Source organism: Ovis canadensis, chromosome X (genome assembly GCF_042477335.2).
Source record: "Ovis canadensis isolate MfBH-ARS-UI-01 breed Bighorn chromosome X, ARS-UI_OviCan_v2, whole genome shotgun sequence".
Classification (NCBI taxonomy): domain Eukaryota; kingdom Metazoa; phylum Chordata; class Mammalia; order Artiodactyla; family Bovidae; genus Ovis; species Ovis canadensis.
The window spans coordinates 130569193-130713371 of NC_091727.1; the positions used below are offsets into that span (position 1 = coordinate 130569193).

Sequence of the window (144179 nt, forward strand, 5' to 3'; positions counted from 1 at the left end):
TCCATTAGCAGATGAATGGATAAGAAAGCAGTGGTACATATACACAATGGAGTATTACTCAGCCATTAAAAAGAATACATTTGAATTAGTTCTAATGAGGTGGATGAAACTGGAGCCGATTATACAGAGTGAAGTAAGCCAGAAAGAAAAACACCAATACAGTATACTAACACATATATATGGAATTTAGAAAGATGGTACCAATAATCCTGTATGAGAGACAGCAAAAGAGACACAGATGTACAGAACAGTCTTTTGGACTCTGTGGGAGAAGGCAAGGGTGGGATAATCTGAGAGACTAGCACTGAAACATGTATATTATTATGTGTGAAACAGATTGCCGGTCCAGCTTCGATGCATGAGACAGGGTGCTCAGGGCTGGTGCACTGGGATGACCCAGAGGGATGGGATGGAGAGGGATGTGGGAGGGGGGTTCAGGATGGGGAACACATGTACACCCATGGCTGATTCATGTCAATGTATGGCAAAAACCACTACAATATTGTAAAGTAATTAGCCTCCAGTTAAAATAAATTTAAAAAAGTAAAGAACTGGACATGAAACAACGGACTGGTTCCAAATCGGGAAAGGAGTACGTCAAGGCTGTATATTGTCACCCTGCTTATTTAACTTACATGCAGAGTACATCATGAGAAACACTGGGCTGGATGAAGCAAAACCTGGAATCAAGATTGCTGGGAGAAATATCAATAACCTCAGATACGCAGATGACACCACCCTGATGGCAGAAAGTGAGGAGGAACTAAAGAGCCTCTTGATGAAAGTGAAAGAGGAGAGTGAAAAAGTTGGGTTAAAACTCAACATTCAAAAAAATAAGATTATGGCATCTGGTCCCATCACTTCATGGTAAATAGATGGGAAACAGTGGAAACAGTGAGAGACTATTTTTTTTTTGGGGGGGGGCTCCAAAATCACTGCAGATGGTGATTGCAGCCATGAAATTAAAAGACACTTACTCCTTGGAAGGAAAGTTATGACCAACCTAGATAGCATATTCAAAAGCAGGGACATTACTTTGGCAACAAAGGTCTAGTCAAGTCTATGGTTTTTCCAGTAGTCATGTATGGATGTGAGACTTGGCTTGTGAAGAAAGCTGAGTGCCAAAGAATTGATACTTTTGAACTGTGGTGTTGGAGAAGACTCTTGAGAGTCCCTTGGACTGCAAGGAGATCCAACCAGTCCATGATAAAGGAAATCAGTCCTGAATATTCATTGGAAGGACTGATGCTGAAGCTGAAACTCTAATAATCTGGCCACCTGATGCGAAGAACTGACTCATTGGAAAAGACCCTGATGCTGGGAAAGATTAAAGGTGGGAGGAAAAGGAAACGACAGAGGATGAGATGGCTGGATGGCATCACCGACTCGATGGACATGAGTTTGGGTGGACTCCGGGAGTTGGTGATGGACAGGGAGGCCTGGTATGCTGCGGTTCATGGGGTTGCCAAGAGTCGGACACGACTGAGCGACTGAAGTGAACTGAACTGAACTGAACTGACAGTCAAGAAGGAGGTGCTACAGACATTGTAGAAGGGGTGGGATGTTAAATTGGGTGTAGCCTAAGAGAAAGGGAGGTGTTAGTAAGAGAGAGAGTGGCTTGATGGAATCAGAGCCCTGGAGCTGGAATCTGACAGATGAGAAAATTGGGGCCCAGAGAAGGGAAGTAACTTGCTGGAAGGATGCTGTGGGGCACTGCCCAGCTCTGCTCCATCCACCCCCCTTCAATGCTGGAGCCCTCAGCCTGTTGGTGATTGACAGCACACGGCTGGGCCCCTCCCAGCAAACAACCTTCAGCTGAAAGTAGCCATAATTCCCAAGGCTGTGCACCAATCCCAGGTGGCAGCCTGCATCTAGTGACTGGTCAATGGGGGGACATAAAGCCCTGGCTCCTTTACCACCATTTAGGACAATTCTGAGGGGCCACACTGGCTCCAGAGCTGCCCATGTTATGGCTTCATCAGAGTTCAACTTCCTCCTCTGACTGGTCCTGCTTTCTTCACTCCTCACGAGTGTTGATTCTGACGGTGCTCCCCAAGAAACCTCCTGCCCACAAAGCTTGTGTCACACTGTTTTCCTGAGAACGCAGCCCATGATGCTTCCCTAAGATCACAGGCCAATTCAGTGGAGTCAGGACAGGAACCCATGTCTTCTGACTCTGGACCTTTCTATCACACCTGGCTGACTTCCCACACTGATTGATTCCTCTTAGGCTCTTTCTCTGTAACATCCATCCAGGGATTTGGGACAAGTGACCTTAGAGAGTGGGTCAAAGGTTGCTAGGAGAAACGTCCCTCCTGCCCCAGGAGCACCCCGCAGGGCAAACAGTTTGTGCAGGTGGAACAATTAGTGCTGTTACAGGTTCTTCTGCAGGGTGAAAATGGGAGGTGCCTTGCTGGCTCCCTGGGGGGCTCCTCCATTTGCATGGGTTTGTGGCTAAGGAACTCAACCTGGAGCAGGCTGAAATAATAAAGATCATGTAGGTGGCTCAGGGCTTGGAATCCAAGGCTTTGGGCCATGTAGGGCTAGCCTTCAGAACTAAGTTCTGCCCCAAGACAGAGAGGTGTGCTAGGGGTTTTCAGAGGCACACCAAACCCTGCTGAAGCAATTCCCTGCTTCTCATTTTGCAACAAGACCCAGGGGCTCCCAACTGACATCCATGCTGTGCCCACCTACAGGATCTGCTGCAGCTTGTTTGGTGGTGAAGTATGTGGAACCTCGCATTATGGCCTGTTTACTGCCCTGTGGAGCCACAGTGATGGAATTTGTATGGATTCCTTTGCTGCTTTTGTTTACTGCTGTGCAGAGGCAGTGAGACCCAAAGGAGGCCAAACCTAGACTTTCAGCAGCTCCCCAGGCCTCTCAGGATCAGCCCTCTGTCTTGGGGAGCTGGAGAGGGGCTAAGAGGAGGACTCTGACCCCAGCTGACAATCAGGAAGCCAAGTACTTAGGGAGTCACAAAGCTTTTGTTTAAACAACAAATCCCCCAAGTAGTAAACACACCAATACTTAGTACAGCATTCACAAAGCCCCACAGCAAGAAAAGACGAGTGGACCACACACCTTCAGTTCAGTTCAGTCGCTCAGTCGTGTCTGACACTCTGTGATCCCATGAACCACAGCACGCCAGGCCTCCCTGTCCGTCATCAAATCCTGGAGTTCACTAAAACTCACATCCATCGAGTCGGTGATGCCATCCAGCCATCTCATCCTCTGTTGTCCCCTTCTCCTCCTGCCCCCAATCCCTCCCAGCATCAGAGTCTTTTCCAATGAGTCACCTTTTCCCATGAGGTGGCCAAAGTATTGGAGTTTCAGCTCTAGCATCATTCTTTCCAAGGAACACCCAGGACTGATCTCCTTTAGAATGGACTGGTTGGATTTCCTTGCAGTCCAAGGGACTCTCAAGAGTCTCCAACACCACAGTTCAAAAGCATCAATTCTTCAGTGCTCAGCTTTCTTCACAGTCCAGCTTTCACATCTATACATGACCACTGGAAAAACCATAGCCTTGTCTAGAGGGATCTTTGTTGGCAAAGTAATTTCTCTGCTTTTTAATATGCTTTTTAGGTTGGTGATAACTTTCCTTCCAATGAGTAAGTGTCTTTTAATTTCATGGCTGCAAACACCATCTGCAGTGATTTTGGAGCCCCCCCCCAAAATAAAGTCAGCCACTGTTTCCACTGTTTCCCCATCTATTTTCCATGAAGTGATGGGACCAGATGCATGATCTTCATTTTCTGAATGTTGAGCTTTAAGGCAACTTTTTCACTCTCCTCTTTCACTTTCGTCAAGAAGCTTTTTAGTTTCTCCTCACTTTCTGCCATAAGGGTGGTGTCATCTGCATATCTGAGGTTATTGATATTTCTCCTGGCAATCTTGATTCCAGATTGTGATTCTTCCAGCCCAGTGTTTCTCATGATATACTCCGCATATAAGTTAAATAGCGGGGTGACAATATACAGCCTTGATGTACTCCTTTTCCTACTTGGAACCAGTCTGTTGTTCCATGTCCAGTTCTAACTGTTGCTTCCTGACCTGCATACAGATTTCTCAAGAGGCAGGTCAGGTGGTCTGGTATTCCCATCTCTTTCAGAATTTTCCACCATTTATTGTGACCCACACAGTCAAAGGCTTTGGCATAGTCAATAAAACAGAAAGAGATGTTTTTCTGGAACTCTCTTGCTTTTTCCATGATCCAGCAGATGTTGGCAATTTGATCTCTGGTTCCTCTGCCTTTTCTAAAACCAGCTTGAACATCTGGAAGTTCATGGTTCATGTATTGCTGAAGCCTGGCTGGGAGAATTTTGAGCATTACTTTACTAGTGTGTGGGATGAGTGCAATTGTGTGGTAGTTTGAGCATTCTTTGGCATTATCTTTCTTTGGGATTGGAATGAAAACTGACCTTTTCCAGTCCCGTGGCCACTGCTGAGTTTTCCAAATTTGCTGGCATATTGAGTGTAGCACTTTCACAGCATCATCTTTCAGGATTTGAAATAGCTCCACTGGAATTCCATCACCTCCACTAGCTTTGTTCGTAGTGATGCTTTCTAAGGCTCACTTAACTTCACATTCCAGGATATCTGGCTCTAGGTGAGTGATCACACCATCATGATTATCTTGGTCATGAAGATCTTTTTTGTACATTTCTTCTGTGTATTCTTGCCACTTCTTAATATCTTCTGCTTCTGTTAGGTCCATACTATTTCTGTCCATTATCAAGCCCATCTTTGCATGAAATGTTCCCTTGCTATTTCTAATTTTCTTGAAGAGATCTCTAGTCTTTCATAGTCTGTTGTTTCCCTCTATCTTGTGAAGGGAATGGCAAACCACTTCAGTGTTCTTGCCTTGAGAACCCCATGAACAGTATGAAAAGGCAAAATGGTAGGATACTGAAAGAGGAACTCCTCAAGTCGGTAGGTGCCCAATATGCTACTGGCGATCAGTGGAAAAATAATTCCAGAAAGAATGAAGGGGTGGAGCCAAAGCAAAAACAATACCCAGCTGTGGATGTGACTGGTGATAGAAGCAAGGTCTGATGCTGTAAAGAGCAATATTGCATAGGAACCTGGAATGTCAGGTCCATGAATCAAGGCAAATTGGAAGTGGTCAAACAAGAGATGGCAAGAGTGAATGTCGACATTCTAGGAATCAGCGAACTAAAATGGACTGGAATGGGTGAATTTAACTCAGATGACCATTATATCTACTACTGTGGGCAGGAATCCCTCAGAAGAAATGGAGTAGCCATCATGGTCAACAAAAGAGTCTGAAATGCAGTACTTGGATTCAATCTCAAAAACGACAGAATGATCTCTGTTCGTCTCCAAGGCAAACCATTCAATATCACAGTGATCCAAGTCTATGCCCCAACCAGTAATGCTGAAGAAGCTGAAGTTGAACAGTTCTATGAAGACCTACAAGAGCTTCTAGAACTAACACCCAAAAAAGATGTCCTTTTCATTCTAGGGGACTGGAATGCAAAAGTAGGAAGTCAAGAAACACCTGGGGTAACAGGCAAATTTGGCCTTGGAATATGGAATGAAGCAGGGCAAAGGCTAATAGAGTTTTGCCAAGAGAACACACTGGTCATAGCAAACACCCTCTTCCAAAAACACAAGAGAAGACTCTACACATGGACATCACCAGATGGTCAACACCGAAATCAGATTGATTATATTCTTTGCAGCCAAAGATGGAGAAGCTCTGCACAGTCAGCAAAAACAAGACCGGGAGCTGACTGTGGCTCAGATCATGAACTCCTTATTGCCAAATTCAGACTTAAATTGAAGATAGTGGGGAAAACCACTAGACCATTCAGATATGACCTAAATAAAATCCCTTATGATTATATAGTGGAAGTGAGAAATAGAATTAAGGGACTAGATCTGACAGAGTGCCTGATGAACTATGGAATGAGGCTCATGACATTGCACGGGAGACAGGGATCAAGACCATTCCCATGGAAAGAAATGCAAAAAAGCACAATGGCTGTCTGGGGAGGCCTTACAAATAGCTAAGAAAAGAAGAGAAGTGAAAAGCAAAGCAGAAAAGGAAAGATATAAGCATCTGAATGCAAAGTTCCAAAGAATAGCAAGGTGAGATAAGAAAGCCGTCCTTAGTGATCAATGCAAACACACCTTAGAAGAAGGCAGTAAATGGGCAGTTTTAGAAGTTCCAAGACTTGATTCAAATAAGAGTGAGGGCCAAACAAGGCTTTCAAATGTGTTGTGCTGGGCTGAGAGGGAGAAATGGCTGGGGATCAGTCTGTAGGGAAGATTACAAATGCTCAATCCAGACAGAAGGGCACTGGTTAAAACCTCACCAGGATGGACAGTTATTGTCCCTGCTCTTTTATCCTTCCAGTAGGATGCCACGTTCTATTTCCCATTCCCATCACTTCACTTTGGGCTCCTCAGGCTTCTCCATTAACCTTGCACTCATTATGATAATTGCACCCACCTCTTTTTTGATGGTTACACTCAGCCTTAGAGTAAGAGCCCTGAGCTCTTGATCATGAACTCCTACATGAGCCCTACAATGCCCACTGCCTTAATGAGCCTTCTGTAATGGTCCCTCCTCCGGACAGGCCTAACCTACAGAGGAGAACCACCACTGCGTTTCTTAGCAGTGCCGGTGTACCCTTCTCACAGCAAGTTCCTCAGGGCCGTGGTAAATGGTGTATCCTGTGTCTTTCTATTGGAGTTTTCCAGTTTTTTCCAGTATGTTTTAGTCTTTCAGTCATGTCTGACCCTTTGTGACCCCATGGACTGTAGCCTGCCAGGCTCCTCTGTGCATGGAATTCTCCAGGCAAGAATACTGGAGTGGGCTGCCATTTCCTTCTCCAGGGGATCTTCCCAACCCAGGGATCAAACCCAGGTCTCCTGCATTGTAGGTAGATTCTTTATTGTCTGACCCATGAGGGACAACCCCTCTTTCAGTATATCCACTCCAATATGTCCACTTCTAAATCTTTTCGTCCCATATTCCATTATTGCCATAGAAATGCTGGCATTTTGACCTCATTTAGTGTGGGTCATCATGTTTTCTATACTTTGAGAAGCTGTCTTAGTGAGTCTGCACTAACTCTTGTGATCCTTGCCAGGGTATTCAATCCTATTTTCCAGGGTTGTGTTCTCACGTTAATAAACTCTCCTTTTTCCAACCTTATAGTCTAGCTCCCTTGATCAAGCCCTCACAGAATCAGTTTCATGCGCACTCTTCCAGCTCCTGCCAATCTATACAAGCTAGGCTGTGCAGCTACTTGGAGCATTGTTACTTTCCTCCTTCATCAAGCCTAGCGTGTTCATGCTGTGCCTTAAATGTTGTTATAGGCTTAGTGGCTAGAGGGGAAGTAAATGCATGTTTTGCCTTCTAGGGGGGGAAGTTCTGCATTATCTCCAAGTAAGAGGTGTGGGGACTATTAAATGTAGGAAAATCAGGCCAAATTCTACAGGCTTAGAGAGTTCAGGGAAATCTGGGGATTCAAGATTTTGGTGGTATCCCTCTAGATATCCCCAAACTGTATGTCAGGGTCCTATTCTTTCCCCAGGGAGCATCCTGATTTTGATGCGGTAAACCTGTCTCCATTAGGAGTTAATCTTTGGAGAAGGCAATGGTGACCAATTCCAGTACTCTTGCCTGGACAATCCCATGGGTGGAGGAGCCTGGTAGGCTACAGTCCATGGGGTCACTAAGAGTCGGACACGACTGAGCGACTTCACTTTCACTCTTCACTTTCATGCATTGGAGAAGGACATGGCAACCCACTCCAGTGTTCTTGCCTGGAGAATCCCAGGGACGGAGGAGCCTGATGGGCTGCCGTCTCTGGGGTCGCACAGAGTTGGACACGACTGAAGCAACTTAGCAGCAGCAGCAGCACCAACCACTGAATGCTATTGGTCTCACAGCTACTATTTCACCCTATTTCTCAAATACGTGATATAGCACAGCAGATCATATGTTCCCTTCTACCAGTATACCATCACAATTCACCACCTGGTGAAAGTCTACAATGATAGGAGTGTCACCTCATGGCAGAGATGTATCCGTTCTCTACCTACCCCTCTGCAATGTGGACCTCCTTGCCAACTGGGCAGTGAGTGTTCTAGATCCCAAATCCCATTGAAGTGCTGGCTTTCCTGAGTTACACTCAATCTCAAGTGTCATAATTTGTGTTCCCTAGGAAGCCAACTCTAAGACAGAATGTAGCACGCTAGATGCTTATTAAGAGATGTCTTTTGGATTAACACCTGTGAAAGGAGCAGGCCTTGACAGGGAGTGAGGGTGGGGGCTGGAGTTGAGCTGCACTGCAGGCCCAATAACAGCCTCAGTCAACCCCACAGAGAGATCTGAAGTTAGAATGACCCTTCAGAATTATCCCAAGCTGAGCTGAGATGGTTAAACCTTTATAGTCCTTCTTTGGGCTGCCCCCAGAAAGCTCTGTTACCTTGAGTGAGTCAACTTCGTATCTGAGGCAATCCCTGAAGGAGCTAACAGCTGGAGGCAGCTTTCCAACAGTGCTCTCAGCCGCTCATCCAAAAAGTTAACAACAAAAATAAGCAAAGAGACAAATGAGAATGTAGGACTTTCAACAATACAAGTGACTTGATTTCTTCAATAGCTCAATAGAAGGAAGAAAAAGAGAGAGAGACTATTTTAGATTAAAGACACATAACCAAGTACAATGTGTGCGTCTTGTTTGGATCTAGATTTAAACAAACCAAATGTAAAAAGACATTTTTTGAGATAATTGAAGAAATCAGACTATGGGCTGGGTATTAGAGAACATCAAAGAACTGTTATGAATTTTGTTTTGGTGAAAGTGGCATTGTGGCTATATCTTTTGGAAAATGTCCATATTTTCAGAGAAGAATGAATTACATGGGATAAAATGACATGCTGTTTGAAATTTGTTCTAAAATATACAAACAGAAAAAGAAGAAAAGAATATATAAAGCAGGTATAGAAAGGTTTTAATTTTAAAAATTTTTATTGAAATATACTTGATTTACAATGTTGTGTTAGGTATACAGCAAAGTGATTCAGTTTTTGAATGTGAGTAATAAGTATCTGGGAATTCATATCATTCTTTTTGTTTTTGTGTATTTAAAAAAATTTTAAGATACCAAAAAAAATGCAAATGACCCAGGAGGGGAAATAATGCTCAAAGGACATAAATATACAGTAAACATTTGAGGAAATATTCAGTTTTACTGAAAGGGAAACACAAATTAAAACATTGAGATAGCAATTTTTATTCAAAATATTGGAAAAAGGTTAAAAGATCAAAACTTGGTCATAAGGTTAAAAGGTCAAAACTTGGTCAAAGTTAAAGGATCAAAGTAAGATCATAGTGCTTGTTGTTATGAATGTAACAAAACAGCTAACTTTCTAGGAGGGCAAATTGTCCCCATCTTACAGTATGTATTACTACATACAGTATTTATTACTACATAGAAAACCCTAAAGACTCCACCAGAAAATTACTAGAGCTAATCAATGAATATAGTTAAGTTGCAGGATATAAAATCAACACACAGAAATCTCTTGCATTCCTATACACTAATAATGAGAAAGTAGAAAAAGAAATTAAGGAAACAATTCCATTCACCATTGCAATGAAAAGAATTAAATACTTAGGAATATATCTACCTAAAGAAACTAAAAACCTATATATAGAAAACTATAAAACACTGATGAAAGAAATCAAAGAGGACACTAATAGATGGAGAAATATACCATGTTCGTGGATCAGAAGAATCAATATACTGAAAATGAGTATACTACCCAAAGCAATCTACAGATTCAATGCACTCCCTATCAAACTACCAGCGGTATTTTTCACAGAGCTAGAACAAATAATTTCACAATTTGTATGGAAATATAAAAAACCTTGAATAGCCAAAGCAATCTTGAGAAAGAAGAATGGAACTGGAGGAATCAACCTGCTTGACTTCAGGCTCTACTACAAAGCCACAGGCATCAAGATAGTATGGTACTGGTACAAAGACAGAAATATAGATCAATGGAACAAAATAGAAAGCCCAGAGATAAATCCACACACCTATGGACACCTTATCTTTGACAAAGGAGGCAAGAATATACAATGGATAAAGACAATCTCTTTAACAAGTGGTGCTGGGAAAACTGGTCAACCACTTGTAAAAGAATGAAACTAGAACACTTTCTAACACCATACACAAAAATAAACTCAAAATGGATTAAAGATCTAAACATAAGACCAGAAACTATAAAATTCCTAGAGAACATAGGCAAAACACTCTCCAACATAAATCACAGCAGGATCCTCTATGACCCACCTCCCAGAATACTGGAAATAAAAGCAAAAATAAACAAATGGTATCTAATTAAAATTAAAAGCTTCTGCACAACAAAGGAAACTATAAGCAAGGTGAAAAGAAAGCCTTCGGAATGGGAGAAAATAATAGCAAATGAAGCAACTGACAAACAACTAATCTCAAAAATATATAAGCAACTTATGCAGCTCAATTCCAGAAAAATAAATGACCGAATCAAAAAATGGGCCAAAGATCTAGATAGACATTTCTCCAAAGAAGACATACGGATGGCTAACAAACACATGAAAAGATGCTCAACATCACCCATCATCAGAGAAATGCAAATTAAGACCACAATGAGGTACCATTTCACACCAGTCAGAATGGCTGCGATCCAAAAGTCTACAAGCAATAAATGCTGGAGAGGGTGTGGAGAAAAGGGAACCCTCTTACACTGTTTGTGGGAATGCAAACTAGTACAGCCACTATGGAGAACAGTGTGGAGATTCCTTAAAAAACTGGAAATAGAACGGCCTTATGACCCAGCAATCCCACTGCTGGCCATACACACTGAGGAAACCAGAATTGAAAGAGACACGTGTACCCCAATGTACATCGCAGCACTGTTTATAATAGCCAGGACATGGAAGCAACCTAGATGTCCATCAGCAGACGAATGGATAAGAAAGCTGTGGTACATATACACAATGGAGTATTACTCAGACATTAAAAAGAATACATTTGAATCAGTTCTAATGAGGTGGATGAAACTGGAGCCGATTATACAGAGTGAAGTAAGCCAGAAAGAAAAACACCAATACAGTATACTAACACATATATATGGATTTCAGAAAGATGGTAATGATAACCCTGTATGCAAGACAGCAAGAGAGACACAGATGTATAGAACATACTTTTGGATTCTGTGGGAGAGGGCGAGGGTGGGATGATTTGGGAGAATGACACTGAAACATGTATACTATCATGTAAGAAATGAATCACCAGTCTAGGTTCAATACAGGGTACAGGATGCTTGGGGCTGGTGCACTGGGATGACCCAGAGAGATGATATGGGGAGGGTGGTGGGAGGGGGGTTCAGGATTGGGAACTCATGTACACCCGTGGTGGATTCATGTCAATGTATGGCAAAACCAATGCAGTATTGTAAAGTAAAATTAAAAAAAAGAAAAAAGAAAAAAAAGAGTAAACCATATACATGCTTTTAGACACAATATTCTTTTTTCAATATAAATTTATTTATTTTAATTGGAGGCTAATTACTTTACAATATTGTATTGGTTTTGCCATACATTAACATGAATCCACCATGGGTGTACATGTGTTCCCCATCCTGAACCCCCCTCTCACCTCCCTCCCAGTACCATCCCTCTGGGTCATCCCAGTGCACCAGCCCCAAGCATCCTGTATCATGCATCGAGCCTGGTCTGGCAATTCATTTCACATATGATATTATACATGTTTCAATGCCATTCTCCCAAATCATCTCCCCTCCCCCTCTCCCACAGAGTCCAAAAAATTGTTCTATACATCTGTGTCTCTTTTGCTATCTCACACACAGGGTTATTGGTACCATCTTCCTAAATTCCATATATATGTGTTAGTATACTGTATTGGTTTTTTCTTTCTGGCTTACTTCACTCTGTATAATAGGCTCCAATTTCATCTACTTCATTAGAACTGATTCAAATGTGTTCTTTTTAATGGCTGAGTAATACTCCATTGTGTATATGTACCACAGCTTTCTTATCCATTCATCTGCTGATGGACATCTAGGTTGCTTCCACGTCCTGGCTATTATAAACAGTGCTGTGATGACCATTGGGGTACACGTAGACATAACAATATTCTGTAGAAATAATTGTACCAGAAATTCATGAGGATGTACAGATCACGGCAAGAAAAAAATTCAAACAACATGAAATATCACAGAGGAATGGTCAAATAATGGTTCATCTGTATTAGGGATCATTATATTTTAAAAAATAAATAAAATATTTTTTCTATAATGAAATAGTATATGTTTGTTTAATAGTACAAAAAATGTAAAAATGCAAGTAAGAAAAAACGGAAAAACTCATAATTCCGGACCTGGAGATAACATCTTGAAATACATCATTTCAGGTGTTTCTCATTGTGGGGTGTGTGTGTGTGTGTGTGTGTGTGTGTGTCTGAGAGAGAGAGACTACATGCATATTTATACATATATGTATGCACTTGCTTTTCCAATAAAAATAGGTATCACGTTACACAATATTCGGTGACCTCCTGTTTCCTTAACTTCCTCATAAATATTTTCCACATGAATAAATTTTCATCTGCAAACACGGTCCTTAAGAACTCCATAGTATTCCGTTTTGTGGATACTGCATAACCTAACCCCCATCTCCTACTTGCGGTATGTAAGTGCATTCCAATTTCTTCTTTCATAAACAGCCTCCCTGCAAGCTTGCAAAGATTTGAAGATGATTTGCCAATTGCCTTCTGAAAAGTTCTGGCTGCTTCTGGAGGCATTTGAGGCAAAATAGTCTGGATGCTTTCCCATCAGGCGAGCCTGCCTGTTATCTCCCCAGATAGCAAAACTGTAGTTTTCAGAACTTCTAAGACTTGTCTTATCCTGCCCGTTAGTCATGCCTCCGAACTGGGACTCTGTTCCAGAAATCCCTACACCCTCTCCCTCCCCTCGTCTCATTCCTGCCCCTCCCCATGCGCCCGCCCCCCCCCCCCCCCCCCCCGCGCGCTTTCCCGCTCGGCGTCCTGGCCTATGGCAAACGCCAAGAATTAATTAGGGGCGGGGATCAAGGAGCGGCTGTCAGGAGGTCGCCATATTTCTGTACGGCCCCGCTGCCGGCTCGGCAGTCGGCGGGTTGGGAGAGGTGCTGACAGGGCGGGGCCACTGCGCGGCTCTGCCGGCCTCACCCCTCCCGCCCCGGACAGGTGGCTGTAGCGCGCCCCGCCCCCGCCAGCTGCGGGTGGGAGCGAGAGCCAGTGCCGGACGGCCGGGCGAGGAGTCCGGCAGCGGCAAAAGAGTATCGTGGCGGCCAAAAAAATGCTCCTGTACCGAGGGGCCCCCGCGGGCCCTGGCGCGCCGGGTAGCGCGCTGGCCAGGCCGGGCAGCGGCCCGCAGGCCTTTGGGATCCGCTTGAGCACGGTAGGTCGGGGGCCCGAGGGGGCGGACGCGCGCGCGCGGGCCCCGGGGCTGCGGGGGGCGCGCGGGGAGGGCCCGGCGGGCCGAGGCCTCACGCGGGACGGGACCTTCTCTCGCCCCCAGATGAGCCCTCGCTACCTACAGAGCAACTCCAGCAGCCACACGCGACCCTTCAGTGCCATCGCGGAGCTGCTAGGTGAGTGGCGAGGGCGGGCCTGGCCGCGAACGCCCGAGGCAGAGGTGCCAACGTGGTGCCGGGGACGCGAGAGGAATGTGCAGAGCCGCGCGGGGAGGGCCGGGGCAGGGGTGGGGGCGTCGGGACTGGTCTCGGCTTCGCAGGCGGCGGAGAGGGTCGGCTCCGTCGCCAGGGATGAAGTTCCGCAGATAAAGCTGAGGAAACAAGATGTGACCCAAGAGTTAGTCCCGTGTGGTTTTTCTCTCTGGCCCGTGACGTTCCAGGCGCTTTAGGGTAGCTTAGTTAATAATCAAAAGGAGATGCACACAAATTTCGGGCCCTGAGGCAGCTGGGCTCCACGGGGGCCAGCGACAGACGGAGGGCGCCAGGCTAGCAAAGGGGCATGAAGAAAAGTCTGGAAAACGGAGTTCTTTAACTTTTGGGACCAGAGAGTCTGGGAATGATGGGACATCTCTTAAGAGATGACACGAGTGCATTTGGCTCCCTGCGACCGTGGAGCGCTGGGTCCGTGATCCAAGAGCGCCCTCGCACCGCTGGAATGAATAACTGAGCACTTAACCTCTCGCTCCACCGATGTTTGCTTTTAAAGCGTTTTCAGTTGATCCCTTGAAGCCAAGTACACCAGCTTTTGCAGTAGTGTGCTAAATACTGTGTGGAAAGCAAAGAAGAAAAACATTCCTGGACAAAATGGCAGAAGCATACCGAGCACATTGCAAATGTTTCAAAATTTAAAATATGGCAAGGTGTTTCTGGGGCAAGGTAGCACAGAACAGAATCTTGAAAACGGTTTCAAAGTTCCCCCAAATGAGTTCCAGGCTCCACTTAAGCAATCGCTGTGACCCTGCAGTGTGAATTGTCTTGAGCGAGAAGTCAGTGGGCAGCAGGAGAGTTACTTGCAGGGGTGATGGGGATCTAGGGTGATTATTTTCACGGTAACACAGAATGCTTACAGTATGTATATGACTGTTCGTTAGAAGGTGAAGGAGAAAAACTGACATTGACCCGTTTTGAATCCTAGACTGTATTTTTAAGACTTTGCGCCATGCCTTGAGGGAAATTCACAGTGGAGTGAGATCTAGGTGCATGTGACTTACAAAAGAGAAAAAGAGGGGAAAGCCACCAATTTACTTAGTGAGAAATGAGAGACAGAAGCTTGTTCCCTCACAGTAGCATTGTGCAGAACCATGTGTACCTATGTTATACTGTGTACTGAACTTTATGGGTGATCTCTAAAGTGTTTCATTTGTAATTTTAATATATATGATTCTTGCCTTAAGCATTAACTTAAAAGAACCTAATTCTGGTCTAAGCTGACCCATACAAGTGCAAGTATACAGGTGTATTATATACATACACACACATGCCTGCACACGTAGATACCAACACAAATTAAAACCTAATCACAACTATCTGTCCTATTAATAATAGAGAAAAGGGAGAGCAAAGTGTTAACTAGTAATCTGAAGCTTTCACTTTAGATTTTCCTTCAGTAGTTTTCTTCTCCACTTATGCATTAATTTTCTGGTGAACCATTCATTTGATAAATATTTATTGAGCATTCACTGTGCTGGATACAAAAATGAATATGACAGGTTCATCTTCTAGTAGGGGAGAGAAAACATGTACAGAAGGTTTATTCTTTGTATAACTGCAAAATAGGAAGTGATATATCGGCAAAGATGGACACATTGGGTACTGTGGGAGTCCAAAGGAAGGACGGGTGACATCCAGCTTACCAGGAAAAGGAGAGTTAGGAAAGGCTTTGGAGAGGAGGTGACATTTGAGCTGAGATTTGAAGGATTGGGACATGTGGGCATGGGTGTGGGGAGGGGAGGGCATTCCAAGGAACAACTGCATGAACAAAGTCATGAAGAATACTGAGTAGCTGAGTTTGATTGGAACATGGATGTCATGAAGAGTTAAAACTATAGGTCCTTAGAGAGTTTACATGGAGCTTTCACAAATATATTTTTAACTATACCTTTTGGGGTAAACAGCAGTAGCATCACCGTTGTCATCATTACTCTCATCTTGTAGATAAGGATACATAGGCTCAGAAAATTTAGTTGACTTTTCCACGATTGTGTGTTTATTAAGTGGCAGACCCAGGACTTAAATGCAGGTCTTTTAACCCTAAGTACTAAGTAGGGAATGAGGTTAGAATGGCGAGCTGTGACCAAAATGAGACTGGGAGGCTCGGGTACTTGGGCTTTTAACCTGAAGTTTTCTGATCAAGGGAATATTGTGGTCAGAGCTGAGCTTAGGGAAAGTTAATCTTGCAACATTGTATAAGATGAATTGGAGCAAAGAGGGACAAAGTTTTGAAGGACTAGGCAGGAGGTTATCACAACAGTGCAGATGAGAGGGAACAGACTCTGTAAACTAAGTGACAATGGAAATAGAGATACGAAGATGTGACAGAGACTAGGGGTAAGAAAGAGAGGGACAAAAAATGACTTATATTTCAAACTTGGCATGTGAATGCTGACACCGTGTGTGTTTGTGTGTATGAGAGAGAGGAGAGAGGAAGAATAAGCTTGTGTCAGAAGATGATGACCTTAATTTTAAATGAAAACAGTTTTAGATTCTTACTGGATGTCTGGGAGGGCCACAGCTTGGCCCTGACAACCTTGCAGGAATCGTCATAGGCCATTTGCTTGGAACAGGAGGGGATGGGGGGAAGAGCTATATCAAAACCAGCTATCTCCCACTCGCCATCCTGTCTCCCCAGGGATGCTGTTTGGGACACTTTCTCATTGCCTCCCAGGTTAGAATGAGCTGTGAAGGTTCAGTTATGATTGTTTTTAGACCATGGGTCACATGGTTAGGGGATAACATAAAGTCCCTGAGACTTGGTTTCTCATGCTGTTACCTACATGGTGGCTGAGGGGAGTTAAGAGTCCTCCCACTGAGGGTACCATGGGCTAGGTTAAGAGAGATAAGATTACTTGGGATCTGAGAGCACAGGAGACTGTGTGAGCCAAGTGAGGGGATAGGACATCCCAGGATTTGGTGGTATAGCTCTCACCTAAGTGGTGGGCCAAGGGAGTTAACTAGGAGTTCTTTCTGCCCTGCGTGGTCATAGGCTAGGTGGGCTGGGCCACGGGAGAAGATAGATTCCGTAGGATTTGATAGCATGTGCTATGTGTTGATAACATTTGAAAGGTTAAACAGAAATTGAAACCAGCTGCCAGATTGGTGCCTTTTTTTATTATAAGTTCATTTATTGAGGCCAACCTGTTATTACAACTTCATTTGTTGAGGCCAAGTGGAAGGGCACTTAAAACCAAAAATAAGTGCAAAGCTGTGCTTACTGCTGCTGGTCTGTCTGCTGATCTCTTTTCCCCTGCTGCCCCAGCTGACCCTGGCCTCTGCTGTGCCCTCTCCCCCCTGTATTCTACCTGCTTCCAGCCAAGGAGATAAAATTTCAGGCTGCTCCTGGTAGTTACCTTAAAACTCTTTGGTAGGTTTCTGTTTAAAAAAAGCACCTAGTAAAGTTTGGGTGAAATTGACAATAAAATGGGGGAAAAAAGTGATTTTTGTGAGAGGCCTGTAAGCTGGTTCATTGACTATGCGGTTTATATAAATGCAGAATTGGAATTGATATGCATTATATGTTTGAATTGTAAATGTTCATTAAGTGTTAGGGGAAAAAAATCCCTCTATATCCAAAGTTTTCAAAGTAGAAATGATGTCCTGTTGGTTGACAAGTTAAGGGCATTGGTCTCAATGGCCTTGGCTGCCAGTAGCCATGATTGATAGGTCCTAAAACAATTCAGGGCCTACTTGCCAAGTAGTTTTTTGAAACAATGTAGGTGCCTTCACAGTGTTGGATCCTGTCAGTTAAAGAAAAAAAGCTGCTGCCTCTTATTACAAAGTAAAACACTGTCTTTCTGACAAAGGCACTATTGCATGTCAGACTTAACAGTTCCTGCCAAAAGTTGGTCCACTTGATTTATCACATGACACAAGGCTTGGCCCCATGTAGTCCTTAAAGATTGACTCTATCAGACCTTTTAATCCCCTTCTGGGGCTATCTGTGATGCCTTAATGCTGTTAAGACTTTCTGGGTTACAGTCAGTGACAATTTTATCAGTAATTCTGGCAGCACCATTGTGGCTCTTGAAATTAATCTGTCTTGTTTCATTTGATGGACATTCCACACATTTAAGTGGTTGTAACTGATACTGTTAATTGTGTTACAAAAACATATTTTGAATATGTGCAACACTTCTCTTGCTGGTAAGTGATGTTCCCCACAAAGAACTGCCATGATTTGAACATTGGTCGTGGGATGAGTATACAACCAGAGCCCCACCCAGATCTCCCAGCCCAGCCACATGGTATCAGTAAATCAATGTAGGATCCCAGGGAAAGGGAAGTGGGTGGGAGGGAAGGCCTTTGTTTTGTTTAAAGAGCCAGTAAAGACAGGAGTGCTTGAGACACCAGTCCAACAGATTGCACAGACTGCCCTCCCACTCCAGCCAGTGAGCCCTAATGAGATTTTTGTACCACGTGTGTCGATGACTGGCAATTATGTAAACTGGCACCTGTGGCAAAAAGATGTGACTATTTAGCCAGTGTCGTCCCCTGGGCTTGCAGACATGGCACACGTATTAGAATATGGCTATATTTGATGTCTTTGGATTCTTGGATAAATAACTCATTGTGAAGACCTAACCCAGAAAGAATTGTAAAACTTTCTATATATTTTTCCCTACTTTAATTCTGTGTTCTCCATTTAATGAGAATTAGACAGTCTCACCTTCAAGACTATTACAGAATACCTAAGCAGACTCACTCTTCTAAGCATGCTTGTTACAGCCTTTGGATCTAGGCAGGCAGTTAGTGTTTTGGTTTTAACCTCTAACTCTTTTAGTGCCTCTCATGCTGTAAATGGGGATGGTGATAATATCTGTGTTCTTTAATGGAAGAGTGATGTAAAAGAAAAGTAGAAAATAAAATCTTCGCAATAAACTCAAATGTGTGTGCTGTGTATCTATTTGTAACAAAGTTGCAGATTCAACTCTTCTCCATAACCACCCTTTACTGTATATGTCTGTGAGCAGTAAAGTGGCTAAAAGATAAGAAGTAATAAGACAAAAATGGAGCAAAATGCTTTGTATATGGAGGACTGACTTTTCCCATAATCTGTGAAGTTTGAAGAGAAAAAGGCAGATTGCACATCAGTCATTATATGAAATCTAGAAATCAGCTTCATAAACCCATCTGCTGTCGTACCTTTCTTTCCCCATACCATTAATGCTCCCTGCTCACCTTCTGGGACATTCACATGAAGGGAATAAAGGAGTTTCTATGTCTTAGGGGCACTGAACTAGAGATTTTAATAGAATATTAGAAAAAGAGATCTAATATCACAGATTTCTACCTTTTGCAGATAATGCTGTAGATCCAGATGTATCCGCCAGGACGGTCTTTATAGATGTTGAAGAGGTCAAGAATAAAACTTGTTTGACCTTTACTGATGATGGATGTGGGATGACACCTCATAAACTACACCGAATGCTCAGGTAAAGATATCTTCATTCTTTTTCTCTTGTCTTGAGTTTATGAACTCTATTTAAGGCTTAATAATTTTCTTTCAATATTTTCCTTCCTCTTACTTCATTCAACAAATGTTTATTGAGCAGCTGTTATGTGCCAGGACACAGGTTATGAAATAGACACTCTTCTTGACTTTGTGGAACTAGAGTCTAGACTAGAGTCTAGCTGGCAATTCAGACAGTCAAGTAGTAATAACAAAAAATCATAGGTATGATGATACAAAAGTATAGGATGCAATGAGATAACTCATCAGGGAAGCCCTATCTGATCTAGAAGGTCAGGCAAAGCCTCTTAGATGAGATGATGTTTAGGCTGAGATCTAAGGGGGGATTAGTAGAATTTAATGAGGTAAAGGTACAAGAGGGCAAGGGTGAGAGTCCAGGCAAAAAGAACAGCAAGGCTAAAGACCTGGAGGTCTTCATTGATCTGAGACCTTCTCCAATTTGTATTAACTTAAATTCACTCTTAGAGCAGAAGTATTGGCATTATAACAGTTTATATATTAGAACCATGAACATTCCCAGGTATAATCAAGCCCCACGAAAGATACAGAAGATGTCATACACATAATCTGTGAAAGTTTTGCAGGAGAATTACAGTTAGGAAATTCTCTTTTCTAACTGCTGAAGCTGGTAATATAGATTTCTGTTGCCACTGTCAGTTCATTTAATTACTTTAAAAGGTTTATAATTAAGAATGTAAGTTTGTACTTTATTATCTTCACATATCACTCAGTGAAAGATAAGTGCTTCCTTAACTCTTTCCTTCTTAGTTCCTTTTTGAGCAAATGAGGTTTATTACTCTCCATGTGGCTTCCTGCAAAGCATGAGTACCAGTGGAGGAGGGAAAGGGCTCTGAACTATAAAAATGGAAGAGATTTATTTGGTTATAGTTCTCCTTGAAGGTATTCTAATTCTCTAACCCTGTTTCTAGGGAAATCTTTTTGAGTCATCAAAGAAGTGAAATTTGGGCATAACCAATTATAAAGTTGGTTATGTTTTACCAGTCAGCAATCTGTGTACCATATGTCTCAGATCCTCATAATTAGAAGAATATCTGGGGAAAGCTTCTAAAAGTGAAATAAGAATATGGCCAGTATGTTGGTGAAGGTATGGAGTTGGCCCTATTTTTGAGCTTACAGCCTCACTTTTATCACCTAAAGTTAATATTTTATATTATGAAAAATAGGATTTTAGGTGGGGTGGAACCAAACTATTTATATGTCTAAATCTGTATGTACTAGTTTTTTTTCCTAAAATCACGCATCTTCTTATTGATTCTTTCCCACCACATATTATCCCAGTGACATGGGTGTCAAATAGTGGGCACAACAAATCTTACCACCTTCTATTTTGTTTGTGGAACTAGATATGTGAGAGTTGGTGCTTACAATTATAAGGCAGGAGGAAGGAAGAGGATGGCTTCAAAATAATTGCAACAGTAATTGCAACAACTTTTGTTCTGGGCTTCCCTGGTAGCTCAGATGGTAAAGAATCTGCCTGCAGTGCAGGACGCCTGGGTTCAATCCCTGATTAGGGAGATCCCCTGGATAAGGTAATGAGAAACCATTCCAGTATTCTTGCCTGGAGAATGACATGGACAGAGGAGCCTGGTGGGCTACAGTCCATGGGGTCACTAGAGTCAGACACAACTTAGCGACTAACACTGTCTCTTTTGTTCTATATTCTTTAACCAAATTTTTACTGAACACCTACCTATGTGAAAATCACTGGAGATAAAGAAACCAGACAGACATGATCCTTGTTGTCAAGGGGCTGACAGTTTAGTGAAAAGGATACAAAATAATTGACTAGTAGTACAGTTACATAGGTTATTCTACTAGTGGTAAGTCCTGTGAAGGAAAAGTAGTTTCTATGAGAATATATAGCAGAGGGATCTAATCTAGTCTATGGAATCAAAAAAGATGAACATGTAGAAATGACATTTGAGTTCAGATATAAAGGATGAATATCATTAATTCAAAATTTTGCTTCCTTCACAAGGAACAAAACAGGCAGAAACTACAGTAACCTTAGGATTTTTGTTGACATTATCATGCCAAATGTGTTTCCCACTAATTTGAGGTGGGCAGTTGTTCCTCATATTTAAAAATTAATTTTAGAGAATTTTAAAAATTTTTATTGAAGTGTAGTTGGTTTATAATGTGTTAATTTCTGCTCTACGGCAACATGGCTCAGTTATACATATATATATGTATATATATTCTTTTTCATATTCTTTCCCATGATGGTTTAATCACAGGATATTGAATATAGTTCCCTGTGCTATACAGTAGGTCTTATTGTCCATCCATTCTATACATATCAGTTTGCATCTTCTGATCCCCAAATCCCAATACCTCCCTCCTCCTCTCCTTGGCAACCACAAGTCTGTTTAATTTTAGAGAATTTAAAAAATGAGTCCTGACTTAAGTATAATATATGTATTGGACTTTATTTCTGATCATATCTTGAAACAAACTTGAATCAGTTAAAAGGTCCCATTTATTTAAAAGAGATTATTTAGTCCAGAATTCCAGCCAGGGATTCCATGTACCACAGTTTTTTCTAAAATAGTTGAATTTTAGAGGTAGCATTGAAAACTTTTATGAAATATATTAATTTTTCTATTTGGGGTCATGTTACTTTTGTATTTGGAAAAAATAACAAAGGTAATCATACAAAATTATTAAGCCTACAGAAATTCTATTTGACTTATAGCATTTGTTAGAATCTTATTTAAATTTTCCAACTTTTTATGCTACTCTTATATTTTCAGACTAATAAAATAGTTATGTGAGTAAGTAACAGTTTCTCCCATAAATACAAAATCCCATGAAAATTAAGGTAAAAAGAAAAAGCCTATCATTAAATTCCTTTAAGGTTAACAATTAATTCTGTTTAGCTTATGGGGATAGTGTGTGAACCAACTAGTCTATATTCAGCTGCCTTTGTTGAAAAACCTCTTTTAAGAAGTATATTTCCTAGTAGGTCTGTTCTTCTAAAACAACAGCCAGAGACTAGCAGTATGCTGAGTATCCTTTTATTATTTTATGCTACACATTATATCACCAGTACATTTAGAGAACAGCAGTACTTTCCCTTTTATGTCCATGAATTTGCTAAGGGTTTTTTTTTTAATTGATCAGAGTCCCAGTTTAAATTTACCTCTCTAGATTCTAAAGTTGACTTTTTTTAGGAACTTGAAAAGAAGCTGCTATTTTCCTGGATTCCACTCACAGAGCCCCCTTGGTGTGCAAATACTGTTGTCTATTTCATTAAGGAGATAGAATAGGACGGACTTAGTGAAGAGAAACCACCTAAGACAAAATATCTATGGAAAATTAAAGAATCTGCTTGTAATACAGGAGACCTGGGTTCAATCCCTGGGTCAGGAAGATCCCCTGGAGAAGAGAATGGCTACCCACTCCAGTATCGTTGCTCAGAGAATTTCATGGACACAGGAGCCTGGTGGGCTACAGTCCATGAAGTCTCAAAGACTTGGACACGACTGAGCAACTAACACACATACCAAACTATATAGGAGTCATTCCTACAATTCTGTTATTTATTGTGAATACATTTATGTTAGGCAACGATTTGATTGGTATCTGGCATGTATTCTGAGATTTTTCAGTTAAATAGAATACCTAATATGGGAATACAAGTGGAATAAAAGAGCACAGAGGAAGAGTTAAGGGTAACATAACAACAAAAACAAACTGAGCCTCCAGCTCCTCTCACCTCGTTCTCATCCATTGGCGTTTCTGGTTCTTGCCTTGTGCCACTACCTATCTTTCCAACCTTAGGTAGTCTTAGTCGGTAAAGAATATGCCTGCAATGCAGGAGGCCCAGGTTTGATCCCTGGGTTGGGAAGGTCCCCTGGAGGAGAAAATGGCAACCCACTCCAGTATTTTTGCCTGGGAAGTCCCATGGACAGAGGAGGCTGGCAGGCTATGGTCCATGGGGTCACAAGAGTTGGACATGACTTAGCAACTTCACCACCACCACCATATAAGCTATAATACAATGAAAGTTTATAGTTATGAAGAGGAAAAGATGATAGATGGCAGAACAAGCAGAAATGGTAAGGAAATTAAAGAAGCAATATAATCTCCCTATTTTCACCACTTTCCCTTGACCACCTAATTGAAGCTTAGGTAGCATTCAGTTCAATTCAGTCGCTCAGTCGTGTCTGACTCTTTGTGACCCCATGGACTACAGTGCACCAGGCTTCCTTGTCCATCACCAACTCCCGCAGCTTGCTCAAACTCATGTCCATCAGGTCAATGATGCCATCCAACCATCTCATCCTCTGTCATCCCCTTTTCTTCCTGCCTTCAGTATTTCCCAGCATCATGGTCTTTTCCAGTGAGTCAGTTCGTCACATCAGGTGGCCAGAGTATTGGAGTTTCAGCTTCAGCATCAGTCCTTCCAATGAATATTCAGGGCTGATTTCTTTTAGGATTGACTGGAATGATCTCCTTGCTGTCCAAGGGACTCTTGAGAGTCTTCTCCAACACTACAGTACAAAAGCATCAATTCTTCAGCACTCAGCTTTCTTTATGGTCCAACTCTTACATCCATACATGACTACTGGAAAAACCATAGCTTTGACTAGACAGATCTTTGTCGGCAAAGTGATGTCTCTGCTTTTTAGTATGTCGTCTAGGTTGGTCATAGCTTTTCTTCCAAGGAGCAAGCGTCTTTTAATTTCATGGCTCAGTCACCATCTGATTTTGGAGCATCTTGGTAGCATTAGAGAAGGTTAAAGTCCAAATAACCCTGTAGATCCATTTCACATGGTAGGTAAGATTACTGTTTATAAAGAGCTCTGAGTTTTAGATATGACATTAGATCTGAAGTAGAAGTAGATGATAGCATATGACCATTCTGAATGACTTCTAGGGTTTAAAATTGAAGTTTAAACACTACTTTGTAAGTTATAATATATTATACACATAGTGTGACATTTAATCCTCCTCAAAACCCTGTCGTTTTTAGGTAATTCTGTCACAGGAGGAAAAGGAATGCTTGAATCTTAACCAACTTCTTTAAGTTTGCTTTCTGGATTGCTAAGGCCTATAGACTGCAGAAGCTCAATGCTCTTTTGGTATTTTCAAAGGAAGTTCTACCCTAGAAATTACCTTTTTATGTGATTGGATTTATTTGCTGGATACACAAAGGTCTTTTAAAGTGTCTCATCTCAAGGGACACAATGGTATCCTGTAACACTTGAAAATTAAAAAGTGATCCTCCTTCCTTAGCGAGTAAACACAAACCCCCACCTCCAGGAAGTAGAAATCAGGTGTATGTATGTGTGTGACTCAGTTGTGTCCAACTGTGACCCCATGGACTGTAGCCATCCAGGCTCCTCTGTCCATGGAGTTCTTCAGACAAGAATAGTGGAGTGGGTGGCCATTCCTTTCTCCAGGGGATCCTCCCAACCCAGGGATTGTACTTCAACCCAATTAAAAGAGTTAGAGCCAAGGCCAAGCTGCTCAGCCATGGCAGGTAGAGCACCTATTTTATTAATGCTGGAAAAACATCTGATCTGTAACATATGAAATCCTTCCTTACACTGTAAACCATGAGGGCAAGAATTATGTCTCTTATTATTAACAGTTGTGTCTCCACTGCTTAGCATGATGCACAGCACATAGTAGGTACTCAGTAAATATTTATGGAATGGATGGTAGTGTATAATATTGAAAACTTAATCCATCTAGAGAGAACTCATCCTTAAAAAATTAGTTTTATTTGTCATGAAAGAAGATACATGAAGGTAATACTTATTTTCTAGCTTTCCTTGTCTTAATTTTTGTTTGGTTTGGTCATTTTGTTGTGTATTTGAATGGAAATAGAAGAAAGGGGAAGAATCTAGCTCCTAGATTAAGCTGATCCTAAGGGGCTACAGAGATTGTTGAGGTGGCTTTGTGAAAGGCCCTTGGTAAAACGAGAGACTTTATACTGCAGCTGTTTGCTGATATTCAGAGGCAGAACTACCTATTTTCATCCCTTGGCCACATTCCAATGAAATGCCCCAGCAGATGGAGCAGAGGGTAAGAATTGGAAGTGTTATCCTTTGAGTGAATAGTTGAAATTTGCAAGATACATAACCTCTGACTTTCCAATTTCTAGAGAGTGATATAACCAGGTTAGGCATGCCTACTCTCTGCCTCGTACCTGACTAGTGTCAGTATCTGGTACTCTTGTTACCCTCTGTCAGGTGTACTCTGAGACAACTACCCTGCTCATCTTCCCCTAACTTTTCTATTAGCAAACAGAGCTCTTTTATCTAAACAAGAAAGGCAGCTGCGCCATAGCCTCTGTTAGTGAAAAGAGGCTACCTTTACCTTTATAATATGTGACTCTAATGCAGTGGAAGTGTTTATGTACACACAAACCACACAGGAAAATCAGTGCCATTACCCCATGGTTATTTCCTATGTTTTCACTTAATAGTTTTGCCCAGAAATACCAAAAGGAAGAACTTTTTATAAGTGTTCTTCATTTGTAAGCCAAACATTCGGCCTACCTTTCTTAGGATGCTCTTTTGCCTTTCTGATTTCTTCTGATTTCTTTTTTCTTGTATAATTGCAGCTTTGGCTTTACAGATAAAGTCATAAAGAAGAGCCAGTGTCCCATCGGAGTTTTTGGTAATGGTTTCAAGTCAGGCTCCATGCGGCTAGGAAAGGATGCTCTTGTCTTCACCAAGAACGGGGGCACTCTCACTGTTGGACTCCTATCACAGACGTATCTGGAATGTGTCCAGGCCCAAGCAGTTATTGTACCAATTGTTCCATTCAACCAGCAGAACAATATCCTTTCTGGAAATGGGAAATGCTAGTTAAAAATTAGTCTAACCTGACAATTTTGATAGAAACCTCTTTCTTTAGGTCAAATCCAGCTATCAAAAGTTTTCATATTTAAAGAGGTATTCAGATGTCTTAAAGTTAACTAGAATTTCACCCTATTAAACATTGGTAAAATAAATGGATCATTGGAAGAAACTGAGAAATGTTTTTGTTATTTTGCAGTTTTCATTGTTACATGATTTGATCTACATACTATCTCCACCCCCCCCCCCCCACTCCTACGGTCCAGTTCCCTGGGGCCTTCTCTCTTTTTTCCCCATGAAAGTAGTTATATTTGTGTCACCCTCCTAGAAACATACTGTTCATTAGCTTATCTGACAGCTGAATAGCTCATTTTTCTATAACTGGGCAAGCTATTATTTTTGTTAGATATCAGGTTCTCTTTAGGCAGACAGTATAGCAATAAAGTTTGAACTCATTGCTTCCAAAGAGTCTAAAAATTCAGACTTTGATCTGTTTCTTAAGTATAGGATTGTCTTAATTTACATGAAATTTTTGAAGCAATATCCTGCAAGGGTAACTGATTTTGGTATTTGTCTCTATAATCTTTCTGCATTCTGACCCCCCCCACCTGCTTCCCTTTCTTCTGAAGCAGTAATGTCCATGCTTTATATTTTTATGTCTATATTTTGTCTAAACATGCAACTCAAAAGGCAGATATTCCTGTGATAGCATCCTCTGAAGATGATAATTTTTCTTTGACTATACTTGGTTTTACAAAAAATGATTATTACTGAGGATTCCTTGCCTAGCCTAGAAGCCATCTTGAACTATTCAATTTTCAACAGTGAAAATGACCTGCTGTCCCAGTTTGATGCCATCCCAGGCAAAAAAGGCACTCGTGTTCTCATTTGGAACATCCGCAGGTATAGTATCCAAGAGTGATAGATTCTAATAAACAGAAGCAATACAATGAAGCATATTTTAATAAATCTCTTCTATAGAGAAGCAGAGTAGATAAATTTTGATACATGTTTGTATCTCATTGCATACTTTTCCTTTACTTTCTTAGAACCACAGCTCTGTTTGAGACAGTGGTAAAATGTGCAGCTTAATAATGCAAAGACCTGTATACATATTCTGAAGCTGTTACCATCAAGATAGTTCAATATTATTCTAAAATCTTCCAAGTCCATTATAAATATCTATTGTATATTCACAGACACTGTTTAAAGATAGGTCAGTGATAGGTATTTCACCTATTTGACAGTGAAAATGAAGTATAAGGAAGAAAATTTAGGGTAACAAAGCACAACACAATCTTAAAATAATAAGGATATGTGTATTTGTGCCTTCAGAGTAGTTGGATCAGAAATAGAAAAATCTTTGAAGCAGATAAATTTGAACTATAATGAAGTTGACTTCAGGTCATATATTTAGAGCTAATAAAGCTACCTAGAAATAGTTTAGGATATGTCATTTGTCTCACCTCATCATGTTAAATGAAATAGTGTCCATTGAAACCAAAAAATCTTTAATATAAAATAGAAGTGCTACTCTTATGTTTAATAGAACCCAGTATCAGATATATTCATTCTTCTTTTTCTCCATAGGTCAGGTATTTTGCCTCATTTCTTAGTTGGGTAAAACTTAGTTAAAAAACTGTGGTGGTCCATATAATTTATTTATTTTAATTTAAATTTATTTATTTTAATTGGAGGCTAATTACTTTACAGTATTGTATTGGTTTTGCCATACATCAACATGAATCCGCCACAGGTATACATGTGTATATTAAAAAAAAGAAAGTACTTTGAATTAAAAAGAAAAAAAAAGTAAGGTAATTTACATCCTCCTGTGTCCTACTAGGAAAACCTCAAGTAATATAATTTATATTATAAAGGATCATTTTCATGAAGTATTCCCAGTGATTTAAACACATTCTCAGCAGACTTTTCTCTTTGTATATTGTTTCTCAGTTATATGGTACTAGGTGTTACATAAATAAGATTCCATGGTCAAATAACTTTGGGAAAAGCTGGCTTAAACAGAGCTTACCACATAACTTTATTATAGCACTTCTGAGAGGCTTTAATATGTTAACGTTATTTCAACATACAGTGAAAATATTTAAGAGAGCAATATAGTGTGCAGTTCCAAATTTAAAAAACTGTCTCTCCAGACCTCTTTTCCTTGGACAGTGAATGGTGAGGGCCGTGGGGGACAGGAATCTCCTCAGAGTACATTTGTTAGAGTGGGATGGGTAGCAGGAATCAGGATTATCCTGGAAAATATAGAATATACTGTTATAATGACCTGAGCTTTATACAGGATACATATGATAGTGGCTCTGGTTCAGCCCTGAAAAAGGAGCTACATTTTCAACACAGCAACTCTGAGCCTCTGGAGCCTGAAGTATGAAGAAGGTGTCCCTAGAGCTAGAGTTGGCTCTGGAAATCAGAAACTGTCTCTCTAATTTTATTTGATTATACAGACTTTATATCTTTATTTCATATTTAAGAGTATCTTGGGGGACTGCCATTACACAGAACAAATTTGGGGGACCGTTATTCTGATATGTTTTTTCTCTGTAATCCATCATTTGTTTGGAGTTTTTTCCAGTAACAAAGATGAGTTTTGCCTTTTTTCTTCTGGCGGTTGTTAGTGATGTAGCCCAGGGTCTAGGAATAGACCATATTTAAGTGACCTGAAGGGATAATGAGAAGAAATATCCTTAGGAAAGGAATATGAGTACTATTATATTTAAATGACAATTATATAAATGATCTCCTAGAAGACTAATAAGGATATGTTGTTTCTATCACAACCTTTTTTTTTCTTCTAAGAAATAGAATTAGATCTGGGGAAATCTTATTAGTCCTTACACTATTACTGAAGTTAGAAAGAGTAGATTTTGATTCATCTGTTTATTCATTTGGGGGAAATTTTGTTGAATGACCTACCTAACAATTCTATATTAAGATCCTGCCTCAAGGATAGCTGATGTATCCATTTGATTTATCAGATCACAGACATCCCCACCTTTGTTTTTTTCTTTCCTTTGCTACTTAGTATCACACCTCTATGAAACATATCAGAATTGTTTAGACTGGAAATACCCTCAAATATTGTGTGATCTTCAAAGCAAGTAACACATAGTTCCTTTGAACTGGTAGTCAGGGAAAGAAATAGGTATCTGAGTTTTGGCTCATGTTGTTTCTTTTCTCTTGGGTTCCTAGTGCATTTTTGTCCTTTGGAGCCAGTTTTTGTTAGATTGGTACTTCTCTCTTTTACCCAGAAATAAAGATGGAAAGTCTGAGTTGGACTTTGATACAGATCAGTATGATATCCTGGTAACAGATTTTGGCACAGATGAAAAAGAGACTGGTGGCGTTTCCTCTGAGCTGCCAGAAACAGAGTACTCATTACGGGTGAGTAAGAGTGGTTTTTCTTCAACAGTGAGAGGTAAGATGTCCTGTAACATGAAAATATTACAGAACAAAATCTCACTTTAGTTATATAAAGATGACAACCTTTTAACCCTATACTCGGATTCCTTTTCACCGTCAAACAGTGTAGCTAATATAGTCAGCAGTACTTAGTATGGTAGTTGATGTAGAATAACAAAGTATACAAACTGAGCCAAATCTTTGCCCAGATGAGATCTCAGATGCTAGCAGCGTTTTATGGGGATGTCAGTAGAATTGGCAATATTGTGTAATAACTTTCCCTTCACTGTTCCATAGGCATTTTGTGGCATTCTATACATGAAGCCACGGATGAAAATTTTTCTGCGTCAGAAGAAGGTGACTACCCAGATGATTGCCAAGAGCCTGGCCAACGTAGGATATGATATATATAAACCTACCTTCACAGTATCCTTTCAACTACGTGAAACTGACCTCTTTGTTTCAGGATTAGATTTCCAAGTTGGCACAGAAAAACAGAACTCTTTCCTTTTCCTATTAAAAAATGTGTGTTATAGGACAAACCCTATTTTACTGTATCCTAAGGAGGTATTTATAAAACCAACCTATGCACCAGTTTTATCAGAGATCACCTGGAAATTATTAAAATAATACAGCATCCTGAGTCTTTAGAGATTCTGGTTCAGTAGATTCTGAAATCTCTTTTTTTTTTAAATAAGAAATATTTTTTAATTTAAAAATCCTCCACAGATTATAATGAGTAACCAAGTTTGAGAATCTCTACTATAAGGAATGATCCACATTGTTGGGTTTGTACAGGAATTTTATTACATATTTTTGATATGCAAAATGTTGACTTAAATTTGTTGCAAAATGTTGACTTAAATTTGTTAATCTTTTGAATAGGCTATGAGTTTTGCTGTAAGAAGTCCAGACTTATGTTGATAGAAGTTAGGAGATGGGAAACCTAGGGTGAGAGTAATCTTCAACAGATTTGACATGGATTTCCTTGTACTTCTCATAATTGCAGCCATTCAGAGAAGTTAATTTGGAGAAGGCAATGGCACCCCACTCCAGTACTCTTGCCTGGAAAATCCCATGGGTGGAGGAGCCTGGTTGGCTGCAGTTCATGGGGTCGCTAAGAGTCGGACACAACTGAGTGACTTCACTTTCACGTTTTCACTTTCATGCATTGGAGAAGGAAATGGCAACCCACTCCAGTGTTCTTGCCTGGAGAATCCCAGAGACGGGGGAGCCTGGTGGGCTGCCATCTCTGGGGTCACACAGAGTCAGACACGACTGAAGCGACTTAGCAACAGCAGCAGCAGCAGCAGCAGAGAAATTAATTACTCACTTTCACTTCTGCCCCCTGATTGCCCTGGGAATGGATTTCAGACACTTGAGGAATCTTAAGGCAAACTATGGAAATTAGGTCCGTCTTTGTTTATGAATTTGGGGGCCAAACAAGTGTTTGAAAGGATGAGAATTCATAAGTACTTTTGAAGAATTGCTCTTGTCATTTACTTTCTAGTAATAAGCTCAGCTCTTGGCCCAAGAAACCTGTTCACACACTGTTTACTTTATCAGAGGCATTATCTAGCTTACTTTGTCTTTCTTCCCTTGACCAAAAATTAGAAAATGCTGTTCCCTTTTAAAATAGCCATATGGTTGTTACTTATAAGCAGATTGATTTTCTCCTTTTGGAGAACACAATCCTTGTCTACTATGAAAGTTTAAAAAAAAAAACAAAACCCACACCCAGCTTAACAAAGCCAGAGCTAACATCATTAACATATGTAGGTAAATTAGTTATAATATCACTGTATGGAGCTGGGATCTTAGTGCCTTAAGTTTAACAGAGCCAGTCTAAAGAAGTGCTTTTCAACTACTGTTTCAGGATATACTATATTTCTGCCTTCAGCTTCTTTCTCTTATGGGTTTCTATCAGGATACTTCTAAGCATTCATTCTGTGTATACCTCAGCTCTTCTCAGCCTCCCTTCCCATTAAACTAGTTACCTTCCCCTGTTAGAATTTGGACTAAATGAATTCACTACAGCTATGAGTAAAATGTAATTTCTAATAAAATTTCTCCAAAGGTCACTGAGGGAAAAGATACTGATGCTAACTTATTTATTTCTCAGTTATCAAAGCCTTCTTCTCCCCTCTTGTCCTTTCCCCTCATAATAATTTGGGAACCTTCTACTCCAGTGTACTCCCACATCATAATTTAGAGTTTAAAAGTGTATAACGGAAACAATTTGACAGTCTTTATCTTTAAAGTGTTAATTTTGTGGTGTAGAATTTTGGTTTTTGGTTTTGGGCACTTTTGCCCTGTTTCATTTTTGCATTGGAATGGGGTCTTACTTGTGGTTTGAATTGGGCTTCTGGAGACCAGAACATGGGATGTTGTGAGCCAAATATTACTGTGTTATGTATCACTTATGTTATGTCTTCATATCATACCTGGTCCATTTATCACATGGATTTGATGCAAGTAGCTTGTTACTTAGAGATGATAATGGAGATCAGTTTTTGCAAAAGTAACAAAAATTTTAACTCATTTAGACATGAAGATTTTTTTTAGTATTTGTTTTAATGAAAATCTCTGGTTCTTTCTCTCCCCTTTATCTTTCTCACTCCCTTACCTTGATTTTTAAATCAAATATGACTTGCTAAAAATTCATAATTATTCATGTTTATATATAATTAGTTCTCTTTGTTGTATTTATTCAAGCTTGTTAGCTTCTTCCCATGAAATAGATTACAACAGGATTAGTGTGCATTGGTGGTATAGTGGTGAGCATAGCTGCCTTCCAGCAGAATTATTGTCCTTTACTTTTGAAAGTGATTTTGTTCCTTGTGCTTTTGCTTTCATTGTGTTTTGTATGATTAGCTGGACACACCTAATTGCTTATAATTGTGTTGTGCCATGTATTTATCTAGTAGTAAATTAGGCAGTTAGCAAAGGTTAGGTAATGTTTTATGAATGTTTAGATCACTGATGATACTTTGATATATTTTCTTATAGTCTTTTTATGCATATATTTATAGTACATATTTTTCAGTGATACTTATTATATTCTGAACATTTCCTAATATTCCCAAATATTTTTCAAGGGCATAATTTTAAGAACTGTGTAACAGACCATGTGGCTACACTAACATTTATTTAGTCATTCCCTTATTGTCAAACATATAAATTATTTGTTTTTTAAGCCATTATAAATCATTGATAAATCTCTATAACTCATGAGCCTTTATGGTCTTCTCTCACTATTTCTGTAGTATAAATTCCTGAAATAGAATTACTTGGTCAAAGGTTAAGAATATTTTTAAAGCTGTTGATACAGATTTTTAAAATGCTTTGTGAAGTTTGTACCAGTTCATATACAGTGGTGGTTGATGTTTATTTGCTATAATATAATGCAACATTTTGTGTGCTAAAGCCTCTGGTGTTTGTCTCCTTAATGATTTTCTTCTCAGAATAAGCAGGTGAAAATAACTTTTGGGTTCTCTTGCAAGAATAATAACCAGTTTGGAGTAATGATGTATCATAACAACCGCCTCATAAAGTCTTTTGAGAAGGTGGGGTGCCAGGTGAAGGTGAGTAGTTAATGTTTCTTTGTCATAGAAGGCTGAAAAGAGTAGGAAGAAGATTTAAATTTTGCAAAAGTGATAAACTAATGAATAGCTTTTTACTGCCATCTTGAGATGGTTGCTAAATCTGATCCTGGAATTCTGTGTTATCAGTGAGCTGTCTTATGTTCAGAAGCTCTTTCTACTTACCATTCTTCATAAATGTTAACCCGGGAGCTATACTGAATGCATTTTTTAGGTCACTGTTAATAAGAGGTAGAATGAGAGCACCAGCAAATCTGCCACGTGTATAAGTTTACTAACGTTTGAGGTAGCGCTTTCCATTTTCTTGTGGAGACAGTAAGGCAAAGTGGAAGATGCGTAAAATTTAGAGTTTGATGACCAGGATTTGAGTCCCAGCTTTTCCAACTAAAAGCCATGTAACCTTGGCTACATTGTTTAATTTCTCTGCAGCTCAATTTTCTTGCCTGTAAAATGGAAACAACAATAGTAGTTTTACTTGCTCTACCTACCTTAGAGTTTACAGGGTTGAGAGATTTAAATGGAATAAATCATGCAAAAGTGCTTTATAACTGAAGTATAGAAATATTACCATCATCTTCAAGTTTTAATGACAGCTTAAAGTGGTAATATCCACAAGTATCCCATTCATCCCTATTTTATAGATAAGATTGCTAAAGCACAAATGATGATAAGCTGCTTTATGTTACACAGTAGGACAAAGTTTTACATATGACCCAGGAGAGCTAGTTTGCAGCCTGTATTTCTTTTTATTGTTGTATCATCTTTATACAACTTGTTTGTGTGCCAGTCTAATTACACTTTGACTCAGTTCCTTCCATTAAAGAATACAAAAATGATTTTAAGTCCAAAAATCTTTTGTATCAACTTGTAATTAATCAATACAGGTGTGACTCTTTCACAGTTGTTTGGTGGCCTTACATATATAAACATTGTTTTATTTTAATAGAGTGAGATGATTACATAGCATCCTTAATTTTTTTCAGATGGAGTTTAGTTCCTTAGACCAGGAGTATATAACCTTAATTTTTTTCTTAGTATTGTCATTCTTTGTTCAAACGAAATCTTAGGGCAATCCCTTAATATAAAACATATGAAAGTGCCTTGAGGTAGCATAGGTGAAGTAGAGTGTTCCTGGAAAATCCTAGGGAATCTATGGATCACAGTTTGAAAATCTCTGCCCTAAAATTTGGCAGAGATTCCAATTCATTGTAATACTTGCAGTCTATTGGAGTAAATTCCCAGTGTTTCTCTAGATATTACTGGCCTTTCCCTGCCCGTGAATGTTATATAACCTTTCTGTTATTGTTTGGAATCAAAAGGAAGTGCCTCTAGGCAGTCAACATTAATGTAAGTGTTGAAATTACTATTTTTCTTCTAAGCCAACTCATGGAGAAGGTGTGGGAGTAATTGGAGTCATTGAGTGCAATTTCTTAAAACCGGCTTACAATAAACAAGACTTTGAATACACCAAGGAGTACCGGTGAGTCACTCCCAACCTGAGGTGTTTCTAATGGTTTGTTCAGATATAATTCTGTTCTCTGAAAACTCTCAAATCATCTCTTAAAACCAGCCAGATAAGTTAACTGAGAATTCCTTCAAATCTATTTTCTAAGATTATAAATAAAATGATTTGATTTTTAAATTAAACCTCACTGATGCATGATGTATGGAGCCCAATTGAAATAAACTTTAAAAATTATGGAAAGAGCATAGGGGTTATTTAGTAAAATACTTATGGTGAAACAATTTTTAAAAACTTTTTATTTTGTATTGGGAAATAGCTGATTAACAAAAAATGTGATAATTTTAGGTGAACAGGAAAGAGACTCAGCCATACATATACATGTATCCATTCTCCCCCAAACCCCACTCACATCCAGGCTGCCACATAACATTGAGCAGAGTTCCATGGGCTATACAGTAGTTCCTTGTTGGTCATCCATTTTAAATATAGCAGTGTGTACATGCCCATCTCAAACTCCGCAACATATCTCTTCCCCCCATCCTTCCCCCCAGCAACATAAGTCTGTGAGTCTGTTTCTGTTTCGTAAGTTCATTTGTATCATTTCTTTTTAGATTCCGCATATAAAGGGTATCATATGATATTTCTTTTCTGTCTGACTTCACTCAGTATGACACTCTCTACGTCCAACCATGTTGCTGCAAATAGCATTATATATTTCATTCATTTATTTTTAGGAGACAAAGGAGTTGTTAAAGCCAGAGTATAATAGTTTGTTTTAAAACTTGTAGGGAGGGCTAGATGATACATTCTTCTTTCATCAAGTATTATGAGATATCCCCTCTGCCATTACGGACATAAGAATGAAAGTTAACAATCCTAGATGCCTATGAACAAATGGGATGAGATATATGTAAATGCTGTGTGTGTGTTAAGTCACACACACAGCATGTAGTCATGTCCGGCTCTTTGTGACCCCATGGGCTGTAGCCCGCCAGGTTTCTCTGTCCATGGGATTTTCCAGGCAAGAATCCTGGAGTGGGTTGCCATTTCCTCCTCCAGGGGATCGTCCCAACCCAGGGATTGAACCAGCATCTTTTAGTTCTCCTGCATGGGCAGGTGGGTTCTTTACCACTGGCACCACTGGGAAGCCCCTATATGTAAATAAGAAAGTTAAATACCTATAAAATAATTGTATTAATGAGGGTTGTATGCCAAATGGGAAGCAGCTTTAAATAAAGCTTAAAGGAGTCAAGGAAGGCTTTACAAACTGGAATACATTTGAGCTGGAACTTCAAGGAAAAATTGGAGTTTGCTAGGTGAACAAAGCGAGGGGAGGACATTCTAAACAGAGGAAAGTATGTGAAAGCGCAAAGGGTGTTCTGGGAGTATGGAGAAAGGAGGCGTGAGGACTTTTGGTGTTGTTTTCCTTGAAATCTCAGTAGCAAATCTTTTGTTAGAGTAGGGGGAAAGTAATTCCCCAAATCCTTTTTTGTTTTGTGTCCAAAACTATAATACAATTAGTTAAAGGTTGTGCCTTAATTTATACGAAACCATAAGAATTTTAGGTTTAATATTTGACAGACTGATAACTATTTGGATGACAACCTCAGATTAATTTCAGGGTAATTGGTTCTTGGTCCCTAGGGCTAGTCAGTGATTATGATAACTGCCTGCCCTTAGTTTAAAATAGTCTTTTAAACATGAGTCTGACCCATAATGGAGATCTTTGATTAGGACTTGACTCACAAGAATGAGAGTTTAGGAATGACATCAGTTTGGCAAAAGTCCAGAGCCAAGTCATTCTATTTCTCTTGAGTGAAAGGAGTAGTGAATTTCTGGTGATTAACCAAATAGTTGAGATTTGTGAAATCCAAATGTTAGATACTAAAACTATGTAACATCCTCTTATGCCATCTCTGCCACCCCTGCATCTACCTTTTAAATTTTAGAGGTATTAGACCCTTGGTTTGTGATGTTTCATTTCAGTATGATGAGTTTTAGGTGATGGCAGGGGAATCCAAATGGAGGTATTCCATACAAAGTAGGTTTATTCAGTTAAATATATGGGCTTAAGTAGCTAAATATCTGCTGCACATTTTATTAAAAACAGAAAACTAGTATACTCTCCTGCATACAGAGTCTTCTGAGGGTGAGAAATTTGTGTAACTCACCCCAATTCTGACATCATTTCCCTTTTCACTCTGTTTTATATTCACTGAAAAAAGTGTTTTGTTAATATATGAGGGAATTTGAGAGGGTCATTAGAGAAGATTGTCTGCCATCACAAAGTCATCCTAAGAGTATTTATTATAGATCTCAAAAGTGCTAAAAGAGGTTTCAGCCATCACACTGCTGGAATGTCTACAAATAAATCACTTGTAATATCACTTTTAATAGTTGTGGGTATCAAATTTCAGCTGCAACTACCAGAGCTCAAGCTTACAACATTTTTAGAGTGAATTTCAGCTTAAGAAATGCAAACAACACATACTAACTGAGCACCTCACTGGTACATGGCACAGTGGCTAGGTTTTGTGGAATTTTCCAGAGATATTCGAGACACAGTTGCTGTCTTTGAGGAGCTCACAGTCTAATTGTAATGACGGATTGTCACCAACATGAAACAGAGCAATAAACTGTTTGATCATTTGGAACTAAGTGGTATGGTACAGGAGACATTTGCTGATAGAACAGATAGGGAAGGTTTTAAGTAAACAGTGTGACTTAAGATTTGCCTTAAAGATACAGGGTTTAGAAAAGGGAGGGAGGGGAATTCCAGGATGAAATTATAGCTGGAGCTAAATAAGGCAATGACAGAAATTCAGAATGGGAAGAATATGGGGAGTTGGGGATAAGGGGATGTAACTAGAGTGAAGGGGAATAGAGTCAGATGGATAACATAGGGCCCTATCCTAAAGCAGGGATTGGCAAATCTTTCTGTGAAGGGCCAGGAAGTAAATAGTTTTAGCTTTATAGGCGGTGTGGTCTCTGTCACTACTACTCAGTTGTGCTGTAGTATGAAAGTACTCAATTCTGCTGTAGTATGAACGCAGCCACAGACGTAAGTAAAGGAATGAACATGTCTGTGTTCAGTACAGTTTTGTTTACAAAAACAGGCAGCAGCCTGGATTTGGCCCACAGGTTGTAGTTTGTTGACCCCTTCCCTAAAGCCCCGCTTCCCAAACTGTGTGCCAAGCTGCACATAATGAAGTCACAGGGGAGCCACAGGATATTTAAAATTTTTGAGGGGAGTACAGTGGTACTTGACTCTTGCCTATAAGCAGTAGAAATTGTTTTCAGTTACTGTCGTAACAAATTACCACAAACTTAGTGCCTTAAGACAACTCTGATTTATTGGCTTAGAGTTCTGTAGGTTAGAAGTCCATCTCAGATCTCACTGGGCTAAAATCAAGGTGTTTGCAAAGCTGCATTTATTTCTGGAGGCTCTAGGGGTGAATCTATTTTGTTGGCTTTTCAAGCTTTTAGAGTCTGCCAGCATTCCTTGGCCCATGGTCCTCTTCCTCCATCCATATTCAAAGCCATCAATGATGGGTCAGGTCCTCATATCGTATCACTCCGATGACCTTGCTTCTGTCATCACATCTCATTTGATTCTGACTCTTCTGCCTCACTCTTCCACTTTTAAGGACCCTTATGACTGTGTTGGTAATTCAAGATAATCTCCCTGTCTTAAGGTCAGCTGATGAGTAACCTTAATGCCACCTGCAACTTGATTTCCCCCTTGACATGTAACCTGATATATTCACAGGTTTCAGGGATTAGGACATAGACATCTTTGGAGGACTATTATTCTGTTACAACAATCTGCTCTCTGGCCTCCTAAGATCCACTTACATCACACATGCAAAATACATCTATCCCATCCCAGCATCCCCCAAACTCTCAACTCTTAGAGCAACTTAGTCTAAGTTTTTAATGTCCTCAACTCACAATTCCCAAATCTCATCTAAATCAAGTATGAATGATACTGAGTCTGATGCATCTTGGGGTAAAATTCCTCTCCATCTGCAGGTGTGTGTCTTTTAAAATTTTTTTGTATTTTGCTTCCAAAATACAATGGTGGGACAGGCATAGGATACCAGTTATAGATGTTCCAGTTTAAACAGGGAGAAAGTTTGACAGAAAAAGGAATCCAGGCAAGCTAACTTCATTAAATTTCAAGGCCTAGAATTACTCTTCTGGGGCTTTCAGCTGCACCCTTTGGATTTAAGGCTCTATTCTGTCCTCATGGCTCCACCCTCAGACTCGACTTTCCTTTTTCTTGAAGGATAGCATGTATTTATGTGTGTTTCCCAGGAGGCTCAGTGATGAAGAATCCACCTGCCAATGCAGGAGACATGGATCTGATCCCTGGGTTGGGAAGGTTCCCTGGAGGAGGAAATGGCAACCCACTCCAGTATTCTTGCCTGGAAAATCCCCATGGACAGAGGGGCCTGGTGGGCTATAGTCCATGGGGTCACAAAAGAGTTGGATGCAACTGAACACAAATGCACACACAAGCGTGTATTTGTAGCTGAGTAGTTTCATCTTGTTTCAACTTGTTTCTTGACTGTAGAGTTTTGGGGGTCCAACAACCTTCTTTCACACTCTCTCTGTCCCTTTCAGGCCAATCTAGCAGGGTTTTTTTAGTTAATTTATTTATTTTAATTGGAGGCTAATTACTTTATGATTTTGTGGGTTTTGCCATACATTGACATGAATGTCTTAGTATTAATGTACCATTCTCAAGAACCTTGTGGGTCTCAGGTATACATCATGGATGCTGATTCAGACAAGAGATTCTTGACAGATCTTTCTTAGATAGTCCTATTTCTATTCTTCTGCTGAGATGGTGGTGGAGATCTAATTCATATGTTCAGTCTTTTCAGAGAACTTTTTGTATGACTGAGTACGTTGACCTTTTGATCTTCCTAAGATATTAGCAAAAGGTTGTCCAGCCCCTGCCTTGGATTTACATTTTAGCATCTTTTGCAATCTGAATAAGCTGAGACTTTCCAAAATCATCAAGTCTTGGTTCCTTTCTTACTGAACAGTTCTTCCCTCAGTTTATTTCTTTCTTCTCACATTTTATGTAAGCAAGCAGCCACTAGACCACACTTTTAGCACCTTGCTTGAAAAATCTCAACTAAATGTCCAGTTTTGTCATTTAGGAGTTCTGCTTCCCACCTTGTATTGGATCCAATTCTGCTAAGCTTTCTGCCACTACATAACAGGGAATACCTTCCCTCAAGTTTTCTAATAACATGTTGCTAATTTCCTTCTGAGCCTTTACCAGCAACAATTTTAACATCCATAATTTTACTAACAGTCTGTTCCCAGTGACTTAGATATACTCTGAGGAAGTTTGTATTTTTTTCTACCATGATCTGCACGTCTGAGCACCCCACTAGTGGGGTGTTTAACATCCATATTTCTACAGTATTCAAGGCAATCCAGGCAATTTGTGTAATGTTCTTGAAATTCTTCCAGCCTCAGCCCTACTGCCCAATTCCAAACCACTTCCACATTTTTAGATATTTGTTATGCTAATACCACACTTCTAGGTATAAAAATATTTAATTACTTTTGATTACATCATATCTTTGTCAATCTGAATTTTTGTGATTACTGTGATAAAAAGCAAGCAATACACAAAAAATTCAGTGTTGAGTAAGAAATTAGGGATGTTGTGTCCAATTTGATTCCAAGGTTTGAACAACTGTTCGATATCCAACAGGCATACCCATTCCATTATAAGTAACTGTGGCTATTTAAGATTGAAATAGAAATATTTTAATATATATAATCAGATGGATGCTACATTTTAGTCCATACTTGTTGTTTGCACATAACTGTTTAATAGTAAATGGAACTAGTACATATTTCTTTAGACCTAAGGGTGCCATGAAAAACTTGAGACAGTACAGTACCATGAACCGAGACAGTTTGAGAGCTTCTGTCTTAGAGGGACGTTGGCTAGAGTAGTTGATACTTTAGGCAGTGAGAATTCATGGTTTATTCTTGAATAGAAGGGTGACTTGAAATAATTCTGTCCTAAGAATAAAGTACTTATGTACTGCTCTATGTCTTATAAAGTGTTTTACATGAATTATATCAATTGATAAACCTGGAAACAGGGTGCAGGGTAGGTTAAAAAGAATTATATACTATTTGAGTAATCTAGATGTGAGGTGAAGGTCTGAAATAAGACAGCTGTGAAAAAGGAAATATATGACAGATACTATGAAAAAAAGATGTAAAAATTTGGTGATATATTAATAATGGGAGAAGGAAAATAAAGGAGAGGAAGATACAAAGGTCACTTTAAAGTCTCAAATTTAGTAGATATTGGCAGATAGAATAATGAGATTGGGAAAAAGAACAATTTCGTGTAATGGCAATGGTTAGATCATAGGGGATTAAGACAGGAATATGAAGAGAAGATAGTGGATATAGACCACATATACCAGGATTGGGGAAGTGAAAGGAAAGAGATTAGTAGAACAGTGGAATCAAACCAGGTTTTTGCAAGAAGGAATGGAGTGTCAAAATTCATGATAATGGTGTTTTGATTGAGGTGGTATTAATATTTACATGACTGTGTGCATTTGTTAAAACTTACAGAACTATACATTAAAAAGATACATTTTACTCTATGTAAATTTCGCCTCAATATTTTTTGCCCAAGTACGTGAGAACAGAGGTTTATTTTTATTTGTTTGATTGAGATATAATTCATGTACCATAAATGTCACCATTTAAAAATGACTACTTTGTTGGTTTTGGTATTTTCACAAAGTATGTGGACTATATAGCCCACCAGGCTCCTCCATCCATGGGATTCTCCAGGCAAGAACACTGGAGTGGGTTGCCGTTTCCTTCTCCAGGGGATCTTCCCTGACCAGGGATCGAACCCTGGTAACCCGCATCGAAGGGAGACGCTCTGCCATCTGAGCCACCGGGGAGGTCCGTACAACCATCTCCACTATCTAATTCTAAAGCATTTTTGTCATCTCGAAAAGAAACATCTTGTCCATTAGCAGTCACTCCTCATTTCCCCTCCTCTTCAACCCCTAATGACCACATAATCTATTTCCTTTTTTTCCTTTTTTTAATTGTGGTAAAATACACATAACATTACCATCTTAACCATTTTTAAGTGTGCATTTTGGCGGTATTAAGTACATTCATATTGTTATGCAACCATCACCAGAAGGAAAGTTACATGGCTCAAAATAGCCTGGAGTTAAAACTCCCCTCTGGGTCCTTCCCACCATTCTATGCAAAACAAAGAACTATCTCACCGGAAGGAAAAAAAATGGACATTAAGGTTGATTACGTCCATCTCCCAGCCGGTCCAGCCTCTGGCTGATCTCCAGAATTCCCTGCCCCAGCCATTTAAGAGATAACTACTCCAAACAACCTTGGAGAAGAACAGGCCCCCGTAAGACAGTAGATTTCCACTTATGTGCCTATATATACTAAATCTGTTCTTGGGTTAGTGCAGCAGCTCACCAATCTGACTGCTGCCCCTTCTGGCCTCATTAAAGGTGATCTGTTCCTATAAAGTGCTGGTCTCATTGTTTTTCCGAACCTTGCCTTCTCTAACTCCCTTACCGTACAACCACCGTCATCTACAGAACTATTTTCATCTAGCAAAACTGAAATTCTGTACCTATTAAACAATAACTCCTCATTCCCACCATTCTGCTTTCTGTCTCTATGAATTTGACTATGCTAAGTACCTCATGTAAGTGGAATCACATAGTATTTCTCATTTTGTGACTTATTTCACTTAATGTCTTCAAGTTGCATCTATGTTGTACATATGTCAGAATTTACTTTTTTAAGGCTGAGTTTCCTTTTTTAATATTCTTTTGTTTGTATGTACTATAGTTTGCTTATCCATTCATTTATCACTGGACATAGGTTGCTTCAGTGTTTTAGCTCTTACGATTTATAGTCTATTTTGTCTGATACTTATATTAAATAGCTACCTTTGCTCTCTTTTGGTTATTATTTACAGGGAATATCCTTTTCTAGCCTTTCATTTTCACTGTGTGTCTTTGTATGTAAAATTAGTCTCACATAGACAGCATATATTTTGGCCTTTTTGTTGAAACCCATTTTACCCATCTCTCTGTCTTTTGATGGAGAGTTTAATCCATTTACATTTTTTCTCTTTTTTTTAAATTTTATTTTTACTTTATTTTACTTTACAATACTGTATTGGCTCTGCCACACATCAACATGAATCAGCCACGGGTGTATACGAGCTCCCAATCCTGAATCCCCCTCCCACCTCCCACCCCACACCATCTCTCTGGATCATCCCCATGCACCAGCCCCAAGCATCCTGTATCCTGTATCGAACCTAGACTGGCACTTCGTTTCTTACATGATAGTATACATGTTTCAATGCCATTCTCCCAAATCATCCCACCCTCTCCCTCTCCCTCAGAGTCCAAAAGTCCGTTCTATACATCTGTGTGTCTTTTGCTGTCTCGCATACAGGGTTATCGTTACCATCTTTCTAAATTCCATATATATGTGTCAGTATACTATATTGGTGTTTTTCTTTCTGGCTTACTTCACTCTGTATAATAGGCTCCAGTTTCATCCATCTCATTAGAACTGATTCAAATGTATTCTTTTTAATGGCTGAGTAATACTCCATTGTGTATATGTACCACAGCTTTCTTATCCATTCATCTCCTGATGGACATCTAGGTTGCTTCCATGTCCTGGCTATTATAAACAGTGCTGTACTGAACATTGGGGTACATGTGTCTCTTTCAATTCTGGTTTCCTCAGTGTGTATGGCCAGCAGTGGGATTGCTGGGTCATAAGGCAGTTCTATTTTCAATTTTTTAAGGAATCTCCACACTGTTCTCCGTAGTGGCTATGATAGTTTGCATTCCCACCAACAGTGTAAGAGGGTTCCCTTTTCTCCACATTCTCTAATCCATTTACATTTAAAGTAATTACCGATAAGAAAGGATGTCTGTCATTTTGCTGTTTGTTTTCTATACATCTTATATTTTGTCCTTTATTTCCTATATTACTGTCACCTTTTATGTTGATTTTTTTGTAGTGAAACATTTGAATTCTTCTCATTTCCTTTTATGTATATTTATAGCTATTTTCTTTGGGGTTACCGTGGGGTTACATGATGCTGTGAGCAGAAGCAGCAAACAGAGATCAGAGCACAGATCCCCAATATTTGGAGGGAGAGGTCCTTTTTGCCTATCCTAGTTCCTGTAAGCTACTCTTGAAATGTGTGCATAGCCATCTGCCATGGAGCTGGGGTAGGAGATGGGTAACTACTACTGAGCTAAGAGCTGAGGTTTCCCAATTTGTCATCCAAGCATTCCCCTGAAAATTACACGCATTCGACAGACTCCAGAATTCCAAATGGTTACATTAGACAGGTTCTGCCAGTGTAAATGTTGTCTTTATGGGAAGGCAGATTCCTGCCTCCTACTCCACCAGCTTTCCAGAATCCCATGGAATCTTTTTTATTTATTTAACTATTTTTAAAATTTTGACCATGCTTGGTCTTCATTGCTGCGTGGGTCTTCTCTAGTTGCAGTGAGCAGGGGCTACGCTTCATTTGCCATTGCAGTGTACAGGCTTCTCATTGCAGTGGCTTCTGTTGTTGTGGAGCAAAGGCTGTAGGCATGTGGGCTTCAGCAGTTGCAGCATATGGGCTCAGTAGTTGTGGTGCACGGGCTTAGTTGCTCCTCTGCATGTGGGATCTTCCCAGACCAGGGATCGAACTGGTGTCCTCTGCATTGACAGGCGGATTCTTAACCACTAGACCACCAAGGAAGCCCCTGTAATCTTTTTTAAAAAGTAGATTTTACATAAAACTTTAATAGAAAGCAAGAAATAATTCTTCATCTGTGACTTCAGGAAAGAATATAAACATAGAGTTTGGTACGCTGGTAGTTCAGAGGGGGGAATAAGAGTTTATAAGAAAGTTCATTTAATCTCTGTGTAGTCAGAATCTAATATGAGCAAGGTGGAGTTAAGGAAGAATTCCTCTTAAGGAAAGGTCTACAAAATCTTTGGGGAGTTATCTGGGGAGTCAAGAGATTTTTTAAAAAATACTAAATTTGTGATATTTCAAGTATGTATGCACAGCTATACATTAAATTATAATCCTGAATTGTAGAATTAAACAGAAATTAGTCACTAGAAATTGCCAGTTTTTCAAAGTAAAATTCAGATTTTCTACACATTATACTGTTTTACCCTGGGTCTGCTGTTGTTCATTTAAGAAGAGAGATAAAGGAGAAAGGGCAAGAGCCATAATTGGGGCATAGCCTCTACTAACAGCTGTGTCGTAAGGTTGAAGGGGACTTTGTTACCGATTGCTGCTGTAACTGCTGTGATCAGCATTTGGATAAAGAAGAACTATATAGACATGTTTTAAGTTACTGTTTGATTGATTTGTAATAGGTAGGGTACAGTATGTGATCCTCTGACTTTGAACTTGGTCCTGAATTGTTTACGTGTAGTGATCTGACAGTTGAATAACTCCCCAAATACTTATCTGCAGTGTAGTCTTCTGTCGTTGTCTCTAATGTCATTTCTCCTCACTGTGATTCTAAAATGTGGAGAACACAGTATTTTTTAGGACTTGTAACCTCAGATATGCAGATAACACCACCCTTATGGCAGGAAGCAAGGAAGAACTAAAGAGCCTCTTGATGAAAGTGAAAGAGGAGAGTGAAAAAGGTGGCTTAAAACTCAACATTCAGAAAACTAAGATCATGGCATCTGTTCCCATCACTTTATGGCAAATAGATGGGGAAACAATGGAAACACTGTTTTGGGGGGCTCCAAAATCACTGCAAATGGTGACTGCAGCCGTGAAATCAAAAGACGCTTGCTCCTTCGAAGAAAAGCTAAGACCAACCTAGACAGCATATTAAAAAGAATACATTTGAATCAGTTCTGATGAGATGGATGAAACTGGAGCCGATTATACAGAGTGAAGTAAGCCAGAAAGAAAAACACCAATACGGTATACTAATACATATATATATGGAATTTAGAAAGATGGCAATGATGACCCTGTATGCAAGACAGCAAAAAAGACACAGATGTGTATAGTGGACTTTTGGACTCAGAGGGAGAGGGAGAGGGTGGGAAGATTTGGGAGAATGGCATTGAAACATGTATACTATCATGTAAGAATTGAATTGCCAGTCTATGTCCGATGCAGGATACAGGATGCTTGGGGCTGGTGCACGGGGATGACCCAGAGAGAAGTAATGGGGAGGGAGGTGGGAGGGGGGTTCATGTTTGGGAACGCATGTACACCCGTGGTGGATTCATGTCAATGTATGGCAAAACCAATACAGTATTGTAAAGTAAAATAAAGTAAAAATAAAAATTAAAAAAAAAAAGCAGAGACATTACTTTGCCAACAAAGGTCCATCTAGTCAAAGCTATGGTTTTCCCAGTAGTCATGTGTAGCTGTGAGAATTGGGCTATAAAGAAAGCTGAGCTCTGAAGAATTGATGCTTTTGAACTGTGGTGTTGGAGAAGACTCTTGAGAGTCCCGTGGACTGCAAGGAGATCCAATCACTCCATCCTAAAGGATACCAGTCCTGAATATTCATTGGAAGCACTGATGCTGAAGCTGAAACTCCAGTACTTTGGCCACCTGCTTCAAAGAAGTGATTCATTGAAAAAGACCCTGATGCTGTGAAAGATTGAAGGTGGGAGGAAAAGGGAATGACAGAGGATGAGATGGTTGGATGGCATCACCGACTCAATGGACATGAGTTTGAGCAAGCTCCAGGAGTTGGTGATGGACAGGGAAGCCTGGTGTGCTGCAGTCCATGGGGTTGCAAAGAGTCGGACAAGACTGACCGACTGAACTGAACTGAACTGACCATCTTATCTTTTCAACCAAAGTGACTATTCAACATTATGAACTTTGTCATTTTGACACATAATTTACAAAGGCAGTAGATTCCCATCCTAGTTGCTTGAAGTATAGATGTTCAAACCTATGCTGAATATTCTAAATGGCTGGGTTCCGTTAAGTGGGAGCATCTTAAAGATTACAAAATTATTCAACAAATTCTTAACATTGACATGCTTCTTTCTTTTTCTTTCAGGTTGACAATAAATGCCCTTGCCCAGAAGCTCAATGCTTATTGGAAGGAAAAGACCTCCCAAGAGAATTTGGAGACCTCGGCCATAGTCAGGCCAATACCGTGAGTAGTAAATTTAGAATATAAAAGTATCAGGGGTAACATCTCTAGGGCAAATGGAAGGAATAGGAAAAGATGATGCTTTTCACATAAGGAAGTTTAATTAACTAAAAACAGGAAATCACAGGTACTAATTTCATCATTCTCTAAACCTCTTCATTTCTGGTTTAACACTTGTATAGTTTGGATCATAAATATGACAAGTTTAGTATTATCAGTTTATCCTGTCGTCAGTGTAATATAATGGAAGATGATGACCATTTGAATCAGCTACTCCTTGGTTGAAAATTTAGATCTACTTCTTTTTTTAAATTATACTATATATTATCTAATGTATTACAATTGTTTTCAGGTCATAAGATCTATAAATGTTATGAGTATTACTTCAAAACCTAAATATATGAATGTTGTATTCTCTATTTCCAAATAATTAGGCAAAAATCATGAAATTAAATCATGGGTAAAAGTCTATTAGTTTCGGTTTGTTTTTAGATTTTATTGAAGTATAATTGATTTATAATGTTATATCAATTTCTTCTATACAGCAAAGTGACAGAGTTATACATATGTATATTCTTTTTCATATTCTTTTCTATTATGGTTGAAACAGGATATTGAATATAGTTCCCTGTGCTATACAGTAGGACCTTGTTATTTATCCATCCTATGTATAATAGTTTGCCTCTGCTAATCCCAAACTTTCATTCCTTTCCTCCCCTACCCCACCCCAATGCCCCGCCCCACCCCTTGGCAACCACAAGTCTGTTCTCTATTAAATCTGATTCTTAATAGTTGAATGAGCTTAGGTAAGTAAGTCACTGCATCTCTCTGAGTATATTAACTCATTATTGACCAGAGATGTATTAATATGTCTTATTACCTGAATGTTATATTTTTAATTTTTTTTATTTAAAAACAAGTCTTTATTTAGCCCTTAAAAATGATACTATAGAAATATTTAATGCTATTAAAAGGTGGGAAAAGCTGATTATAAACACTACACAAATGTGATTCGCTTTCACAGAATTACTCATATCTTATAATTACCTAAAATGGAAAAGAATCTGAAACATATATCTGAATACATATGAATCTGAATATATATCGATCTTTTTAGGAGTATATATAGAGAGAAATGATCCTTTCTTTGCAAGTTTGGTAGCAGCATTTTGGCACAAGTCTTTGGTAGTCATGAGGATGGTAAGGGTGATGAGAGGTGGATATGTACATCTTTGCTTACCCTTCAGGTTTTCCTATAATTATTGGTCTAGTCCATCTCCTTTGTTTCTCTCTTTTTTTTTTTTGTAGTATTGTTTCAGATAGTACTGCGTTAAATGGTACATTTAACTCTTTTCTTTTTCTATTTTACTTTACAATACTGTATTGGTTCACTTCATCTTTTTATTTTACTTTATTTTACTTTACAATACTGTAGTGGTTTACTTCATCTCTCTGCATATATTAACTCATTATTGAACAGAGACATATTAATATGTCTTATTACCCAAATGTTATATTTTTAAATTTTTTAATTGGAGGAAAATTAGTTTACATTTGACTGGAGACGTATCAGTATTCGCTTACATAACAAATCACCAGCCACAGGTGTTAATTTCTGCAAAAATCCCCAGCAAATAATGTGTTAAGTTAGATCATCTAACCTTTTTAGCACAGTACCTGGCATATAGTAGGCATTCAGAAATATTAGCTAACTTCCCTTCTTTTTATTCTAATGAACATTGTTGGAACCATATCAAGAAATTTGAGAATAGAAATAGAGAACCCAACATATCAGGAAAAAATGTAGAATTTACTGAATCTAAGACACAAAATCACATACAGAATGGTGGATCAGGATGAAATGCTTCAGGAGGCCAGGAAAGAAGCATAATACAGAGCGCAGAATGTGTGACAATATGCACACAGTCAATTATACCATCAAAACAAAGATTAGGGTGTTGAAAGTTCATTTGGGGGAACGCACTGTGTTTCTTTTAAATGGAAATCATCAAATGTTTGATATAAAATTTTGTTTTCCCATGTTTGATGCATGAGACAGGGTGCTCTGGGCTGGTGCACTGGGATGACCCTGAGGGGTGGGATGGGGAGGGAGGAGGGAGGGGGGTTCAGGATGGGGAACACGTGTACACCCATGGCAGATTCATGTTGATGTATGGCAAAACCAGTACAATATTGTAAAGTAATTAGCCTCAAATTAAAATAAATAAATTTATATTTAAAAAAATAAAAATGAAGATCTCTATTCCTGTCCAACATCCATGGTTTTCAAAGAAATGCAAATTAAGATGAGATATCTCTTTTTTGCCTTTTAAATAACCGATTAATGCAATGGAACAGATGTTCATATATTGCTGGAGTGTGTGTATATATGTTATACAGCCTTTTCTGGAAGTTTAATGGTGATTATTTAGTACTTACCTGTCAGACACTGGTTTAAGTTCTTTACATGTATATTTAACCATCACAACAATCCTGTGAGATAGGCAGATGATATTGTTACTTCATTACAAATGTAGACACTTATACACTGAAAGCTTAAGTAACTTGTTCAAAATTAGATAAATACACAGTGGTAGATCATTTTCAGATATAGGCAGTCTGGCCCCCTAACCCACGTTCTTAACCACGACAGTCTTCTGTAAGGATGCAATGAGAAAAATATAGCATAGGCCCTTCAGCTGCCTATTTAGGCTTGCGCACAAAAAGCCTCTTCTGTCTGCCTGGGTTGGAGGATCTACCATGGTCTGCATGTAACCTGAGGTAGAGAATTACTGTCTCTAATGCTTGTTCCCGAGAGAGTAATATTGACGTGCTCCTGCAAGAGACTCTTATGTGTGTGCATGTAAAACCAAAGCTAATATGACCTTTTCTGTCCCCTTAGCACTACTGCTGAAACTGCTTTCTCTGACTCTAAATAAAACAGTGTGTTATTTGTTCAGTCATGCCCGACTCTTTGTGACTCCATAGACTGCAGCCTACCAGGCTCCTCTGTCTTTGGGATTTTCCAGGCAAGGATACTGGAGTGGGTTGTCATTTCCTTTTCCAGGAGATCTTCCTGACCCAGGGATAGAACCCGGGTCTCCTGCACTGCAGGCAGATTCTTTACCAACTGAGCTATGAGGGAAGCCTCAAATAAAACAGTGGCTGTACAGAAATATATAGACACCAGAGGTCAGGCCTGAGCTTGGAGTTTAGAGTTGCAAGGCTGGAGCAGCCTGTAGCTAGGAGATAGGAAACTGTATATCCAAGAATGTATATGGATTCTCTTCATTAAAACAGCATTTTAAACAAGAAGACATTGTATTTGAGTAGTAGACTTATTGGTAGATTTTCTTTTTCTTTCTGTATTTTATAGTTTTTTTATATGGGCTTATATTGCTTTTATAACTAGAAAAAAGCACCATTTAAAAAGATATGAAAAATATTGAACTAAGACATAAAAGAATCATATCACTCAATTGAAATGTCTAGCATGGAGAAGGCAATGGCACCCCACTCTAGTACTCTTGCCTGGAAAAACCCATGGACAGAGGAGCCTGGTAGGCTGCAGTCCATGGGGTCGGGAAGAGTCGGACACGACTGAGCAACTTCACTTTCACTTTTCACTTTCATGCAGTGGAGAAGGTAATGGCAACCCACTCCGGTGTTCTTGCCTGGAGAATCCCAGGGACGGGGGAGCCTGGTGGGCTGCCATCTCTGGGGTCGCACAGAGTTGGACACGATTGAAGCGACTTAACAGCAGTAGCAGCAGCAGCATAAGAGCAGTATAAATGTAACGTACACAGAATCTGTCCTAGGCTAAATGACATGTTTTTCAAATTGGCCCTAGGTGCCCCTCTACCCTCTCTCTGTCTTTTCTCTAGCCTTCTCCCTTCCCAGTCTGGTCTGCCTTTCACATATTAGATACACACTACTTGTCTTATATATGGATCGTTTCCTCTTACAGGGAAACAAATTTACTCCAAGATGTGGGTGACTGGGTTACACTTCCTGAGGGAGATGAGAATGAGTATGTGTTTTAAGAGTAGAGCTCTTGGGACTTCCTTGGCAGTCCAGTGGTTAAAACTCTTGTCTTCCAATGCAGGGGACACAGGTTCAGTTCCTGGTCAGGGAATTAAGAATTGACATAATGCAAGGTGCAGCCAAAAAATTTTTAAGAGTAGAATTCTGGGAGAATTCTCTGTTAATAACCCAGTGATTGGACTGGAGCCACTTTTTCTAGTTACAAAATTTAATCAAATTTATGCTACTTTTTAAGATTAACTTTGGAAATATCTATCTAATGAAATTTTGATTTAAGTATAAACAAAGACGTTTTGAAAGGGAAAAAGAGGACTAGGGAGCCTGTGGGGAAATAGAGGAGACGTTTTGATGACATTGCTTCAATGACTCTCACAGATGCATTTCAAATCTATCATGGGATTGGATAGAAGCAAATAAAATGATTCTTTGGGTTTTTTTTAGTAATATTGTAATATAGATAAAATTTTTGCTGATTACTAAATTTTAGAGTTAAAGTTATCCTTTTGTTAAACTCAAGAAATAAGGTTCCAGGATAAGTACTGTTGAGCTCTATAATTTGGTGGCTTACCGCATTAATACTTATTACTGTTTTCATATCTGGTCTGGTTCTATCATTGTTTTATCTGTGAAGTTTAAGATTATATATTTTAGACACCTGGATTATAACATTTCTAACACATGTCATATTCAATTCTTTCTTTCAGTTTTTTCAATTTTAGGGTATGCCTTTTAATGTAAGAGTATAGAGCTAGAATATAGCCTTTCTAATGTAAGAAAGAGTATAAAGCTAGTATAAAGTATAAAACTATATAGACAGTCATATTTTTGTTTTCTTCCATTCAGGAAGATTCCTGACCAGACATGGGTACAGTGTGATGAGTGTCTGAAATGGAGGAGGCTTCCTGGCAAGGTTGATCCATCCACATTACCTGCAAGATGGTTTTGCTACTATAATTCCCACCCAAAGTACAGGTAAGGTTAAGACTCAGTATTATGCCAGAGATAAGTCCTGCTTTGTCTCTGTTCTAAAACACTTCTCATCTCAAGTCCACACTCTTCAGCCTGGCATTCAAGCCCCTGTGCTAACTGGTCTTTACCTATTCTTTGTATGTTAACACAGGCCTTCCGCTTTAGCAGGCCTGTGGCTTCACTCTTCCCTACACATGCTGCATGTATTCCCTTCTCCATGACTTGATACTGTCATTCCAGTTGCTTAGAATGACTTTCTGTATTCCATCTGATCATATCGTCTGGGAAGCAGAAATATTTTGTGTGATACTTCTCTTTTTGACAGTAGTTTACAGTGATTTTACTCTGGCTGACTGTAGTATTTAATTCTTCACTTTTGCTCACGTACTGTTTGAATTTGGGGGATGTTTTTCATATGTATACATTTGGGCTCTTCAAGAGATTGTAAACTATTTGAGAACAAGGGATTTATATTTCAGGTTGAAGTGACAGTTTTCTTCATATGCTTCCTATATTTGAATCTGTTGAAGTACCTATTGTACATTCAATTTAGATTGTTTACATGTCTGTCTTTCTAATATTCCATCACTCAGCCTGTAAAGAATCCACCTGCAATGCAAGAGACCTGGGTTTGATCCCTGCTTTGGAAGAATCCCCCAGAGAAGGAAATGGCAACCCACTCCAGTATTCTTGCCTGGAGAATTCCATGCACAGAGGAGCCTGGTGGGCTACGGTCCATGGGATCAAAAAGAATTGGACACGACTGAGTGATTAACACTTTCACTTTCATCTGTTCCTTGAAGCAGCTAACATCTAGATGTGGTGGTGTTCAGTCGCTCAGTCATGTCTAATTCTTTGCGACCCCATGGACTGCAGCATGCCAGGCGTCCCTGTCATTCATCATCTCCTGGAGCTTGCTCAAACTCATGTCCATTGAGTCGGTGATGCCATCCAACCATCTTATCCTCTGATGTCCCCTTCTCCTCCTACCTTCTATCTTTCCCAGCATCAGGGTCTTTTTCCAATGAGTCGCCTCCTTGCATCAGGTGAGCAAAGTATTGGAGTTTCAGCTTCAGCATCAGTCCTTCCGATGAATATTCAGGGTTGATTTCCTTTAGGATTGACTTGTTTGATCTCCTTGCAGTCCAAGGGACTCTCAAGAGTTTTCTCCTACACCACAGTTCAAAAGCATCAGTTCTTTGGCGCTCAGTCTTCTTTATTGTCCAAACTCTCACATCATGGACATCATTTCAATTTAACAAATATTTTTATATGACTCAGTAACATAGGTTTATAATAATAATTCAGTGTTTCAATTCACCTGTGACTCTCTTAACTGTTTTCTATGGTATAAATGTTAATAGAGAAAAAGGTACTAAAACAGTATGCTTTTTAAGGGGAAAAAATGTTGGAAATGGAGGAAATATAAAACAATGAAGTCCAGTTCTATAATAAGCAAGGATTCCCCCATAGACTAAAGATGTGCCTAAGTACCTCTTAGGGTGGTGTGATTAAAATGTGAGACTGAGAACTTAGAAGTCTCCTTTTCAAATTCTGTATATGCTGTCAGTTTATATTTAGTCCAGGAGACATAACCTTCCAGGACACTTTGCCCCCTAATAAAATGGATATAACATAGGATTTCCAGTTATTATTAGTTTTTGTTTATTTCTTTCTAGGATTGCCTTTGTCCACTGAATACATTTTCTAGTACTTCTTTCAGCTTGTACTCCTAAAATTCTCTTCTTCATGCTTTACATATAGCAATCATCTTTTCATTTATAGAATCCTCTTTTTCCCTTCTTTGCTAGCCTCTGTTCTATCTCTTTACAATGTCAGCTCCTCATCCCTTTGTGCTGCTCTCTATCATAGCCTCTGATTTTCCTCTTCAGGGATCATCACATAGTCTATGGATATTCCTGCTTAGCCTGTACCTTGGGGATTGCTTTCTGAGTACATGAGAGGTAGAGACCTAGGTTCTAGTCTCAGTGATATTCTCTTTCTATAGAAGCCCAGGCAAGTCTCCCTTGTGCTTGAATTTCACTGTGTGAAAATAGAGATTATGCTTCATGCTCTCTACCATCATATGAATTTTATAGCTGTCAAGTACTTTGAGTATCTTGGGAGAAGGGTGATATACACACCAAAAATAATGATAAGGTATGCATTGAAACTGTGCTTCCCTGGTGGCTCAGACGGTGAAGCGTCTGCCTACAACGTAGGGGACCTGGGTTCGATCCCTGGTTGGGAAGATCCTCTGGAGAAGGAAATGGCAACCCACTCCAGTATTCTTGCCTGGAAAATCCCATGGATGGAGGAGTCTGGTAGGCTACAATCTATGGGATCGCAAAGAGTCAGACACGACTGAGCGACTTCACCTCACCTCATGCACTGAAAAAAAGAATTGCTACCTGGTAGCCTGCCCACACGTTTTGTAAGGTGGGTGCGATCTGAACACTATAATGTTAGATGGTGGTTAATCTGCCTTGTCATACTTGTGAGGAAAATGAAGGGTGAAAGTCAAGGGCACATTTTCTTTCCAAAAGGTAACTTCTTCTATGTACTGCAGGAGGTGCTCTGTTCCAGAGGAACAAGAACTCATTGATGAAGACCTGTACTTGAGCAGAGCTAAGAAACAGTTGAGTATACCTTACCCGAGATGGTGATCTGTATCCTTTGATAGAGGAGCCTGACCCTTCCTAATAGGATAGGAATTTTGAGAAGAGAGATGATTTTTTCAAATTATTTTCCTATTCACCTCTCTGCTCTTAGAGTTCTTTATTCTTTCTAGTTATCTCCTGAATGTCTCAACTAGAGATTGGCTCTAGTTTCTCTCCCTCTCCCCCACCCCACCCCTCTTTTGATAGAGCATTTGAAATCTCTCTTTAGTAGCACAGTCCAGGAAGGAACTCTTAACTACTCGACAAGGCTCACACTCTTTCTAGTTTAGAAGGAACATTATAACCTAAATCTACAATTCATGAGTGAACTAAATAGCACTTTTATATTCTCCTAGAGATCAAACTGTTGACAAGAAGGAGGTACCAACAGAAAACGAGAGCCACCAGGTGAGAGATGGTCCACCCTCTTCCTTTCCTCACACAGAATTTCCCCCAACAGAGGACATAGGCTGAAGAAAGCAGCACTCTTGAAAGCTGTACAGAAATAATGAGCCATTTGTTCTGGTGGTCTTTTTTTTTTTTTTTTTGACAGGATCTTTTGATTTTTGCTTTGATCTGCTGTTACTGATGTTCAGATCACCAAAACTGGAAGAGCCAAATCATTTATTGCCCAGAGTTGGATTCAGTACTGATTCTGGGTAGTGTGAATGTCCCATTCAGAGTCACAGAGTGTTCAGGGTTACGCTGCATCCTCATACAGGCTGCTCCTGTTGAGTGTCTGGTTTTCCTCAGTCTCCTTCCTTCCAGGATTCACGGGTGACTCCTTTCTGCTTTCCTCTTGGGAAGAAGGGGTGGTTCTTTGTGCCCTTTCCCCCCTCCCTGCTTTCAGGCTGGCTGGCTTTATAAAGACTCTGCTGTTTTGAATTTTCAGGAGCACTGTCTCTCGGACATGGTTGCCCAGCTCCGGACGCTGAAGGGTGCAATAAGGTTGGCCGTCCTTTCAGGGACACTCCTTTCCTGACAGCCACCATAGCACCCATTTATCTCCCCCACCCAACCTTGCCTTTCTGCATGATTTTCCTCTTGACCCTCTTTCCCAGAGATATCTGCTAGCAGCATGTTAGATTCACCTTCCACCCACTCAGTCAGGGTAGGTCAGGCTGGTGAGGATAGAGGCAATTAAATACTAATTCTTCTGACACTCTACCAAGACCCAGGTGTATTAATAAACAGGTTGCAAACCCTCCTATCTTGGCTTTATAGTCTGATCTAGAGACTGGGAAATTTCCTGGGACTGCCCTGTCCTCATTCAGTTTACCTCCCCTTATACTCCTTCACCTTCATCATTCATGCTATCTTCATAAGCTGGCTCTCCCAGAAGATCCCAGATGCATGTTTCTGTGTGTGCAGTATATGTTAGTCTCTCGCATGCATTTCTCCAAGACCAGCACAGACATTTGCTGCAGTGCTTATTCCCTCCATTCCTTCCCTCATCACAGATCTCAGAGGAGTGAAAACCCAGTCTTACACTGGGTCAAAAGAGAGAATAAGAAAGTGATTCGGGGGCCTGGGTTTGTGTTGTGGATGGGATGATTCCAGGAGCCAATCAGTGAGTTGGGGAGGTCTGTTGGTATCCAGCTGATAAGGTTATAACTGAACATGCCTGGGGTCAGTGTTCTAGTGTACATTACTGCGCGCTGTTTGTTTTGTGTAGGAAACAGTTTCTTTTTATTTGGCCAAGTGTTTTTTCCTAGCATCAGAAGGATTGACTCATCCTCTGGTATTTGGTTTGAAATTAGGATTTGTATAAATTCTTTCGTTCTTTGCTAGGTATTCACTAATCCGCTGAAGATCCCTTCTATTCAAGATATGGATGACTTGAATAATAAGATGACTGGGTATGAGGGAACTGATAGCCCCAGCCGGCTTTCATCTGTTGGAGAAGAAAGCAGAACAACTTCTCTTCAACTTAAGCCTCTGGATTCCAGCATTTTTCAGTTCTCCAGGTGTGTAAAAAAAATATATAGATTCTCTTCAGTAATGAGCCTCAGGGTTTGCTTTCCTGTAAACTAAATTGATATGGTTATCGTGTTTGAGTTTCTCCTAAAGCCTGGCATGGAATTCAGAAGGAGAAATACCATTTGGGGATTAATAGACTTGCATGTTGCATGTACCTCACATTTTTCAACATTGTAACTGTCATGTCAAGTCTATTTTTCTGTCTTTTTGGTTTTACTTTTCTGACAAATGTTCTTTTTATGGATTATGTATTCCCATTATGTTGGAAATTGTGTAAGTGAAGTAATAGACATGAAAACTCTTCGCAAAGCATAATGTATTATACAAATGTAAGGTAATGTTACCTGGATAAGCATTGTTTCTTTCTTTAAGTTTAGGATTGAAATCCTGCAGGGCCCCATAGACCTAACACATGTTGCTGCTGCTGCTGCTGCTAAGTCGCTTCAGTCGTGTCCAACTCTGTGCGACCCCATAGATGACAGCCCATCAGGCTCCCCCGTCCCTGGGATTCTCCAAACAAGAACACTGGAGTGGGTTGCCATTTCCTTCTCCAATGCATGAAAGTGAAAAGTGAAAGTGAAGTCGCTCAGTCGTATCCAACTCTTTACGACTCCATGGACTGCAGCCTACCAGGCTCCTCTGTCCCTGGGATTTTCCAGGCAAGAGTACTGGAGTGGGTTGCCATTGTTGGCCACATATAAAAATAAGTATTAGAAGTTTGTGCCATTAAGTGAGCTTTGTAGTCCATTGTTTCCTAGGGTAAATTTTTCGTGTAAGTTTAGTCTTAGAATTTACTTGTTCATCGTCTAGCACCACAGCAATATTATTTTGTTATTCCCTGGTGGCTTAGACCCGCCACCAGTGGTAAAGAATCTGCCTGCAATGTGGGAGACCTGGGTTCAATCCCTGAGTTGGGAAGATCCGCTGAAGAAGGGCATGGCAACCCACTCTAGTATTCTTGCCTGGAAGATCCCCATGGACAGAGGAGCCTGACAGGCTACAGTCCATAAGGTTGCAAAGAGTTGGACATGACTGAGCAACTAAGCACACACAGCAATCTTTATAACAGAAATTTTCTTAAATATCAGGAATATTTGAAGCACTAAAAGGTATGACTGCCTGTGTGCTGTCATGAGACTAGAACTCAGGACTGCTGATTATGACTTGCTTTCTCCTTGCTACTGTGTTTCTCACTTCTGGCAGGGCCAAGCCATGGGGAAGGTACAGAGTTGCTCTCTAGTGGTAGAAACTTCTAGAGTCCACAATAATATGACTGTTACATAGTAGATTGTGAAATTTTTATGAACCCTTTTCAGTTTGGATATCTTCTTAACATACGGTAGGAAAAACACAACGGGATATATAATAGGGGGAAATTACTCCTGCCCCCACCTCTACCAATGTTATTGATTTCTTTCCCTCTTTCTTGCTGCTTAAGTAGGTCTTTTCAGCTTTCACCCAGACAAACATCTCTTTATATGTGCAAGTCCCCTGGTCTTCCACAATTAAGCCCCCTAGATATTGAAAGAACCTCACATCCCCCTGAGCATGAACAAAGAGTCTCAAGAGGAGGTAGGCTATTAGGAGAAAAAGAAATAGAACTCTAAAGGAAGTAAATGAGAATCTATACAAAAGCATCAAGAATAGTTGGAAGAGAATAGCTGTGCAGAAACTGATAGTTGAATTCAGTCATATTGAAGGAGCTATTTCTAAGATAGAACCATGCAGCAAAGGATTAAGGAACATATCCTTGTTGGTCTCAGGGATTTGGTCTTAATTCTACTGTTTCATCCACAGTTATTCAACTCCCATTTTAGGTTGGGAGGGGTATAGATAAAAGTGTTGTGGTTTTGTTAAGCACGTTGTTAGCTCTCTACATTGATCTCCTTGAGATAGTCATGCATCAAAATTGATACTGGAGTATTAAGATGTCACTGCTCTTGAAAGCTGTCCTTTCCCTGCTGTGACCCCCTTTGCTTTCTCTTCAGTGTTTCTGTTGATACTGTCCAGTGGATTTTGGTAACCTGAAGGAGATAACAAATGCTAACCTCTGTTATGTGTGTATTTTATGAGTGCAGTATGACAGTACATCCATTGGGTGGCATACTTCATCAGTCTTAATTAGGATCTCTGTATGAGTCATTGTGGAACTCCGCTATCCAGAGTTGAGTTTTAGCTCTAGAGTTCAGGTAAAATACTCTTGAATATTTATGTGTAATTTTAATTTGAGAATAATATTTCTTCAAGAGATATGTGATAATTGATACTGCTAATGTCATGTTTTATGTAAGGTCAGTAAATGATGATTCTGTCATTTCAAGCTACGCGTATAGGGGGATTCAGATTGATTGGAAATAGTCTACCTTTTTTATAGAGGAAAATTAGATGCTCAAGAGTCTAATAAAATATGCAAGGTTTTCTTATAAAACTGTGTAAAGGGAATAATAGGTTTAGTCAAGAGTTAACGAAGATCTCCCTTGCTATCAAAACCTAAAGCTGATAAGGGTCCTTGGGTCATGTAGTACAGCTCTTTAATTCTAGATAAAATAAAGCCTACACTATCCAAGAGTGTTTTAAAATTTTCTAGTGGAGTAGGTTATAAGACCTACAAGGTGTTCCAGAGGTGTCATTGGAAACAGCTTTGTGAGTCTTCACGAATCTAGCAAAGATAGGGGAAAACCTGCAAAAAAGAGTAAGTTCAGCTAGGATATAAACAAGCATAACCTTTTAGGGCAAGACAGCTTAAAGGAAATAGTCCCCTTTCTGTTCATTCATTCTACATATATTTGAGTCCTTACTATATGAAAGCAGTATTCTAAGGCACTGATGGCATCTAAGATGAAGGAGCTTATGGTACTCCAAGTTACATATGTAAGCACCCCGGATACATGATAGGTTTCATATGAGTGATGTAAACTAAGGTCTAAAGTAGCCATGAACATATAGACAAAGATGAAAATTACAGCCTGTAATTTATTTAGATATTTAGAGAACCTCTGAGTAAGCTATACTGCGTGGTTAAGTTGCTTCAGCCGTGTCTGACTCTTTGCAACCCCATAGACTGTAGCCCATCAGACTCCTCTGTCTATAGGATTTTCCAGGCAAGAATAGTGGAGTGGGTTGCCATTTCCTTGTCCAAGGGATCTTCCTGACCCAGGGATCAAACCCTTATCTCTTACATCTCCTGCATTGGCAGGCAGGTTATTTACCACTAACGCTACCTCGGTTACTCTGAGTAAACTATATATCAAAGGCTAATTATTTCATATATTAAAAGGATAGCCAGAAAAAATTCAAAATACATTATAATGGTGAAAAGAGAGGAGGAAAGATATCCTAATATTTTTAAAGGAATATTTGAAACAACAGACACAAGGTAGAAACAGAAAAACAATTTTGCAAATGAATAAAATTGATTCAAGGGTCAGTATTAACATTTTAAAATACGATCTTTGAGAAAGAGTTCCAAAATAGCAAAATGAGTAGTGTAATGAACTCTTTTACCAACAAGTAACCATTTAACTGGAAAAAAATTATTAAACAAAGCAAAGCAATCATTCTTAGTTCCTGGAAATTGTCCTAGGGGCACACAGCAAGTACAGAGACATTTGTTCAAGAAAATCTCTTAAATCTCAGAAAGTACAGTGAAAGATGGGCATTTAACCTGCTCTCATCTCCCTCTAAGTTTTCTTTTATGAAAACAATTCAGGAAGCTCTAATCCAGGGGGGTGTGGTCAAGAAATTGGGGGCTTCCTCTCTCCCTAGCTCCTAGCCTAGAGCTATGGTTTCACCTGGGAGGTGCAGGCCTCTGGCATTTCTTATATCCTCCAGGTCTGTCTTGTTCTGTTCCAAGCAGACTCAAGAGCACTGGGCCTTTATTCTCCCACCCAGCTTTCTCTTCGCCCATCCACAGGTAGCAGCAGTCACCGAGGGACAGCATGCTGACAAGCCTAGACTCCTGTCCCCCACCCCCAGCTTACTTATAGGGCAGAGGTTCATGCCTGAAGGAGCAAGCCAAAAACCATCCCAGCACCCATTTGTAAAGAAAAGGTTTCACTCTAAGATAGTGGGCCACTGTCCCTGCTGTCAATCCTGCACAGTGGCACAAAGGTTCTGCTTAGGGAGAGAGGAAGGCCTGACAGATGAAGAACTCCTTTTCAGTTCAGTCGCTCAGTCGTGTCCGACTCTTTGGGACCCCATGAATCGCAGCACGCCAGGCCTCCCTGTCCATCACCAACTCCCGGAGTTCACTCAGACTCACATCCATCGAGTCAGTGATGCCATCCAGCCATCTCATCCTCTGTCGTCCCCTTCTCCTCCTGCCCCCAATCCCTCCAAGCATCAGAGTCTTTTCCAATGAGTCAACTCTTTGCATGAGGTGGCCAAAGTACTGGAGTTTCAGCTTTAGCATGAGTCCTTCCAAAGAAATCCCAGGGCTGATCTCCTTTAGAATGGACTGGTTGGATTTCCTTGCAGTCCAAGGGACTCTCAAGAGTCTTCTCCAACACCACAGTTCAAGAGCATCAATTCTTCGGCGCTCAGCCTTCTTCACAGTCCAACTCTCACATCCACACATGACTACTGGAAAAACCATAGCCTTGACTAGATGGACCTTAGTCGGCAAAGTAATGTCTCTGCTTTTGAATATGCTATCTAGGTTGGTCATAACTTTTCTTCCAAGGAGTAAGCGTCTCTTAATTTCATGGCTGCAGTCACCATCTGCAGTGATTTTGGAGCCCCCAAAAAATTAAGTCTGACACTGTTTCCACTGTTTCCCCATCTATTTCCCATGAAGTGATGGGACCGGATGCCATGATTTTCGTTTTCTGAATGTTGAGCTTTAAGCCAACTTTTTCACTCTCCTCTTTCACTTTCATCAAGAGGCTCTTTAGTTCCTCTTCACTTTCTGCCATAAGGGTGGTGTCATCTGCATATCTGAGGTTATTGATATTTCTCCTGGCAATCTTGATTCCAGCTTGTGTTTCTTCCAGTCCAGCATTTCTCATGATGTACTCTGCATAGAAGTTAAATAAGCAGGGTGACAACATACAGCCTTGACATACTCCTTTTCCTATTTGGAACTAATCTGTTGTTCCATGTCCAGTTCTAACTGTTGCTTCCTGACCTGCATACAGATTTCTCAAGAGGCAGGTCAGGTGGTCTGGTATTCCCATCTCTTTCAGAATTTTCCACAGTTTATTGTGATCCACACAGTCAAAGGCTTTGGCATAGTCAATAAAGCAGAAATAAATGTTTTTCTGGAACTCTCTTGCTTTTTCCATGATCCAGCGGATGTTGGCAATTTGATCTCTGGTTCCTCTGCCTTTTCTAAAACCAGCTTGAACATCAGGAAGTTCACGATTCACGTATTGCTGAAGCCTGGCTTGGAGAATTTTGAGCATTACTTTACTAGCATGTGAGATGAGTGCAATTGTGTGGTAGTTTGAGCATTCTTTGGCATTGTCTTTCTTTGGGATTGGAATGAAAACTGACCTTTTCCAGTCCTGTGGCCACTGCTGAGTTTTCCAAATTTGCTGGCATATTGAGTGCAGCACTTTCACAGCATCATCTTTCAGGATTTGGAATAGCTCCTCTGGAATTCCATCGCCTCCACTAGCTTTGTTCATAGTGATGCTTTCTAAGACCCACTTGACTTCACATTCCAGGATGTCTGGCACTAGGTGAGTGATCACACCATCGTGATTATCCGGGTCATGAAGATCTTTTTTCTACAGTTCTTCTGTGTATTCTTGCCACCTCTTCTTAATATCTTCTGCTTCTGTTAGGTCCATACCATTTGTGTCCTTTATCGAGCCCATCTTTGCATGAAATGTTCCCTTGGTATCTCTAATTTTCTGGAAGAGATCTCTAGTCTTTCCCATTCTGTTGTTTTCCTCTATTTCTTTGCATTGATCACTGAAGAAGGCTTTCTTATCTCTTCTTGCTATTCTTTGGAACTCTGCATTCAGATGCTTATGTCTTTCCTTTCCTCCTTTGCTCTTCGCCTCTCTTCTTTTCACAGCTATTTGTAAGGCCTCCCCAGACAGCCATTTTGCTTTTTTGCATTTCTTTTCCATGGGGATGGTCTTGATCCCTGTCTCCTGTACAATGTCACGAACCTCATTCCATAGTTCATCAGGCACTCTATCTATCAGATCTAGTCCCTTAAATCTATTTCTCACTTCCACTGTATAATCATAAGGGATTTGATTTAGGTCATACCTGAATGGTCTAGCGGTTTTCCCTACTTTCTTCAATTTGAGTCTGAATTTGGCAATAAGGAGTTCATGATCAGAGCCACAGTCAGCTCCTGGTCTTGTTTTTGTTGACTGTATAGAGCTTCTCCATCTTTGGCTGCAAAGAATATAATCAATCTGATTTCGGTGTTGACCATCTGGTGATGTCCATGTGTAGAGTCTTCTCTTGTGTTGTTGGAAGAGGGTGTTTGCTATGACCAGTGCATTTTCTTGGCAAAACTGTATTAGCCTTTGCCCTGCTTCATTCCGTATTCCAAGGCCAAATTTGCCTGTTACTCCAGGTGTTTCTTGACTTCCTACTTTTGCATTCCAGTCCCCTATAATGAAAAGGACATCTTTTTTGGGTGTTAGTTCTAGAAGCTCTTGTAGGTCTTCATAGAACCGTTCAACTTCAGTTTCTTCAGCGTTACTGGTTGGGCCATAGACTTGGATTACCGTGATATTGAATGGTTTGCCTTGGAGACGAACAGAGATCATTCTGTCCTTTTTGAGATTGCATCCAAGTACTGTATTTCAGACTCTTTTGTTGACCATGATGGCTACTCCATTTCTTCTGAGGGATTCCTGCCCACAGTAGTAGATATAATAGTCATCTGAGTTAAATTCACCCATTCCAGTCCATTTTAGTTCACTGATTCCTAGAATGTCAACGTTCACTCTTGCCATCTCTTGTTTGACCACTTCCAATTTGCCTTGATTCATGGACCTGATATTCCAGGTTCCTATGCAATATTGCTCTTTACAGTATCAGACCTTGTTTCTATCACCAGTCACATCCACAGCTGGGTATTGTTTTTGCTTTGGTGGCTCCATCCCTTCATTCTTTCTGGAGTTATTTCTCCACTGATCTCTAGTAGCATATTGGGCACCTACTGACCTGGGGAGTTCTTCTTTCAGTATCCTATCATTTTGCCTTTTCATACTGTTCATGGGGTTCTCAAGGCAAGAATACTGTAGTGGTTTGCCATTTCCTTCTCCAGTGGACCACATTCTGTCAGACCTCTCCACCATGACCCACCCATCTTGGGTTACCCCACGGGCATGGTTTAGTTTCATTGAGTTAGACAAGGCTGTGGTCCTAGTGTGATTAGATTGACTAGTTTTCTGTGAGTATGGTTTCAGTGTGTCTGCCCTCTGATGCCCTCTTGCAACACCTACCATCTTATTGGGTTTCTCTTACCTTGGGCATGGGGTATCTCTTCACAGCTGCTCCAGCAAAGCACAGCCGCTGTTCCTTACCTTGGATGAGGGGTGTCTCCTCACTGCCACCCTTCCTGACCTTCAATGTGGGATGGCTCCTCTAGGCCCTCCTGCGCCCAGGCAGCCACCTCTCCTTGGACGTGGGGTTGATCCTCCCGGCTGCCGCCCCTGGCCTCGGACGCGGGGTAGCTCCTCTCGGGCGCCATCTCTGGCCTTGGACGTGGGGTAGCTCCTCTCTGATGTCGCCCCTGACCTCAGACACAGGGTAGCTCCTCTCGGCTGTGCTTAGTGCGCCAGCAGGTCACAGCTGCCTGCGCTTAGTGCAGAGGTTCATGCCTGAAGGAGCAAGCTAAAAACCATCCCAGCACCCATTTGTAAAGAAAAGGTTTCACTCTTAGAGAGTGGGCCTCTGTCCCTGCTGTCAACCCTGCACGGTGGCACAAAGGTTCTGTTTAGGGAGAGAGGAAGGTCTAACAGATGAAGAACTCCTTAGTACTACCCAAAGGAACTGACTTCGGAACATATCATGGAGAATGCCATTCCTAAGGGCATTGTCAGACAATGGAAATCTTAGTGGGGAAAAATTAAGAACAATTTTATCATAGCTCCATGATACAAGTTGCAACAAGCGAGATGACTGTGAAATCATAAGTTTGGTAATAGAGAGAAGGAAGCAAAAAGACATCCAAGCACTCCTGGGATCATAGTCAACCCTGTGGGTTAGGAAGGCTGTGCGTGAACAAGAGACTACACTCAATGAGGACACAAGGTGAACTTGCAAGCAGTTCCCAAGCCTCACACAGATCAAACAACAGAGTGGAAGTTTCACTGGTACTAGACACTTAAGCACAGCCTCTAAGCAAGCACTGACTGGCCCAGGGGCCACTCCTTTGAAGCCAGGCTCAAAAGTAAAATCACAGATATCCCTGTTAGTCTGGGAGACTGCACATGCTAAAGGCTGTGCCGCCTCAGAAACGATTGGAGAGGGAAAATCCAAGCTGCTACTCCCTGGCTGAATGGGAGAGGAAACGTGAATTCTTTGATCTGTGATAGTAGCCTTCAAGCCACACGTACATTCAGTGGTAAAGGGTAAAACTCTAACTGGCTAAGGGGGCATAATTATGCTGACTCAGGGTAACTTCTAGATTGTTAGGTAAAAGATAAAAATCAAGAAGAAATCTGAGCAAGAATATTAGAGGCTGTATATTACAGGGGAAACAGTTTTCATGGAGTCATTTCAGCCAAATTACTGGAAGGAAAAAAAAAACAACAACAAACAATAGCAACAGCCATTCAGGGAGGTGGAAATTGCTTGCTATACTATATTATCTAAAATATCGATTGTCAACAAAAAAATTATGACACATGCAAAGAAAAAAAATGTGACCTGTGCATGAGATGGGAGGGAAGCAGGTAATAGAAACTGCCCCTAAATAGATCCAGATGTTGAATTTAGCAAACAGAGACTTCAAAGCATCTATTATAAACATGTTCAAAGAACTAAAGGAGACCATGTTTCATCAACTGCAGAATATTAGTAAAAGGGACAGAAATTATGTTTAGAAAGAACCAAATGGAAATTCTTGAGGTAAAATGGACAAAAACTAATGTGAATATTTCACTAAAGGGACTTAACAGTACATTACAATTGGCAGGAGAATCAGCAAACTTGAAAATATACCAATGATAGATTTTATAGATTATGCTTTCTGGAGAACAGAGAGAAAAAAATGAAGGAAAATGCCTCAGAGCCTCAGAGAAATGTAGAACACCATTAAGTGCACCAACATATACAAATTTGGAGAACATGAAAGAGAGGAGAGGGAAGAGAAGAGGTGGAAAAAATACTCAAAGAAATAATGGCTGACAACTTTCCAAGTTTGATGAGAAACATTAATTTACACATTTAAGAAGCTCAAGTAACTCAAAAGAGGATAAATGCAAAAAGATTTACAGCCATATAGTGAAAATATTGAAAGCCAAAGGCAAAGAGAATTATCTTGAAAACAGGAAGAGAAAAATATTTGTAATGTAAAAGAGAACCCCAATAACCCTGGCTTCTCATCAAAAACAGTGGAAACCAGCAGCAGTAGGATGATATTCATAGTACTTGAAGAAACACTTTCAACCAAAAGTCATAAATCCAATAAAACTATTTTTAGAAAATGAAGGTAAAATAAGTACATTCTTATATAAATGAAAGCTGATGGAATTTGTTTCTAGAAAAACTGCCACATAAGAAATGCTAAAGAGAGTTCTTCAGCTTGGAAGCAAGTGACACCAAATAGTAATTCAAATTTGCAGGAAAAAACAGTACTGGCAATGATAACTATAATTTATTATAAAAAGATAATCAGTTCAGTTCAGTTGCTCAGTCATGTTTGACTCTGCAACCCCATGGACTGAGCATGCCAGGTCTCTCTGTCCATCACCAACTCCCAGAATTGACTCAAACTCATGTCCATTGAGTCAGTTATGCCATCCAACCATCTCATCCTCTGCCATCCCCTTCTCCTCCCGTCTTCAATCTTTCCCAGTATCAAGGTCTTTTCAAATGAGTCAGTTCTTTGCATCAGGCGGCCAAATATTGGAGTTTCAGCATCAGTCCTTCCAATAAATATTCAGGACTGATTTCCTTTAGGATGGACTGGTTGGACCTCCTTGCAGTCCATGGGACTCTCAAGAGTCTTCTCCAACACCAGTTGGAGAAGCATCAATCCAGTTCAAAAGCATCAATTCTTCGGTGCTCAGCTTTCTTTATAGTTCTACACTCACATCCAAATACAGTGGCATGTTTCTTCCTCTTTCTGTTCTTAACTGATTAAAAGAATAATTGCATAAACAATATGTATATGTATATAATTTCATAGATATATATAATTTTATTGTTGGGATTATCTACAGATATAAAATATTTGCCAATAATAGCATAAAATAAGTGGGTGGGAGCAAAGCTGTATTGGAGTGAGGAAATAATACCAGATGGTAACTCACATCCATAGTAAGAAATTAAAATTTAAAATGGAAAGATAAGGTTAATTTAACAAACTATAAATATGTCCTTGCTCTACTTTCTTCTCTTAGCTTCCTCAAAAGACATAACATTATATAAAGTAATAATTATAGTAATGTATTATTAGATTTGTAAATGTTAAACTAGAAAATACCCACATAACATGAAAAGAGGAACAGTAAAGGAAGAAGGAAACCATGACATAGAGAGAGAGCAGAAAACCAAATAATGGACATCAATTCTAACATATGAATAATAACATTAAATGTGATAAGATTAAACAATCCAATCAAAAGCTGGAGATTATCTAATTGGATTTTTTTACATACACAAATGTAATATCTATATATTTTATGTTCAGAGATACAAATAGGTTGAAAGTTAAAAGATGAAAAGAGACATACCGTATATACAGAACAAGAGTGGCTGTACTAATATCAGACAAACTAATAGACTTTAAACAGAAAATGTTACCAGATATAAAGAGGGACATTTCATATTGATAAAGTCCATTAGGAAGATACAAAAATTATACCCATATACGGACCTAACAACAGAGCCCAAAAAATGCACAAAGCAAAAGTAGACAGAACTGAAGGGAGAAATAGGCAGTTTAACAGTAAGAGTTGGAAACTTCAGTATCCCACTTTCAATAATGGGTAAAAGATCAAAATAGAAGGGTTGAAGAATGCTATAAGCCAACTGGACCTGACAGATACATGCAGAACAATTCACCCCCAAACAGCATAGTAAATATTATTCTCAAGTGCCCATGGAATATTCTCCAGAATAGACCAGATGTTAGACCATAAAAGAAGCCTCAACAAATTTAAAAGGGTTGACATCATATAAAGGATATTCTGCAACCATAGCAATTAAATTAGAAATCAGCAACAGAAGGAAATTTGGGAAATTCACAAATATGTAGAAATTAAATACCATGCTCCAAAATTTTAAAAATGAGTAAAAGAAGAAGTCACAAGGAAAATTAAAATACCTTAAGATGAAAATGAAATATACAAAAAATTACACCTTGAAGCTAAAGAAGTATTCAGAGGGGAAATTATATCTGTAAATGCTTATATTAAAATTGAAGAAGCATCTCAAATTGTTAACCTAAACTTCCATCCTAAGAAACTAAAGATATGAGAGCAAGCTAACCCCAAATCAAGCAGAAAGAAGGAAATATCAGAATGAAAATGAAATGGAGAATAGAAAAACAATAGAAAAATCAGTGAAACCAAAGATTGGCTCTTTGAAAAGAACAGCAAAAATTAAGAAAAAAATTTAATAAAGCAATTCTATTTATAGTTCAGTTCAGTCACTCAGTCATGTCCGACTTTTTGCGACCCCATGGACTGCAGCATGCCAGACTTCCCTGTCCATCACCAACTCCCAGAGCTTGCTCAAGCTCATATCCATCGAGTTGGTGATACCATTCAACCATCGCATCCTCTGTCGGCCCCTTCTCCTGCCTTCAATCTCTCCCAGCAGGAGGAGAAGTTTTATACTAGCTTCATTTATAGTAGCTTCAAAAATAGAGGATTAACAAATTTAACGGAAGTACAAGCTAGACTTGTACACTGAAAACTACAAAATATTTTTAAATGAGAATTCAGTTCAGTCGCTCAGTTGTGTCCGACTCTTTGCGACCCCATGGACTGCAGCATGCCAGGCCTCCCTGTCCATCATCAGCTCCCGGAGCTCGCTCAGATTCACGTCCATCGAGTCAGTGAACATCAGTTCTTCCAGTGAATATTCAGGACTGATTTCCTTCGGGATGGAATGGTTTAATCTCTTTGCAGTCCAAGGGACTCTTAAGAGTCTTCTCCAACACCACTGTTCAAAAGCATCAATTTGTTGCTCAGCTTTTTTTATAGTCCAACTCTCACATTCATACATGACTACTGGAAAAACCATAGCCTTGACTAGATGGACCTTTTTTGGCAAAGTAATGTCTCTGCTTTTTAATATGCTGTCTAGGTGGTCATAACTTTTCTTCCAAGGAGTAAGCGTCTTTAACATGAGAATAAGAAAGCCTAAAATGAAAACGAATTTCATATTTGTGGGTCAGCAGACTTAGTGTTGTTAAGATAGCAGTACTCCCCAAACTGAGCTACAGATTCAGTGCAGTCCCTATCAAAACATCAGCTGGCTTCTCTGCAGGCAACCAATGGAGAAATATGACAGAAAGAAAAAAAATGAGAAGAAACTATGTAGTTGGAAAATAATCCCTGGTATGTAAACCCTGAATTAATCTTTACTAAACCAGTGAATTCAGATCTAGAATAAGAGTTGATTCCTAGTGGGAAGAATCAGAAGTATTTACAGAGCCAATAAGTAAAACCCATTCACTGTCTCTCATTAACATCATAGTTCCTTTTGGATTGCCTCTTATTTGCAAAGTTTTGTTCCCTCATCCCCATGTAGCACAGTTAGTTAAGCTACCTTCTGTTAAGGAGTTTATACTTTAGTGGGAAACCTGCAATACACATACACAGTAGAAAGCAATATATATTTATTGTATTATATTTATTATACTGAGAGTGCTAAAGTGCTATGGGAATTCAAAAGCGGCATTTGAATTGTCTTGTGTTGAGAAGTGTGTTCCAATCAAAAGAAGCAGTCTGAGAAATCGTGGGGCATTCTGTTTGGCTGGTGTCTTTGAAGGGAAGTAGTAAGAGAGAAAGCTAGGGCCAAATTAAGTCCCAGTTCTGTCACTTACTAGCTACATGACTTTCAGAAAGTTATTTAACCTCTCTAGGCCTGAGCATTGTCTTTTTAAAATGAAGATAAAAGTATCTCCTCATACACATTGACTCACCAAACTGGCACAGAGTAAGTGCTCAGTAAATGTTCCCTGTGTTTTGGAATGGAAAAGCTTGAATACCAAGCCAAGATATTTGAACTTTATGTTGGGGGGAATTATACCTAGAGATTGCAATTAGGGAGGTGACATGATTGGAGCAATGCCTTTGGAAGATTAACTTGGCAGTGGGTGATCTGGAGGTGTGACAAGGGGAGACTGGAAAAGCCATTGCAGTAGCACAGGAAAGGTAATGAGAGCTTGAACTTGAGTATTGATAGTGGTAGAACCATATAAAATTACTGAGAGTTTGTTGATGTCGTAACACAAATAGGAAACTTAGTAGAGGGAGCAGGTTTGAAGGTGAAAGAGAGAAGTCAGTTTTATACATACTGAATGAGATACCAGTGGGACCTCCAGGAAAAAAAAAATGTGTAACAGGCAGTCAGAAATTCAGTACTGGAGATTCTGGGCTGGGAACACCACTTGGAAGTTATCTTCCAGAAGTTAGAGCCAAAAGATTGTATGATATTACCAAAGAAAAGTGTAGGGAGAAAAGAGGATAACTAAAGACAGAACTTTTGAAGTAGGAAAATGAAAAGAATACTTTGATGTTAATTGCCTTTTGTAAAACTTTGTGGTTGCTATCTGGTATCATATATGCTTCCATCATACCTGCAAGCTTCTTGTTCTATCATCCTCAGTGCTGCAGCTAAATGGACCATCTACAGTGGCCCTACACATGTTTAAAGATGAATGCATTTGTTCTTACATAGTCCCTAAGGCCTTTTGTTTTCCCCTTAAGGCTGATACAACAATATCTTATTAAGATGACTGTAGCCCACCAGGCTCTTATGTCCATGGAATTCTCCAGTCAAGAATACTGAAATGTGTAGCCATTCCTTTCTCCAGGGGATCTTCCCAACCCAGGGATTGAATTTGGGTCTCCTGCACTGCAGGTGGATTCTTTACCATCTGAGCCACCAGGGAAGCCCTCTTGAGATGACAGACCAGTTTTATTTCTGGGCAAACACAAGTTTTGAAGAACATTTAGGGCATTCTAAGAAGCTAAGGTTTGAGATGTTTTACAGATGTTCTCTGAAATTGGCAGAGAAACACGGGCAGCCTTGAGCTATGGTGGCCAATAACATGCCTGGTTCTTTCTCATTGAAAACTTAAAAGTTAATTTTTACCTTGAAATTTCTTGATTTTTCTGGAGAGAGAGAAGGATAGTTATCCCATCCTCCTGCTTGATATAAAATTGCCTATAGATTTTGGTGGCATCTGTTTTTCTTGTTGTTGTTATTAGTTCCTTCAACCATTATTGTTTATGGCAGCCAGAAATGGAAGGTGATTTGAGTCACTATCCTAAACTTCCCTGAAGAATTGAGGGAGTGCCTGTTTGCCCGGACAGAGGGGAATTCTTTAGCCCTAAGTGGGGAATGACTTGAGCTAGCTGATTTGGTTTCTTTGTTTCTGACTAGGGCCCTGTATTTTAATTAACTTTTACAAGTGGATGATGGGCAATAGCCACAATCCAGTTGGCTGGCAAAGGCACTGTGTGGTGTCCCATTGCAATATAAAAATGTTCATAAGTCTTTGATACTGGAAGGTTTTTGTGACACTTTAAAATTAACGAGCTGGCTCGGTCTCCTCCACTGACTCCACGAGGCTTTTTATGACCTTTTCTCCATTCTTTTGTTAGGGGATTTTGCATGTGTACTTTTTTTGTTTTTCTTCCTTCACTTGCCTTTCGGAAACTTCTAAGTCAGGCTAGTTTCAATCCTATTTTCAGAAATTTTACCAAGGTCAGCCTAGTCCTGCTATATTCAGATGCTGACTTTCTTCATACCTCTCAATTTCTCCGCTTTCTTAAGACAGACACATCACTATCTCAGCAAATTGCATGAGTGAAGGGGTTGGGGTTTGGGGGTAAAAATGTATTGCTAACATGAAATGATCTGTGAATAACAGCTAGAGTCGGTTGTAATATAGGAAATTTGAAGATGAATATCTGTGTCCATAGGATAAGATATATCCTCCATAGAATAAGAATATACTTAGCTTCTTTGTGATGGCTTAAAATTGAATTTCCTCTTCTTCTTGCAGTAAGTACAAATGGATCCTAGGTGAGGAACCTGTGGAGAAACGAAGAAGGCTCCAGAATGAGATGACAACACTTCCTCTAGATTATTCCATGCCTGGCCCTTACAGGAGAGTGGAGGCAGCAGTTGCCAACCCAGAAGGGGAGAACAGCCGTGAGAAGACCAGCTCTGAGAGAAGCACACCACCATACCTTTCCCCAGAGTACCCAGAAGCAATCAAGAGTACCAGTCAGAGTAGGGAGGCCTCAGTTCTGTATTCGGGGGCCCAGGACCAACACCAGGGTTCCTTGCTCCCTGAAGAGTTAGAAGATCAAATGCCCCGATTGGTGGCAGAAGATTCTAACAGAGGCAACACACATGTAAACAAGGAAGAAGTGAGCAAGGGACCTTTTGTAGCTGTTGTCGGTGTTGCAAAAGGTATTAGAGATTCAGGAGCTCCCATTCAGCTGATCCCTTTTAACAGAGAGGAGCTTGCTGAGAGAAGAAAAACAGCTGAATCCTTGAATCCGGTGCCTTATTCTTCTGTGGCCTCTGCTCCAGCTCCTGCTGCAGCTATTGCAGAGAAAGGAAGAGGCTACGAGGAGAGCAGCGGTCGTAATATACCAAAGATGAAGAACCAAAGAGAGCTAGAAGAACTGAAGAGAACCGCAGAAAAATTGGAACGTGTTTTGGCGGAAAGGAATATGTTCCAGCAAAAGGTTAGGGTAACATCTTACTACTGGGAATGAGAGGCTATTGTAACCAAGGGACCAGAGAGATAGAACTGATGATCTCATGTATAAACAGTAAGCCATTGAATGATTCTGTGGTACATCTCAGATCAAGTGAACCCTAATGGGCTTCCCTCCCATATTGGGGATTTGAAAAGGTCCATAAACAGAAGAATACATTTAGGGGAATCACAGGGTGAATACGTTCGGGAAACCTGGGGACACTCTTTAGCTTTCAGTGAAATGTGGGGTCATTGAATTTCTGTTTCTTGGACTGCAGGTGGAGGAGCTGGAACAGGAGAGGAATCATTGGCATTCCAAATTCAAGAAAGTCCAACATGAATTGGTAACCTATAGTACCCAGGAGACGGAAGGCTTGTATTGGAGCAAGAAACACATGGGCTATCGCCAAGCTGAATTCCAGATTCTGAAAGCTGAGCTGGAAAGAACCAAAGAGGAGAAGCAAGAACTAAAAGAGAAACTGAAGGAGACAGAGATACACCTGGAAGTGCTGCAGAAGGCTCAGGTCTCCTACCGGACCCCAGAGGGAGATGACCTAGAAAGGTTAATTACTAGGGTTTAGTTATCAGCTTGTGAGTGCTAATGGGAAGCCTCCCGTAGGACCCCTGGTTACTGATCATAGATAAGAAGAAGCCTTAATTAATTCCTAGGCCACCAAGGATTGAGCAGTCACTTAGAGAGCTGCAGCCAATCTCCCAGTGCTTGGTGGCATTATGCTTTCTTCTTTCTTTCTAGCTAATGGAAACGTAATTGTTGAGAAATGTAGGCCCATTTTGAAGGAGCTTCATTTTGTTCTGTTGGCTAATGACCTCATGTCATCTCTTCTGTCCCTCACTCCATCATACAGGGCTTTGGCAAAGCTTACGCGGCTGCGTATCCACGTCAGCTATCTCCTTACTTCTGTCCTCCCTCACTTGGAGCTTCGTGAGATCGGGTTTGACTCAGAACAAGTGGATGGGATCCTGTATACAGTGCTGGAGGCAAATCACATACTGGATTGAGCACCAGATACTCTATATCCCCTTCTCTACCCCCTCCTTTCCTCCCTCCCTCTCTCGCTTGCTGTCTCTCTCTCTCTCTCTCTCTCATCCTTATGCCTCACAAGGAGAATCTTTGAGTAATCCTGGCTCTTAATCAGCCTGCTTTTTGCACAGTCTTGGTGTAGAAAAAGAGGCTTAATAGACTTCAAGAGTTCCAGGAACAGAAAAGCAGTCATCACCAAACCAGGTGACCAGAAAGCTTTAATGACTCAGATACTTGGCCTATTTCATATTCTTTCTGATATGATTTGTATTCATTTAACTTAAATCAGTCAGCAAATATTGGGTCCAATGTACCAGGTGTTTGAGGATGAGTGAAGAAGTATAACTCACAGTTTCAGCCTTCAAGGACCTAACATTCTAGTTGGAAACACAAAACCCACACCAAGTTAACAGACTTGTACAAATGAGTGGAATAAACATGATAGAGAAGTTCTGGAGAAGGAAGGGCAAGGAAGGCATCATATCGGAAATGGGGCCTTAGTAAGTTTTGCTGAAAGAATAGGCATGACAGCATTGTTAACAATGGCTGTTCTTTACATGGTAGGACTGTGGTTGACACTTGTTTCTTTTTCCTGTCTTCCTACCTTTTTCAAATTTTCTACTATAAACCTGTTATTCTTCTTAAATTGGAAAAAATAAATCGTTTTTTAAATGAATAGGCTTGGATTTAGATATCAAGTGAGAGACTGTGTGAAAATATAAGGTAATTTTTATACTTATAATTTATGTTGTATTTAGTATTACCTCTGGAAAAATAACATGAAAGAAAGCATGGAAAAAGCTGGAATGTAAAAAATGTGACTTGTAGGAGTGATGGGTTAATATAAGGGAAATAAGGTTAAATCCCTTGCGGCTCAGCTGGTAAAGAATCTGTCTGCAGTGCGGGAGACCTGGGTTCGACCCCTGGGTTGGACAGATCCCCTGGAGAAGGGAAAGGCTACCTACTCCAGTATTCTGGCCTGGAGAATTCCACAGACTGTATAGTCCATGGGGTTGCAAAGAGTCAGACATTACTGAGTAACTTTCAAGGTTAAATCATGACCCATCTACCCACCCTCCTCTGTGGCGTTTGCATTTTAATAAGGAATTCTTGAAAAAGAAATCTTCAAGGCTCCAATTTTTAAAACGCATATCACCACGACTGTGGGCTCTAAGGTTAAGTGGGGAGGTATTGTAGAACAGTGACGTCTATTTGATATCCCTCAGAATACACCTCCTACCTACTCTTCAGGGTACTGCTGAGTGAAGGATAGATCTCATATTATCAGAAATAGTGAAACATACTCCTGTAAAGTAGACATTTTATTTATTCTCTTCTTTATTGTATTGGTATAGTGCATACTCTCCAAAGAGTTAAAGGTAGTCTTCAAAAGACATTGACCAATGAATACGTAAAAATATACAAACAGTGAAAAATAGGAAATAATGAAGAAATTATAGACAGGTGGGATCAAGCAGTTGCAAAGGATTAGCTAGTCCTGAAGGAGGTTTTGGATGTTCATTTTATTTCTCCTCTGCAGTTACTTCACAAGACTCTCCCAAACTTATTTTAACTTTTTTGAAATTCAGGAGAGCCATCATAGATACTTGTGGGACTGCAAGGAAGTAAGAGGAGGCTAGAGGTGCACTTCACCCGTAGAATGGGTGCTTAAAGATAGCCCTGCCCTCTTCCCTTACCTCACTGCTGCTCTTGCTACCAAATGATGAATTCTTATGTCAGACTATGATATGAAAGGCCCCGGTTGTCTAATGTACTGAGGGAAGGCAGGTGGTACTTTGAGCCACTCTCTCAGGGATACTTGCTCTTCAGATGAGGGCTGTGAAACAGTGGGACTTTGCACAGAGAGGAACAATATGAGGGGAGAGTGGTATAGGGGAAGATTCAGAGCATTGAAGATTCAGCCTGAGAGAGAATGTGGCGGGCATGCGTGTAGGGTGGGGTGGGGCGGGGGGGCGGGGTCAGCAGTGGGGCAGAATATGAAAGAGTACAGGCAGTTGGGCTTTAGAATGAAAAGGGTGGAAACATTCAACTCTACTTGTTTTTACTCTCAGACCATGTGCTAATCTGTGGTCTCAACCCCAAACTGCTCCTTCCAACAACAGATAGCTCTGTGAGTTCAGTCTCTACGATACTAGAGCTACCCCTTTGTTGCCCGTTTACAATGAAACTATACCAGTACGAAGTCCCTTTAACCAAAGTTAAATGAGGCAGTGGAGATCTTGAACAGTGTCACCCAGCCTTATCAGAGATTATGATGTACTGTGGAGGCAAAAAGAAAAAAAAAATTGTTTGTCTTCTCCTGGCTATCCTGTCAAGTTAATATAATTCTTACAAAAATCACATTTGCCCTTTAATTTTTCATTTCCACAGTCAACAATTAGGTCCTTACTACCTCATGCCTTCCTAACTGAACTAGATTCATATCTGGCCTCCCTGTCACTAAATTGCTTTTAATGCCCTCATCGAGTTAGGCCTCTGCTCAACAACTTGTTCTAGTGAGTGCTTTCAGTTGTGCACCGAGTGCAATGCAAATTCCCTTCTGACTTCAACCAAGCTCAGTAGATTCTTCTCACATTCCAAACAGAAACCATGTTCCATCCAAGCTGAACTCTTTCAGTTTCTGAACCTGCCTTGAGATTTTTCTTCTGTTCCATCTTTGCCATTCTATTCCTTTTGCCTGGATTATTTTCCTTCATCATCTTTCTTTTGGCTCTAATATCACCTTCTTTCCTGGAAATTCCTCTGATTAACCTAGCCAGATAAGAATTTCCTTTGAGCATAGAAGTTTGTTGTCACTTAGACTCTTATCGCAAGTGACCTTGTCCTAGGTTTCCCATTAGAAAGCTCCACATTTAATAAAGTCAACTGCCTACTTGACATTTGCACTTCCAGGTCTCACAGACATTTCAAATAAAACTGTTAAACAGTGACACACACACTCTGGGACTGTTCCTTCCCCCAATTTTACTCATTTTAGAAAATGGCACCTCCACCCACTCAGTTGCTTAAGCTAGAAACCTGGAAGTTATCCTTAATTTTCCTCCTTTAGTCCTACACATCCAGTCTGTCAGAAAGTCTGTCAATTCTGTCTTCAAAGTATATCTTGACTCCACTCATATTTACTACATCTGCTTAGTCCAAACTACTATCATCTTCCATGTGCAGTTCTGCTTAGTCGCTTCAGTCCTGTCCGCCTCTCTGCAATCCTATGGACTATAGCCCACCAGGCTCCTCTGTCCATGGCATCCTCTAAGCAAGTGGGTTGCCATGCCCTCCTCCAGGGGATCTTCCCGACCCAGGGATCGAACCCATGTCTCTTAACGTCTCCTGCGTTCGCAGGCAGGTTCTTTACCACTAGTGCCTGCAACTCCTAACTGGTTCCTTGCTTCCATTTTTGTTCCCACAATTGTCTTACACTGCAACCAGAGTGATTAAAAAAAAAAATACGAGTCAGAATACATGGCTCCCTGTTTAAAGCCCTTCCTCATTGCACTTAGCATAAAATTCTCACTCCTTACAATGTCCTATGAAGACCCCTGCCTGCTGCTTCTACTTAGTGTCTTCCAACTCTTCATCCATCCTGTCTCACTTTTCCTCTTGCTCATGGTGGTCTTCCCCCAGAAATAGTTCATGCTCTTGCTTCAGTAGAGCCTTTCCCCAGACTATTTCCTCTCTGAATGCTCATATCTCTAGTCTTGGCATGGCTGACTATTTCTCATCCTTCAGGCCTTTATATAAATGTCAGCTTTCTCTGACAGGCTTTCCCCTGCAGCCATTTTTCTCTGTCTACCCAATTCTGTCACGTGTCTGGTTTTGTTTAATCCATAACACTTCTCACAATTTGCTGTTATAGATTTGGCTGTTTGATTTCATTTATTTAACAAATATTTATTGGATACCTACTACCCAGTAATGTGTGATGTGTGATTTACAGTGGAGAACACAACACAGTTTCTGTCTGAAGTGAAGTGATGTCACTCAGTCGTGTCCGACTCTTCGCGACCCCATGGGCTATAGCCTATAAGGCTCGTCTCTCCATGGTATTTTCCAGGCAAGAGTACTGGAGTGGGTTGCCATTTCCTTCTCCAGTTTCTGCCTGCCTCTCACTAATAAATTCCATGCGGGGAGGGACCATGCCTGTTTTTGCCAATGATACCTGGTATAGAGTAGATAACCAATAGTTGTTCATGAATGAGTTAATGATGGAATGTGCGTTTTGCTCCTATCTCCATCTCCTTCAAGAACCTGAAACAGTGCCTCGTTTATAGGAGGGGGTAGAAAAATGCAATATGGGTGAGATAGATAATCCTGGGCCTTAAACTCTGAAAATGAAAGACTAAGTAATTTCTGCAGGTTATGGGAGGCAAACACTGTGAGCTGGAGTGGCTTAGTGTTTCTCCTTAGCTGATCTTAGAATAATTAGAAAGGCTACCAGGAGAAAGGGAATACGGGTGTTCTTTATAACAAGTATTTGAATATTATCACAAGGAGGCTCCCTAGATTTCCATTTTTAAATACTGAGAATTATAGAATATAATCACAAGAAGTTTATAGAGACCAGATCTTGAGAATGAGAACTCAAAAGGAAAAAAAAAAAATTCTGAGGAATTTTCTCACTTTTTCCAAGAGCAGTGATAGTTTATTTCTAGGGAAGAGGAGCTATCCTTTTTCAAAGGACAGACAACACACCTCAAGGAAATGCAGTCATACCTCATTTTATTGCGCCTTGCAGATATTGCGTGGGTTTTTTGTTTGTTTGTGTTTTGGTTTGTTCTCTTTGGGTTTTTTTTTTTTTTTTAACAAATTGAAGGTTTGTAGCAACCCTGTGTGGAGTAAGTCTATCAGTGTCATTCTTCCGACAGCATTTGCTCACATCATGTCTCTGTTTTACATTTTGGCAATTCTCATGATATTTCTAACCTTTTCACTATTATATTTGTTATGGTGATCTGTGATCAATAATCTTTGCTGTTACTCACTGAAGGCTCAGATGATGGTTAGCATTTCTTATCAATAAAATATTTTTAATTAAGGCATGTACATGGTTTTGTTAGACATAATGCTATTGTACATAAATATGCTACAATATAGTATAAACCTTACTTCAACATGCCCTTGGAAACCAAAAAAATCCCTGTGACTCTCTTTATTGAGATATTTGCTTTATTGTAATGATCTAGAATCGAGTGTGAAATATCTTTGAGGTATGCTGGTAAGTTTCCAGAACATGTTAGAAAGTCAGTGCAAGTACAGTTGGCCCACCAAATCCTGAGTTCTGCATCCACAAATTCAACCAACCACAGATGGAAAAAAAAATTTCTAATCCAGCAAGTTCCAAAAAGCAAAACTTGAATCTGCCTCATTTAGGTATATAACATTTACATTGTATTTACAACTATTTGCATAGCATTTACATTGAATTAGTTATAAGTAATCTAGAGATTATTTAAAATGTAGGGGAGCCTATGTATAGTTTTTATGCAAATTAAACACCAATTTATATAATGAATTTGAGCATCCTCAGATTTTGGTATCTGATGGGGATCCTGGAACCAATCCCCAACAGATACAGAGAGACAATTGTATGTACATGCTTGTTGGATGAACAAATGGGGACCTTCCAGAGAACCAGGTCAGAGACTTTGTGGCCCCAGGGAGGAAGATTTTGCTTACCCAAGTCCGCTGATTGCAAATAATCCGGGGTGACAATTTAGAGACAGAGGCTTAATTGGTAGGCTCCTGGTTCATACAGGTAATCTCCAGGTAGAATATGTTTCAGAGTTCTGTACTATGTATTAAAACTTCTTTCTGTAGTACTATGTTATGAGTGAAGCATGGAAGTATGCTCAGGAAAGCTAGGGGTGAGGTCAAGCTAAGTCAAGTGTAATTTCCCCAAAAGAGTAACTTGTACTTGATGACAAAGTATTAGTCGCTCAGTCGTGTCCAACTCTGTGTGACTGTAGCCCACCAGATTCCTCTCTCCATGGGATTTCCCAGTCAAGAATACTGGAGTGGGTAGTCATTCCCTTCTCCAGGGGATCTTTCTGATCCAGGGATTGAACCTGCATCTCCTTGCACTGCAGACAGATTCTTTACTGTCTAAGCCACCAGGGAAGCCCGCTAGGTGACAAGGACATCCCTGACTCATAAATTCTCTTAGGCTGAGAGGAAATTCAGGAAGCATACTTTCTGATTCCAAAGTCAGGGTACGTGGTTGGATAATAAACTACATCACTGGAATGGATTTAGATACTGTTGGTTATGTTAAAGCTTTAGCCATTAAATGAGACATAAATAGCATTCATTTTCTAATGGAAAATAAAATCTGTAAGAGACATGTGTTTTGTTACTTGCCTCTATACCTATACCCAGAGTTTTGATGTGAATCATCAGAAATCCCTAACCCACTTTTAGATAATTCTTCAAATGTTTGGGTGCCAAACACATTCCATATGTTTGGCCATTGAGTCCTCAGGGACAAGCAAGATGTCTTTAGGCAGAGGCTCAGGAAAGTGTTCCCAAAGGCCTGATTTTCCAGATGGGATGTGGAAACCTGTGAGGATTGGGAAGATGGAGGTGTGTAGGGAGGGTTTCCAAGTGTAGGGAATGGCATAAGCAAAATCATAAGACTGGATGTGGGGTAAGTTAGGGAACACACCAAGGGTTTGAGGAATAGTTAATTACCGGTTTGGGGCATAAGGAACAGAATGGACCAAGGGCTTGAAATGCCGACAAGAAGGGGGCTATGCTAAATTTCTTTAGCAATGGAGCCTTGGTCTGATATGAATTAGGAAAGTGGCTAACGAAGTCTCCCCTAGTGTCATTGAGCTCGGGAAATTCCCTTGGACTAAGCTTTTCTCTAGCAGTGGGACCTGATAGATCATGATTCTGTTCCACCTCACATTTTCTTAAATCTGGATCAAGGTCAAAAACTATCACCACCTCTTTCCTCTCCAGCTTCTCAAGTCTGTTTTGCCCCTGGCTTCTGTTAATGGAATCTGATGTGCCTGTGTGCCAAGTTGCTTCAGTCGTATCCGACTCTTTGCGACCCCATGGACTGTAGCCCGCCAGGCTCCTCTGTCCATGGACTTCTCCAGGCAAAAATACTGGAGTGGATCGCCATGCCCTCCTCCAGGGGATCTTTCTGACCCAGGGATTGAACCCACATCCCTTATGTCTCCTGCATTGGCAGGCATGTTCTTTACCACTAGCGCCCTCTGGGAAGCCCAGAATTTGATGAGTAGATGCCTATTCAAAGTCTTCAAGGTATTAATTCAGACTTTTGGGAAGAATCTTGAGAAGTTTTGGCCTGGAAAAAAGGATATCCCCCTGTTAATGTAGATTCTGATCTGTGGTAGAAAATGTACTTTGTCTGTCTCCATTCCCCAAAGACACATGACACATTTTAGTGAACTTTGGCATGACTTTTTAGGTCACCAATATGCTTAGAATTGATGCTTTTGAACTGTGGTATTGGAGAAGACTTTTGAGAGACCCTTGGACTGCAAGGAGACCCAACCAGTCCATCCTAAAGGAGATCAGTCCTGAATATTCATTGGAAGGACTAATGTTGAAGCTGAAACTCCAATCCTTTGGGCACCTGATGTGAAGAACTGACCCATTTGAAAAGACTGATACTAAGAAAGATTGAAGGCAGGAGGAGAAGGGGCCGACAGAGGATGAGATGGTTGGATGGCATCACCAACTCAATGGATGTGAGTTTGAGTAAACTCTGGGAGTTGATGATGGACAGGGAGGCCTGGTGTGCTGCAGTCCATGGGGTCACAAAGAGTCGGACATGACTGAGCAACTGAACTGACTGACTGACTGAACTGATGCTTAGAATACAGTTAACCATTTATTGAGGTCTTACTATCTGCCATGACCACACTGAGAGGCAGGTATAATCCCCATTTTACAGATGAGAAAACTAAAGTGTAAAGAATTAAAAGTGACTGGTGGCTCAGATGGTAAAGAATCTGCCTACAGTGCAGGAGACCCAGGTTCAATCCCTGAGTTGGGAAGATCCCTTGGAGAAGGGAATGACAACCCACTCCACTATTGTTGCCTGGAAAATTCCATAGGCAGAGGAACCTGGCCATCCACCATCCATGAGATCACAAAGTCAGACATGACTGATCGACTTTCACTCACTCCCCAAGGCTACACAGCTAAGAGTGCAGCTGAAGAGCTCCCAAAGCCCAGACTATTTTCCCACTATCCCCTACTATCTTAAAAACTATCAGTCTCGTCTTCTTCCTCTTGATAAGAAAATGCTACCGCCAGCCCACACTAATAGTAATGTCCAAGGAAGAAAGTTCTATAATCCCACACAATGTTTAACTGCCCTCATGATCAGGAAATGGTTCACTTATGTAACGAATATGCCTCCAAACAATGTGAAGATTCATTTCCTCTTGACTGGGTTTTTACTCGGCCGTTGCCTGGCAGCTTTCCTGATACCAAAACAGCCACCAAGATCCTATTCTTACACTCCAGGAGGTCTTGGAATTGTTGGCCTTTGCTTTTGAGTGTTCCCACTGGCTCCTTTGTACCACCCCCTCTAGACAGTGCTGAGTTGAGCAAGTCTTGGGGAGTGAGAAAGTGACACTTGAGAACATATTGGTTTATTATTACACAGAGAAGAGTAAAATTAACCACACAAGATGTGTCTGGAATTGCCAAGGCGAAGATGGCTCTGCCTTTCTCATCTTGTCTCTTTTTTTTTTTTTTTGATTCCTACCTCATCTCCATTTTTAAAGCTGTTGAAGCATTTAGTTGAAGGGTGTGTGTGTGTTACTCAGAGACGTCCCCTGCCCCCCCCCAAATTCGTGTCCATAGTCTCTGAATTAATGTTATATTTTTTAAACTCATTGGCCTCATCTCATTTTGGCTCTTTTAAGGGTTAAACTGAGAAACTAGTGCAAATTATGGTGTTAATGGTTAATCTATGACTGAATGTATGTTTCTTCCCAGAAAATATACTTACTTCTTTAATCAGGGCCTTCAGTGCCTTTAAAACCAGGGGAGCAGAGTCCTCACAATATCCTCAGATATCCTTTGTGGGGTTGCTGATCCATCCTCTTGCATCCCATTGTATAATTCCAGAAATCAAGTCAAGAGCATCTTCTCTTTGTACTTTTGGTGTGACTGGCCCTTCTCCTGAGCAACCCACACAGAATTCTGTCAAATATCACAGACTCTGAAAGCACAGGGCTTCCCTGGTGGTTCAGTGGTAAGAATACACATGCCAAGGCAGGCGATGCAGGTTCAATCCCTAGATCAGGAAGATCCCCTGGAGAAGGAAATGGCCACCTTCTCCAGGATTCTTGCCTGGGAAATCCCATGGAGAGAGGAGCCTGGCCGGCTACAGTCCAGAAGATAGCAAAAGAGTCTGACATGACTTAGCGACTAAACAGCAACTGAAAGCCATATTGGAGAAAAGGAGTTAACCACTGAAATGCTGGGTTGCCTGCCACACTACTCACACTCATTTGGCATCTAATTTCACATCCAAATTTCACTCCCTAATGTCTGTTTGAAAGCCTGTGAGTTTTCTCAAGGTTTTCTCCACAAGGCCTTACTTATGAAGAGAAAGTTCTTCAAGGCCCTCCTAAGAAGTGACTTATAAGGTGATGAGGGTGCTGTAGTGGAGGAATGGGACTTTCAGGATGACAGGAAAGCAGCACCTCCTGGTTTGCCCTTGTATGGTGACTTCCTGCTTTGTCAAGCCCTAAGAACCTCCTGCTTGTCTTGAAGAGAAATGAGGCCCAGAGCAGGGAATGGTAGGAAAGTTTTAACTAGGAATTCCTGGGCTGCAATTCTCAGGAAGGTGGTGGGCCGTATGAGGTGGAGGGGGTGGTCAGATTATAGTTTTTGTATAACTGTTCCTGATAACATCCTGTTAATATTTTATCAGTGATCATATCATAGCATGTAGGGAGCCACGTTTTAGGGCAAGAGAGAGAGATAACCTGCTGGACTTCCTGTTTGAAGTTTGTCCCCCACCTTCCCATTGAGATAACAGAAATTCTCATCAAAGCTGAGAGCCGCTCGCTGGGCCCACAAGACCAGACTTGGCAAAGGCTTTAGATAAGCGCAAAGCCCACCGAAGAGAAGCACATGGACTTTCCAGCCTGGGGTCTGCATGTTCCAGAGCAGGCAGCTGCAGGCATGAAAGAATGCCACATCCGTGAGTGTAGGGCTGCGTGATGACCCTGTGAGGCCTCATTTGGCTTCCTTTAGGACTGGGCCCCTCTTCTCTCCCTTCTCCCACATACAGACATGTTTCTCCTCTGGTCGAGAGCCCAGAGGCCTCAGGTTACCCGGATGGACACTGCCTCTGCTGCTTCCAGCAGTTTCCGGAACCCTGACCAGGAGAAGGAGATGAGGAGGGAGAGGCTGAGCCCCAGTGTCTCTCTCTCTCCATTAGAACCACTTAGGGTCCTGTGAGACAAACTCATGGAGCTCGCAGGTTAGCTGTGTAGCATATCTCTTGTTTCTTTCTTAGTACAGCCCTCTCCCCTACTTCTCTATTCCCTGTGGTCCTTCAGCTGGAGGAAGCAGTTTTGTTTGTTTGATCATCCTTCCCCCAGAAGCTCAAGTAGTGCCAGACCCTTCTTTCCTATGGATTGGGATTTAGGGGATTTTCAAACCGTTTTTAACTAGCCCCTGATATACCCCTATGTTGTGACACTTTTCCTTATCTCTCACAAGATAGACCATATTATATCTTGTACCACAGGTGGGTGTGCATGTCTTATCTCCCATAGATCAAGTATCACCTGCTACTAGGCACAGACGTTACCTTGTTCACCCTTGTTACTGTCAAAGCCTTCAGCACATTGCCTGCCACCAGGTAAGAGGGCAGTTGGTGTGTGCTGGCTGGTAGCTCGCCAGCTGGAGAGCTGGCTGGATGGCTGTTTGACTGGCTGAATGAAGGTCTTTCAGAAAGTTGGAGTTCGTCTTTCCACCAAGAAACCAGTTTTGGCCTCCTCCTCCCCCCCTATTAATAATCACATAGCCGTGGGTCAGTAGGGCCCCCAGGGGGAAGAACCATGAGTCACACCATTATCAGAGGAATGAGGGAAGGCAGAAACATCTCTTCTTGTGCAAGGGTCAGAACCGTGAGGCCAGGGAATAGTTGCAATGGCCTTCACTGTCCCTGGGTCTGTGGCTAATCTAAATTACTTTATGACGGAAAGCAATGGGGTGACCTGAAAGCTGTTCAACTTGGACCCAAACTCAGAGTTCTGGGAAAGTAGCTAGAGCAAGGCTTTTCTTGCTCAACCACCCAAAAGGATCACTTGCTCTTTATCATGCCTGTTCCAGTTTTTCTAGTTGACGATGAAAGTCTAACTCCTTCCATAGAATCTTCCCAAATTAAAAGGAAGGAGGATCTCTCAGACAAGCGTCAACCTAACATGGCTGGAAGCTCTGTGCCCTATTTTCCTCAAAAGCCCTTATTCTGAGTGAAAGACAGGAGGAGGAAGGTGGCAGGAATTTGAAGAGTCACAGGCTGCCCCCCACTTACACCTTCTGAGACAGAATCCCAGACCCACGTTTGGTGTGGGATGGGTTTCCAAGCTTATGTTCAGATTCTGACACTGACTTTAAGGAATTTACTCACCTCTCTGGGCCTCCCTTTTGTCTCCTGTAAAGGACCTGCTTCACTGGGGGTATTTGGAGGAGGTAGTGAAATCATGGATCTGAAAGGGCTTTGGCTACCAGGTGGTGGGTCATCAGAGTCCATATCAGGTTGCAACCCACTGGATCAGATGGTAAAGAATCCACCTACAATGCAGGAGATGAGGCAGGAGCCGCAGGTTCGACCCCTAGATCAGAAAGATCCCCTGGAGAAGGAAATGGCAACCCACCATGGGAAATCCCATGGGCAGAGGAGCCTGGCGGGCTATAGTCCATGGGGTCACAAAGAGTTGGACACGACTGAGTGACTAAGCACGCACAGCCCAGCAGAGTCAGCAAGGCTAATCCATTTTCCAAATTCCAGCGGCCTCTAGTCAAGGGCTCTGGGGTTCTTGGTACCAGGCCAGAGATATGACCACTTATTAAACATGTGTTTGGAGAGCCCTCTCCCCACTGCCCTTACTCCTGCCTGCCACTATTCCCTCTAAACGGGATTGGATGGTAGCGTCCTAGCCTCTGCCACAAAGAAGGCTCACCTCAGGAATGCAAGGGTAGTGTGTCTTTTAACAGACTCCTGTGTGCTGAGGCCACCAGGTCTAGGGACTGGGGAGGCTGAGTCTTGTAGGGCTCCATTCTTGTTAGGGTTGCCACAGTCAACATGTTTACACATCAAACGTGGTTAATTCCCAGTGAGGTTAGAGCAGTGCTAAATCATTGGCTTTCCAAACTCCCACACCTCCAGCGGTAGAGGAATTGGAGTTGAGGTGTCATGTCTTATTTAAATGTAAGCTTGGCATTCCCCCTAATGGGCCAGTTGGCTGGACCCAGGCTGGCCAACTGGCCAGCATGGCAGGACAGGCAGTTCCAAGTGGTTCACTCAGTGAATTGGTGCTACTTGCCCAGATTTCTCTCATGGGAGACCAGCAGATCCTATATGTCCCCAGTGTTACCTTACTGGCCACATGTTGTTTTCCTCAGACAACCTGCAACCTCTGGCAGGCTTTCAGTACTGGCTGTGAATATTGTTTGATTGGCAGAGTCCTATTTGGGGAGTCAGGAGACTCAGGCACCTATACAAGCAGTGTGGCCCTATGAAAATCTCTTTACTGATATGTACCTTAGTTTCTCCATCGCCAAATGGAGATTTGCTGATCTATTTCACCTTCCTCATAATGGTGGTTCAGAGATGAGTAGAATAAATATATAAGCATTTAACAAATAAAGGAAATAACTTGTAAGAAGGGAGGGTCCCTGGACATTGTGAAAAGGTTAATGTTTCCCTAAGAAGGGGCAAGAACATCCTGCTTTCTTAATGTCTCCAGTAAGGTCTAGAATTTTCTATTTACCTAGTGGGGAGAAAACCAGTTTCTATTCTACCCTCCCCTTCGCCCAGTTCCCTCAGTCATACCTGCCCTGTCTGAATTAATTAGAATTAATAAAACAGTTGTTCAATCAACAAGTGTTTATTGATCACCTACTATGTGCTCAGCACTCTTACAGACAGTCTGAGAAATATACACATGGCTAAGATATGGACCCTACCCTTCAAGAGTTTACAATGTACTTGTGAAATCAGTTACATACACATAGAAAGATAATTATCCATCAAACATTGTGAATAATAAGCATCAAAGAGTGATTTTTTTACATTGAGGGTTGGAGGATGGAGGGGTAGGAGAGGGACGGAGTGGTCAGAGGAGGCTCGGTGAAGGAAGCGGTGCCAAGCAGCTTCTCCAAGCATGAGGAAAACTTAGCTAAGGAGAGAGGGCCTTCCTGCTTGGGAGAGGAGCTTAAATACAGGCAAGAACTGTGAAAGACATGTTCCAGACAATGACTGGACCCCTCCTGCTGGCGCTGCGGTTTAGGGCAGTGTACTGGAGTTTGTCAGAAGCTAGTCATGCTCAAGCCTTTGGTTTGTTTGTGCCTGTCACTCCCACCTCCACCCCCAGGGGAAAGGGGGCATTTTGAAATCTCGGAGCTGAAACTGTCTGCCTGGGAATCCTCTACTCTTCCATCTCAACCAAAATCCCAGGTGGCAATTCAGCTGTCACTCAGATGAGGGCCACGGCACCTGGGTCAGGATGACTCCGTGCTGGAGCCATTTGATGCCTTCTAGCAATGCCACCATGTCTGATAAAGGATGGTGGGGAGAACAGGAAGGTGACTGACAGGGGCTCATCTGGGGCTGTGGTCTTTCAGAGGTGCTACTGTGCTCTGTGGGCCTGATCTCAGTCTTCAGGCTGCTTCTCCATTAAGCCTGAAGACTCTCCCGGGGGCTGCTTCTCTCTGGCCCAGTAGAAACACTCATTGTAGTTCCCACCCGTGTCCACCTGTGCTCCCAGGCTGTCACCCCCAGCCAAGGGCCATCTCTAAACCAAACCAGTTTCCTTTCTCTACAGAAACCATTGTGAAGGCCCTTTCACCTGTTGTTAGCAGGACGCCAGGTCAGAGGGAGACGGGGGCTTCAGTGCAAGTTGGCGCTGTAGCTTTTGAGGGAGCGCCTCGGTACAGTCAGAACCTGCTGCCGCCTTGAGGGCTCTGTCACATGTTCTTTCCTTGTGCTTTCCTCTCTCTGGGAGCTAGGTCCCTGGGCCGAGATTTTGGCCTTTTTTTTTTTTTTTTTTTGATCCTCAGCTTTGGTCCTTGCCCTCTCATCCTCCACCCCATTGCTCTCTGTTCCCTCAGTACAGTGGGGTGGCTTTATTTCAGTTCATACACATTCAGTTAGACACATTGAGTCTAGACATGTGGAGTCATAAGAGTGGGATGGAGGAGGCTCCAGGGCCCATTACTGGCCAATCAGTTTGTTTGGAGGGAGGCCTGCAAAGGAGATTAGCGCCATGCCCACAGGAGCCACCACCCCTTCGCACCCACCCCCATCCCCCAGCAATGAGCTAAGAGCCAACCTCAGCAAGAGGAAGGGTCTTTGATCACAGAGAGGGTCAGTCAGTGGGACGTACTTAGTGGGCTTTTGGATGGACTCCCAGGTAAATCAAAGGGTAAAGGGTAGATGCTGGGGCCTGGCTTCTGGTGTGGGGTGGCTGGAGTTGAGGGTTGGGTATTCGAGGGCTGGGGGGTGGAGGGTGCCAAGATGAAGGAAACAGAAAGTCTGGCTTAGCAAGAGTCTTGACAGTTTAACCCGCATGCTGTCACACCAGCTCCTGTTTCTGCCTTTGTTTGATCCAGTGGCCAAAGTCAGTCTATCTCCAGCAGCACCTTCTGACACGATCCAGTGCCAATATCCCTCACCTGTGGGCCTGGGGGAGGAGGGTGTCCACTGGTGTTCACAGACCCAGCCGCCACCCCCAGCTCTGGCCCCTGGTTCTTCACACATACCCTGTCAGGCTGTAGGAGTTAAACTCACTCTTGCCTTTGGGCGCTTGACCAGGCCTTGGAGAGCTCCTAGTGGCCAGGGGCTGGGCCTGGTAGGCATCGTAGTAGTTGGAGCGATTTCCCTGGGGTGAGCAGGAAAAGCAGAGGAAGATTCCAGCTACCAGGGAGAACAGGGAGGAAATAATGCCCAGGTACAGAGCCTCTCCGATCTCAAATTTCATGCTGTCAGGCACCAGCGGGGAGTAGAAGTCTCGCAAGATCCCGTGAAGATTCCAGGCAACAGGGATGAAGCCCAGGAGGCCTCCAAGGATGAAGAAGACTCCGCCCACCACCGCCACTCTGTCTTTGGCTCGAGACTCCTGGAAGAAGACTGTGCATCTCATGCCCACCACAGAGACAATGCAGGCCAAGGAGGACATGGCGCTGGACGTCACCATCATGGCCTGGGCAGCTTGGATGTCAGCGGGCAGGCCTAGCATGGTGCTGTAGATGTCACACTGGGTGATGCCTGTGCTGTGTGTTGCACACTCCATCCAGAGGCCTTTGGAGAAGCCAACTGCAGTCACAATGCTGGCACCAACATAGGAGCTTGTTCGCCAGCTAGGGAGCAGCATGGCAATCAGGGTGCCCAACAGCCCCAGAAGGCCCAGGACATAGCCCACAAGCTGGAGGCCAAGAGAGGCCATGGCAGACCTCTCACACGCGGCTTCAGGGCAGGCTCCCTTGTCTGCTGGCTGTAGCTTTGGCTCCTTGGATCCCGGCCTCTAGTCCCTCATTTCACAGTGTCTCTGCCAGGCTGACTTCTCTCCTCCTTACAAGTGTCTGTGGGTGGCCACAAGCAGGCTCAAGAAGGCATCTAGAAGACTTAAAAAAAAATCCATAAACCAGATTAAATATTGACCAGAAGCTTATGAGAAACCAGAAAATGCTGGGTGCCTTTTGACCTTTGTTATCTTTAGAAAAAACACATGAGAAACAAAGGAAAAAAAAACTTTGAAAGTGGAGCCAAAATGTCATCAGCTCCTGCGTAGGCACATGCTTTATATTGGCAGCCAGACAAAACCTAGAGCCAGACAGGTGGCTGCTTTCCGAGAAGGTGGCAACGGCAGGGTCGGTTGTGGTGACTATGTTAACTCCAGATCACGCTGTCAGCTGGTTCTGTCTCCAAGGCCCACGGTTTAATGCATTGCCCAGCAGTGGTGCCACGGGGCCCCTCAATTGTACCTTGGGGCCAAATTCCAAGGCAAAGGAGCAGGAAGAACAGACCCTTAAATATAACCTTGGACTCTATGTTCTCAGAGGCCTCTTGACTCTACAGCAGCCTAGAGATCAGTGGTATAGCCCTCGGTCACCCTGTCCAAGGTTAAAGTCGACTCCAGGGCAGGTCGGGGCAGACAACGGGGCATCTGTCCACACTCTCAGAGTTCAAGTCCTTCCAGTCCTGCCCCAGTCCTCCTCCACAGGCTAGCCTGAGGCCTCCCACATGTATCACACACCCAGACATTTCCTGTCTGCTCTCTTAATAGTTGTGCCACCACCCCGTAGGCCTCTCAGGAGTTGTGGGAGGATTCAAGAGTGAAGGTTGTTCCAGGGCCTAGAGGGAGCCCTGACATTCCTGGGCTATCTGCTAGGGACACTAAGGTAGACAGAGGAAAAGGCAGCTGCTCCAGAATGGAGGACTTTGTAAGAGGCAGTCATCCAAGTCAATCCTTTAGAATCACAGAGCTGCTCAGTGTTTTCAAGTGTTCAAGGAGCGTCCCCCACCGGCGCCCCTGACTCTTACCAAGGTTCAAGACACTAAGGGTCAAGGGCACATCCTTGCTTCCATCCACCTCAAGACCCTCTGACCCACTTGTTTTTCAACCCACCAAAATCTGGCTGTTCAATTTTAGCCTTATTCAAGACGGTTCTTAGTGTAATCATCTCTTAAATGTGAGTATTTGAAAGTCCATCCTTTCCTCAATCAACACTCTGTCCCTGAGCAAATGTATCCATCCCCATGATGTAACCTCCTACCCATCCCCTGGCACTCCCAAATCTGTGTTTCCAGCATAGACCTTTCTCCTGAGCTTCAAGACTTCCAGACCAACTACCATCCAGTTGGAAATCTCATGGGCAGCTCAAATTTGACATGTTCAAAAGAGGCCTCATCACACACACCCCCACTGCATCCTTCCCCAAACAGTTCTTCCATGGGTTCACTGAATGATACCTATGATATCTATCTCCTTGCACCAGACCCAAATCCTAGAAGTGATTCTTGACACTTCTATCACACATACGTGTCACCTTCTACTGTCACAGTCTCACCAATCCTTGTTGTTGTTGCTCGGTCACTAAGTCCTGTCTGACTCTTTGTGATCCTATGGACTGCAACATGCCAGGCTTCCCTGTCCTTCATTATCACCCAGAGTTTGCTCCAGTTCATGTCCATGGAGTCAGTGATGCTATTTAACCATCTCATCCTCTGATATCCCTTTTGGCCCTCAGTCTTTCTGAGCATCAGGCTCTTCACATCACGTGGCCAAAGTATTGGAGCTTCAGCTTCAGCAACAGTCCCTCCAATGAATAGTTAGGGTTGATTTCTTTCAAAATTGACTGGTTTCATCTCCTTGCAGCCCAAGGGACTCTCCAGAGTCTTCTCCACCACCACAGTTGGAAAGCGTGAATATTTCAGTGCTCAGTCTCCAACTCTCACATCCATACATAGCTACTGGAAAAACCATAGCTTTGACTACATGAACCTTTGTCAGAAAAGTAATATCTCTCTTTTTGTAATATGCTATCTAGGTTTGTCATGGGCTTCCCTTGTGACTCAGGACTTCCCTGGTGCCTCAGACTGTTAAGTGTCTGTCTACAATGTGGGAGACCCGGGTTTGATCCCTGGGTCAGGAAGATCCCCTGGAGAAGGAAATGGCAACCCACTCCAGTACTATTGCCTGGAAAATCCCATGGACAGAGGAGCCTGGTAGGCTACAGTCCATGGGGTCACGAAGGGTTGGACATGACTGAGCAACTTTATTTTACTTTGCCTTGTAACTCAGCTGGTGAAGAATATGCCTGCAGTGTGGGAGACCTGGCTTCGATCCCTGGGTTGGGAAGATCCCCTGGAGAAGGGAAAGGCTACCCACTCCAGTATTCTGGCCTGGAGAACTCCATGGACTAAACAGTCCATGGGGTCACAAAGAGCTGGACACAACTGAGCGACTTTCACTTTCACTTTCAGGTTTGTCATAGCTTTCCTTCCAAAGAGCAAGTGTCTTTTAATTTCGTGGCTATAGTCGCTGTCCACAGTGATTCCATAGCACCCTTCTCTCCATCCCCACTGCTACTTCCACAGTCCAGGGCTTCATCATTCTCTCTCCCCTGGACTATAGCAATGACTTCCTAATTGATCTTGCTTCCAGTCTTGCCTCCTCCAATTCATTCTCCATGCTAAGGTGATCTTTCAACATTAATCTGATCAAGTCTCTACTCTCCATACAACATTCCAGTGTCTCCCCATCTACTAAAGGATAAAGTTCAAACATGTTTGGACTCTATGACTTGTCAAACTTTATCTCTTGCCATTGCCCTTCTCATGTTCTATGCTCTTGCTGAACTAAATTACTTTATGTTCCTCGTCATGTCCTGTTGTCTTTTGCTTCCAAGCCTCAGCTCAGGCTGTTCCTACAATGCAGAATGCTTGGCATTCTTTCTCTCTGGTTAGCACGTTCTCACCCTTTAAGGCTCAACTCAGATGACTTTAGTCAAGGTCAAGTTCCCCTTCTCTGTGTTCTTATAGTATCTTGTATTTACTTACCTCCATCATAGTACGACGACGACTACTACTAATGATGATAAAATAGCAGCACTCATATCCTATGCAACCACTATAAACAGTTTATGCGTCTTAATTCACAACCATGTCTTGTGGTAGGTACTAATCCCTATTGTATACTTGAGGAAATACAGAAAGTACTCATTTCACTATATTGCAATCTCTTGTTTAAATCCTTATTCTTTCCCACTAGTCTGTGAGCTCCTCAAGGGCAAGGACCTTGTCTTACTCATTTCTGTATCTCTAATGCCTTGCACCATGCATTACCCATCCATTTCACACGCAAAGCAGATGTTCAAAAATATCCTCTCAATGAATAAACAAAAGTGGTAAGGAGGTTTGCGGGACTATAAGATACAGATTTCTGAATGAACAATGACACTTGCGTAAGGGACCAGAGCTGCTCAGTGTTGGGAAAGAGGATTGAGAGAGAGAATCAGAGGAAGAGTAAGGGAATGCAGGGGAGGTGGGGAACACAGCAGAGAGAAAAAGAGTTTCACCATTTGATTTTGTCGTTCTTCAGTCACTAAGTCTTGCCCAACTCTCCATGACCGCATGGACTGCAGCATGCCAGAATTCCCTGTCCTTCACTATCTCCCAAAGTTTTCTCAAACTCATATCCATTGAGCCAATGATGCTGTCCAACCATCTCATCTTCTGTCTCCCCCTTCTCCTCCTGCCCTCAATCTTCCCCAGCATCAGGGTCTTTCCCAATGAATCGGTTCTTTGCATCAAAGTATTGGAGCCTCAGCTTCAGCATCAGTCCTTTCAATGAATATTCAAGACTGATTTCCTTTAGGACTGACTGGTTTGATCTCCTTGCTGTCCAAGGGAATCTCGAGAGTTTTCTCCAACACCACAGTTCAAAAGCATCAATTCTTCAGCGCTCAGTCTTTATGGTCCAACTCTCACATCTGTATATGGCTACTGGAAAACCATAGCTTTAACTATATGGACCTTTGTTGGCAAAGTGATGTCTCTGCTTTTTAATATACTGTCTAGATTTTTCATAGCTGCCCTACCAAGGAGTGAGCATCTTTTAATTTCACGGCTGCAGTCACCATCCACAGTGATTTTGGAGCCCAAGAAAATAAAATCTGTCATTGCTTCCACTTTTCCCCCTTCTATTTGCCATGAAGTGATGGAACCAGATGCCAAAGTTTTAGTTTTTCTTTTTAATTTTAATTTTTACTTTATTTTACTTTACAATACTGTATTGGTTTAGCAAGCTTCTTCATTCTCCTCTTTCACCCTCATCAAAAAGCTCTTTAGTTCCTCTTCACTTTCTGCTATTAGAGTGGCATCATCTGCATATCTGAGGTTATTGATATTTCTCCTGTCATCATGATTCCAGCTTGTGATTCATCCAGCCTGGAATTTCACATGATGTACTCTGCATGTAATTTAAATAAGCAAGGTGACAATATATAGCCTTGATGTACTCCTTTTCCAATTTCGAACCAATCTGTTGTTCCATATATGATCCTAACTGTTGCTTCTTGTCCTGCATACATGTTTCTCAGGAGTCAGATATTCTCTGGTATTCCCATCTCTTGAAGAATTTTCCACAGTTTGTTGTGATCCACAGTCAAAGGTTTTAGTGTAGTCAATGAAGCAGAAGTAGATGTTTTTCTGGAATTCCTTTGCTTTCTCTATGATCCACTGAATGTTGTCAACTTGATCTGTGGTTCCTCTGTCTTTTCTAAACCCAGGTTGTACATCTGGAAGTTCTCAGTTCACATATTGTTGAAGCCTAGTTTGAAGGATTTTGAGCATAACCTTACTAGCATGTGAAATGAGTGCAATTGTACAGTAGTTTAAACATTCTTTGGCATTGGCTTTCTTTGGGATTGGAATAAAAACTGACCTTTTCCAGTCCTGTGGCCACTGCTGAGTTTTCCAAATGAGCTGACATATTGAGTGCAGCACTTTCACAGCATCATCTTTTAGGATTTGAAATAGCTCAGCTGGAATTCCATCACCTCCACCAGCTTTGTTCATAGTAATGCTTCCTAAGGCCCACTTGACTTCATACTCCAGGAGGTCTGGCTCTAGGTAAGTGACCATGCCATCGTGGTTATCTGGGTCATTAAGACTTTTTTGTGTGTATAGTTCTGTGTATTCTTGCCACCTCTTCTTAATCTCTTCTGCTTTCATTAGGTCCTTTCTTGTCTGTCCTTTACTGTGCCCTTCCTTGCATGAAATGTTCCCTTGATATCTCCAATTTTCTTGAAGAGATTTCTCATCACCATTTTATAAGTACATGCATTTGTTGACTATCTTGTCTCTTCAAACTAAATTCTAAACCACATATGAAACCTCTATTGTGCCTCTGCAGCATTGGACCCATGGTTGATAATCAGTACTATTCACCAGTGATGGATATGACAATGCCAATGTGGATGCAAAGCACTGCAGAGCAGGGGCCAGAAAACGTTCAATGGGAGGTACAGAGGGAAATCTACTTTAATCTCGGCTCTGTCACCTTATCAGCAGAGATGCTGTGCAAGTAACTCTTTTCCAGCCATTGGTTTTCTTATTGCTAAAATGGGCATAATTTTACCTGATCATGATTCTGTATTCCAGTGGTATCTTTAGAGCTGTTTGGAAATCCTTCTACTTGTCCCTGGTGAACATCTCCTGGTGACCACTTCAAATACTTACCACTTTCTGAGCTTCCTACTCTACCTCTTCCCTTCTCAGCTATTACCCTCTCTTCATCATTTTCTTTGCAGCCAAGATTCTTAAATAAGCCATTTAATACTGGTGTCTCTACTTCTTCCCCCTCCCACTCACTGCTCAACTTTTGAAGGCTGGTCTCTGCCATTAGTCCTCCACTGAAAATGTTCTCATCAAGGTTACCAAGCTTGTCCCCAAATCCCTCATATCTCTGTCATCTCATCTTGTCCTTCTCCTGCAAAAAATTATCTCCTCATTTGTTTTCTGCAGCATCACTCCCAGTTTCCCCTGCTCCTCAAAATGATTCCCCTAGGTCTCCTTTATAACTTCCTCCTCGTCTACCCACTGTATAAATCTGACTATCCCCCCACCCCCAGGGTTTCAGTTAGACTTCTTTTTCTTTACATTCTCCATGAGGGACATCATGCACTCCATCTCTATGCCAGTGGCTCCTAAATCCATGTATCTGGCACAGATATCTCTCTCGCTTGAACTCAAGATTTTTATATGCAACTTCATTTGGAATGACCCCATCTGGATGTTTTAATGCCACCTCAGACTCAACATTTTGCAAAGTTGAAATCATATTCATTATTCTCTCTCCACTGCCAAACTATTCTTCACACAGTGTTCCCTAGCTCAGTGAGACTATCATTCATCCAGCAACCCAAGTCAGTCATCCTTGGTTCCTCATCTCTTCTTGACATATAAGCAGTTATGAAGTCCTATGAGATCTATCCTCAAAATATATCCTAAATGCATCCACTTTGTTCCATCTGTACTAGCTAGACTTTAGTTCAAACCTGATATTATCTCTGTCCAGTTGCAAACCTCACATGGATCTTAAATTGGTCCCTCTAATTCCACTTCTGCCCTGTCCCTGCGATCAATTATCCATCCAGTAGCTAAGGCTCTTTCTGAAATGGAAATCAAACAATTAGTATCGCCTCATCTCTTGGCCACACTTAAAAAACTTCAGGACTTCTTCGTTGCTTCCATGATGAACTTAAAACTCTCTAGCCCAGGAAGCCAGGAAAGCCCTCCAATGTCTGACTCCTGCTCTTCATCTCAGGCTCATCTCTCACCAAAAACCTACAACTTCATGCTTTATGCTCCTATGTGTGCGTGTGCACACACACACACACACACATACACACACACACACAATCTAATGCTACCTGAACATGTATGTGTACTTCTCTGAAGTTGCCTTTCTATGTGTCTCCAAACCCTTAAGCATGCTACTCAACCACCCAACGTTTGCCTGGGTAATTGCTAGTTATCTTCAGGACTCATCTTCTCCTTGAAACCTTCCTTGTACCACTCTTCCCCCCAAGTTGGCTTTAACACTTTCCTCTTTGTACTTCCTATCCATATAGGAGCTTTCCATTGGGATTGGTGGGCTATCTTGAGGATTCATGGGAAGAAGGCTTCCTGCCTCCCAGAGGAGCAGCTACTGCTTCAGCTTTCCTGGGATGGTGGCAGAAGAGCGTGGTTTAAGTTTCCTATGAGAGTCAACAGTGTCCCCAAGAGGAGAGCCTCTCTCCAGAGCCAGTCCTGACTCAGTAGGAGTAATCAGAAGTGGTCTGGGGAAAGGGGTAGGCAGAATTTATATATGTATTTCAATTAGAGGATAATTACTTTGCAATATTGTGTTGGTTCCTGCCATACATCAACATGAATTGGCCACAGGTATACATATGTCCCCTCCCTCTTGAATCCACCTCCTTCCCCATCCCACCCCTCTAGGTTGTCACACATCTCTGGCTTTGGGTTCCCTATGTCATATATCAAACTACCACTGGCTATCTATTTTACACACAGTAACATATATGTCTCAATGCTATTCTCTCATATCATCCCACCCTTTCCATCCCCCATTGTGTCCAAAATGTCTGTGTCTCCTTTGCCCCAACATTCAAGTCATAGGTGTCCCAGAAGAAGAAGACAAGAAGAAAGGGCATGAGAAAATATTCGAGGAGATTATAGTCAAAGACTTCCCTAAAATGGGGAAGGAAATAGCCATCCAAGTCCAGGAAGCCCAGAGTCCCATACAGTATAAATCCAAGAAGAAATATACCAAGATACTTATTAATCAAACTAACAAAAATTAAACGCAAAGAATAAATAGTAAAAGCAGCAAGGAAAAAGCAACAAGAGTTTTTTAAATGCCATCACTGAGGCTTGGAATCTCTAAAGAATCTGACATGGCAGAGCTGAGCAGGAGGAAGAGCAAGTTGTTGGAACTTATTCAACTGGGAGAAATGGCCCAATAGGGTCAATTTTCAGCCAGGCTCAGGAAGGCATGGGGTGGACAAAATAGCAAGTGGTTGAACAGTGAGCCAGTCTAGATTCTGCTCTGGTTTGTGTGATAAGCAGTAGAGGGTTTAGAGAACCAGTGCTAGCCTGAGAATCAAGACTAACTTTTCATCTCGGTTCCGCCGGGAACCTGTTGAGGAAGCTCCCTCACTTCTCCAGGCCCTCGTTTGATGAGAAGTTTTGAGTCTCAACTAAGGCCATGGGCACAGGAAGCCACTTGGACAAATAGAAAAAGCTGAACAGCTGTCACTAGAAGCAGAAAACTGAACTGAACAGAAAACTAGAAAACTGAACAGCTGTTCCTTGAACGAAACTCCTCCCTCTGAGGGGTCCCCCTAGAAGCCAAGCCCTGGTGGCTTTGGAGGGACAGAGAGCTCTGGGTCTGGCCAGCTGAACTTGTCTTCTGGGCATGAGGCCAACACACTCCATGGTCCAGGGGCTGGGCAAGAAGGCTTCATTTAGGATTCTTACTTAATCTTCCTTAGGGGAGGAACTGGAACTGCAGGAGAGGATTAAGAGGGTCAAGACTGACAGCAATTTCTGAATTAACCCCTTCTTGCCTAGGTCCTTGCCCTGCCATTCCCCACTTCTTGCTCTAAGAGTCTTGCAAGTGGTACCCTTTCTTTGAGGGTACTTTCATGAGACTCTGTGGGATAGGTGGATCCTCAAGTGCAAGGAAGGATATGGAGGAGATGGAGGCCACCACAACCCTCTTCTGTCCGCCAGTCTCATTTCTCCAGCCCTTGATCTCACAGTCCCTCCCAGAAATCTGAGACACTTTTTCCACTCCACACCTCACCCTCAGCTCCCAAGCACTCTGGTAGGTAGCAAAGCCATTCCTTTGCAGCCCAATTTTCTGGAAAGCTTGTCCTTGGAGCAGTTCACAGCAAACTACAACTGGATGGAGAGATTTTCTAATTGCTTTAAAAAGAAGTTGCCCCTGGAGAAGGAAATGGCAACCCACTCCAATATTCTTGTCTGAGAAATGCCATGGACAGAGGAACCTGGTGTGCTACAATCCATGGGGTCACAAAAAAGTCAGACATCACTTAGCAACTCAACAACAACAAAATACTACAGTATACAGAATTGTGGAAAAGTAAATGAAAAGTGTCAGGAGAAAAACAATGTTTGAAGCATGGTATTCCTTTACAACTCTCTCTGCACATGGATACACCCTTCTGTGTGTGCCCTCAGTGACATATATATTTAGATACAAGTTTTTGTTTGTTTCATAAAAGTAAAGTTATACTTTGCATACAAAAAAAAAAGAAGTTGCTTTTTGTCCTGATCATCAAAGTAAAGCATTCTCATGTTAAAATGCTGGAAAACACAGAAAGATAGAATTTTAAAAAACAGAGTTCACCTACAACCTCCCTAGCTATAAGTGCTATTAATGTTTCCAGTTCCATTTTTTAAAGAGGCCACTTGGAGAGAATAATGTCTCAGTCCAAAAAAGGAATTTCATTTTTATTGAGATATAATGAGTCGAGAAGATCCCCTGAAGGAGGGCATGGCAAACCACTCCAGTATTCTTGCCTGGGAAATCCCATGGACAGAGCAGCCTGGTGGGCTACAGTACATGGGGTCACAAAAGAGTCATCAATTATTAATTCTCGGTGTACAACATAATCGTTTGATACATTCATATATTACAAACTGATAGCCACAATAAGTTTGGTTACCATCCATCACCAAAGTTACACACTTTTTTTCTCTTTTTCATCTGATGAGAGCTTCTATCATCTTCTCTCTCAGCAACTTTCAAATCTACAGCATGGTATTAACTATAGTTCCCATGCTGTACATTACAATCCCCGGATTTATTTATTTTATAACTGGAAGCTTGTACCTTTTGACCCACTTCACCCATTTCACCCACCCATCCGCACCCCAACTTCTGATAACCATCCACCTGTTCTCTGTGTATATGTGCTCATTGTTTGTTTTCGCGTTTTAGATTCCACATTAAGTGAGATCATACAGTATTTGTCTGACTTATTTCACTCAACATAATGTCCTCAAGATCCATCCATGTTATTGCAAATAACAGGATTTTCTTCAAAGAAGGGCTTTCTAATGAGACACTTGGAGACCAATGGGAGAGAGTTATTTAAGGGCTGAAAGAGGAGACTTTAGGACTTCACTCAGAAATCCATCTTCTGCTGACTCCGTGAGCCTTCATGGCAAGCAAGGCACTGGAACTGGTCATGAGAAAGCACCCTTCCAGTCCTCTTCGGTGCCTCACCCCCACAGTTAAGCAGGAGGGTAAACTGTACCTCCTTCATCCCATCCCTTGATCTCAGTCCTTTTGCCCTGAAAAACTCCACCCAGAAATTATCATCTGACTTGGAGAGTGCTTCTTCTGGCCCCGCAGTTTCAAAGACTGGAAACTTTGTGGTTTCCTTGAGGAAACAAATACTACAAATCCAGGTGCTTCCTGAATTTTCCCTCCCATACCCTCCCGTCAGAAACCCAAAGTGGCCCAGCCTGGCTTCACCATAGGCCAAACTGATAACAACTAGAAATTTAAAAGGTAGCAAATAAATCAGAATGGAGACACTTACGAAGCAGTTCTTTTGCAGAGCCTTGGAGGAGATGTATAGCCCTGGAGAGGAAGGAAGGGATCCTGAGGGAGGGTAGGAAGGTGCAAGGGGCCCCAGGCTGAGGTGATAAAGGATTTCTAATTGTTAGCTGCAGCTTTGCAAAATCCATCTGCAAATCTCAACCTTGGGTCAGAGACTTATTACAGATCAGAATTAAACCCCTGGAGGCTGTGAAAGATTGAGGTACTTAAAAAAAAACTTCGGTGAGTTTTGTGTTTTTCCTGTCAAAAACTCCAGCTGGGCTTTTGTGTGGTGACCTCTGTAAGCCCAGGAAAGATCTTGGGGGGAGAGAGGTTTGGCCCAAGAAGGAATTTGGAACATTTCAGCTTTGGGATGGGGAGAGGAGGGGGCTCTGCTAACCCCCATTATGTGTTCCTGGCTAGTGGCCCTGAGGGCCAGCAGGAAGTAAGCCTCATAAACATGGCTCCCGTAAGCTAGTACCTCAGCAACCCTGCACTGCCCACACCCCACAGACTTGTCCACCCAGCTTCTTCTCCAGCAAACCCCAGCCCTACCCCACCCCTAAAACTGACTCCAAGGGCAGACATGTGAACTGTAGGGTCAAACTCTGGTGGCTTCAAAGAGGAGGTCCTGGTCCCTACAAGGTGGGAGTGAGGCGGCCATGATCATGATGGGCCTCCCCTTTGTATCACTCTCTATGTCACTTCAGTCTCTCCAAAGTTCTGTGGAGTGGAGTACGGCCATGGGTTTCCTCTCCAAATGGAAAATAAAAAGCTTTCTTATTATCTTTTTCTGATTAGAAACATGCTAGATGTGATTGCAAAGAATTTTTAAAAGTATAAAGAGAAAAATAGAGGTCTCTGTACTATCACAGGCAAGAAACATAGTTTTAATCACTGATAACACTTTGATGTACTATAGAAGACATGAAAATAATTTTTTCCACAACAGAATCACTTTATTCTCTGTAATTCTGTAATCTGCTATCATTTCTAAATAATATAATAATATGACATTGACAGGATCCATTGACATGGCCCTATTTTCATGTCAGTTGAAAATCAGATCTGCATTATTCAAATGGCAGCCCACTCCAGTATTCTTGCTTGAAGAATCCCATGGACAGAAGAGCTTGGTGGGCTACAGTCCATGGGTCACAAAGAGTCGGACACGACTGAGCGACTTCACTTTCACTTCACTTATGGATATGCTACCCTCTATCATATAGGAATATAATTAAACCATTAACTATTAGACATTTTTTAATTTCCATTTTTTACTATTATAACCTAGCATCTTTGCATGTAATACTAACAATTTCCTATGAATAGAATTGCTAGGTCAAAGATTATGAATGCTTTAAAGGCTTATATAGCATATTACAGAAGTAGGGCTGCTATTAATATTTCCAGATGAGAAACCCTGGGCCCACTGAGATGAAATGAATGACTCACCCAGAAACTCAAGCTGAGCGGTAATAGGTAGACCTGGAATCTAAGGCTCTCCATGTCTGGTTCAGTAAACTTGCCAGTGCATCACACTGACTCCCTACCAAGAATTCCTCAGTAAAAATGATAGGGCCAATGGCCACTATTCACTGAACACTTTCAAGGTGTCAGGCACTGTGCTCAGGGCTTCATGTGCACCATCTCACTGAGCTACTGCAGAGCAGAACCACGTGTGGGCATTAAGAGCCCACCTTGGAGCCTGACTCTTAATCATCACTCTCAACTCCATTTTGGAAGCAATATCAAAGCAAAGAGATTTGCTGCCTAGTGTGAATTCAACAAAGCAAATCAGAAACCATCTTTCTTCCAAAGGTGGCCTATAACTGTCTTCCAGGTGTTCCTGAGATGATGTTCCTGAGCCAGGGCCTCTCCAGGGGGCTACCCTATGGCAGGCTGGGACAAGCTAAAAGGGCAGCCATGCCTGAGTCCAGGCCTGAGGAGGCCTGTGGGCATGAAAGCAAGCAAGACCGAAGCGGTAGGAGGGAGAACGTGCTAATCCTCGACCCAGCTGTGTGACCTGGGGCAAGTCTTCCTATCTTTCTCCTACTGACTTCTCAAGTCTGCTGAAGAAGCTTACATAGAGGAAGATATTTTGATATGTAGAAAATGCTGGTTGAATCATGATAGAATTTGTAGTAGAAGGGCACCTTATCAGCTCACAGTGATTCTATGCAACTGAGGAGAGGAAAAGGCAGAACCTTAGGGGCAAGTGCCAGGGCGGATGAGGGCAGGATGTGGTTAGCCGATTGGCAACCACACAAGGACTAAGTTCTAATGCTGCATTTCCTCCAGGTCGGCACTGTCAGATCCTGATGGAATCGTGCCAAGCTCTGATTCATCAGTGTTAAGGCTAGGAGGCTATATGTGTTAGGACACCTGCTGAGATCCAGGAAGCCTAGATATAGGGGAACAGAGATGAGTCTGAAAGGAAAAAGAAGAGCAGTCTGAGAAAAGAAGTATCTGTTGAAGGAGAGGAGTCCTTGGTGAAAGAATAAAAGGAGGAACATTAGATCTGGGAAGAGATGGCTTAGGGAAGAGGGCAGGAGAAGAGGCAAGAGTGGAGATTTTGAGAAAGAAAATCTAAGAGAGATCTGCATAAAGTGAGGTCTTGAGGGAGAGGGAGGAGATGGTGCTATAAAAATAGGAGTCTAGAAGGAGAAAAACGATGACAAACCTAGACAGCGTATTAAAAAGCAGAGATATCACTTTGCCAACAAGGTCTGTCTAGCTAAAGCTATGGTTTTTCCAGTAGTCATGTACGGATGTGACAGTTGGACCGTACAGAAGGCTGAGTGCCCAAGAATTGATGCTTTCGAACTGTGGTGGTGGAAGACTCTTGAGAGTCCCTTGGACAGCAAGAAGATCAAACCAGTCAATCCTAAAGGAAATCAGTCCTGAATATTCATTAGAAAGACTGGTGCTGAAACTGAAGCTCTAATACTTTGTCCATGTTAGGCAAAGAGCCGACTCACTGGAAAAGACCCTGATGCTGGGAAAGATTGAGGGCAGGAGAAGTGGGTGGCTGAGGATGAAATGGTTGGATAGCATCACCAATTCAATGGACATGAGTTTGAGCAAACTCTGGGAGATAGTGAAAGACAGAGAAGACTGGCATGCTCCAGTCCATGGGATCACAAATAATCAGACACAATTTAGCAGCTGAGCAACAATGAGAAATAAAAAAAGATTCTACGGGGACTTCCCTGGTAGCCCAGTGCTTAACAATTCACCTGCCAGTGCAGGGGACTCGGGCTTAGTCTCTTGTCAGGGAACTAAGATCCCACATGCCACAACTAAGACCCAGCCAAATGAATAAATACTTTTTTTTTTTTAAAGAGTGGTTCTAGGGACAAAGAGGGAGGCATGAAAAGACCATGGGAGGAATCACAGCTGATGGCAGAGAGGGTCAGACACATACCAAACCAAGAAATTCTCATCAAGTTCATGAATGACCCCTAAAGTCATCAAATCCGAAGGCCACATCTCAATTCTTAATTTCTTGACTTTCATGCAGAATTCAATGTCAACTTTGCCCTTCTTGAAATGTTTTCTTCTCCTGGCCTCTGTAATATAACTTTCCCCTGATACCCCTCCTATCTCTCTGGCTACTTCTTCATTGATTCCTCCTCCCTTATATATGTGTTTCTCAGGAGTCTGACCTAGGACTTCTTCCCCTCTCACTCTGCATCTCCACTCTTGGAATTCTCATTTATCTCTTATGGTTTCAATGACCCTCTGCAGTCTCATGACTTCCAATCATCACTTTTAGCCCAGACTTCTCTGAAATCCAGACCCCTATATACTGATGTGCATCTGTGTTTGTGTGCTAAGTTGCTTCACAACTTATTCACAACTGATTCTTTGCGATTTCATGAACTGTAGCTTGCCAGGCTCCTCAGTCCATGGGGATTCTCCAGGCAACAATACTGGAGTGGGTAGCCATTGTCTTCTCCAGGGGATCTTCCCCACCCAGGGATCAGACCCAGGTCTCTTGTGTCTCCAGCATTGGCAGGTAGGTTCTTTACCACCAACACCACCTGGGAAGCCCATGCCACCTGGAAACATCTCCATTTAAATACCTCAAAAGCATCTCAAAATCAGCATGTTCAAAATTGTATCCTGGATTGCCCTTGAACTAAAACCAATCCTCCCTCAGTTTTTTCCTTTTGAAAAAGCTAGCCGTTTAAGCCAGAAGCCTCAGAGTTAATCTCACTCTTTTCTCTTTCTCTGACCCTCCACACCCCATTGCATCTGATCTTTAAATCCTTCCAATCTTATCCCCTCTGAAATCCAGACCCTTATATACTACTGATGTGCATGTGTGTGTGTGTGCTAAGTCGCTTCAGTCATGTCTGACTCTCTGCAATCCCATGGACTGTAGCACGCCAGGCTGTTCTGTCCATGGGATTCTCCAGGCAAGAATACTGGAGCGAATAGCCATTCCCTTCTCCAGGGGATCTTCCTGACCCAGGGATCTGCCTGCAATGCAGGAGACCCAGGTTCGATTCCTGGGTCGTGAAGATCGCCTGGAGAAGGAAATTGCAACCCACTCCAGTATTCTTGCCTGGAGAATCCCATGGACAGAGGAGCCTGGCAGGTTACAGTCCATGGAGTCACAAACAGTTGGACATTACTGAGTGGCTAAGCACATACACACATATCCATCCCAAACTCCCTAACTATCCCTTCTCCCCATCTTTCCTTCTGGCATTCATAAGTCTGTTCTCCTTAGATAATCCATCTATGTTTTGTAAGTAAATTCATTTGCATCATTTCTTTTTAGATTCCACATATAAGACCACTTTAAAGTTTTAAAAACTATTTAGGAAACAAGTCAATCTCTTTCAGCTACTGAATGGATAAATAAACTATGGCACATCTGTACAATGGAATACTCCGTGTATGTGTCTGCATTCTTAGTCGAGTCTGATTCTTTGTAACCTCCCCCTCCAACTGTAGCCTGCCAGGCTCCTCTGTCTGTGTAATTTTCCAGGCAAGAATACTGGAGTGAGTTGCCATTTCTTCCTCCAGGGGATCTTCCCAACCCAGGGATTGAACCTGTGTCTCTAGCATCTCCTGCATTGACGGGCAGATTCTTTACCATTGTGCCACCAGGGAACCCCACAACGGATTACTACTCAGCAATAAAAAGGATGTATTAATACCACTGATACAGGCAACCACATGCATGAAGCTCATATGTATTATGCTGAGTGAAAGAAGCTATATTCAAAAGGCCTCTTACTGTGTGGTTCCATTTATATGACATTCTTCAAATGACAAGGCTATTGAAATGGAGCACAGATTAGTGGTTGCCTGGGACTGGGAGTAGGGACAGAGGTTGACTACAATGATGTGGCACAGGGAATTGTTTTGGATGTTGTAACTGTAAAGATTGTTGCATAAGTCTATAATTCAAGGAACTGTACACCCAAAAGAATGAATTTTAAGTATCTTTTCACATTTGGTCACACAATATAGAATGACATGTATGTCAATTTAACAATAAATAAATAACCTATTAAAGATTCCATGTTACATGCCAGCCTAGATGGGAGAGGAGTTTGAGGGAGAATGGATACATGTATATGTATGGCTGATTCCCTTTTCTGTTCATCTGAAACTACCACAACATTGTTAATCAGCTATACCCCAATACAAAATAAAAAGTTTAAAGTTTGAAAAAAATTATTAAAGACTCTAAGAAGACTTTACTTTTAATGGGTTATATCATTTGATATTTAACATAATAGAAATTAAAATGGATAAATTTTAAAACTTTTTAATTCAAAATCACAATAATAAACCTATTGCATGTTAACATATATTTAATAAATCAGGAAAGGAGTACGTCAAGGCTGTATATTGTCACCCTGCTTATTTAACTTATATGCAGAGTACATCATGAGAAACGCCGGGCTGGATGAAGCACAAGCTGGAATCAAGATTGCCAGGAGAAATAGCAATAACCTCAGATATGCAGATAACACCACCCTTATGGCAGAAAGTGAAGAACGAAAGAGCTTCTTGATGAAAGTGAAAGAGGAGAGTGAAAGTTGGCTTAAAATTCAACATTCAGAAAACTAAGATGTTGGCATCTGGTCCCACTACTTCATGGCAAATGGACAGAGAAGCAATGGAAATGGTGAGAGACTTTATTTGGGGGGGCTCCAAAATCATTGCAGATGGTGATTGCAGCCATGAAATTAAAAGATGCCTACTCTTTGGAAGAAAAGTTATGACCAACCTAGATAACATATTAAAAAGCAAAGACATTACTTTGCCAACAAAGGTCTTTCTAGTCAAAGCTATGGTTTTTCCAGTAGTCATGTATGGATGTGAGACTTGGACTATAAAGAAAGCTGAGCACCAAAGAACTGATGCTTTTGAATTGTGGTGTTGGAGAAGACTCTTGAGAGTCCCTTGGACTGAAAGGAGATCCAATCAGTCCATCCTAAAGGAAATCAGTCCTGAATATTCATTGGAAGGACTGATGCTGAAGCTGAAACTCCAATACTTTGGTCACCTGATGCGAAAAACTGACTCATTGGAAAAGACCCTGATGCTGGGAAAGATTGAAGGCAGGAGGAAAAGGGGACAACAGAGGATGAGATGGCTGGATGGCATCACTGACTCAATGGACATGAATTTGAGCAAGCTCCAAGAGTTGGTAATGGACAGGGAGGCCCGGTGTGCTGCAGTCCATGGGATCTAAAAGAGTCGGACACGACTGAGTGACTGAACTGAACTGATTTAATGAAAAATTACTATTTTCCAGAACAAAAAATATTAGCAAGAAAACTGGCATTGTACTACATTTTTCCAAATCTCTTTTTAATATCCGATGGTATAAAAAACAGCTGGATTCTCATATCTGCTTTTGCATTCAGTCTGTTGCAATATGTTGTTTTGGTTAAAGTATATGAGGAGAATATAGCTTCACAAAGATATGTAATTAGAGAAGGGAGTTTTTAACAGTTTTTAGGTAGAATTCTAAGAATGATCCCCAAAATGACCCTCACCTGTGTATAAATGTCCTCTCCTTTGAGAGTGAGTGTTAACGATGTTTATCATTCCCATGATTATGTTAGTTATTTGGCAAAGAGAGATTTTCAGTGGGACTCATCTAATCATATGAATCCTTTAAAAGCAGATTGCTTTCTCTGGCTAGGGGCAGAGAAGGAAGAGAGATTGGAAGCATGACAACATGCCATTGATGGTTTGAACATGGAAGGGGCCACATGAGAGGAAATGTGGGCAGCCTCTGGGAGCAGAGAGTGGCTTTTAGATGACAAGCCAGCAAGGCAACAAGGACCTCAAACCTACAACCTGAAGGAACTAAACTTTTCTAATGTTCTGAGTGAGCTTGGAAGCAGAAATTTCCCCCCAAGAGCTTCTAGGTAAAAATCCAGCCCAGCTGACAACTTGGCTAAGCAGAGAACTCAGGTGAAACCCCCTGGACTTCTGACCTACAGAAGTATGAAATAATAAATGGTTATCATATTAAGTTGTTAAGTTTGTGGTACCTTGTTATGGCAGTAATAGAAAACTAATACACTGTGAATATTCTTCTTTGATGCTACATCTAAACTTCACAGGTGGTAATATCTTAACGTTTATTGGCAATGTTGAATCTGAAACCATATCAATGAACCTTTTGCACTCTGTTAAATTAAAATCCATTGGTCTAGCTTGCACTTTGAATGGATCTATTATCCATGATTTTGTAACATCATACATTAGTCATTTGGAAAATGACTCACCCAGTTATACAGATCTTCCAATTGTTGACTCATTTTGTGATTATACTGTATAAACACTCACATTCATTAATATAACTATTAATCTTATCAAAAATGTCTTAGGGTATTGAGAAATCCTCAAGCTTACAGTAACAGTTGCAGGTATTCCAAAATTTGACTTCTTACTTGAAAGCTTAGAGTTTATCATTGACAACAAATACTATCAGTTATTTCCCTTGAGAGGACAGGATCACTTGATTCATTTTCAAAATGTTGGCCAAATACTGAAGTCTAAATAACCATAGTTTTCCTGTCAATTGTTCTTTCAAGTTAAAAAAAAAATGTTCCATGAAAAACTGGCTAGTTTAGCTTGCAATTCAATCAAACAAGTGCTTTTCCTCATGCCAACATCATACTGCAATATGAAGTAGAAGTGCCTTAGATATCCTTCCTATTTGTCACACAAACTGTTAAAAACAAAATATACTCAAAGGATTGAGATTTATTATATTAAAAATGAAATTTCACTGTTCAATCAAAGCTTTTTTTTTTTTTTTAACCTTTTTGGTCAGACCTTGTGGCATGAGGATCTTAGGTCCCTATGCTGGGATCAAACTCAACCCCTGCATTGGAAGTCAGAGTCTTAAGCACTGGACTGCCACGGAAGTCCCCTAGAACATTCTTAAGTGAAACTCACATTTCTTCTACCAGGAATATATTGATGATGAAGAATAACGTGAATGCAGTTTAGTGCCACTGCCTTGATCCATGCTTAGGTACTTTGACCCATTATTGCTTTTATCCCATCAGTGCAAATGTCAACACAATAAAAACGGCAAATAATGTCTCGGTATTACCAAGCAAATAGTTTTGACTGAACCCCCTGATACGGGGAGCCCCCAGATGTCTTTGGATCACACTTTTAGGCCTGCTGGTCTAGGCTGAGGCTACAGGAGAGGGAAAGAAGGAAGGTGAAGGTGAAACTTTAAACATGCTTAGAAATGTTCTGTCAATAGACGAGACAACTGGAGATAAGGTGGAGAGAATTTCTCGATTCCTTCCCTCCAAGGACCTCTGCTGTGCTCCTTTTACTTCTGACCTGCCTTGCTCCTGAGCTGTCCCAACCAAGTCAACAGCTACCCTCTGGACTCCCCCATCCTGGGATCATGGATACTGTCTTACAAGGCCAAAATACAAACAGAGAAACCCATCCTGGCCTGTGCACCTGTCATGGCTGTTTGCCCCCCTTCCCTAGAGCCCCTAAGGCTCTGCTAGGCTGACTAAAATTTGTCTTCTTGGACCAATTACCCTGTGTTGCATGGCTCCCCAGTCGCAGGGAATGAGTGTCCTCTGTGTACCCAGTCCTGTGCCGGGTGCTGATAGGGGGTGTGGGGAGACGACAGTGACACTTCAATAGGATGCCTTGCTTCACATCTGAGAAGGGAGCTTGGACGATAAGCCATGGAAGTAGGTGGATATTGGCATGTCCTGGAGTAACTGTGGCTCAAAGGGGCACGGAGAGGTAGAATATGAGACATGGGGAAGAGAGAAGGCATTCCAGACGCAGGCAGGCAGGAGCAGAGATGGCCGTGTGCAGGGCGAGTGTAGTAACAAGCCTGCTGGAAGTGAGAGGAGGAACTGGGTGGAATTGGAAGTGAGGCTGAAGTTACAGGGGAAATTGTGAATGCCTGACTTATCTGGTCATGGGTTGCCAGGGCAGATGTATGAGCAGCCTGGAAGGTGTATTTTAGAAAACTAAGTCTGCCCATGTGTGCAGAAAACACCTGAAAGTGTGTGGGAGAAAAAGAATTAATACCAGTTTACCTATACGATTTCATTCTATCCTCACTCCAGCCCTGTGAGATGGGTACTATTGTTTTCATCTTCAGGAAGTTGAGGCTCAGAGAGATTTACCCATGACCACCTGGATGGTAAACTACAGAGGAGGCATTCCAACCCAGGCCGGCTTCTGAAGCCGATGTTCTGAATAACTACAGTGATGAGGAGAGAAACAGAATGATTACAATAACTGATTACAGCCAACATATACTGGATCCTAAAGATGTGTCTGGTTGAACAAACGACACATTCTTTCATTCAGCCTTCACTACAGCCCTGTGAGATAGGCACCATTATTATCTCATTTCACAGATGGGGAAATTGAGATATGAAAAGTTGTTTGCCCCAGGCCATACAGCTAAGTGCCAGAGCTGGGACACACACTAAATTGTTCTAACTCTAAAGCCCAAACTTTTCCACTTTAAGGTCTACTGCAAAAATACTGACATTAGAGGATAAGGGCCTGAGCTAGAGTGGTAACCAAACATTCTATAACAGTGCCTACTGAAGGCTGAGTACAGAGCTATCATGAAGCAAGCAATGACAGCACTTCCGGTGGTCCCCATTTCCTAGTCAAGAAGTGGTGCTGTTGACAGGTCAGGTCGAGTCTCAGAGCACTGGTGATGGTCATGGTGGAGTTGTATTCGGCTTGTGGCACCAGTCACCCACCTCCTTGGGCACCCTCTGCCATCTGCTTAACTCCATAGCAGCACAGGGGCCTCAAAGTTGCCCACCCGGGGCAACTGTCACAAGGACCATACCCTACACGGATGGATGCTAAAGTCTCAGACAGCACTGAAACAAAACAGACTTAAATCTCAATCTCAGATCTTTTCCCCACTAGCTATTTGCTAAGTCACTTAATCTTTTGTGCCCGTTTCCTGCATGTCTTTAAATGGGAGGAATCATAGTATCCACCTCCTAAGACTTCCATAGGAGCAAATGAAATAATAAAGCAATAAAGTGCTTAGCACAGTGCCTGGCACATCACAAGTGCTCCATAGTAGTAGTGTTATTTGCTCAGTCTTGTCCAACTTTTGGGATCCTATGGACTGTAGCCCACAAGGCTCCCCTGCCTGTGGAATTCTCCAGGCAAGAATACAGGAGTGGGTTGCCATTGCCTTCTCCAGCAGTAAAGAATCCTGCAATGCAGGTTTACAGTAAAGAATTGCAGTAAAGAAACCTGCAATGTAGGAGACGCAGGTTCGGTCTCTGAGTGGGGAAGATCCCCTGGAGAAGGAAATGGCAACCCACTCCAATATTCTTGCTGGGAGAATCCCATGGACAGAGGAGCCTGGTGGGCTACAAGCCACAGGGTCACAAAGAGTCAGACACAACTGAGCACAGAACAGAACATTTTTGTTGTGGTGGTGATTATTCTCACTAGTTTGTCAGGACCCACCTCCCAAGAAGATATCTGCCGCTGGTTACCAGTATGTGTTATTTACCTAGGCAGGATCTGCAGGATGCCAAGACTAAAAAGAAAAGAGAAGAGAATGCACTACTGAGAATTCAGTACTACTGACAATTCAGCATCACTGCATCTTCCCCAGGCCTCAGGCCAGGCTGGGAAAGGAGGCTGGCCAGAGGAGCCAGGGCTGGACAGATTATAGAGGAGGGAGTGACGTTCCCAGGCACCCTCCCTCCCACCCTCCTGCTTCCTCAGTGCTCTGTTTTTCTAAGCCCCTGCCATCCAAATGAGGAGCAAATGGGGAGCTGCGAGGGGCTCTGCCCAGAGAGCCCAGCACCACATGGGCCACAGGCCCTGGACTGGATGGCGGCCAAGAGGGAAAAAAGTGTAGGAGGAGAGCTGACCCAGCAACAAACTGTTCTCCAGAGGGGACCCCCATCCCAGGCACCCAAGGGGCTGGGTCCAAGGCTTGGCACATTTGGGACATTTGGACTTGAGGGCAGAGGCCCCAGGAGCCATTTGCTAGTTTTGCTCTGGCGACAGGCTTGGGTGGGAAGAGAATCGCCCCCGTCCCTCCTCTCTCAGAGCAGAGGCTGTCTTGTTTCTCGCCTCCATGAGGCCCGCCTTCTGGTTTCTAGGCTTCCTGCCCGCGAACCCAGGGACCCTGGGCCAAGAGGCAAAGGCTACAGGGAACAAGTAACATCTCCTTTCCCGAGGTGAGAGCAGAGCCTTTTCTGGACTTTTCTACCTGGCATTCTAAGTCCTCCTCTAGTTTCCGGCTGGCCTAGGCTCTCCTTTTACCCTGCTTGGCCCCCTTTCCACACCAGATCCCCAGTAGCAGGGCAGGTAGCTCAGTGGTTAAGAGAACAGGGACCACCTGAGTTCAAAGTTCAGCCTAGTCACTTTTGGTTCTGTGACCTTGTTGTTGTTCAGTCGCACAATTGTGTCTGACTCTTTGCCACCCCTTGGACTTGTAGCCCACCAGGCTTCTCTGTCTATGGGATTCTCCAGGCAAGAATACTGGAGTGGGTTGCCATGCCCTCCTCCAGGGGAATCTTCCCCACCCAGGGGTCAAACCGATGTCTCCTGCATGCACAGTCAGATTCTTTACCACTGAGCCACCAGGGGAGATGCGAAGTGACCTTAGGCAAGCACCTTAACACGTTATTCACAAGAGGCATTTCAATGCCACAGACATCAGTTTCTGCAACCCGTCCCCCCCCAACCCCTGGTCAATAATGTGTTAATCTCACCAATAAATGAGGCTGGAAATAGCATTTTCTTCACAAGGTTGTTTGTGAGACCAGTTAATCCATGCAAAATGCTTAGAACAGTGCCTGCTACATAAATGTTTAACAAATGTTCTGTCCTGTTACTATCCACTCCTGTGCCAGGATTACATTCCCTCTTCTGTCTGCCCACATAAGCCCCACCCTGCTCAATCATCCCTCTTCCATGAGGCCTCCCTGGCACCACCTGTTCTCCTGACCTCTATTACACTCCCCAGAAAAAGCAAGGACTCTGGCATGAACAGCACTAATTATGAGTCCCAGAATAACATATAGTCCCTTGCATGCCTGCTTAGTCGTGCTCATCTCAAAAGATGGGCATCAGCAAGCAATACACAAACACACACACACACACACACGTGTGTGTGTGTGTGCTGTGCTTAGTTGTTCAGTCATGTCCAATTCTTTGTAACCCCATGGACCACAGCTCCCCAGGCTCCTCTGTCCATGGAATTCTCCAGGTAAGAATACTGGAGTGTGTTGCCATTTCCTGCTCCAATCTAGTCCCTCAAGTGTGGTCAAATTTTATGACTGGGACCCACAGTAGGAAACGTTTTTTATGGCATAAACCAGGACATACATTTATATATCTTTCAATCTAGATCTAGAGATATATGACTAAAGCAAAAGCCTCACAGAATAATATATGCCCTTACCTCATGTGTTTCACTCTTCCATTTGCTGTTCAGTCAATTTGTTAAATGCTGGCTGCAACCCACTAAATCAATTTTAAGCTCTGCCACTGGTTGTGACCCACAGTGTTCCCTGTGATTAACCCTATATGAGATGGGACTGAGACCTTCAGAGGCTCTAAACCATGAAAAGATTACAGGTGAAAGGCGTGACCTGTTTACAGAGTGGAGGTCTCTAAAGGGGAGCTGCAGCGGAGGGCGCATGGAGGGGCTTGGAGTCAGAAGGCTGGAGAGGAAGGCTGGGCTTAGGCAGCAAAGGGCTTCAACTGCCACACAAAAGAGATTGGACACTTTCCATAGGCAACTGGGAATCACTGTAAGTGTTTAAGCCCAGAAAGAGCAAAGTTCGTCCCATGTTATAGGAAGATCACAGGATGAGCTGGGAGGAGGATGATTGGAAAGACCAAGTCAAGAATGGGGGAATCTATCTATCCATGTGAGAGAGGATGGATGAGACCGTAACTGAAGAAACAACCAGGAGAATGGGGAGCACAGAGGAGACAAACGTGAGAAATGGTTTTCTCATTTTCTCAAGCTCCAAATCAATAGAACTTGGCGGCTGAGGCTTTTAGCTTGAGTGACTGGGCCAATGTGATACTGGTTATCGAGGCAGGTACAGAGGAGGTTGGTGGGAACAAAATCAGTTCAGTTTTGGAACAGGTTTGAGACACCTATCAGGAACATTTCAGGCTGGAAATATGTCTCAATTTTTCATTCATTGAATAACACATTAATGGGACTGGACATTTCTATCTTGACAAATAGGGACGTTAAAGAAATAAATTAATATCCACCATTGCCATCATTTCAGGAAAGAGAGAATATTTTGCCACCAAAAAGTTTTAAAAAGGCAGAATGTCAGAATAAAGGACAATTGTTTATAATTAGATACATTGAGATTATCGAAAAACTCTACTTTTGATGTTTTTCCCTTTTTGCCATGACCCATTAAAAACATTACTGTGTATCAGCTTTGTTTGTGGATTGTAATTGACAGCCACATATTTGAGAACTGAGCAGAAGAAAAGTCAGCAAAAGATACACAGGGGGGTAGTTCCAGAAGTAGGAGGGAGATAGTGACCAAGAAAGAAAGGAGAGCCTCAGAAAAGAGGACTTGGTCAAGAGTGCCTTTGGCCCCAGAGTTCAAAGAGATCATTGAACATGGCACTTAGGTGGTCATTGGTGACCTTTGGTAGTGCCCTTTCACAAGGAAGATGCGCCTGAAGCCAAAATGCAGTAAGTTGAAGTATGAATGTGAAGTTGAGAAAAGTATAGACTCTACATTCAACGAATTTGAGGATGAAGGAAAGAAAAGAGAGAAAAGGAGGAGGGGAAGAGAGAGAAAGATATTGAGAGTGCGGGGAGCAAGAGAATACATTTAGGAAAGGAGGGGCTTAATTCTGGGGGATAACAGAGACAGGTACTTTATAATCAGGAGGGAAAGAGCTGGTATAAAGAAGCCGAAGCTTCCTGAAGAGAAGGGTCATAATGCCCGGAGGAAGGCCCCAGAGAAGGAGGGTGGATAAGGCCAAGGCCCGGGTGAACGGATTAGTCTTTAACGAGAGGGGCACCTTGTCCCCTGAGAAGGGAGGGCTGGAGGGGAAGGAAGTTGGAGAGGCAGGCCAGTTTGGGGGGAGTGGGGCAGGGCACTGAGGTAATTCACGCTTCAAAGCCCGTGTTTTCTCAGGGAAGTGGGAGGAGAGGTTGTTCTGTGGGTAGAGGGGAGGGGCAGGAACGTGGTAGGAGTTGAAGCAACTTTGGAATGTGGCCCAGGGGACGGGGACACTCGAGCTGGGGAGAGCTGAGGAGTGGACAAGGGAACGTGCTCCAGGGTGGTAGGGGGGACCAGGCCCCACTGACATTGATTGAGCCTGTCCCATGCAGGTCTTGTCTCCCTCCCTAGCTGTCAGCACCGTGAGGCAGTCTGTTCCTCTTTATATTCATTCTCTTGCCTGGCAAGGTCCAGAAGTGTCTGGCCCAGAGGAGGCACCAAGCCCTCTCTGAATGTTCTGGCAAAGCAATCACTGACAAAACCCAGAGGCACCATAAGGCTGTTAGGGGTAAGGGAGGTAGGATCATAACTGCCGTGACAGGAAGTTCTTCGTTTTGATTGTTCCAGACCTTTCGTGCCACCTTGCTAGCCACCTCACTCCTTTTATGTGCTGAGGGCAAAGGAGAACAGCCAGGTTCCCATTCTTACCCAGCAAGCCTTGTGGGTCTTAAATCCTTCCGACTGAGGAGAGGTCCTCAAGAGGGGCCAGTGGCTTCATCTCCCACAAGCTAAATGAGGCTGAGGCAATTCTTAGAGAGGTCGTGAGACAGAAAGATCCACAGACATAGGCCTGAATGCCACCTGAGCTCTAGGAGAAGATGCCAGGAGCTGGCATGAGGGGAACCCTCAGGCCTGCAGCTCAGGGGAGTGAAGGAGCTGGATGGCCCTGATTGTGAGATTGTGGCTGAATGAACACAGGTTCAAGATGGCTGGGCATGAGCCCTGGGCTCTGGAGGAATATCTATCTCTTCTCTCTTTCCCCGCTCCTGACCCCTAGAAGGGCCCCTAGAAGTCAAAAATATCCTCAGGTTTGACAATAGGTCTGCTTCTTCCTCCTTCCAGCCCAGCCTCTTCATCCAGGCTCCCTCTCAGTCTCGCCCCTCCTTTGAGCCAGTGGCACAATACATGCACATTTTCATCTCCTGGAGGTAAATTTAGCAAGAACCCTCAGAGACTGAGGGAAACTCAGGCTTCCCATCCGCTCTGCTCGCCATCCCCCACTCCCCCCTCCCTCTAGATTTTCCACTCCAAGATCCAGGATCCCTGATCCAGCCTGCACTTACGCAGTTCAGGGACAGAGGACTTAGCCCAGTCCAAGACTCCACTCATTTCACCACATGTAATAAAGCTCTGTTTATGGAGAAGCGGTACAGTGCCAGGTCTCTGGGTTAGGTGGCGGCTGGGCTGTTACAAAGTTTTCCTTTGACTGAGCCAAAATGTATCTCCTTGTAGCTTCTACCCATGGGCCTCAGTCCTGCCCTTTGAAGTCACACAGAACAAGTGTAATCCCATTTCAGTCAAATCCTCAGACATTTAAAAATGGCTGTCATTTCCCCAGAAGTTTTCTCTCCTCTGTGGATACACATTTCTTTCTTTCTTTTTAATTTTGTGTCTTTACTTTTTATTACCCAAACAGTATCAGGGCTTGTGGAACTTTTGGGAAAACTCAGAAAAGCCTAAAGAAGGAAATAAAAGTCTACCATAATCTTATTCCCAGAAAGCATTGTAACTTTCTCCTTTCTTCTAACCAGACTCTTTTTTCCCCCCTGCACACTGTATATTCTACTCTTCTTTTTTTTCTTACCAAAACAGGATCATCCTCCAAATTATGTGGTACAGGCTTCTTTTTTTCACTCTTCAATATATTAACCTTTCCCCAGTCTTCTACCATGCCAGTTTTAATATGAACCTGTATAACTGTTCAATTATTTATTTAACTGCCTCTCTAAAGTAAGACATTTGGCTTCTTTCCAGTTTTCCTTTGCTACAAAGAACACAGTGGGGTTGAAATTGGAAATGGGGGTTTTGTGAACAGAGAGAAAAACAGCACTGGGATCAAATTATTCACACTTTTAGCATCTTTCTTTTTTTCTAAACCTTCTGTGTTGATAATTATACTTCCTAGAACATGATTATGAGTGCCTGCTTAGTATTCGGTGGTAAGGACTTACCCTAAATAATCTAACTTGTTTCCTATCATTGGACATTGAGGTGGTTTCTAATTTTTGACGATTACACGCCTGGCTGTGATGAATATCCAAGGAGCTAAATAAACCTGCACCGGTGCTCGACACTGAGGTCAGTAGTCATATTTTCAAACCTCTGAAGCATAAGGAACCTGCCAGTAGTTGTAACTGCAAACATTTTGGCAAAGGCCCAGAAGACTGTCTGAGGCTGAGAGGATTGTGACCCAGGTGCTGGGCTTGCCGGGGTCAGTACCCATTTACCCAGCGCCCGTCACAGAGTGTTCAGCCTGACGGGGCCCTTTGGAACCACTGGGCTTGCATCCTCCTCTCACACTAGAGGGAACCGAGGCGCCGGGAATCCAGGCGCCAGGGTCAGAGATGGTCTTTCAGCAGACCTCCTCCAGCACCCTGGCGCCCGGACTGGAAGCTGAGCTTTGAGATCAGCAATCCTACCTGGAAACCCCCGCAAATGCTGCCTGCACTCCCTTCTCAAACCACTGATGGCTGAGGCTGGAGAGGGGATTCAGTCAGGCACTTCTGCAAATGTACTGCCCAGTAAAGGGGTGGGCATGGAAAGAAGACTTGAGGTCCAACCCACAGGCAGTCAGACCAGCCCCACCCAGATGCTCCATTTTTCTCTAACCTGGGGGGTATGCTTCATAGTGGTCACCCCATATCCGGTCCACCTGGCCAATCTATTTGGAGTTTGAACTGAAATAACGTGAGTCTCACTGGCCTCAGTTGTCCCTTCTCACTGGAAACCAGCTTTGCTACTGGTCTCTCTCCCCAGCGCCTGACAACTTTCTGTGGTTTCTAAGGCGCTTCCCTTGTTCCCTTCCCTCAGGCCTTGCTACCACCTGGGGAATTCGCACAAATGGTGTTCGATTTGCCCCTTTTGTGTTTTCCTTTCTGACTTGGAGATAAAGAACCGCACCCCCTCCTGCCTATTGACTCTCTGTTTATTCAACTGGGAGAAATTTCACACCCAGGAACACGGGTATCCCTTCCCAAGCCCCTTTTCCTAAATCTTCACACACACACACACACCCCCACTGCTCCCCAGGTATCTCATCCTGGCATGTCCCTGAATAATTTATGAGTCCAGGCAGACCTTATAAAAAGGTCTCTGAGGAAAAGCCAGAAAAGTGCGGGACACTGAAGAATCGCAGCCCCCACAGCCTGCCTGGCCTTTACACCCTAAGGATGGACCCTCCTGCCCCCGCTGCTGCCACCCCTGCCCTGGCTCTGGCCTCAGCTCCAGCCCTAGCACAGGGCTCCCTGGCACTGCCCTACCTGGGAAACCCATCGCCCCTTCTCTCCTCTGGACAAGAAGTAAATAAATATGAACGGTAAGTGGAACTTGGCCTTGGTCATTTGAACTCAAGCTTAATGGGGTTACTGGGACAACAAAGGAAACGAGAAGTCCGGGCCCCCCCCTGTTCTCTGTGCTCCCTCCACAGCTCAGACTCTAATATCTCAGCTGGCTCTTCACCTCACTAATCCCTCTGACTGACGGGAGGAGACTTGGGGACAGTGGGCATTGCCAAAGCTGAAAACTAAGCAGCCAGGCCCTCATGTGCCAAGTTGCTCAGTCCACTGAGGGGCAAAGGGGAGACTACCAGGAAATCTGGATTGGACAGGACCTAGGCTGAAGAGCAGGGAACGAGGTTCAAAGTGCCAAGAGGCTGATGACCAAGGGACTGTCTCTTTCCTGACCACACCATAAGCTTTCCATTTGCTTTTTTTCTTACCTTTTGAAGTCTAGTGAGGAAGCAGTGGACCCAGAAATATATTTGGCCCCTTTCCCCATCCCAGGAAGAGGGCAGAACTGTGAGCTCTACTTTTGGGGGCAGGAGGTAGGGGGCAAGATAGTTTCTACCCAACCCTCATGCATTCCTCCAAACGTTTAACCATTCTCTAAACACTGACCAAAACACCTACTGTGTACCAGGCATTATGCTTTGGTGTTGGGGATTCAGATACCATCAAACATAAATCTGCCCTTAAGAAGTTCTAAGGTAACTAAACAGATAATCATCCAACAGGTATGATAACATTGTTGAAGCAGAGGAGGGCCATCTGTCTTGACCTGGACTCAGGGTCCTTAGGAAAGGAGATGGTCCTTCCGGCAGGAGATGGAATCCAAGTCAAGTTTTTGGAGGGCTTCTTTTCTTATTTCAGGGAAGCCAGACTCTTTCTCCTCCACCAACTAATCTCTCCTCTTTGTCCTAGAGGAGCTTCTCTTTGGAGGCCCTGGCTGACCTCTACAAATGACCTCCCCAGGCAGGTGAGGAAACATGTGGATTTGGTGAGTTGGAGCCCCTGTCCCACGTGTTCACATACACACATGACCACGTGCAGGCACTCAAACCTGGTCCCTTCCCAGAGGGGCCCCCAACCTCTGACCTTTGACTTGGGCTGTAGACCCGGAAAAGCACTTTCCCAGCCTTGCCCACTTTTGATTCCCACAACAGCTCTAGGAGGAAGGCAGGGAGCCGAGGCCTCTGGGGCAATTTAGCTGTGCAGAAAGCTGAGCCCCAGAGCATGAGAGGGACATGGGCAGGCTCCATGGTGCATGTGCAGTGGGGTTGATGCTAGAATCATGGTCTCGTGGCACCCAACCGCGGCGTTCTTTCCCACCCCCACCCCACCCCCGCGTCTTTGCTGCTCCAGTAGAACTCTGTCCCCTGGATCATCTCCAAACAGGTGTTAGAACAAGGACAGGAAAGCAAACAACCCCCCGGACTCTGTCCACTTGTTGTTCAACTAGAACCAGGACAGATCCCCTTATGGGGGGCGGGTACTGAACCCCAGAGATGTCTAAGGTCTCTTCTAGATCATCTTACCTACAGGTTGCTGACCCCTGATACAGAAGAGGCAGTTATCTGACCATGCACTTTGAGCCACATGCTTTTTGCTTTTGACAGGCCCCCAGTGGGACAACAGGTGCCAAGGTCACCAAGGTTGACTTTGAGTTCCATCACCCGGTCAGGTAAGTTTCTAGCACCAGGCACAGAGCCTGATGTAGATCGATTAGCCTTTTAAATCCTCACAACAGCACTATGAGGCAGGAGGAGGGAGGTACTGCTACGATCACTCTTTCACAGACAAGGAAATGGAAGCTCAGAGAAGTTAAGGGACTTGGCCCAGGTTGCCTTCCCTGGAGTCACTGTCATTGACCGCTAAGAACAAGCCCCTGTGGAGAGATCAGTGAAGAAAGCCTTAGTAGGAGATGGAGGACACGGGGCTAGAAAATTCTTGGCTGCAGGCCTTCTGGGGTGGGGAGTAGGGAGTGGGATCAGTTGCAGGATTGAAATATGCCAGGCCTGGGTCTCTTCACAGCTATAGGCCCACCAGACATGACCTTCCTGCATGGAGCCATTTTGTAACATTCCAGAAGGTTCTGCTACAAAGCTCCCTTTCTTCTTTTTCCATCTCACCCCATTACTGCAACTAGAAGGAGTTTAGGGGCTGGCTTCCTTCTTGGTCCTACTAACCCTTCTGCACATGGCAGCCTATGCAAGTTGGGGCCATATTTCTTCTCTGTCCACAGACTCTTTTGGCCTAAATCCTGCTCCTTTGACTACCTGTACAGTGATGGGGAGATGTTACTGCAGAACTTCCCTGTCCAGGCAACCATCAACGTCTATGAGGACTCAACCAGCGAGGACGAGGAGGAAGTGGAGGAGAGAGAAGAGGAGGAGAAAGAGGAAGCAGATGGAAAGGGGCCAGAAGGGTGTGTGAAGGTACCAGGGTCAGCACCACACAGGGCCACAGCTCATTCTCCCTCCCTGCCCCTGACCTGTCCCAACTGAACCAGTCAGTCTGATGGGGTTCATTATGCCTGGCAATGTTTCAGGGCATTGATTAGCCAGGAATCCCCAGGAACAGTTCTCTGGATTGAAAGTTGGGTCCTCAAGTTACCAGCTCACCCTGGCTACACCCAACAGGTCTGTGAGCCCAGCCCTCTGGCATCTTATTGGATTGCTGTTGTGTTGCCAACGAGAGGGTCCTAGGAACTCTAGGGGAAGGAAAATTTGCTTTCTGAGCCCCCCAGGGAGCAGATGAGGATGAAGCATGCCTATGCAGAGAACGGTCACTCTTCAGGGCTCTGACTCCCCAACCATTCAGATGGCCATGAAGTCCTGTCTTCCTGTGGTAAGCCTGACTTCTGGCTTCACCTCCACGGATGCAATACCAACACCAGTTGGGGTGCCTTTCTGACGGACCTTGCAGGAAGGAGAGGGGACATCTAAAACATCAGTCTACTTTGGGGACCTCTTCCCTTTCGGTTGTTATCTACTGGGGTCTGTATTTTGGCATGAGACGAATCAGGAGAAAAATAAACTAGATGATGTTTACCTTTTTTCCTGGAACTGGACTGATTTCTTAACTGAACTCTGCCCATGTTTTGAAGTCATGGGCACAGGGTCAGAAACCAGCTCAAGGCCAATCCATTGCTCTACCTGAGGTCGATTGACAGATCTTTCTTCACAGGGATGTACCATGGGAGGCCTAACAGGGGCCCAGGCCTTCTTGGTCAACTTGTGCAATCAAGTTTGATTAAACCTTAAAGACAGCTTGGAAAGGGAACAAAAAGGACCTCAGAGGGCAGCTTAAAAGTCAGAAGCAGAGCTGGAGGTGGGGGAAGGTGAGAGGTGCAGCATCAGCGGAGCCTTGATGATGAGCCTGTGCATGTGGGGAGGGGCCTTGAGAGGCGCCCAAGTCCTACCAATGTTACCTTCTCAAGTCCCTTTGTATCTTCCATAGCTCAGCTCCTCAGACCCACCCGTGTCCCAAACAGCCTTTGAGTCATTTTCTTGCCTCCAGCATGTCCTGCTGCAATTCATCCTCTATGTGTGTGCATGTGTGCTAAGTTGCTTCCGTTGTGTCTGACTCTGTGTGACCCTATGGACTGTAGCCCACCAGGCTCCTCTGTCCAAGAGATTCTCCAGGCAAGAATAGCGGAGTAGGTTGCCATGCCCTTCTCTAAGGGAGCAAACCCTTGTCTCTACATCTCCTGCATTGGCAAGAGGATTCTTTACCACTAGTGCCCCTGGGAAGCCTACAGGCCACTAGATCAGACCATGCTGTGCCCCCTGCTTTGCCCTACCACAGCTTTTCATTGCCTCAGCAATAGTTGGACTTTGTTTTTTAAGTCGCAGATCTTTCTGGGAATCTATAGCTTCCCTACTCTGCTGCTGCTGCTGCTAAGTCACTTCAGTCGTGTCCAACTCTGTGTGACCCCATAGATGGCAACCCACCAGGCTCCCCCGTCCCTGGAATTTTCCAGGCAAGAACACTGGAGTGGGGTGCCATCGCCTTCTCCATTCTCTACTCAGACACTCACAAATCAAGTCCTCAACTTGATATTCTGGGCTGTTCAATTGCCTGATTCCTGCTTGTCTCTTTAGACTTGTCTCTCAACACTTGAAGCTCATGCTTCCTGTCTTTGAATGTGTCATGGATTATAATCCCTCTGTGGCTTTAATGCTGTCTGGAATGTTTTCTTTTTTCTTTCACTTTTGTCTGATAAGCTCCCATGCATCCAACAGGACTAGCTCAGACACCTCTCCTGTGAGAAGTCTCCCCAGACTTCCAAGCCCAGGCTGGGTGCCCCCATCATTCAGTACCTCACCCTTCTACCATAGCATCTACCTCTCTTCTTTGCAGTAAGATGGAGCTGTGACTTGTTTGCACAGCACACTGTCTGGCACAAGAGAGGTGCCCAGGAAACGTTGAAGGAAAAAGATTTGCAGATCTTTTTAAAACAGTTCTTAGTAGAACCACCTCCATCCCCTCACTTGCTGGCTTCGCATGTCTTTGCTGAGCTACAGACAGGACAAGGTAGCATTATCTGATTCAGGAGCAGAACACTGCCCATCTTTCTTTCTCTCCTCTCTCAACTTAAGACAGGTTGCTTCAGTTCTGAGCCCTCACTGGGACTTCCCTTAATTGGACACAGCCTTGAGCAGCCCACCAAACACACACTGGTGCCATCTATTGGTCAAAATTTAACTTCATTTCTTAATTAAGGCTGCCAGGCAGTTGACCTTTGATCACTTTAATTCTTTTAGGCCATTCTGTTTCTGCTTGTAGGTAAAGTGGAATTTACCAGTCTTCTAGCTGTATAACCTTGGGCTAGTTACTTATCCACTCTGAACCCCAGTCTCCTTATCTGTAAAATGGGAAAAGTCATGATACTTCCTCTCAGGGTTGTTGTAAGGATTCAGTGAGATAATATATGTAAAGTATTTAGCACAACTTCTGGCACATAGTAAAAGCACACAATAAGTAGTGGTATTCATAGTAATTATAGTTGTAGCAGTGGTTATTATTAATTTAATGATAGATATCAGCTAGTTGGCTAGAGTCAGCTAATGACTGGATTTATTCAACTAAAGATTGATTTATCAGCCATCTCCACCTGATCTCCCTGGCACCATTTGATGGTTTGCCAATCACAGGATGTATTGTTTGTCCCCCATTAAGCAAACAAACAAAAGGAAACAGAGGCCAAATGTGGCTTCAATTTATTTTCTGCGCTTCAGCAGGAACACCCTTCTTTTGAATTGAATGCAGAGGGCCAACATACAAGCCAGACAAAGATGGAGCTGCCCTGGGAGTTATAATGGGAGACACAAGATTCCTACTTTGGTGTCCTCTCTATGTAAACAAACTCTCTTCACCCCATTTTTGTGAGGTACCATCAGAGGTCACTAGATGGTGTGAAAGACTATTTGAAACCACTATCCCAAGAGTTAAACCAAGGTTGATTTGAAGTTGAAGAGGGATTAGTATTTTTAACATGTTCAGTGTTCTGATTAAAATCCTTGTTTTGGGTACTAGGCTCCCAGCATTTCATTTCATTTGAGCATTTCATAGCTCAAAAATTGCTCAAGTCCTTGTACCATAGGTAGTAGGAGTTTAAAATCTTTGGAATCCCAATATCTTTGGTTTTAGGGTATTATGCAGCATAGAATTACAAATCCCTAAATCCCCAGGGGCTTAAAGACCCTAAAACCCTTGGGGCAGTAATTCTTAACTCAATGAACTCCTCTCACTTCCCTCTCTCCTCCCCCTTTCTGAGCATGTGCCATTGGTCAGTGGCAGCCATTTTATCTCATTTTCCTCCCAGTCCGTTGCCCTGAAATGGCTTCCAATCCTCTTCCCCTGACATAGTTGCTAAGTGATTGGAAGTCACTGTTCTGACTAATCAGAGTACAGTGTGAGTTGCTTTGTTGTCATGGATGTATCCAGTCATTGTAGCAATGTCAAATCCAGTGCACAGACTTGGGGTGGGGGGAATCTTTGCAAAACTGAGTCCTTCCTCTGGCTCCACCTAGCTGGCCCATCCTAGCTGCTCATACGTCCTCATCCCAGCACTATTCCTGCTGTTTTCCCCATAGCAATGAGAACAGGATACTTTGGTTGAGTGCAAGTCTTCATTTGAGCTGGGCCTTGAACAATGGGCCCAGGTAGAGATGGAGAGAGAAAACTTTCCACAAAGAGGCAGCTGTGTGAATTCCTTCATTAAGTGAATATTTATTGAGTACCTCCTCCATGCCAGGCATTAATACTATAGGGATTAAGAGCATGAGCTTTGGAGGCAGATGTACCTTGGTTCAAATCCCGTATCTGACACTGCTGGTTACATCCATAGGCCCACTCCCCTCAGGTGTCAAGGCCAGTTCTCTATGCTCAGCCTTTTCACTACATCTCTGTAGTCCTTGATTGTATCACTCACGCAGTCACACACATACACGCTGCATGTGCTCGTTAAGAGTTGCCTATTTTCTCCTCTGTTTCTGGGCAAGGAAAGCCCTCTCTCCAACCCCAGTGGTTGTTACCAATTCCACCTCTCTCCTCTTCTCCCGGACTGTACCTGTGTGGTTATCTAGCGGGCAGTTGGTCTCCTCTTTGACCCAGGCCCTTGTTGTAAAATGGTGGCCGATCCTCCTCCCAAGCAAAGTTGTTAGGTGGCCTGAGTTCACTGTTTGGACCTCTCAGGGGCCTGGTGTTGGTTACTATGTTTTGGGTTTACTCCCCAGCTGGCAAGACTTGTAGCAACCTCCAGGTAAACACACAAACCCAGGTAGAAAACCTGGCAAAGAGCGAGTCTTTAGGAAGTGGTAGTCACACGTTCTCCAAGGCACTTGCTGCTCACATTAGCTGCCATGATCTCCTATGCTACTATAATCACAACAATCCTGAGAGAGACACCACTGTTATGCCCGTTTATGAATGAGAAACTTAAGATTAGTAAGGATTTTGTCCCTGGGTCTGTGTGTTTGTGTGGAGGTTACTACGAGCATGGCCACTTCTTAGGATGAGGCACTTTACCCTATTACCTCATTTAATCCTTACAACAACTCTGAAACATAAGTACTGTTATTATCCTCACTTTAGAGATGAACAAACTGAGGTTTGGAGAGTTTAAGGAATCTGCTTAAGGTCACACCATGAATCAATGGCTGAGCCCAGATTTGAATGATTAGAGCACTTGCCCAGGTTACACCAGTAATAAGCAGCAGAACCAGGCTTCCGGTCTGTCTCATGGCAGAGCCCCAGTGCTTTCAGGAAGTAGAGTCTACAGAGCTTGGTGAAGGATTCAATTTGTGAGAGGGCAAGAGAGAAAACGTTTCAACTCCAGTTAGAGGGAAGTAAGTCAGAGATCAGGAACAATTCTGAGCCAGGAAGAGCTGCTGAAAGGTGTCACCAAGAGACGGATATTTGAGGGCCTCCTGCTGGGCAGTGGTAGCCTTTCACAGAGCCTGGGCTCTTTGGAGCACAGGGCTACCAGAGGCCAGGGCCGGATGAGGGACTTCTGTTCCCACCCTTCAGCACTGTGCAACTTCTGTGTGGACTCCATCCTGGCTGGGCGAACTTCCTTCTGGCTGAAGGGTCTGGGCCCAGAAGGAGAAACTTTCAATAGCCCAGCTCTCCTGAGATGCACCTGGCACTGAGCTCAGCACCCCACATGCTTTATCCTGAACAAGGCTCACCAAATCCCAGCAGGGAGGGGTGGGGAGGTGTTATCCTCATGTTTACAGATAGGAAAAGGGGGCTCAGAGAGTTGAAATGACCTCAGCAAGGACAGAAAGTGGGGAACCTGAGGGAGACCCAGACAGTGTAGTCACAGAGCTCTGGCTCTTAACCACTCGGCTCCTTCTACTCATTTCCCTTCGGAGTTTCAAGAAGGCAGGCGCCTCGCCTGGTCTCCTGTGGCCTATATGGAAAAGAAAGAAAGAAAGTGAAGTTGCTCAGTCATGTCTGGACTCTTTGCGACCCCATGGACTGTAGCCAACCAGACTCTTCCATCCATGGGCCTACATGGAAGAGAAGCATATAAACTGATGTGCAAGGCATTTCTATCCCCACCACTGGGGAAACCTGGGCCCTGGGGCTAAGTGTGAATTAAAAGGGGTTGAGCGAGAACTCAAGAAAAACCTGGAGTCAGGCTCTGGGTTCTTCCAGAATTCTTCCCTCCCTGAGAGAGAATAGCCAGCTTTGGCTTCCCTGGCAGCTCAGATGGTAAAGAATCTGCTTGCAACGCAGGAGACCCAGCTTCATTCCCTGGGTCGGGAAGATCCCTTAGGTGAGAGCATGCCAACTCACTCTAGTATTCTTGCTGGGAGAATCCCATGGACAGAGGAGCCTGGCGGGCTCCAGTCCATAGGGTCGCACAGAGTGGGGACACGACTGAAGCGACTTAGCATGCAGCATGCACAAGTCCCCAGCAATTCAACCGCAGCCCATTAACAGCATGGGAGGCAGCGCCTTCTGGTGGCTGAGTTCTAAACTGACCCTAGACCTTTAGCACTGGGTGAGGGATAAGGAGGTCCAGGCACCCAGGAGATTCTATGGCCAACAATTTAGTGCCGGGTGGTTATATGAGCAGGCTGTGGAGTCACACTACACACACTACACCTGGATTGCAAATACAGGTTCTTTGCTAGCTAAATGATGACAGCCAAAATAGCAAATTAGTCTGTAAGCCTCAGTTCCTTGATAAGACAGGTATAATACTTTTACAGGGTAATTTTAAGGATTGCATTAGATAATACATGTAAAATATTTAGCAGAGTACTTGACATGTTACAGATCTGAGACTCAGTGTGTCGTGTGTTGTGTGTCGTGTGTGTTGTGTGTGTGTGTGGAGACAGATAGATATAGATTTATAAAATGTGTGCATACATATAATCATTTTTCTTTTTGGACACACACTTCAGGGCTCAGTTGTGTCCTACTCTTTGCAACCCCATAGACTGTAGCCTGCCAAACTCCTCTGTCCATGGGATTTCCAGGTGAGAATGCTGGAGTGGATAGCCATTTCCTGTTCCAAGGGATCTTCCTGACCCAGGGATCGAGCTCAGGTCTCCCACATTGCAGGCAGATTCTTTACCATCTGAGCCACCAGGGAAGCCCCATCATAGTATCATTTCAGTAATCACATCCTGGGCTCCCCTTGACTTCCCTTGTTGTTCAGTCGCTAAGTCATGTTCGATTCTTTGCAACCCCATGAAGTGCAGCACGCCAGGTTTCCCTGTCTTTCCCTATTTGGCTCTATTAGGTCCCTGGTGCCTCCAAGCTCGCTGTCTCCCCCGAAGGGAGGCACTGTCAACACTTACCCAAGGCTTATGGGCAAGAAATGGGTTAAAACATTTGTTTTTCCTCCATGGATACTTTCAAGTACCTTGGACTGTAGATCTTTGTCCTTCACTATCCTGTGATGTTAGTAAGCTGGCTTTACACACAGGCTGGGCTCTTTCTGCACTTCAGAGCAGCTTGGCATCCATGGTCTCATTTGAGTCTCTTACTACTCCCCATGAGATATTCCCATCTTTCAATGAGGAAATTGAAGATGATGAGAGAAGTGATTGGTTCAAGGTTGCCCCACAAGTCAGTACAGGAGCCAAGACTGGACCCCTAAGTCTTTTGTTGATTCCAGGGCTTTTCCACTAATCCTTGCAATCGTTCTGAGCTCTGGCTAAACATGAAGCATCTATAATCCAGGATACAGCCTTATTGTGTGGAAGCCACATCACTGCACTCTGACAAAAGGTTTCCTGTTTCTAAGGCCAGGACTGCATCTGCGTAAACTGTCAAACCATATTATTTTCCTAAAAGAAATGACAGCAACTTCCCAGGACTGGTTACCCAAGATAGCCACATCTCCAACACATGCCAAGAATGCAATTAAATGTCAGATGACAGGTTTGAGGTGAGAAGAACATTATCTCCCCTGCCAACCTGTGGGAGAAACTAACTCCTGTCCTGTATTCACAGCCAACTTAGTTAGCCACTTGTGTTGGACTGAACCATTGTGGCCTCAGAAGGGCAAATCTGCCCTGAGTCAGTACAAACATTGGGAGGTGCTGATGTGTGTCATCAGTGTGGGTCCTGATTGGTAGTACCTGTTTGCAGGCACTAAGGGAAGCAATATTATAATAGCCCTCGGTGTCATTTGACACGAACACAGCCTTGAGTGTCAGTATTAAGGCTGGGATCCTCTCATTCTGACACGTTGGTAGCAGCACAAGCCCTGCGGAGATAAGAGGTCTTTGAGCCCATAGGCTTCTTCCTCAGTCCCTATGTTACTTGGAAGCCCCAGCAAGTTTGGTTCTACTGTGAGGGGAATCTTGTTACTTCCTCCTGGAACACTGCATCTCTGGATGACACTGGATTTCTCTTCATGCTGTCACTTACTCTTCTCCCTGTCATCACCATGACAACCTGAGAGGGAGCCAACATCAAAATCAACTCCTCCCCACCAAACATATGTGGAACAGTGAGGGTATTCTCTCTCATATCAGGAAAGGGAACATTTTTAAGCCTCCTCTCCATGCTTCAGCTTTGGTCCATGGTGGAGAGCAAATTCTGTTACCTACAACCTGACGTTTGCTATACCTCTTTCTGAGCTCCTCCCGCATAGAAGCTGCGAATCTGGTGGGCCTGAGATCATTACGCTACATCTCACTGGTGAGCAGGGTCATCACAGTGGAAAGTGATCTATACATCTATAGACCATATTGTTGGTTCCACCTACTCAGAATGATTTAAGTTAAGTAAAAGTCACTCGGTCTTGTCCGACTCTTTGGTCCATGGAATTCTCCAGGCCAGAATAGTGGAGTACGTAGACTTTCCCTTCTCCAACCTAGGGATCGAACCCAGTTCTCCCGCATTGCAGGTGGATTATTTACCAGCTGAGCCACAAGGGAAGCCCAAGAATACTGGAATGGGTAGCCTATCCCTTCTCCAGCGAATCTTCCTGACCCAGGAATCGAACCAGGGTCTCCTGCATTGCAGGCGGATTCTTTACCAACTGAGCTATCAGGTCAGGCCACATTTGTTCTGACCACCTTAGATTCTCAGATTCAGAGGAGGAGTAGCTTAAGTTGTGTTTTCTGATTAATTTGTGAAACCAGAGAACTCTAAAACAGAGAAAATGAGGGGAGGAGGGATTACCAAGTGTATCTGAATTCTCATATCAAGCTTTTATTAATAAAAGACACTTCGCTTGCTGTTCTAATCACTCTGTGTGCCTATAGCTTTCTCAGTGGAAACCTTTTTTTTTCACTATTAGTTTTATTTTTTTAATTGGAGGACAATTGCTTTACAATGTTGTGTTGGTTTCCTGCAGCAATGTGAATCAGCTATAAGTATACATATATCCCCTCCCTCTTGAGCCTTCCTCCCACTCACGCCCTATCCCAGCCCTCTGGGCTGTCACAGAGCACAAGGTTGGGCTCCCTGTTATGCAGCAGCTTTCCACTAGCTGTCTGTTTTACACATGGGAGTGTATATGTGTCCATGCTACTCTCTCAATTTATCCCACCCTCTCCTTCCCCTGCTGTGTTCACAAGTCTGTTCTCTATGTCTGTGTCTCCATTTCTTACCTGTAAATAGGTTCAGCAGTACCTCAGCAGAAAACTTTGAAGAGAAGAAGGGTGAGTGGTGGGATTCGGGCATGAAAACTCCTCCTTGAACCAATGAAACCTAGGAAGGTTGGTCTAAGGTCAGCGTCTTGTCCTAGCCGATGTCTACACTGGACAGAAAGGAGGTACTTGTTCCATTTCCTCACCTTCTCATGATCTCTGAGGATGTGGGGGAGCAAATTCAATTTAAATTCAAATTTCATATCGAGTCTGTAGATGTGTGTAACTCTTTCATGGACACCCAGGAGTCACAGGACTATGTTGTGAGATTGCGAGCCTGGGAGTAGTGGTTTTACCTTGGGCTAACAGTGAAAATGTCCCCTGCTCAAAAAGATCCAAGGAAACCTGTTTAATTATCAAAGAACCTTTGGAAAATTGATGACAAGTTCCACAGGTAAGAAAAGTTTAAAATAAAAATCCATTGTGTGCAAACTTATCAGACATTTTTCTTCTTTTCTTCTGGTTTTACATTGAGGTCTATGATCCATTTTGAGTTAATCTTTGTGTATGGTGCAAGGTATGATCAGTTGTTGCTGTTTTTTGTATAGAGGTATTCAAGTGCCATTTGTTGTCCTGCACCACATGACATGTGGGATCTTAGTTCTTCTTAGTTCCCCAATCAGGGATCGAACCCATGACCTCTGCACTGGAAGGTGGAATCTTAGGCACCAGACCACCAGTGAAGTTCCTATCAGACTTTATTATCGCAAATATTCTCCGAGGTGGGGGAGCACTGTGAGTAGGAGGCTTGACTGAGGTACTTGTTCAGGTTCTCTCATTTATTATCTGTAATATGTTGGACTATTGACTTAGTTTCCTTATCTCTAAAAGGGGGGCCAGTCCTTAGCCTATCAACTTCTTTGGGTTTGTTGGAAATGAGGTTTAGGTGGGTGATGATATAATGAAATCACTCTGAAAATTGTAAAAAATTTATATAGAGTTGTATTTTAATAAGCACTGTGAAGGAAACTTCAGTATAATAATAGTCTGCCTTTCAAAATGCAGGCACAAGCCCCAGAAATTTCTAGGAGAAACCCTTGGAGATCTGGCATAAAAACCATTCAGGTAAATTGTCGGAGGAGCTGAAGCTCATGGCTTTACTCCTAGAGGTAGCTGAAATATTGCCATTTTTATGTCCTGTCCAACTTTCCTGGAAACTCCATCTCCTGGTCAACTTGGGAAATCTGTCCAAGAGGCTCTGTGTACAAACCTGTGAATATGGGAGCAGAACAGTAGTTTCGCTTGAGTTACTGGGAATGGTGACTTTTGGTAGTTGCCATTGGCAAGGGCTTACAAAATCCTCAGTTCATACTATTTCTGCAAATCTAGGCTGCCTTCACGTTTGAGTAAAATGAACATATTATACCACCCCAAATGTAGTCAGTGTGTTTGTTCAGTTCAGTTCAGTTCAGTTCAGTTGCTCAGTCGTGTCCGACTCTTTGCGACCCCATGAATCACAGCACACCAGGCCTCCCTGTCCATCACCATCTCCCAGAGTTCACTCAGACTCACGTCCATCAAGTCTGCGATGCCATCCAGCCATCTCATCCTCGGTCATCCCCTTCTCCTCCTGCCCCCAATCCCTCCCATCATCAGAGTCTTTTCCAATGAGTCAACTCTTCGCATGAGGTGGCCAAAGTACTGGAGCTTCAGCTTTAGCATCATTCCTTCCAAAGAAATCCCAGGGCTGATCTCCTTCAGAATGGACTGGTTGGATCTCCTTGCAATCCAAGAGACTCTCAAGAGTCTTCTCCAACACCACAGTTCAAAAGCATCAATTCTTCGGCGCTCAGCCTTCTTCACAGTCCAACTCTCACATCCATACATGACCACAGGAAAAACCATAGCCTTGACTAGACAGACCTTAGTCACGCCCAAGGTAAGAGAAACCCAAGTAAGATGGTAGGTGTTGCAAGAGGGCATCAGAGGGCAGACACACTGAAACCATACTCATAGAAAACTAGTCAATCTAATCACACTAGGACCACAGCCTTGTCTAACTCAATGAAACCAAGCCATGCCTGTGGGCCAACCCAAGACAGGCGGGTCATGGTGGAGAGGTCTGACAGAATGTGGTCCACTGGAGAAGGGAATGGCAAGCCACTTCAGTCTTCTTGCCTTGAGAACCCCATGAACAGTATGAACAGTATGAAAACAGTATGAACAGTGTGTTTGTTAGGAAAATGGATTTTTTTTTCCTAGAAGCCATTTTAAGGACTCACACTATTCAAATTCCAAAAAGATACTGAAATTTTTACATACTGAGGAAAGGCAGAATTGAAAGAGACACATGTACTCCAATGTTCATCACAGCACTGTTTATACTAGCCAGGATATGGAAGCAACCTAGATGTCCATCGGCAGATGAATGGATAAGAAAGCTGTGGTACATATACACAATGGAGTATTACTCAGCCATTAAAAAGAATACCTCTGAGTCAGTTCTAATGAGGTGGATGAAACTGGAGCCTATTATACAGAGTGAAGCAAGCCAGAAAGAAAAACACCAATACAGTATACTAACACATATATATGGAATTTAGAAATATGGTACCAATAACCCTGTATGCGAGATAGCAAAAGAGACACAGATGTATAGAACAGTCTTTTGGACTCTGTGGGAGAGGGAGAGGGTGGGATGATTTGGGAGAATGACATCGAAACATGTCTAATATCATATATGAAACGAATAGCCAGGCCAGGTTCAATGCAGGATACTGGATGCTCGGGGCTGGTGCACTGAGACGACCCAGAGGGATGGTACAGGGAAGGACAAGGGAGGGGGGTTCAGGATGGGGAACACATGTATACCTGTGGCAGATTCATGTTGATGTATGGCGAAACCAATACAATATTGTAAAGTAATTAACCTCCAATTAAAATAAATAAATTTATATTTTTAAAAAAGTTCTCTAAAATGATGGGAAAACTTAAAAATAATCTATAAAAGAATTGGCATAAGAACAACAGTAAAAATGGTAGGAGACATCTCAGCTGACCAAAACATTTGCTGAAACATAAAAAGTAAGATAAAAGGAGAGTAATGGGAATAAAAATAAAATTATTGAATGTATCACAGGAAAAGCCATATACAAAGAGTTTGGATTCATGGAAGAACATGAACTTGAGGGATCAATTTCAAAAGTAAGTGAGGAAAAAATGGAACCAGTCAGGAATGCAATGAGATGGCAGATGGCCACGTGTTCCTTGACATAGTCTTTCTCTCATAATATCACAAAACTTCAGGAAAAATACAAAAATCATCAAGTACTTACTGTGTTTTTGTTGCAGGAAAGGAGACCCCTTCCAGGGCCCGAGAGTGGGCTTGTGTTTAACACTCAGAAATGAATTGTCCAAGGAGACACACATGCTGAAAAAGCAAGAGACTTTATTAGGAAGGAGTGCCAGGGCAGAGAGCTGCAAGGTAAGGCAACCCAAGAGGACTGCTCTGCCACGTGGCTCACAGCCTCAGGTTTTGTGGTGATGTGGTTAATTTCCGGGCTGTCTCTGGCCAATCATTCTGACTCAGGGCCCTTCCTGGTGTTGCTCGGCCAAGATAGATTCCAGTGAGGAGGATTCTGGGAGGTGGTGGGACACGTGGACTGGCATCGCCTCTCTCCTTTTGACCTTTCCCGAATTCTTCCAGTCATGGTGGTTTGTTAGTTCTGTGTTCCTTACCAGGACCTCCTGTCATAAAATAACTCATGCAAATGGTTACTGTGGTGCCTGGCCCGGGAGGGTGGTTTCAGTCAGTGTTTCCCCTAACATTTTGATTTCTTTTAGAAGATGGTGAGAGGGCTAAAGTTTTTGGCCAGGTTCTGATTAGAGGCACCAGAAAGTCTGTGTGCACATAGAAGCAGAAAATGATTCAGAGAAACAGAAGAAAATTGAAAGAAGTCTGAGTTTCCTGTTATCCTGGAATTGGGATTCAGCCAAATATACTAAATCTTTGATGAGGGTTAGGATAGGTATGGTAGCTTGGTGTTCAGCTCCATTCCACCCCCCATCCTAGTGTGTCATGCAGTTGATGGAGAGTATAAAAAGACACACACACACTTTCTGGACTTCCTTTCAGCTGAGATTCTGAATGATTTAGGTTCAGCTAATCATATGCATAGGCTTTCCTGATGGCTCAGCCGGTAAAGACTCTCCCTACAATGCTTCCTCCTTAAACTAGCTAGAGTAGCTTCTGATCTCTGCAACTGAACTCTGACCAATGAAGGGTGTAGTACCGAGTACTCAAAGGCGATAGTGTCAATGCAAGTTTGAGTGCCCAATGCACAGTGAGGCCAAACAAACTGAGACGTTGGAGTTTGGAGAAGAGAAAGGTTTATTGCAGGGCTATGCAAGCAGACAGGTGGCTCAGGCTCTAAATCCTGGAACTCCCCAAAGGGTTTCAGCAAAGCACTAAGGTCCCACTCTACAGCACAGGGAACTCTGCTCAATGTCATATGGCAGCTTAGATGGGAGGGGAGTTTGGGGGAGAATGGATACATGTATATGGATGGCTGGGTCCCTTTGCCCTCCACCTGAAACTATCACAATATTGTTTGTTAATTGGCTATACCTCAATATGAGCTTCCCAGGTGGTGCTAGTGGTAAAGAACACGTCTGCCAATGCAGGAGATGTAGGAGACACGGGTTCGATCCCTGGGTCAGGAAGATCCCCTGGAGGAGGGCACAGCAATCCACTGCAGTATTCTTGCCTGGAGAATCCCATGGACAGAGGAGCATGGTAGGCTATGGTCCATAGGGTCTCAAAGAGTCGGACATGACTGAAGTGACTTAGCATGCACGCACATACCCCAATACAAAATAAAAAGCTTTTAAAAATATAAGCCAGGTGAGGGAGAGGGTCGTAGGGTCTGAGATCAGCTTGTGCACATTTCTCTGACTGGCTGATGGTGAGGCAGCAGGGTGGTATCACAGGGGTTGACATTATCAGTCCCTAGGCTCCAAGACGGAGAAGGCAATGGCACCCCACTCCAGTACTCTTGCCTGGAAAATCCCATGGATGGAGGAGGCTGGAAGGCTGCAGTCCATGGAGTCGATGAGGGTTGGACACAACTGAGCAACTTCACTTTCACTTTTCACTTTCAGGCATTGGAGAAGGAAATGGCAACCCACTCCAGTGTTCTTGCCTGGAGAATCCCAGGGATGGGGGGGCCTGGTGGGCTGCCATCTCTGGGGTTGCACAGAGTCGGACACGACTGAAGTGACTTAGCAGCAGGCTCCAGGAGGCCTGGGACTCTGTCAAGTAGTTAACATCTTCCATTGTTGGACAGGAGAAGGTTTTTTACATCTGCAAAACAACTCAGAAAATGTGCATCAAATACTAATATCTAGATATTTTGGAGAGGAACTAAAGCAGAGGATATGGAGGAAGGCCTGTCTCCTCACAGCTCCCTCCCCCACAACGCTCCATGGGGTTCTTGCTGTTGTTTAGCTGCTCAGTGTTGTCTGACTCTTTGTGACCCCATGGACTGCAGCACCCCACATTTCTCTGATCTTTACTATCTCTGGGAGTTTGCTCAAACTCGTGTTCATTGAGTTGGTGATGCCATCCAGTCATCTCATCCTCTGTCACCCACTTCTCCTCCTGCCTTCAATCTTTCCTAGCATAAGGGGCTTTTCCAATGAGTTGGCTCTTTGCATCAGATGGCCGAAGTTTTGGAGCTTCAACTTCAGCATCAGTCCTTCCAATGAATATTCAGGGTTGATTTCATTTAGGATTGATTGGCTTGATCGCCTTGCAGTCCAAGGGACTCTCAAGAGACTTTTTCAGCACCACAGTTTGAAAGCATCAGTTCTTAGGCACTCAGCCTTCTTTATGGTACAACTATCACATCCGTACATGACTACTGGAAAGACTATAACTTTGACTGTGAAGAGCCTAAGCCACTCCATTTTGCCCCCGCCCCCCCCCCCCAAAAAAAAAGACTCCATTTTAGAATTCTGAGGAAAGAGTCTTTGGAAATCCCCTGACCTCACCCCCACCACCTGCGAGCCAATCAGATCCCAGATCAGGATCTCCTGACTTTACCTTCAGGACTTATGACCTGCCCGGGAAATTCGAATTAAGCCCGGGAAATGAAAACCAATCAGAACCCAACACCTAACCCTTCCACAGAAGGTAACCAATTAGACATCTCCCAACCCAGAAACTGCCGTTTTTTGAATTTTTTGTGTGAGAATACCCTATATAAGCAATGTAACCCAGAGTTCAGGGCTCCTCTCCTTAGCTGCTGCGTCGGTAACGGTGGGAGCCCCAGCTTGAGCTTGGTAATAAAAACTCTCTTGCTTTTGCATAGGATATCGGCTCCCTGGTGGTCACTGGAGATTTCGCGACTTGGGTATAACAACCGTACAGATCTTTCTTGGCAAAGTGATGTCTCATGCTTTTAAACATGCTGTCTAGGTTTGTCATAGCTTGTATTCTAAGGAGTAAGCATCTTTTAATTTCATGGCTGCAGTCACCATCCACACTGATTTTGGAGCCCAAGAAAGTAAAGTCTGTCACTGTTTCTATTGTTTCCCCATCTGTTTGCCATGAAGCTATGGGACCCGATGCCATGATCTTAGTTTTCTGAACGTTGACTTTTAAGGCAGCTTTTTCACTCTCTTTCACCATCATCGAGAGGCTCTTCAGTTCTTCTTCACTTTCCACCATTAGGGTGGTGTCATCTACATATCCAAGGTTATTGATATTTCTCCTGGCAGTCTTGATTCCAGCTTGAGCTTCATCCAGTCCAGCATTTCACAAGATGTACAAACAGGCTGACAATGTACAAATAGGCTAACAATATATGGCCTTGACATACTCCTTTCCTGATTTGGAACCAGTCTGTTCCATGTCCAGTTCTAACTGTTGCTTCTTGACCTGCATACAGTTTCTCAGGAGGCAGGTAAGGTGATCTGGTATTCCTATCTCTTTAAGAATTTTCTAGCTTGTTGTGATCTGTACAATCAAAGGCTTTAGCATAGTCCATGAAGCAGAAGTAGATGTTTTTCTGGAATTCCCTGTGTTTTCTATGAACCAGCTAATGCTCTAAATTTGATCTCTGCTCCCTCTGCCTTTTCTAAATCCAGCTTTTACCTTTGGAAGTTATCAGTTCACATACTGTTGAAACCTAGCTTGAAAGATTTTGAGCATTACCTTGCTAGCATGTGAAATGAGTGTAATTGTGCAGTAGTTTGAACATTCTTTGGCATGGCCCTTCTTTGGGATTGGAATGAAAACTGACCTTTTCCAGTCCTGTGGCCACTGCTGAGTTTTCCAAATTTGCTGGCATATTGAGTGCAACACTTTAACAGCATCATCCTTTAAAATCTGAAATAGCTTAGCTGGAATTCCACCACCTCCACCAGCTTTGTTTGAGGTCCAAAAGTGTTTCAGGAAAATGGGAAATTGGAATTGATTAGATAGCTTGACTGGATTTGAAAGTAGTGCTATTTCTATTAGTATTCAGAAGAGGAGATGCTGGTATCTCATGACACAAAATGCAAACCAATCAAATCATGACCAGTAGGCATCTACAATGAAGTGCCTCCTGAATGCAAGGCTTGATGGTCTGAGTAGCTGCTACTACAGATTATTTGGGCAGTAATGATGAACCCAAGAACTATGGAGTGGGATGACTTCTAACTGTGTTCTCAGTTCAGTCACTCAGTCATGTGTGACTCTTTGTGACCCCCATGGACTGCAGCATGACAGACTTCCCTGTCCTGGAGCTTAGTCAAACTCATGTCTATCGAGCTGGTGATGCCATCCAACCATCTCATCTCCCCTTCTCCTGCCTTCAATCTTTCCCAGCCTCAGGGTCTTTTCCAAAGAGTCAGTTCTTCACATCAGGTGGCCAAAGTATTGGAGCTTCAGCTTCAGCATCAGTCCTTCCAATGAATAGTCAAGACTGATCTTTTAGGATTGACTGGTTGGATTTCCTTACAATCCAAGGGACTCTCAAGAGTCTTCTCCAACACCACAGTTCAAAAGCACCAATTCTCTGGTGTTCAGCTTTCTTTATAGTCCAACTTTCACATCCATACATGGCTACTAGAAAAACTATGGCTTTGACTAGACGGACTTTTGTTGGCAAAGTAATGTCTCTACTTTTTAATATGCTGTCTAGGTTGGTCACAACTTTTCTTTCAAGGAGCAAATGTCTTTTAATTTCATTGGTGACTACCAACTGCAGTGATTTTGGAGCTCCAAAAAGTAAATTCTCTCACTGTTTCCATTGTTTCCCCATCTATTTGCCATGAAGTGATGGGACCAGATGCCATGATCTTCATTTTTTGAATGCTGAGTTTCAACCCAGCTTTTTCACTCTCCTCTTTCACCTTCATCAAGAGGCTCTTCAGCTCTTCTTTGCTTTCTGCCATAAGAGTGGTGTCCTCTGTGTATCTGAGGTTATTGATATTTCTCCCAGCAAGCCTGATTCCAGCTTGTGTTTCATCCAGCCCAGCATTTCACATGATGTGCTCTGCATATAAGTTAAATAAGCAGGGTGACAATATACAGCCCTGATGTACTCCTTTCCCAATCTGGAGCCAGTCTATTGTTCCATGTCCAGTTCTAACTGCTGCTTCTTGACCTGCATACAGATTACTCAAGAGGCAGGTCAGGTGATCTGGTAGTCCCATCTCTTGATGAATTTTCCACAGTTTGTTGTGACCCACACCATCAAAGGCTTTGGCATAGTCAGCAAAGCAGAAGTAGATATTTTTCTGGAATTCTGTTGCTTTTTCTATGATCTGAGGGATGTTGGCAATTTGATCTCTGGTTCCTCTGCCTTTCCTAAATCCAGCTTGAACATCTGGAAGTTCATGGTTCACATACTGTTGAAGCCTCACTTGGAGAATTTTAAGTATTACTTTGTTAGCTTGTGATATGAGTGCAATTGTGCGGTATGCAGATCCCATATGCCGAGGGACAATTAGGCCCATGTGCCACAACTATTGAGCCTGCACTCTGGAGCCTGCAAGCCACAACTACTGAGCCCTCGTGCAGCAACTACTGAAGCCTGAATGCCCCAAAGCCTATGCTCTACCACAAGAGAAGCCACCACAACGAGAAGCTCACAAACCATAAGTAAAAAGTAGCCTCCTCCCTGCGAAACTAGAAAAAACCTGCACACAGCAATGACGACCCAGCACAGCAAAAATTAATTTTTTTTAAAGAAAATGGCAATCTTAAGATTTAAATTGCCAGCTTAAGAAACAGAGGATGTAAACTTCTATTATCTCTTTGTTGATATAGATCACAGACCGATTGGAACCAGAAGGTTGTTGATGCTGAGTCCCACTTACTTTACTACCTACCAATCAGCAGAATGTCCACAAGCTGATCATGCCCTTTTTGAACCATTATTAAAAGAATTTCTCACTACCCTCTCCAGGTTGCAACACACAGTTTTGAGGACATTGGCCCACTGTGGCCTCCTTCACCTGGCAAAGCAATAAAGCTATACTTTTCTACTTCACCCAAAACTCCATCTCTAAGAATTAATTCAATGTCAGGGTACACAGGCCAGATTCAGCTTCACATAGTTGAAAATTAGTCTTATTCCTATAGGTGTTTGAGTTACAATATATAATGAACTCACAGCATTGTCATGTGTCACTTTGGGGAAACTAAGGGCATTTGTTTGATTAGATGAGATCTCCTAGAATAGAAATGAAGATATTTGGGTGAATTCAGATGATTCTAAGTACCTCATCAATTGGACTTCTTTGTCCTAAAAGCCATCCCTAGTTGATGAAGCTGGCCCTGCCTTGCTTCAGCATCCTCAAGTTACTTGCAAGGGAATGCCAATTTTCCTCATGTACCGTTCCTACCACCTCTCATTTCTTCCAGACCTACAACTAGAGTTAGATCACAATATAGTCAAGAATGGATGTGAGAGCTGGACTATAAAGAAATCTAAGTGCCGAAAAATTGATGCTTTTGAACTGTGGTGTTGGAGAAGACTCTTGAGAGTCCCTTGGACTGCAAGGAGGTCCAACCAGTCCATCCTAAAGGAAATCAGTCCTGAATATTCACTGGAAGGACTGATGCTGAAGCTGAAACTCCAATACTTTGGACACCTAATGCGAAGAACTGACTCATTGGAAAAGACCCTGATGCTGGGAAAGATTGAGGGCAGGAGGATAAGGGGACGACAGAGAATGAGATGGATGGATCACATCGCAGACTCAATGGGCATGAGTTTGGGTGGACTCCGGGAGTTGGTGATGGACAGGGAGGCCTGGAGTCCTGTGGTCCATGTGGTCACAAACAGACACGACTGAGATAATGAACTGAACTGACATGAGCCAATGTCTGGATGTGAGAGTTTGACTATAAAGAATGCTGAGTGCCAAAGAACTGAGGTTTTGAACCTGTCTTGCTCAAGGTGACTCTTGAGAGTCCTTTGGACAGCAAGGAGATCAACCCAGTCAATCCTAAGAGAAATTAACTGTAAGTATTCATTGGAAGGACAGATGCTGAAGCTGAAACTCCAATACTTTGGCCACTTGATGCGAAGAACTGACTCACTGGAAAAGACCCTGATCCTGGGAAAATCTGAGGGCAAGAGGAGAAGGGGACAACAGAGGATGAGATGGTTGGATGGCAGATGGACATGAATTTGAGAGAGCTCCAGGAGCTGATGATGGACAGGGAGGCCTGGTGTGCTGCAGTCCATGGGGTCACAAAAAGTTGGACAGGACCAAGTGACTGAACTGAACTGATGTTCTAAGAATACAAATATAAGTCTGAACTCGAAGGAGGAAATTATGAAATTTTGCTAATTTATAATAGCAGAAATTTGGAGAATATGTGTGGGAATGTATTTTAAGGATACTATGACTTGGAGGAAGGAATGTAATTTTAATTGGGCCACTTATCAGAGATTCTGGATTCAATTACTAGCTTGCCCACTTGAAAGTGGTTCTATTTGCTTGGTTGACTGAAGTCAAGGCTGAAAATTAGACTGTATTAAATGAAGCTGATATGCCAGATATCCTTGGCATAATGTAAAGGAAGTTCTCCAAAGGCTTAAGGAAATCGAAACATTGGAATACATTTATGATACATGATCCACTCACCTACATCCTAACCATGTCCCCCGATAGGACCTAGGGGGATGTTCTTTTCCACAAGACACTGAAAAATACATTGACAAGAGGAGCCTTATCACTCTTGGAACATGGTACAGTGGAAGTCTTCAGTAGGCCAGAGACAGAGTTGAGAGATGCTGCCACTGAAGGTAACTTGCTAATTTCAATGGGAATAATGAGATCTTAGAATAGCAGAGATCAAGTGGCAGCACTTAATGACCAGAGATAGGGTGAGCATGGTTAACATGATAGCTAGAGAAGTAATCTGAATGTTCTGACCTGCAGAGAAGTTTGGTGATGGCTAATTATTCTTCAGATGGAAATAGATGAGCAATCTACTAATTCCTACTTGATCTGCATAGCAGAAACAGTTCTACCTGGTGAATAAAGATCTAATTTGAGTTATTATGATGGAGATACATGGCCTCTTGAAGTCAAATCCAGCCTTTGTACCCCAATACCGAATTAATTCTCAGAGACAGAGTTTTGGGTGATGTGGAAAAGAATAGCTTTATCTCTTTGCCAGGCAAAAGGGGCCACAGTGGGCTAATACCCTCAAAACTGTGTGTCTTGAGTGGGTAGTGAGGAGTTTTATAGTAATGATTAAAAGAGGGCATAATAAGTTCATGGACATTCCTCTGACTGGTTGGTGGTGAGCTAAGTGGGAAAGAACATCATCAACCTTCTGGTTTCAACTGGTCTGAGGTCTACGTGTGTGTGGGCAGCATACTGTTAACCTCTCCCACCTGGTAGGGGGTTTCAGTGTCTGCAAAACAGCTCAAAGATAGTGCTACATGTATCCTTGAGGGGGAACCAGGACTCTGCCCCAAGGCTGCACTATTGTTTCTTTTGACTGTCTTGTCTCTGCATCCTTTTCCTTCCCCAATTAGCAAATGTTTGGACCTGCTCCTTGGATCTCAGGGAAGGTCTTGGAGGCCGAATGAAGCCTATTTCCTGTAATCAAGAAATGGGGGACACAAAAAGACTTCTGTGCCCAGGAGCCCCACAGGGTCCTGCTTGGTATCAATTTCACTTATTTGCAGATCTGAGTCAGTTCACACACTTAGAGGCCCTGGAAGGGAAAGCCAGGTCCCCCTTGAAGAAGGATTCAGCAATACCATAAGCATGTGTTGTAGATTTTCTCCCTAACTTTCCTCTTTCTTTCTAGCCAGAGGGGCCTTTGGTCATTTACCAGGGTAGCCATGCACTAGGAAATTGGAAATGTAACAGGGAAGAACTAATTCTGACTCCATGTTGGATCTATTTGACTTTAACCTTTGCTTTTCATTGGTTTTGTTATTATAATCATACATAACGGCCTGCCTCAGGGAACCCTGCCCCTCTGCCTGAATGTTAAAGTGGCTTTGTTCAGCTCACAGGAGACAAAACTGACCCTGCCACCCTGTGAGTGGCTGAAGAAAAGATGAACACATCCCCTCCTATTTTGCAAGATAAATGGCCTTTTATTTCCTCACCTTCTCTCCCTCTCTGTTCTATAAAAGAAACTAGTATCCAGACTCCAATAAGATGCTTTTTTTGGAGACACTAGTCTGCCATCTTCTCAGTCTGCCAGCTTTCCAAATAAAGTCATTATTCCTTGCCTCAACACCTCGTCTCCTGATTCATTGGCCTGTCGTGCCGCAAGCAGAGTGAGCTTGAACTCAGTAACAGAAACACTCACACTTTTCAGTGTTTTGAACAGTGATTATGAATTCACTTTCATCCAGGACCAATGTGGGGGTGGGGTGGGGGGAGAGTTTACAACACGATGGTCATTGATTGGTCAGAGTCAGGGCTTAGGGAGTCCAGAAATAAAATTTTATCCTAAATCCATCTACAATGGATCCAGTAGATCTGCAAATATATCATATGATTCTTAGTTTATGAATGAATATTTGAAGTAGTAATACTCAACAACTGGCAGACCTACCACAGTTGTTCCCTGACCAGTGTAGTAAGGGCTATTTATAGTAGAAATGGCCAAGTAGAATTCACTGTATCTGTCAGTACCTCACCCCCAGGGAAATCACACAGCTGAGTGCCCACCAAATATCTGAAGGATGTATGTATGTATGGGAGGTGATTTCTATTACATCCTCATTTAATTTGCCTGTTTGGCTTGTGCAAAAAGCATGCAGGTCTAGAATGATGGTTGATAATCAAAATTTAATAATGTCAAACATCACTTTTTAAAAAGGTAGATAAATCATAAGAAACTGCAGAACATTGGCAACACCAAGATCTTAAAAGCAGCCATAAAGAAAAGACATTACTCTCAAAGGAAGACAAGTAGAATTAAGAGAATAGGAAATCTACTGCTTGGCGCTTTGGGGATGGGGGAAAAACTGTAGTTCTGATAACAGAAATGGATGCTGCAGTAAATTGTAAGATTAAGGGTTAAATGCCCTTCTGCCAGTGAGTGTAAGCCTGGGAATGTAGCTACCAGGATAATTTGTTTGCCTGGCCTCAAGGGAGATGGTGCAATAGGGCTCCCAGGGTCACATGTATCAACCTTACCTTAGATAGCCAATGAAATGAATTCTGGCTGGCAAAAGGAGAAAGACTTTATTGAACTTTATTGGGATGACAGATGTGTTAGGGGAATTGCTGACTGAAACCACCCACCCTGGCCAGGCACCACAGTAACCACTTGCGTGAATTACAACAGGAGATCCTGGTAAGGAACATGGAACTAACAAGCCACCGTCAACTGGAAGAATTCAGGAAAGGTCAAAAGGAGAGAGGAGATGCTAGTTCCTATGTCTTACCAACTTCCAAGAGTCCTTCTCCTTTGAATCCATCTTGGTTGAGCGATATGCCACCAGCAAGGAGCCTGAGGCAGAATGGCCAGAGAAAACTCAGAAACTAACCCTATCACCATAAATCTGAGACTGTGAGCCATGTAGTAGAGCAGTTCTCCTGGGTTCCCTTACTCTGCTGCTCTTTCCCTGGGTGCTCCTTCTCGATAACGTTTTTGCTTTGTCAGCATGTGTGTCTCCTTGGCTAATTCATTTCCAAGGTCAAACAAGAGCCCATTCTTGGGCCCTGCAAGAGATGCACTAAGAAGCTTCTCTCCCTCAAAAAGGGGGGATAAAGTCTGTGCATCCATAAGCACTTGAAGTCCTACTTCAGAACCAGGGTGTTGATGTGAAGATGCCACTACCGCCACCAGAGTGTCTTCTCTACTTTCTCTCCTGCTCTGCTATGGACTGAGAAATTCAAGCAGAAGCATGTCATTAACCAGTTCTTTGTCACATGGCTACAAGGGGTAGGGATTTGGGGTCAGCAAACATCTGGTCTTTAATATGTTGGGGAAAACCCTGATGATAAGTGGTTATTAGGGGTGGGGAGAGAATGTGACTATGAAAAGACAGACTGCTTCAGGGAGTTTTGGGGGTGATGGAATTCTAATTGTGTTCTGTATTCTAATTGTGGTGAT

At 42.5% G+C, this 144179-nt stretch overlaps 3 protein-coding genes across 15 annotated transcripts; 2 read left to right on the forward strand and 1 right to left on the reverse strand.

The window, feature by feature from the left end:
- The first annotated feature begins 13128 nt into the window (after positions 1-13128).
- MORC4 (MORC family CW-type zinc finger 4) lies at positions 13129-74274 on the forward strand. Of its 4 annotated transcripts, none has more exons than XM_070290965.1 (17): positions 13129-13486; positions 13607-13679; positions 19078-19210; positions 25847-26064; positions 26840-26987; positions 29360-29492; positions 29808-29936; positions 32975-33094; positions 34492-34592; positions 46715-46813; positions 51698-51826; positions 54393-54461; positions 54840-54891; positions 56275-56450; positions 71849-72542; positions 72835-73118; positions 73423-74274. In XM_070290965.1, the coding sequence occupies exons 1-17, from the start codon at positions 13385-13387 to the stop codon at positions 73574-73576; spliced, it is 2814 nt and encodes a 937-aa protein (XP_070147066.1). In that variant the 5' UTR covers positions 13129-13384; the 3' UTR covers positions 73577-74274. The 4 variants fall into 4 exon arrangements, with proteins under 4 accessions (XP_070147066.1, XP_070147067.1, XP_070147068.1 ...); XM_070290966.1 differs by having other exon boundaries at positions 72835-73080; XM_070290967.1 differs by lacking the exon at positions 13607-13679 and having other exon boundaries at positions 13150-13486.
- A 12435-nt stretch (positions 74275-86709) lies between these two features.
- Positions 86710-112374, reverse strand: CLDN2 (claudin 2). 3 transcript variants are annotated; one of them, XM_070290978.1, is made up of 3 exons: positions 112237-112340; positions 111021-111047; positions 86710-89462 (listed from the first exon to the last, which is right to left on the reverse strand). In XM_070290978.1, the coding sequence occupies exon 3, from the start codon at positions 89282-89284 to the stop codon at positions 88592-88594; it is 693 nt and encodes a 230-aa protein (XP_070147079.1). In that variant the 5' UTR covers positions 89285-89462; positions 111021-111047; positions 112237-112340; the 3' UTR covers positions 86710-88591. The 3 variants fall into 3 exon arrangements, with proteins under 3 accessions (XP_070147079.1, XP_070147080.1, XP_070147078.1); XM_070290979.1 differs by having other exon boundaries at positions 110975-111047; positions 112237-112310; XM_070290977.1 differs by lacking the exon at positions 111021-111047 and having other exon boundaries at positions 112237-112374.
- Positions 112375-116534: 4160 nt separating this feature from the next.
- Positions 116535-121068, forward strand: RIPPLY1 (ripply transcriptional repressor 1). 8 transcript variants are annotated; one of them, XM_070290976.1, is made up of 5 exons: positions 116535-118051; positions 118935-118989; positions 119630-119694; positions 120298-120438; positions 120562-121068. In XM_070290976.1, the coding sequence occupies exons 1-5, from the start codon at positions 117798-117800 to the stop codon at positions 120716-120718; spliced, it is 672 nt and encodes a 223-aa protein (XP_070147077.1). In that variant the 5' UTR covers positions 116535-117797; the 3' UTR covers positions 120719-121068. The 8 variants fall into 8 exon arrangements, with proteins under 8 accessions (XP_070147077.1, XP_070147075.1, XP_070147072.1 ...); XM_070290974.1 differs by having other exon boundaries at positions 117038-118051; positions 120256-120448; XM_070290971.1 differs by having other exon boundaries at positions 117038-118051; positions 120256-120448; positions 120653-121068.
- The last annotated feature ends 23111 nt before the right edge of the window (positions 121069-144179 follow it).

What these genes read in the sequence shown, in the direction of transcription:
- CLDN2 (XM_070290977.1), bottom strand. Translation starts at nt 89,284, where the DNA reads ATGGCCTCTCTTGGCCTCCAGCTTGTGGGCTATGTCCTGGGCCTTCTG.
- MORC4 (XM_070290965.1), top strand. Translation starts at nt 13,385, where the DNA reads ATGCTCCTGTACCGAGGGGCCCCCGCGGGCCCTGGCGCGCCGGGTAGC. An exon ending in AAACAGAGTACTCATTACGG is followed by an intron (nt 29,493 to 29,807) that starts GTGAGTAAGAGT and finishes ACTGTTCCATAG; the next exon opens with GCATTTTGTGGCATTCTATA. An exon ending in GCCATAGTCAGGCCAATACC is followed by an intron (nt 46,814 to 51,697) that starts GTGAGTAGTAAA and finishes TCTTCCATTCAG; the next exon opens with GAAGATTCCTGACCAGACAT.
- RIPPLY1 (XM_070290969.1), top strand. Translation starts at nt 117,798, where the DNA reads ATGAGTCCAGGCAGACCTTATAAAAAGGTCTCTGAGGAAAAGCCAGAA. An exon ending in GAAGTAAATAAATATGAACG is followed by an intron (nt 118,052 to 118,934) that starts GTAAGTGGAACT and finishes TCTTTGTCCTAG; the next exon opens with AGGAGCTTCTCTTTGGAGGC. An exon ending in CAAATGACCTCCCCAGGCAG is followed by an intron (nt 118,990 to 119,629) that starts GTGAGGAAACAT and finishes TGCTTTTGACAG; the next exon opens with GCCCCCAGTGGGACAACAGG.